The sequence below is a fragment of the Stegostoma tigrinum genome, chromosome 34 (assembly GCF_030684315.1).
Source record: "Stegostoma tigrinum isolate sSteTig4 chromosome 34, sSteTig4.hap1, whole genome shotgun sequence".
Classification (NCBI taxonomy): Eukaryota; Metazoa; Chordata; class Chondrichthyes; order Orectolobiformes; family Stegostomatidae; genus Stegostoma; species Stegostoma tigrinum.
Window position 1 is genome coordinate 5,756,660 of NC_081387.1, and position 144,179 is coordinate 5,900,838.

Here is a 144,179-nt window from a genome sequence, read left to right on the forward strand (position 1 = left end):
TTAAATCATTTGTTTTATTGCCAAGAAGGTGAGAGCTGATTAAGGGTAATATTTGATTTAAACGAAAGTTTGACTAATAGAATATAGCAATACTTACAAAAAATTCACTTACTTTCAAAACTGGAAAACAGAGCACAAACATTTCTTCGCATAAAATTGCAAACTATGACACACTGGTGAAGAATTTCAGAATATGATACTATACATTATTATTTTAGATTACAATTTTAGAATTCAATAAATTGGATTTTTCCAACAATCACATTTTGTTCAGTAATTGCTCATAAACAACATCATTTATCATCTGTTATTTAATTATTTGTGGAAAATATCTGAAAGAATAAAATAAAACATAATCATAAGAATTGAGTAAAAATATTCATGTCATGTTTATTATCTCTTTGTCACAGCATTAGAAGCATCATTTAATTGCCACGTTAAGTGATAGATCTATGGAATCACACAGCACAGAAACTCATCAACTTGTTCAACTCGTCTGTGCTAAACATATATCCTGACTGATATAGTCACATTTACCAGCATTTAGCCCATTTCTCTCTAAACTCTTCCTATTCATGTACCCATCCAGATGCCTTTTCAATGTTGTAATTGTACCAGCCTCCATCACTTTGTCTGGCAATTCGATGCACACACGCATCATCCTCTGTGTGAAAAAATTGCCCCTTAGGTCCCTTTTAAATCCTCCGCTTCTCGCCTTAAACCTATGCCCTCTAGTTTTGGACTCCCCTACTCTGGGAAAAATACCTTGCCAATTCACCCTATCCAAGTACCTCATGATTTTATAAAGCTCTACAAGCTCACCCCTCAGTCTCTGATGCTCCAGGGGGAAAAAAGCTGCAGCCATTTCAGCCTCTCCCTGTACTCAACTTCTCCAATCCCTGCAACATCATGTAAATCTCTTCTGAACCCTCTGAAGATTAGCAACATCCATCTTAAAACAGGGAGAACAGTATTGCACACAGTATTCTAAAAGAGGCTCTAACCAATGTCCTGTACAGCATAACATGGCATCCCAATTCCTATACTCAATGCACTGACCAATGAAGGCAAGCGTGCCAAATGCCTTCTGCACCATCCTATCTACCAATGACTCCACTTTCAAGGAACTATGACCTGCACCACTGGGTCTCTTTGTTTGGCCACAATCCCCAGGGCCCTACCATTAATTGATTAAGTCCTACCGTGGTTTGCCTTTCCAAAACTAAATTCTATCTGGCACTCCTCGGCCCATTGGCTTATCTGAGTAATCCTTATCTTTTTGATATCAATGTATAATGACTAAACAATGAGACTTCCAAATGCAAGTTATAAATAGGATATAATACAAATTCATGGCAGTCATTGGAAAGAGAAAAGACAACTTTTTTTAGATGGAGATCCCTTTATTTAAATTTAGTGGGAGAGATTCGACTTCCAGCTTGGGGATGAAACAAGAGACTCAATTAGATATCTGTCACAGTCTGGATTCTAGACTGTGGAAATCACTAAAAGGTGAAGATACAATTACCCCAAATTTAATTTTCTGTTTAGTTCTTCACATGTGGGAACTGGTGATGAAAGGTGAAATTTTCCACCTGTTAAACATTGGTTGCACATTTCAGAAACTCCTCCAAACCCGGCAAATAGGCTGGAAATTTCTCAGAGCTGCTCTCACTCCCACTCCATAACGTCTGTGGAAGGTTTAAGCCGAGGACACCCTAGCAAAGAACTTTGGATGTAAGTTTGCTCGCTGAGCTGGAAGGTTCGTTTTCAGACGTTGCGGAGGGTCACTGATGATGATACCTAGAATGGTGACGCAACGTCTGAAAATGAACTTTCCAGCTCAGCGAGCAAACTTACATCCATCAACCTGAGCTACAAATCTTCTCAAAACTCGAAAGAACTTTGGATTGAAAGTGGGAGGTAAGACCGGCAGATTTCCAGAGGTAGGGGCTTGGAGCAGGAAGGAGCAAAGCGGGAGAAGCAGATAGCTCTGAGATTTAGTGCTTAGACCAGGTGCGGAGGGCTAAAGAGGCATCTCAGGCTCAATGTTTGAAGCCAATTAGTTAACAGAACTCATCAACCTTCACATTGTATTTATCTTCAATGTCTTTAAAACCTGTTCCCAAGATAACTTCCAACTGGAAATACTGTCTGCTCTTTTGCTGCGTATTTATCAGCAAACTGGACACTGAATTTGAAGAAAACACATTTCCAAAAGGCTGATGTTTCAATGTTGGTATCAGCTGGAATATTCCAATGACTGTACTGGGTGTTGAGATCCCTGTAATTCTTGTAAGAAAACCAGTTCCCCCAGTGTCTTTATTCCAGAAACTAGCATCACCTGCAACACTTGTCATATAATTTTCTGACACCAGTATCTCAGTAATGGTGTATCTGCAACCCTTGGCTCCGGTGATATTCAGCACTGTGCTGTGAGTGCTCCCTGTTTGTACAATCACACAGGACACCACAGAAAGGGCACTGCACCCCACAGCCACATAACATTGTGTACAATTCACTGGATGGATCTGTAGGGAAAGAAGTGAGTTTTCCAGCAATATCCTTTCCCCAATCCTTAACCCTTTCAGTCAGATGATTTATTTTGATAAAACTTTCAATTTCTTGTTTAACGTTCTGAGAATTCTCTTTTCAGACTGAAAAGTAACAGGTCCCAGTGTCTCCTATGGAATCTGTATCTCATCTCCCAGATTGTCTTTAAATTTCTAGATGAAATCACTGACTGACTTCTCATTGCTTGGGAGAGTTATATTCTTCAGAGCCTCTTTGACCTGTGTGAGTCAGCATAGGAGAGAAACTTGTTCATCATTTGTGGCTGCACAGTGTTGAAAAACTTGTTTTTTAAGCCAATCTTTCTCAAGTGACATGGTCTGTTTTATATATAGCTGAAGGGCCTGTACTGTGCTGTACTCGGCAATATTCATCAAATTTTCCCCTCTTCTTCAAATACAGAATCAGAGCCACCTGGAAGTTTTACTGGTACAAGAACTTCCCTCCTTTGCAGTGGTACCTCATGTACTGAACAATTTCTAATCCCAATTTTTTATCAACAGCTTGGATGATGGCTGAGATCAGGCAATTTTCACAGAATAATTCTGCTCTCTGTTTGGTTTGATCTTTCTCCTGACAGATGTCCTTAAAGCTTTGGCAATAACCTGCTTTCTCCTTTTCTATTGCTCCACAGGATTGTTTTTCTTTTGAAAGTTTTTGTGCAGATTTCCATATTTTCTAACTGCAAATATACAGATACAAATTTTAAAATCCAACTTAAAATGTTAAGTAAAAGTAAATCTCTGATCACGGTTTTGCTGAATTTTCTCCTCTATGACTCTCAGGAGTTCTCTGCAATGATTAGAATCAGAATCCTGCTTCTAGTTCACTGTCTGATTCACAAACTGTTTGCACTACCTCGCTCACGGATCTCACAGCTGCTGGGCTCTATGAATGTCATTTTTATTTAATCGTGAGCAATGCTGTTCAGAAATAAAGTTGCAATAATATTCAGGATAACAAGGTCTTGAGCTGGATGAACACAGCAGGCCAAGCAGAATCATAGGATCAGGAACGCTGACACTTCAGGCCTAGACCCTTCAATTGGCTCAGTATGATTGTAAGTGACTTGGAGCCTTTTATCCCTCAGTGCAAACACAGTTTTCTTGTTAAATCTCTTCCTAAGTTTTCTGCTTGTGGGCAAGTTCTGGCTCATTTTCACGTCTTTCATTATATTTGATGGTGGCGAATAATTAGATGTTGAAATTGTCTTCTGCCATAGGCTTTCTTCATTTCAGTTTGATGTGATTATTTTGTCGATTGCCTTAAATTAAGTATTGGTGCAAGCACCTGTGCCTTCCGATTGTTGATGCTTCTACCAAGTGGGAAGTTATCCCAATCTTCTCTTTCCAGTAAACAGGGCAATTCTGACTTTTAATGCTGCTATGAAATCACTTCCTAGCCATCTATTCTACAAGCAAACTAAATCCAATCTATTTACTGGTCTTCACATTGTCTGTCTTTTGCATGAGTGGCTCAATATGATTGTAAGCGACTTGAGGTTTTCATCCTTCAGCGCAAACACCGTTTTCTCATTAAATCTCTTCTGGAGTTTTGTGCTTGTGGGCAAGTTCTGGCTCATTTTCATGTCTTTCATTATATTTGATGGTGGCGAATAATTAAATGTAGAAATTGTCTTCTGCCATATTTTCCCAAAAGCTTTCTCCAGTTGTGTTTTATTCATTTCCTCATTTTCTTGTCTGCACTTCTGTAGGAGTTCATTGACCTGTTCTTCAATCCGACTCTGATACTTATCCTTAATATCATTCAGCTTCTGCAGAGCTCTCCTCCTCTGCACTGCCTAATCACACTTCCTGTCCATATACATTCCATGTTCAATGATCAGAGATTCAATGCTCTGGACAAAATCCTTCCTGCATTTTTCAGCAAGGTTTGAGTTTTTGCCAGTGGAATAATAGTTCTTCGATGTAGAAGAGCTTTTTCTTTCTGTACATTGAGGAATTCCACCCGTTCTCTTTTCAAATGTTGAACTACATTTTCTGGATCCTGTTATGTATTAAAAATTCTGTTCTGTGCTCTTTCCAGGAAGAAATGTATCTCTTTCCTCAGTTCCCACTCCAGCTCAGTGTACATGACAGGAAATTCCTTGTACCAAACTGTTCTGGAAACTGAAGATGAAATTCTCATATTTCACTGCCTTCCACGGGGACTTAATCCAATCGATAAACGCAGAGATGGTCTACAGTCTCCTTTTATTTCTCTTCTCTTTCAGATTCTGAAAAATCATTTTCTTCAGCTCAAAGACCCTGTGACTATAGCCACTATTGACAGCTGCCATGGGTGGATTCCCATGCCACAGCCCTGGGATGTTCCAGTTATTCTCCATTGCACCATACTCCAACACATCCGAGAACTTGCTGAACTCTCGATCACATTTTTACATTTCAGTCGCTGCTTGTGTCATCACATCCAGATGTTCCGGCCGATGTCTGCAGCCTCTGATATTCTGATCATGAGCAGCCACGTCACTCACATTCTAGTGAACAAAATAACAAACCGGCCTTTTCCCCACTTCTCTCATCTGTATAAATGCATGGACCACTATCTGCAGCACATCCTGCATCTCAGTAGAGTTTTCCATGGCCATGTTTATCAATGCTATATCACTTAACCTGATCACCAGTGCGGCATGCTCATTGTCATGTTCATAGCTGTCGTCGATTTCTGACAGCCCTGGTGCTTTCAGCCCCTCAGTGTCGATCATCATGATGTACCCACAACCCAGCTCCATCAGCAGATTTCATGTGATCTTAATGTGTTGCATGTAGGCCCCACAGGTACATCGCCCACTGCTCACAGCAAACTGCAAACCAAACGTGGTGTTGAGATGTGTGGACTTGCCTGTGGTCTGTACTCCCAGCACCGTCAGCACAAACACACTGGTTTCACTGCCAGTCCTGTCTTCAACTGTGTCCGGTACATCAGTGATCCACTTTAAAGGCATGTTGGAAACATCTCCATCGATGAGTTCGAAAGGGAATCCATCCAACATCAGGTCAGCAGCAGTTTGGGGTAACATTTGTACAATGTTCTCTTCCTCATTACCTTTGTCGTCCTTTATCAATGTTGCATAGATACTCCGATTTCTCGCATGAAGTTTTCGAGTCCAAGGGAGCTGGCAGTTATCTGTTGGTCTAATTTTTGTAAACACTTTTTGGTTGTAGAATCTTTCTGCTTTGTTGACTGTCCCTGGGATTTCTCATACAGAGCTTCGTATTTTTTATGTAACCCAAAGAGACAGTCTCTTGATCTAGAATCCAACCCAAATTTTATCCAGTGCAGGAAATATTTCCTCTCATCCCTGCCTGTCAGGTCTGTAATGAATATTTTCACATCAACTGATATATCTTGTGCTCACTGTTGCATTTGAAGTTTCCTTTTCCTTTCTTCAAGGTCATTACAATATTTTTGTGTTGAACTCTCCTTTCCCTGCTTTGGGCAACATTGTTCTTTTTCTAGAGATAATGGGAACTGCAGATGCTGGAGAATCCAAGATAACAAAGTGTGAAGCTGGACGAACACAGCAGGACAAGCTGATGTTTCGGGTGAAGGGTCTCGGCCTGAAACGTCAGCTTTTGTGCTCCTAAGATGCTGCTCAGCCTGCTGTGTTCATCCAGCTCCACACTTTGATATCTCATTGTTCTTTTGACGGGTTAGTTCCCAGGCTTTTTTCAATATGAGTCGCAGTATCTCAGTAAATTCTGCATTGTTCCTTTTGCCTTGTGATAATATTTGTTTCCGTTTAAACACTGAAGATGTAACAAATCTCCTCAAGTGTTCTTTAGTCTGATTGCTCACACTGCTCTCAGTGAGCACGATGTATGTACTCGCTGGAGACTGTGTGAGGGACTTCAGAATCTTGCTTAAATCACTGTTGATATTATCAATCCAAATAAAACCAGCTGAAGAGATGTTTGTCAGAAACTGAACCTGTGTGTGGGACTCTTTAATATCACTTTGAAGGTTTATACCACACTTGGCTCCATGAAAAGATTCAATTCCTCACTCTCACTGGGCAGGTACCATCTCAACTTGACAAGGCTATCAGAAATCCTGCGAGAGAAATCACCACCATCGATATTGTAATGGATGAAGAAGTTGTGATGTTGCTGGGAGGAGCTGAGGACTTCATTTAGAATCACAGATTTGCAAATGGTGCAGGAACCTATTTGGATGAAGGAAAAGATGGGAATGTTAGCAGTCACCATGTTTGTTTCCTTAAAACCTGCATAATAGAACATAGAACATAGAACAAAGAACAGTACAGCACAGAACAGGCCCCTCAGCCCACAATGTTGTGCCGACCATTGATCCTCATGTATGCACCCTCAAATTTCTGTGACCATATACATGTCCAGCAGTCTCTTAAATGACCCCAATGACCTTGCTTCCACAACTGCTGCTGGCAACGCATTCCATGCTCTCACAACTCTCTGCGTAAAGAACCTGCCTCTGACATCCCCTCTATACTTTCCACCAACCAGCTTAAAACTATGACCCCTCGTGCTAGCCATTTCTACCCTGGGAAATAGTCTCTGGCTATCAACTCTATCTATGCCTCTCATTATCTTGTATACCTCAATTAGGTCCCCTCTCCTCCTCCTTTTCTCCAATGAAAAGAGACCGAGCTCAGTTAACCTCTCTTCATAAGATAAGCCCTCCAGTCCAGGCAGCATCCTGGTAAACCTCCTCTGAACCCTCTCCAAAGCATCCACATCTTTCCTATAATAGGGCGACCAGAACTGGACGCAGTATTCCAAGTGCGGTCTAACCAAAGTTTTATAGAGCTGCAACAAGATCTCACGACTCTTAAACTCAATCCCCCTGTTAATGAAAGCCAAAACACCATATGCTTTCTTAACAACCCTGTCCACTTGGGTGGCCATTTTAAGGGATCTATGTATCTGCACACCAAGATCCCTCTGTTCCTCCACGCTGCCAAGAATCCTATCCTTAATCCTGTACTCAGCTTTCAAATTCGACCTTCCAAAATGCATCACCTCGCATTTATCCAGGTTGAACTCCATCTGCCACCTCTCAGCCCATCTCTGCATCCTGTCAATGTCCCGCTGCAGCCTACAACAGCCCTCTACACTGTCAACGACACCTCCGACCTTTGTGTCGTCTGCAAACTTGCTGACCCATCCTTCAATTCCCTCGTCCAAGTCATTAATAAAAATTACAAACAGTAGAGACCCAAGGACAGAGCCCTGTGGAACTCCACTCACCACTGATAATGTTGGAGTGAGAGTGGGCGCTACTTCTTCATAATGGAGTGCAGGGCCCACAGTAGGAAGGTGCAGCCCTTGTTACCAGCCGGCAGTAATAGGTCAGGAACGGGTCAGTATACAGGAAAATTTCCTTTCTAAGTATCTGCCTACGGAATCTCTGCAACAATGATATCCAAGGAATGGTATAAATCTTCACAGCTTTCATCCAGAAACAGAAGATCCAAGCTATCTGATTCTGAATGATTTTGTATCTTTGTTGGTTTGTATTTTGAGCTTCTTGCCTGTGAATTGACAATCATTAAATTCCAGAGAAAATATCCTGGAATATCCTGAGGGGAATTTGGTGATTTATTTTGAAGTGTTTCTGTATTTAGGTTGGGAATGTCGCTCAGAAACAGTTTCTTGCTTTGTAATCCTAATTCTGTCAAGAATTCTGGAATATTGATTCCTGCATTAGATTTTCCAGTATTTACATTGGAATCATTGTTAGTAGGAATTGATTCATCTCTTTGGACTTGTTCATTAGTGATCTTGTTTTCTTCCAGTGTGTTAAGTGATACTGCACTTTGTTGTGATTGTCTCTGAACAGGCTTTGCTCTGTTGGATTCAGTCATCTTTAGTCTCACCTCAACATCCTGGCCTCCTAGCGGTGAAGAGTGAGATCTGCCTCTGGCTGTGCTGAAACTAATAAAGATTTTAAATTAAATCATTTCAGAGGCTTATTAATAATTAACATTATTAGGCCAGTGATTTAAACAGGATTGTAAAAAATTAGAATCACACTGGTTTGTTTTCCTTTCATCATACAGTCTGTGCCCTGTGCCAACTGTGGTCTGTGACTTCAGCTAACGAAGTCAATCTTCTTCTCAAAACTCCTTAGTGTCTCTCTGCCCAATGTTTTCCACACTGTTTTCTGTAATCATTGGTCCACATTCGTACCATCCACAAGATGCACTGTATATAATCACAAGTCTTCAAGGACAGCTCAAGACCACCACCAACTTGAACAACAAGAGCAGCAAACACATGGGAACACCACCACCTGCAAGCTATTCATCATACTGACTTGGAAATGAATCACTACTTCTTCCGTGTAGCTGGGTCAAAATCTTAGAAGTCCCTTCCTAGCAGGATTATGGGTGCATCTACAAACAAATAGACAGCAGTGGTTCAAGAAAGCAGTTCACCACCACCTTCTCAAGAGGAACTAAGAAGAGGCAACAAATGCTGCCTCTGCTTGCAAACCTACATGAATGAATGAGAAAAATCTTACATTATCCTGCTTTTATAGTTCATGCAGATTCTGTGTATGTATTGATTACTTGCTGCTTGGTAACTTTTCCGTTAATAATTTGTAATCATTTGTAATAGTTTTATTGAGACTTAAGGTTCCAAGCACCTTTTCCACTTTGTCCTTTGCTTTAAGCTAAAGCAACTCATTCCAAACACAAACAATCACTGGGAGTTAAAAAAAAAGTAACCTCTAAAATCAGTCATTATTAGGTGTTTGTGTGGAGTCTTACAGGAACAGAGACCATCTGTAATGGGAATGACGGCCCTGTGAGTATTCTACATTTTGAAGTTTCAGTCAGGGGATAGTGGGAAGTGACATCAATTGATGACAGTTTCCCCAAAGGGCCAACAATGGACTAGCCACACATATTGGAATATTGCAACAGATTGGAAACATGCCTGGCCTCAACTTGGCCAATCAGACATAATAATGTTATTGATCATCCAGTGGGTTGTGGCTTGGCAAGTGTTAATAAGCAACGGCTTTTGGTGAGTGAGGTTTCCACCAAGTTTAAAACTGAAACTTACAGAGACTGCTGTCCAGGCAGAAGGTTCCAGAGGCACTGAAGGGAAGCCAAAGACTCAGTAGAGACTCATGCTCTAAGGTGAATTGGAATGCACCTGTAAAGTTACTGAACTGCTTTGTTAACTGTTATTTAGTAACTTAAGTAAGGTTTAATGAATTCTTTCACGAGACTGTCTCCTGTTGCTGGAATGGTTAAAGCCTTAAGTAACAAAGAATTCCATTTGGAAGGAAAATTGAAAACAAAATTTCAAAACTGACGGAGCACATTACAATGCTTGGAAAGACAATGAAATTTTTAATGAAAAGCAGGAAGCGATTGAGAACTCAATGAACAACTTCAGAAGAAAAATGTGCAGACAAATATTTTAAGGAAAATAGTTCATCATTTAGAATTAGGAGCTGAATAGTCAATACCATAATAAAAGTAGATCATATCTAGTATGCATGCAAAAGCTACTTTGGTTGAGGTACTGTACATTCTCCAGGGAAGGAGCTCACAGAAAGAAGAGAAATAAAATGGCAGGCTGACCTAGGAGTTTTCTGATGTTAAACAACTCCACAACAAAGCAGATCATTCTCTGTATAAACTTAGCTCTGGGGTTAAATGCATAATATTTCCAAGTCAGGATGGCAAGTGGCTCGGAGAGGAACTTGCAGGTAGTGGTTTTCCCATGTAACTGCTGCCCTTGTCCTTCTAGATGGAAGTATTCTTGGGCTTGCAACATGCTGTCTGAGGAGCTTTGGTGAATTTCTGCAGTGTGTCTTGTAGACAATACATACTGCTGCTGAGCATCTGTGGTGGTGGGAGTGGATGCTTTTGGATATACTGCCAATCAAGTGGGCTGCTTTGACTTGGATGGTGTCAAGTTCTTGAGTGTTGCTGAGGCTGCACCCATCCAGGAAAGTGGGGAGTGTTCCATCATACTCCTGAGTTATGCCTTCCAGGTGGTGGAAAGGCTTTTGGGAGTCAGGAAGTGAGTTATTGCCCACATTATCCCTAGTCTCTGAGCTGTTCTTGTAGCTACTGCATTTATGTGGTGAGTCCAGTTAAATTTCTGATCAATGATACCTCCCAGGATGTTGATACTGGGAGATTCAGTGACAGTAACAGCATTGAATGTCAAGGGTTGGTAGTTAGATTGTCTTTTATCGATGATGGTCATAGCCTGGCACTTGTGTGGTGTGACTGTTACTGCCATTTGTCAGCCCAAGCCTGGATATTGTCCAGATCTTGCTGTATTTGGACATGGACTGCTTCAATACCTGAGAAGTCATGACCAATGCTGAACACTGTGCAATAGCTGCAGATATCCTAACTTCTGACCTTATGATGGAGAGAAGGTCAATGATGAAGAAGCTGGAGGTGTTTGGGCCAACAACACTGCAGAGGAATTCCTGCAGAGATGTCCTGGAGCTGAGCTGACTGACTATCTTCCAAAGTGTCAGGTGTGACTGTAACCACCAGAGAGTTTGCCCCTTGATACCCATTAATTTCAGTTTTGCTAATGTTTGTTTATGTCACACTCAGTCGAATGCACCCTTGATATCAAGGGCTGTCACTCTTACCTCGCCTCTGTAATTCAGCTCTTGATCCATGTCTGAAACAAGGCTGTAATGAGGTCAGGAGCTGAGTGGCCCTGACAGAACCCAGAATTCTGCACCAGAACTGGATGGACTTCTGAGAAATCTGATGCCCTCTTTCTACTACAGTTTCCAACCATGTATTGAAATGATCAATTCTCCTGTTCTCACTCTCATCAAACAATCTAAAGTAAGAAACGTCCTTTCCATATTGTCCTAAACCTCATAGTGCATTAATGACCACATTTTAAGTGCTATCCATTTAACACATTGTTTACCTCATACCTCAGAACCAAGTCGTCCTCTCTTGATGAATTGTGAATATGCCTTTGTAGAACTTTTCTCTGAGGGTCTCTTGGAACTCTTGCACTTCACTATTCTTTACACTGTTCCAGTGCAATTTGGTTCCAATTTTTTTATGATTGCAAATGCCCTGTTCCAATCAACATTCTATATATAATAAAATGAGCTGAGCATTAATGGCTGATTTCAGCACTCAGCAACCCCTGCAGTGGAGAATTTCCCCTATCCAGGCCACAGGAGAGCTGTGTGTAGATGCAGAGTTCAGAGCAGGTGCAGTGTGCGGGGTGCCCATGGGTGGGGACACCTTTTTTTCCCCCAAATGCAGTTGGTGAGGATTTGGGAACGAGGAGGGAGCATTGGACCCAGAGGTAGATGGGAAATGGCTGAAAACATTTCAAATTATAATTTTATATCATCCATAAGTACAGACAAAGTGTCCTAAAAGTCTTTGCAGAGGGGGAAAAAAAAGACAAACCCCCATTGCAATTTGACATTCCCGAGAGGTTCCCTACAGTTGCAAAACAAAGAATAGTAAAGAGCAAAAGTTTCAAAAGTGTCTCAGAAAAAGTTCTACAATGGCATATTCACAATTCAACAAGCGAGCAAGACTTTGCTGTAAGGAATGAGGTGGGCAATGTGGTAAATGGGCAGCATTGAAAATATGATAATTTTCTATTCTCACAGGAAACTATTTATATTCATTTTGAGGCAAGGAGTGGGGGATAGGTGGCGGTGGTCTGAGAATTGAACGGACCCTGTTACACTTTGGTAGAGAGTCTGTGGACTGTGTTCTTTTCCTCACTGTGCCTTGATAGCAGGTGCGCCAAATTTTAATGTGTCCCTCATCATGTAGCCCTGGACCTTGGAGTGTGACACTTTGTCGAGGGTAATTCCTCACACTGGATGACCAACAAATTTTGAGAAGACCAAAGAGTGGCTTTCACCGAGTCAGTGGTCTTCCAGGTACAGTTAATGTTTCTCCCTGTGTGCGTCCCAGGGAACAGACTGTGGAGAATAATGTCCTGGCTCATGGAGCTGCTCTGGACAAACTTGCACAATATCCACTGTATCTGTCTCCAGGTCTCCTTGCAAAGGTGCATTCCAGAAGGTGATGAATGACAGTCTGTTCACCAGTGCAGTCACTTCAAGGGCAGCGTGCAGTAGCACAGAGACTGGGTGTACATGAAGGATCCGACAAATATTGCCCAACTTGGTGTTTGTTAGAAAGTTCTGGTGATGAGGCATTCTGTCAAATGACTTTGACAGTTTGTTCAGGGAACCAGGGGATAGGATCAACCATCTCCTTTTCCTTTAAGATCTGCCAGACGTTACCACCTTATGGATTTGTGGTCAAAAGTGTTTTTCTTTACATATTTTTTCCTGAAGTACAGGTGACACAAAACGATCCAACTTCAGTACGTGGTGATGTTTGGTGCTTGTGCATGAGGATCCATGTACAGCTTGATGCAACCAACTGCAAATGAAGGGCAGTGTTGGGTACATGTGGGCACCCCCAATTCCAGACTTTTGTAAATGGATCCCTGTAGACATGGCCCATCTTTGAGCTCCAGACGAAGTAGAACTGGAAAACCTTTTATCTTTGGGACATGGTACCTCAGCAACATTGATGGCCTCCAGAACAGGGGGAGCCTGCCCATCTGCAAATGTCACTAGGATTTGTATGTTCTCTGCAATATCTTTGTCAAAAATGGAAAGAATTGAATCAAAGACATTTGTGTCTGGGTCAGATGAGCCATAGAGCCTTGAGCAACGAAACACACAGCATCGATCTGATCAACACCATCTGGGGAAGTGAAGAACTCTTGGATCTGATCAGTGAGCAATTTATATGCTTCAAAAGCAGAATAATGTCAAATACAAGGGCACTCTAACATAAAGCATGCAGCATTCTCAGGAAGGTAAATGATCTCAGCACATAAATAGAGCTCATCTGTATGACCTATGTATTATTACAGAAACAATGTCTGTGCAGTAATCAGGACTGGGAATGCAATATTCAAGGATATTCACCATTCAGGAAGGAGAGACAAGATGGAAAAGAGGGTTCAGTTGTGCTGATTTTGAGGGATTGGAGCAGTACATTAGTCAGGGAGGATGTCTGATCTGAAGGACAATGTGTGGAATCTATTTTGGTGGATATAAAACAGCAAGTGGCAATAGATATTGGTTGGATTTACTTATATGCCACCAATTGGAGGTGGTGGTGTGGGGCACAGCATTAATCAGGAGATGAGAGAGCCATGTAGCATGCAAAACACAATTATCATGGGTGAATTCAACTGCATTTAGAACACTAAAACAACTGGGCACGAAAGATGTGGAGAACAGGATTTTGCAATGCATTTGGGCTGGATTTTCAGAGCGGCTTTTGGGTAACCAACTGGAGGACGTGTGTTAAATCGAATATTTAGGTGTGAAAAAGGATCAATTAACATACTACTTATAAAAAGACAGGACTGCAGAGGCCATGGTGAAAGAGAATTAATTCAGATGCTTTTAAGTTCATTAAAAAGGTATTTGACAGGCTGTCTGTATTTAAAGTTGTCATGGCACCAGAACTGGATGAGACGTGTTCATTTTGGCAGGAAGAACATGCGGAGATAATACAAAGGGTGAACTTGGAAGTGTGTAAAGAACAGAGGGCCCTGGGGTTTTCTGTGCATATATCATTAAAAGTATCAGGATTGGTGGAGAGAGTACTTAATAATGCTCAGGGCTTTGATAATAGGGACTTATAAAATGAAAGCATGGATTTGATATGGATTTTTTACAATACAGCAGTTAGAGCTCAATTTTGATTACTGAGTCCAGTTTTGGGCACCACACTTTAGGAAGGATTGGAAGGCAGTAAAGGGCAGAACAGGTTTATGAGAATTGTTTCACAGATGAGGATCTTCAATTACAAAGATAACCAGAAATATGAAACAGATGGAGAAACTGGGAGAATGGAATCTTCACAGGTAAGAAGATGAGAGGATGTATAGTGGAAATCAGAGAGCATGGAGTGGATAGTAAACAAAAAAAATCTGAATGCTAGAAATCAGAAACTAAAACAGAAATTGTTGGGGAGAAAAGAAATCAGATCTGGCAGAATCTGTGGAGAGAAAGTAGAGTTAACATTTCGGGTCCAGTGACTCTTCTGGACCTGAAACATCAACTCTGCTTTCTCTTCACATCTAATGCTAGAGCTGCTCAGTTTTCCCAGCAGGTTTTATTTTTGTCGAGGATACTGGTAGCCAGACTATCCTTAGAAATTAAAACAGATGTTGAGACAAGAAAGGGGGGAGTCAGATATTGACCAGCTGAAGGTGAGAGCAGGGTGAAAACTGGAAACTGGTTTTTACAATTCTGGATGAGAGAGGGAATCAACATTGACAATGTCATAGCTGTACCAGAGAGAGAGTTCAAGATTGGGATCTGAATAGGATTGTAACTGGGAATATTTCATGTACCCCATAAAGAGACAGGTGTAACTGGAGTGTAATTAATTACACCACAGCAGAAGAACAGCATCTCACTTACCACCTGGGGACCCTGTAGCCTTCAGACTGCAATGTCATGTTCAGTAATGGTAGGACCTAAACATGTTCCTCCACATCCCTCATCCCTCTACTCTAGGCCTTGTCATCACATCAGCTCCTTTCAGTGCAGCCAACCCATTTGCACGTCTTTATAGTCCCTACTAATAGATTTTCTCCTTTCTTGGCATACCATCATCCATCCTTTTGTTTGCCTGATTGCCCGCGTCTCCCTCAGGGCTCTGTCTTTACCTATCTTTACTCGATGAACCGCCCCCACCTCTCCCACATCCTTTCATGGGCATAGGAAATACCTTTTTTTAAAAATGACTAGTCCTGATAAATGGTCACTGGACCCGAAACATTGTCTTTGCTTTCTCTCACCTCGGTCTCTACAATGCTGCCAAATCTGCTGACATTCTACACCAATTTCTGAGGAATTTAATCTGGTTCTTTGTCATGTGACCTGTACAAACTGGAGGGGTTAAACCCTTAATCCGGCTGGAACAGACATCCTCACAGGGTGATTCGATTGGGGTGGGTTTATACCAGCTTGTCAGGGGCATGGTATGCTTGCTGTGGGGCATGGTGTTAATTAGGCGATGAGAGTATGTTCTAACATGGGCAATACAGCTACCATGGCTGACTTCAAGCTGCAGATGGACTAGATAAAACAAATGAGTACTAAAAACAATGGAAGACAAAATTTTATTTCAATTCCCTCATGGCATATGGGTGTCATTGGCTGGGTTTGGGTTTATTGCCTATCCTTAGTGACCCTTAAGAAGCTGGTGGTGAGCTGATTTCTTGAATATATGCAGTCCATCTGCTATAGGTAAATCCACAATGCCAGGAGGTAGGCAATTGCAGGATTTTGATTCAGAAAAGTAATGATGATACAGTTCCAAATCACAGTAGTGAATGCCTTCAAGGGGAAATAGTAGATAGTGTGCTTCTGAGTATCTGTAAATCTAGAAGGAAATGGTAACGGCTTTGCAAGGTGTTGTCTCAGGATCTTTAATTTCTGTGGTTCATCTTGTAGATAGTACACAATCGTGCAACGGATCATCGCAGGTGGAGAGAGTGGATGTGGTGACAATTAAACAGTTTGCTTTGTCCTGGATAATTTGAAACTTAAGTGGTGTTCTTAAGAGTATTTTAAGTATACGGGGAGTATTCCACTACACTCCTGACTTGTGCCTTGTAGATGGTAGACAGACTTTGGATTTAGAAAGTGAGTTACACAGTGCAATATTCCTCAACTTAATGAGGTGGGCTTGTCGAGTTAGTCAACCAACTAGAGCATTTCATTTTAATCTAGTTTTTGTAATGCAAGTGTGCAAAATAATCATCTTGTTCTTAAACAACCTACTGGAGTGAGTCGTTACTGATAGAATGTTACATTATGTATGCAAATGAAGTTCATTCTGAATCAAAAATGTTAAATTTTAATAAAGGAAATGATGAAGGCATGAGTGAGAAATGGTTGAAGTGAATTGGAAAAATACTGTATAAGGCATGACTGTACAAAGGCAATGGCTAGTTTTTAAAAGGTTTGTTGCATGGCTTACAGCAATCATCTATTCCTTCATGCTACAAAACCACAAAAAAGGTCAGTGAACTGTGGCAATCCAGAAGTTCTGGATTGCCTAGGATTAAAAAGGAAAGATCCAAAAGGTTGCTCGTAATAGCAGTAATTCTAAGGATAGGGAGGTTTATAGAATGCATTGACAGAGGACCGGGCGACTGTTTAATTATTAATTCAATCTGGCAAATAAAATATTTAAGAGTCTGTGAAAGCTTGTATAGATATGTAAAACGAAAACACACGATCAAAATGAAGTTGAATGTGATAGATAATTTATATTGGGGAACAAAGAAATGGCAGAGAAGTTTGTGTATATTTTCGATGAGAAATATACCAGATGTCTCCTGAAATAAGAGACCCAGTAATGACTGACAATGAGAAGTTGAAGAGAACTAACATTGCGAAGAAGATTTATACTAGAGAGCATAAGGTCATACTGGAGATATTAATGCAGCTTAAAAATGGATAAATCCCAAGAACCTTGTCGTCTTCATCCCAACGTGTTTGAAGTAATAAAATGTGAGGCTGGATGAACACAGCAGGCCAAGCAGCATCTCAGGAGCACAAAAGCTGACGTTTCGGGCCTAGACCCTTCATCAGAGAGGGGGATGGGGGGAGGGAACTGGAATAAATAGGGAGAGAGGGGGAGGTGGACCGAAGATGGAGAGTAAAGAAGATAGGTGGAGAGAGTGTAGGTGGGGAGGTAGGGAGGGGATAGGTCAGTCCAGGGAAGACGGACAGGTCAAGGAGGTGGGATGAGGTTAGTAGGTAGCGGGGGGTGCGGCTTGGGGTGGGAGGAAGGGATGGGTGAGAGGAAGAACCGGTTAGGGAGGCAGAGACAGGTTGGACTGGTTTTGGGATGCAGTGGGTGGGGGGGAAGAGCTGGGCTGGTTGTGTGGTGCAGTGGGGGGAGGGGACGAACTGGGCTGGTTGAGGGATGCAGTAGGGGAAGGGGAGATTTTGAAACTGGTGAAGTCCACATTGATACCATATGGCTGCAGGGTTCCCAGGCGGAATATGAGTTGCTGTTCCTGCAACCTTCGGGTGGCATCATTGTGGCAGTGCAGGAGGCCCATGATGGACATGTCATCAAGAGAATGGGAGGGGGAGTGGAAATGGTTTGCGACTGGGAGGTGCAGTTGTTTTTTGCAGTAGGTGGCTATAGACATAACTGGTATGTTCTTATTATCTTTTCTTGCTGGTTGGAAAGTAGTGAATGTCACTCCATTACTTAAGAAGACTGAGAGAGAAAACAAGGAATTACAGAAGTGTTAGGCTCACATTAGTAATAGAAAAACTGCTAGAATATATTGTGAAAGATGAGATAAATACATACCTGGGTGTTGAAAATTGATTTGGACCTGGTCAGCATGGGTTTACAAAAGGAAAATTATCTGACAAAATTGTTGAAGTTTCCTTAAAACAGAATTTTAAAAGGAGCCATTGATGTAGTATACTTAATTTTCAAAATACGTTTGAAAAACTTGCCTTAGAAGGCTGGTTAGAAAGATTAAAGCACATGGGATAGGAGATAACACACTGGCATTGATTAATGGTTGGTGAATAGACAGGAACCAGTGTCAGTATAAACGGTCATTCTCATATTGGTAGGTTGTGCTTCAAGGAATAGTACAAAGATCAGTACTTGGGTTCCAGCTGTTCACAATATATGTCAAGGATTTGGAGGTGAGGACCGAATCTAATGTTTCCAATTGCACCTCATATCAACATAGGAATGGGAGTAGGCCATTTCGCCCCTTTAGCCTATTCCACCATTCATTGCTGACTTGTGGCCTGAACCTATATCCCTGCCATGGGCTCATACCCCTTGGCATCTTTAATAAAAATCTGTCCATTTCAGATGTAGCAATCTACAACTACTCAAGTAAAATCAAGGCATTAAAAAGGAAAGCCAGAAATATGAGCACTGTACGTAAAATAAACATTGCACAGAAACTGTCCAAAAGGCAATGTACTCTGGGAATACCTAGCCAAGACACTACGAGACACATATTCCCCTCCCCTGTCCACCTGCCAAAAGGATGGGTCCCTCCACAAAAATCACATCCACTCTTCCTTCACTCCAACATCCCCCCCCCTCCGTCCAAGGCACCTTCCCTATCATTTACCTCCTCCCTCTTCAGTATCCAACAGCCCAAACATACCGACCAGGTTAAGCAGCACTTTACTTGCACTCCATGCAATCTAGTCTATTGCATTCGCTGCTCACAATGTGGTCTCCTCGACATTGGGGAAACAAAGCATAGACCAGTCGACTGCTTCACCAAATATATACGTTCTGTCCACAAGACCCTGCGCTTCCAGTTGTCTGCCACTTTAACACACCTCCTTGGCTAACATCTCTGTCTCAGTGCAAGTTGGAAGAACACCTCATTTTCCACTTGGGGACCCTGCAGCCCTCCAGACTCTCAATAGAGTTCAATAATTATAGAGGATGAACTCTCCCATGTCTTAGCCCCCTACCCCACACACCAGGCCTTGTTATCATGGTCTACCATTATGCACTACCTATTGTTAGCCACTGATAGTCTCCATTAACAGCTATTCACCCTCCCAGCCAGAACATTACTGACTCCTTTGTCTGTCCGATTGTTGTTCTCTCTCTCTCTGTCCCTTCCTGTTGTTGACTCCTTATCCCCAGCCCCCGTTCTATCTTCTGTATATAAACTGTGGGTTGAGAGGATGTATAGTCCAGGTAGCTGCAGGAATCAGTGGGTTTGTAATGGATATTAGTGGCCAGTTTATCTCCAGAAATGGAAACAGAAATGTCAAGAAGGGAAGGGAGGAGTCAGAGATAGACCAGGTGAAAAAGTGAGAGCAGGTTGGAAATTGGAGGTGAAATTGATGAAGTTTTCCAATTCCAGATGAGGGGGAAGCAGCACTGATGATATCACCGATGTTTGAGAGAAAGAGTTGTGGGTGGGGGCCGGAATAGAACCAGAACAAGGAATGTTCCACATACCCCATGAAGAGACAGGCATAATTGAGGCCCATGCAGGTATCCATGGCCACCCCTCTTACCTGAAGAAAATGAGAGGAGTTGAAAGAGAAGTTGTTGAGGGTGAGGACAAGCTCGGCCAAGCGGAGGTGGGTGGTGGTGGGTGGGGATGGTTCAGGTCTTTGCTCCATCAAGAAGCGGAGAGCCCTCAGACCTTCCTGGTGGGGAACGGATGTGTAAAGGGATTGCACATCCATGGTAAAGAGGAGGTGGCTGGAGCTGATAAACTGCAAGTTTTGAAACTGGCGCAAGGCGTCAGATGAATCATCAATATATGTGGGTAAGGACTGTACCGGGGTGGGGGGGAGACTGAGTCAATCTTCGGAAACTTGAATACTTCCCAGACCCTCCGCTTCCGAATTCTTGGTCTGCTCTTTTTCCCTCCCTTTCATCCATCCTTCCATCGGCAGGCAGCCATCTGTTAGTCAAGGTTTGCATTCTTTAATAAATGTTTTAAATCATTTCCCGTCCACCCTCCGGCTCTAATACTCCCCTGTCATTACCACATCTTCACCCTCACTGCCCGCTCGTGAACGGAGAGACGAGGAATGCAACACTACCCACCGCCGTCTCTCTCAACGCGCATGCTCCAAAGACGCCGAGGCAGTGCCAGAGATAACGGGAACTGCAGATGCTGGAGAATTCCAAGATAATAAAATGTGAGGCTGGATGAACATAGCAGGCCAAGCAGCATCTCAGATAAAATGTGAGGCTGGATGAACACAGGAGGCCAACCAGAGGCAGTGCGTCTGCACACCGCACGCGTGGCCTGGATAGAGGAAATTCTCAACCGCGGGGACTTCTGGGTATATAAACTAGCCATTATTATTTAGCCCCTTTCGTTAGATGAGGAGTGTGGGCGGAGAGATGGCGTTTGCATTCAGTAAAACTTGGAACTAAATTATTCTTGAATAGTGGGAGCAAAGAACAGAGAAGTGTAAATGTTCCGAGAGTGTTTTGAAGTAAATTTTCAACATCTTTGTTCAGTTTGAAAAGACTGCAAGACTTCAGAAGTGGGCAACGTTTTCATTGGGGAACACTTAAAGGCGGTAGTCATTCTATAATGAGTTTCGGGCCGATTAAGGCAAAGGACGTTGAACAGTAAGAAGTGATCGTACGAACAGGAAGATTGATTGCTTCAATACATGTCTTGATAACTAGCCGAGGAGGCAAGACATCAGATTTGAGGAATTCAGTCCAGTTGTGGGGAAGGTGGAACCTGTACAAGCTAGACAAGATACACCTCAACTATTCCCACTCGGAGATTTGCTAGTGCTGTTGGACTGGGTTTAATCAGACCATTGCGGATTCAGACCTAATTGGAAGAACATAATGTTGATAACAGGAAATAGAAAAGATGCAAGGAAGACTAGAAAGCAGGAGAGAGAAAGCTGAGCATCAAGTCTGGTTTGAAAGTGGAATGATTTCGAAAATATTACTTCAATGGCAATCTACCTGAATGCCTTATTGTGAATGCTATGTCCAATCAATTAAAAGGTTCAAATAGAGCTTATTGCTATGATCTAATTGTTATCATAAAAACAAAGGCAGCATGTCTATCAGGACTGGGAACTGAATAGTCGAGGAAATTCGAAGATTAGGAAGAAATGACTAGTAGGAAATAAAGGTGATGTTGCAACTAAGTGATGTCATTAATGGACTAGTAGGGGAATGGCTCAGATAGGAAGTATGTGGGAGAGAGAGTAGGAACTGAAGAATCTGAGGTAACAAGGTGTAGAGCTGAATGAACACAGCAGGCCAAGCAGCACCAGAAGATCAGGAAGGCTGATCTTTCTAGCCTTAAGGGCCTAGGCCTGAAACGTCAGCCTACCTGCTCCTCTGACGCTGCTTGGCCTGCTGTCTTCATCGAGCTCTACACCTTGTTATCTAGGGAATATATGGAATGTGTTTAGGTGTCGCTAAGAAACCTCAGGGGGCAGCCAACATCAATTAGATTCATTTATAGGTCTCTAAATAGTTATGGTAATACGTGGCATGGCGTTAATCAGGAGATGAGAGAAATATGTTATATGGACAGCACAGTGGGTTACTTCTATCTGCATATATAATGAAAAATACAACTAAGAACTGAAGCTGTGAAGAACTAGATTCTGGAGTCTGTTTAGGGTGATTTCTGAAATCAGTATGTTGAGAGCCAATGAGAGGATGCATTATTTCAGGTGTAGTATTTTGTGGTTTTTAAAAATGGCTAATTAATAATCTTGTTATTTTAAAAAAAGTCTTCAGGAGTGAGTGATCTTAAGATAGTAGAATGTTATATAATCTTTGCAAGTGTGGTAGTTCATTCTAGCAAGGGTGTTAAAATTTTTCATAAGGGAAATTATGAAGGCCTATGGTCTGAATTCGTTTAGGTGTAATTGGAAAATAAATTAAAAGGCATGACACTGTACAGGCAATGGATTATCCCATAACTTGCAGCCACTATACATTCTGTCAACTTGTTATGAAGAAAGAAGATGTCAGTCAACTGTGGCTATTAAAAGACTTTCATGAGTGTGTAAGAGTAAAAGCAAAGGCCTAGACAATTGCCAGAAATAATAGTAATTCTCAGTATTGGACGTTTGTAGAATGCAACAAATTAGATGCAAAAACTGATAAGCAACAGGGGAATAAAATGCTCATGTACTCGGGCAAAATAAGATAAAAACAGATGGTAAACACCTATCAGATATATAAGATGGGAATGCTTGCCCAACACAAATAAAAGTAGGGTCAAGACAATTTAAAAATGGGAATAGACAAATGGGAGAGAAGCTAAATGAGTGCCTTGTGTTTGTTTTTACCGAGGAAGATACCATCCGTCTCCAAAAATTTAAGATCCAAGTAACCAAGGAGAATAGAGTTAGAGGGAACTAACATTAGTAATAAGATTGTATTGGAGAAATTAATGAGGTTGGAAGTTGATAAATTCTCAATGTTTGGTAGTCTTCATCTCAGTATTGAAGGAAGAGGATGAGAGCTTTTTTGGAAGGTAAAAGGTGGAGACTTAGAATAAAGAGAGTGTGTTCCCATTTACTGAATTTGATGCATTATATTCTTGAATTCCTCAGAATACTGATCGAGCACTTTTTGTTCAGTCCAGTGGCACAGCAATTAGTAAAAGTTGAAATGGAATCAGACTGGCTTACTTTATGAAAGTTAGAATTAATTCAGACCCCAAACAGTTGGGAAGGGATAGAGGACAGAAATATAGACAAATTTCAGTGTCATAGATTTCAACTTCAACTGTGATAGACTAAGTGCGAAAGGCTCAGAGGAGGTGGAATTCTTATAATGTATCCAGGAGAGCTTTCTAAGCCAACATGTAGAAAACCCTACAAGAGAAGAGGTGGTACTGTTTTGAGTGTTCTGGGTGTAGAAGCCAGACATGTAGCACAGGTGTCACTAAGAGGACATTTTGGTAATAGTGACCATAACTGAGTCAGATTTAAGATAGTTATGGAAAAGAACAAAAGGATAAAGTTAGACCTGAAACAAAGGTTCTGATTTGGGATAAGGTCAATTATAACATACTCAGACAGGATCCAGCTGCCTGAGTATCTAACAATGATGAGTTGAACTACAAAAGAGAAATTGAGAGCTTGGTGCCATGGTCCAATGAAAACAATCTATTTCTCAATGTTGGTGAATCTGAAGAACTGATCATTGACTTCAGAAAGAAAGGAGGAGAACATGACCCCATCTACATCCACAGAACTGAGGCTGAGAAGGTGAAGAGCATCAAGTTCTTGAGGTGACGATAATGGACTGCCTGTCCTGGACTTCCAATGCAGATGTGACTGTCAAGAAGGCACATTAACTCCTCTTCTTCCTCAGGTGGCTCAGGAAATTTGACATGCCCATAAGGTCCCTCAAACACTCTTTTTCTTCTCTAATTCCTATCTGTTTATAATAACAGTCTTTGACTGTTCATTGGTTTCCTTCTAAGACAATCCATTTATCCCTGGGATCAGCTCAGTGAATTTTTTCTGGATTGCCTCGAATGCCATCAGATTGGGGGCCAAAACTGTTGACAATGTTTCAACGTAGTCTAACTAGAACTTGTACAATTTTAGCAAAACCTTCACATTTTTACACTCCATTTCCTTTGAAATAAATCCCCTGACCTTTTACTCCTTCATGTTGCTGCTTAAAACCTACCACCTTAACTGCATGCGCTTTTGCAGGCTAGTGTTAAATATTTCCCAATAACATTCCTGTGTTTTGAGACCATTCATGACATTAAAATAGCTAGATAACTGGAATCTGCTGTTGTTTTTCTGACTTTCCTCCTTGGGTTTATAGTCTTATACCATCAAAAAATACTCTCCTTAATCAACAGCAACACCCTTCCTCCTTTTCTTTATTTAATATATTTCCAGGAACTCATCGCAGGTTCTTAGACAGCAGCTTCAAAACCTGTATATTCCACCTTCCATCCATGGCAGGGTTAAAGTTCATGAACTTCATCCTGAACCCTACTGTGGATGTATCCATGCCACATTTATGGCAGCAGATCCAGAAGACAGCTCACCACTTCTGAAAGGCAACTATCGATGGAGAATAAATGTCAACCTTACAAGCAATACTTACATCACAGATGTAAATAAAAGCCCCCCCCAATCTTGGGTATTCACTAACCAATCACAATCCTCTTTCAGCTGGAGATAACACGCTGTAAGCTGGAGGAATACAGCAGGCCAGGCAGCATCAGAGGAACAGGAAAGCTGACGTTTCGGGTCGGGACCCTTCTCTGAAGAAGATGCTGCCTGGCCTGCTGTGTTCCACTAGCCCCACATTGTGTTATCTCAGACTGCAGCATCAGTGGTTCTTACTACCTCTTTCAACCTGATTATGTCTGCGACAGCCACAACATTGAATTTCAACACTGCAATTCACCTGTAATTGACCAGTCCTAATTACCAAACCTCATTCATTAATTTCCCTCCACAGTGACTCTGATTTAGGTGTTAAGAAGTCAATTGGCAAACTCCTCTTAGGTTACATTTACAGAGTTTCATTCCAGTACCTTACCCCACTGGGAGAGCTTAGCCTCTGCCAGGCTGCTGAGTTCAATTTGACAGGCGTGTTGATCCTCATCTCCAGCACTGATCTCAATCTCTTTCTGGATCTGATGTGTTCACACTCCCCACCAACACCTCCACCACAACTGATACTCTCCTTTGCAAACGCAGGAGGTGCTATACCTGCTCCTACACCTCCACTCCCACCTCTGTCCAAGGCCCCAAACAATCCTTCCAAATCTGACAGAGATTCACCTGCACTTCATCTAATCTGATTTATGGTATCCATTGCTCCCGAGGTGGTGTCCTCAATAGTGGGGAGACCAAATGCAGACTTCGGGACTATTTTGCGAAGCATCTGCACTCTGTGCACACCAACAAACCCAACCTTCTGGTTGCCACCCACTTTATCTCCCCCTCCCACTCCCCTGGTGACATGTCCATCCTTGGCCTCCTCCATTACCAGAGCAAGGTCAAATGTAAACTGGAGGAACAACATCTCATATTTTGTCTTGGGAGCTTACAGCCCAATGGTGTGAATATTGACTTGATCAGTTTCAAAACATTTCCCCCCACATCCTGTCCATCTTCTAATTCACATATCTGCTCCACTCTTCCCAATAAGCAATTATAATAACCTCCAACCTGCGTCACCAGCTTCAAAATCTCTCCACTCCAAACTTGCCCATCTTTCTACTCACCTGTCTGTTCCACCATTCCCACTGACAAACCCCAATAACCCCCTAACTGCATGCACCTATCTCCATCTACCATCTACCAACCCTCTCGCCAACCCTACCAGGGGATTTCTGGGCTCCCCTCTATCTCGCCAGTCCTGATGAAGGGATTTGACCTGAAATGTTGCTTTCCTGCTCCTCTGATGCTGTCTGACCTGCTGTGTTTTGCTAGATCTAGATTTATTGATTCTGGCTTTCAGCATCTGCAGCCCTGACTGTTTCCACATACAAAGGATTGTCAGCAGCCATTCTGTCACTTTCAGTGGGATACCATGACCAGACGCATATTCCCATTCCCTCCTTGAAAGCATTTTATAGTGTTACTCTGGTCTAGTTCTCCACCATTCCTAATACCATCTCACACTCCCAACAGTACTTCCCTAAAAAATTGCAGAAGGTATAATTTGCGTTTGTTTATTTTCTTCCTCCTCAATATCCAAGGCCCTCAGACACACCTCCCTGATGATGCAGCAATTCATTTACGGTTAATTCAACCTGGCCTACTGTGGTCACAATGTGGTCTCCTTGACATGGGCAATATGAAATACAGACTAGGTGACTGCTTTGCAGAAGACCTAGGTTCTGTCTGTAAAAATGACCCCGAGTTTCCTGTTGCCTGCCACTTCAATACACTACCATGCTCCCTTGCCAACATTTCTGTCACAGGCCTGTAGCAGGGTTCCAGCGAGCCTCAGCACAGCTCAAAGAACAGCAGTTCATAATTTTTGCTCTGAGGAATGGTCATCAGACTCAAAACGTTAACTCTGATTTTTTTCTTCACAGATGCTGCCAGGCCTGCTGGGCTTTTCCAGCAACTTTATTTCTGAGCAGCTTATTTTCTGCTTGGGGACACTGCAACCCCTAGGACCAAACATCAAGGCCAATAACTTCAGAAACTAATTCCATTCTTCCATGTTACCCACCCAACACTCGGCCCTGTTATGACGTGATCTGTTCTGAGGAAGGGCCACCGGACCCTAAACGCTAACTCTGATTTTTTCTTAAAAACCGAAAGAACTGGGGATAGAGTTCACGGATGCCGAGCTTTTGCAGCAACTTCTGTTTTTTTGTTCCTGTTATGCTTTAAGTATAATCGCTCATTCTCACCTCCGCCTCACCCTGTCATCACATTATATTGGTTGCTTTCACGACAACCTCGTCCATTTTCTCCTTCTCTTAGCTCATATTATTATTTAAACAGCTAGTCTTCTGTCCAGGCCTGCTATCCATCTTCTCCTTGGTTACCTAAATCTTTCACATCCATCTCTGGACTCCATGTCCACCTTCCCCAACCTTGTCTTTAGTATAAATACCACTCCTCCTACCGGCTAATAGTTCAAATGAAGACACACTGGATTGCAAGTGTTAATTCTGCTTTCTTCCCACAGATGCTGCCAAACTTGTTGTGTCTTGCTTGCAATTTTTGTTCTTATTTTAGATCTTCAGCATCCACAGTTTTTTGTTTTAATTTATTTGTACTTTGAATATTTCTGCAGCACCCCCTTACCTATCCTTACAGATCTTAAAGCTGCTCTTGATTCCAGTGGTAAGGAGGACTCAAGCTGTTTTTGTTAATGTTTTGCTTCATCAAATTTAGGAACTGAGTGGAACCAAGGCCAATATCTATAATAATTTTATCTGGTAAGCCATGAACAGCTAACTTAGATCAGAACTCATCCAATATTTGTTCAGTATTAGTATACTTTTACTTTGTTCTACTTTAAGTTGCTATAATGACTATTAAGAACTTGTTGTTTCCTCATCACACTAAGAACTGTATGACCTCTTTAAAGTGGTCAACTTGGTTGTATTGCATCAAGGTTATAATGAGGCTTCTGGCTGCTTTTTTCTACTGTTTTGGTGCAGAGTATGTCTGTGTGCCATTCATTCTGGATTGCTGTCTATACCAGGCCAATAAGCAAATAGCCATTGATTTTGCCACCAGCATTAATCCTATCATTTCCCAGCTATTTCAGGTCTGCTAAAGGGTCACTGAAATTGAAACATTAACTCTGCTTTCTCTCCACTGAAGCTGCCAGACCTGCTGAATTTTTCCTGCACTCTCTGATTTTGTTTCAGGTTTCCGGCATCCACAGCACTTTGTTTTATTATGATGACTGGATCTTTCCTTTCCCACTACAAGTTCCTGTCTAGTCCTGAGCAGATGTCCTGGACCATGGTAATACATGGACAATGGAGCCATTTGGGATCTCAGCTTCAGAGCATGGTGTCAATCACCTTCATGAGATTGTATTGCACTATATTCCTTCCTATTCCCTGTTGCTGAATGGCTTCCTGGACCATGATGCAACAGTCACATAGCTCATCTCACTGCAAACCCCACTCTCATCCAAACAAGTTGAAGGAACCTTAAACCTGAGGACAATAATAAAGACTGAGGGTACTGACCCCTAACCTACCTCACTCATAGCCTTGCTGTCCTATCCCTTAACACTGGCCAAATCCAATGCTGAGAAGTGTGACCCCTCATAGGATCCATGAGCTGGTTTTTTTCCCCGAAAAGGGATGGCACTTTATATCCAGCAGACATGGCATCAGGTCCCAAAAATCCACCCATTCTTCACAATACAGGAGTCCTGTACATAGGACACTCCTGTTGAATGGAACATAGACATCTGGCAGTGTCCAAACTCTATCAGTATGGTTTGTGCGTGTTTGTGTGCGTGTGTGTGTGCGTGTGTGTCCCAATGAGGCCCGGTCCAATCTATCACATGTCCCCAAAAACCTCACTGACCGCAGGCTGGAAGCACTCAATGGACTCTCAGCACTTGCAGCATTTTGCTGAGAGTTCCAGATTTACACCCCCATTTCCGTGAAGAAGAGCTTTCTGGTTTCACTCCAAAATGACCTCACTCTAATTGATGATGGTTCTCTCGTATTCCGGATTCCAACACCAAATATTGTATACTTCCATTAATGGGATGTTTTGAGACTTTACTGGAGAATGAAATCGGGTGAGGGCCAAACCAGCGTTTCAACCAATCCCATCAATTTCAAATGAATGGGTTTTGTTTAAATTGTTCCCAATCAGCACAAACTGGGAAAGGATCCAGGAACAGAGACAATTCTAATATTATTCCAATGTGTTTCAGAAATCCCAGAAAACAGTGTGGTAACATTCCCATTCTGTAATTGTAATTGGATTAGTCACTGCAGTAACTACAATATTTGGAATAATCATCTGGAAAAGACCCTGCAGAGGTAAAATTCAGAGAGAGAGGAATGTAAAACTGATGGGACCAGTTGAGTGTGGGGAATCTCCAGTACTAGGACCACAGGATACTGTGTTGAATGGAACTAATTGAATTCCCACATAGAGATACACGCATATAAATATATCTTGTTCCCTATCTGATCTTTCAGGCCGGGTCTAATATTGTTCATTGTGGTCACCACATCCTTACTGACTGAAAATCGATGGAATGGGAGAGATCTTCAGAGGCTCTGTAAAGTGTAAGCATGGAGGTGAGTGTGGGATTGAGGATTTCTTTCACAATCATCATTCCCTCACACTCATTGTGTTCTCACTCTCTAAGAATGGATTATTCCCCATTCTAATGGACATTTATTTCTGCAGATTCACCAAGTGGGACCAAGCAACAACTCACAGTAAGTGCCTGAGGGGAATGTTGGGAATGAATCAGAAAAGTTTGAAAAAGATATAGCAATATGTTCACCTGGGAGTTTCTCAGGATGACACATGTCCACTCCCCTCATCTCCAATCCCTCAACCCCCAATCTCTTATCATACACATCCCGATACCCCTACTTCCTCCCTTTCCAAAGTGCCCTCATTAATCCCTCACTCTCCATTCCTTATCCCCCACTCCTTTACCTTAAAAGCCCTCAATCCCCACTCATTCACCATCCACTTCTGCACTGTTCTGTTAATGTTGACAAAGATTCTTTCTCATTCGCTGGATACAAGATACAATGTCACACTGTAATTTTATATTTTGCTCCATTTCACACATTCTGTTTTAATTTTCTCAGATTCTGATGTCTCCGTTCAAGGTCATTCATGATCCTGTAAGAGATATTTTAGCTTTCCTCCACTGAGATATTTTTAAGAATTTCACTCCCCTCCTGAGCCTGCCTCTCCCTCCCAGACACTGTTAAAACCTGTCAGACTAATTTCACTCCCCTCCACACATTGAAGTGATACCCTTTTGTCTGTCCATTTCTTATCTTGTGGGTTTCCTCGGTGCTATTGCAGCACTTTCCTGGAGTGTCACTGAGGGATAGTGGGATTCTCCTGCTCCAGGGTGAACATGTCACTGCAGATACTCAGATTTACAACTCTTTGTTCACACCCAGTTCTTTGAGGATTGAGATTGCTTTTTCTTGGGTTTGTGTTTCCACAGATTGCTCAGTGGATCCATAGTTTTGGATCTTGATTCTTCAGGTTGGACCTTCTCAAGTCATGCTTTCATCGCATCTCAGAAATGTGAGCAGTGTCACCATCAGAGGGATCTTCATGGATGGTTTCTCCCTCACTTTCTCATCTTCACTGGCCTCAGTTGGTCAATGATTTACTGGAAATGAAGCAATTGTCCTGAAGTGACTCAGAGGCATATTTCATATTATAAGAAATAGGTCAATTTTGCACTTTGTGTCAACGATTTTAGTGATCATGTACATATATGTATAAATTTTGCAACTTTCTTTTTTATGTTGACAAAAATCTCTATTTATTTGCTACTATTTTCTATTTATTCAATTTTAAGCTGAACAGATGTGTTTTGAAATCAAAGTAACCATTGTGAATTCTTGTTCGATGAATACATTTTCTAACTGGGGCTTATTTACATAGGCAAATAACTGTTACTGCTTGTCATGAGCGTTTAACTACAAATACCAATAATTGTGGTTGGTAATTAATAAATAATTGTTTCGGGTTGATTTTGAGCATATTCTTCTTCAATTAATTCACAAGAAAGGGTTAATTCATTCAGTCAGTAGCTTGTGGCTCTTGGGATCAGCAGTTGTTGAGCTTCAATTCAATGTCAACTGGGGGAGTTAAGACCATTCAACTCCCCAACACCTTTCCCCAAACCAACCAGGAAGCACAAAGTGATGTTTATATGTTGTGTGTTTAGAGTTCGGTGGTTTTTAATATCTTGGAGTGTTCATTCCCTGGGGGTGGAGTGTCCTTTCTGAAGGATCTGAATGAGTGTGAACAGAGGGCCAGGGAGTTGCTGGGAATCAGAAATACATCACTAACTGGTGACCAAGCCAGGATTGGATTGAGGAAAGGCCAGGGTCACCAGCTGAATGTTTCAACCGGGTTTGAGCACACGGGCCTCTGGGATGTGACAGATGAAGAGGAATCTTATTGCCAATGTTTTCCTCTGACAGGTGTTGTCTTTAGACACACCGGCTGGAGGTGGTGGGGGGCAGTTAGTTGTGAGGTGGTTAGGGTCAGCAGTCAAGGGAGTTCAACGGAGACCTGGAGCAGTCACTGAGCCCCAGGTCACAGAGGGAAGTGAGACGGTAACTGAACTAGAGGGGGAAGGGGAGTGACATCCAGATGAACAGGAAGGTGAGCACCTGGGGTGAGAGGGCAGGTGATGTGGCACTCTCACTCCTGTCCTCATGCTGCACCTTCAGGGTTAAAATGTGGGGAGTGTCCTGAGCCTGGGATGATAATCAGATCACCAGCTCTCTGTCTCCAATCCCCTCTTGGTCTGAGGGAAGCACAAAGGACAACTATGAAGATGATGGTGTGGGGTTACTAGGAGAGTGTGTGATAAACTAGTCTGATCTGTCGAGGACCGAGGAACCTCCAACAGTTCAAGGACTCACTCCGTGATCTTCAGTGACACAGGGACCACCTCAGGCCCATGGTGACACTGTCCTGGAAGAGATGTTCATTCCTCACCTGAGGAATGGCCTGGTGGCTCAACATGACAAGCACCTTGACTCTCTGCACTTGAGCAGAGATGAGAGAGTTTCATACAAGGGCTTCTCAACAGCTGGGCCTTTGGAGAAAAAACATTCCGGAATCATCCCACAGTCCAAAGATATGCAGATTAGGTGGATTGACAGTGTTAAAGTGACCATTGTGTCCTGGGGATGGGTCTGGGTGGGATGTTCCTCGAAGGGTTAGTGTGAACTTGATGGACAAAGTGGCCTGCTACACCACTGCAAGGATTCTATGAAGTTGCCATTATTCAGCGCTGTCTGGCACAAATATCCTGTAAAGTCTATTTGCTGCTGAACTAAAATATGCCTTGTTTTCCTCTCCATCTCCAGAGCTCTTCTGTCTGATTTCCTAGGGGAGGGAGAGGGATTTTCTCCATATCAATGTCCAAATCCATCAGCCCCCAGCTACACTCAAGCTGCCCGGCTTTTAACAATCCAATTATGCTCTTCACTGTGTGACATGTTGAAGAGCCTTTTACCTTAAAATATTGCAAGTCAGGTAACTTGATGTGAAATCCAATTTACATTTAAAGGTTTTAGCAAGATCAAACTTGATAAAACTTCTTTTATGTTATATCAGGAAAAAAAAACTTGATAAGAAAGTCACGTGTATTTCTGTATATTGTAAAGGCTATTTCAATTTTATTAAAAACAGCAATTAAATAAAATCCATTGAAAAGTCAGATAATCAGACTAAAACTTTACAACCAATTGCAAAATCAGATACATTTCAACATTTAAATGAACAAACTCTCTGATCTGGAAGTTCCATTCTGCTGGTGTTTCTGGAAAGATGGAACTGGGATATGCTCCTGGATAAAGCAACCCAAAGATTACTCAGTGAAACACCAACATCAGCTCAGGGAACTGAGCCTGAATTCTTGTGTCACACACCCCACTGTTAGAGCAGTGAAAACCTGTTCAGAGCCAAATAGTGTGTGATGGAAATAGGAATCACATATTTAGACCATAATCTGAAATGCAATCACTTAGCCCTGAGCTTCCTGACACTGCCAATGAAGATCAGGTGATTAAACAAGATCCTGACACCAAAATTCATTTAAAAGCTGAGCTGTTAGGTACTGAAGCATAGCTGTCACGGTTCCAGTGTCAGAGGATCCAATCCTGAAGCTGATCTTTTCAGGAATATTTCAGGGTGAACAGTAGGATGATAAAGTTTACTGAAAAGCAAGACAGAGGTTTGTCATTGGGGAAGTTATTGACATTGAGAAAGTATGAGGAGAACCTTCCTTGAAGACCTCTTCGACATTGCTGACACTGGATGGAAACACCGGGGAAGGCAATGGCCTATAGTGTTTTCACTGGACTGTTAATCCAGAAACGCAGAAAATGTTCTGGGGATCTGGGTTCAAACCCTGCCATGGCAGGTGGTAGAGTTTGAATTCAATAAATATTTGGAATTAAGAAGCTAACAATGACTGGGAATCTAATGTCAATTGTTGGATGTACCCATCTGGTTCACTAATGTCCTTCAGGGGAGAAACTGTCATCCTTACCTGGTCTAGTCTACATGTGACTCCAGACCTACAGCAATGTTCCTGAGGAAGGGTGGCCAGATCTGAAACTTTAATTCTGTTTTTTCCTTTGCAGATGCTGCCAGACCTGCTGAGCTTTTCCAGCCGCTTTGCTTTTGTTCCTGAATTACAGCATCCACAGTTCTTTGGGCTTTTATTAAGATCTTGATCGGTTTTGACAGGTGTAGATTTGGACAGGATGGTCACCCATTTGTGAGAAAATGCTTTTCCTTACCTCTGTCCTAAATGGGTGGCCCCTTGTTTTGAAATATCGACTCCTAGCTTCAGATACTCTTATAAGAGGAAACGTCCTCTCTTCAAAATGCGATTGAAGCAGAATATTTGAGTATTTTTAAGACAGAGTTCGATAGATTCTTCATAAACAAGAGGATGAAAGGTTTTCATGGGTAGTTGGGAATATGCAGTAATCAGATCAACCATGATCTTACTGAAAGTCAGAGCAGGCTTTAAGGGTCAAATGGCCTACTCCTGACCCTATTTCCTTTGTTCACATGAATGTAATGAGAGCAATGGGGCAAACGCTGAAAATTACAATTGGATCCATATCAGAAAAATCAAAATGTCACTGATTGAATCATGGAGGAAGCTGGAACTGAGACTTCAGAAGCTGAGAAAATAAAAACAGATTGTAAGTACTGTAATAGAACATAAAAACAGAGAGTGTGAGATATTCCCTATCATTGCCTGGGCCCAGGATTCAATCAACTTCCCAACCTTAACTAAACAGACTCCCACAGCACAGAGGGAGTGGAGAGTGAGGGTCCCAAGTGAACCTCACAGTATTATCCCCAGGAGAATGTGATTCTACACCTTCCAATTCCGTCTAATCATTCCCAACACTGTTCCCTCTTTTTTGGTTCTTATTTAGTATTTAACCCACTGCCACATTTCTTCCAGGCATGCCCACCTTGAAGAAGTTCTGCTCCTCACTCCGACGGGATTTACGTTCCAATCTCTCTTCTTGCCCACAAACTTTAATTTTACTCTCACTCCTGGTGTTTGACCAGATATTTGCCAAAACTCATTTCCACAGCCAAATCACATTCTTCAGTGACTGCCTCTGGGTCAGACTCACCCGACGTGGATTCCATCTCAAGTTTCATCCCTCATGTTTTGAATCCTTCCAGGATCACAGATATCTCCATGATGTTCAAGGTTCCATGGACAGCTGCTCTCACCACATCCTGAGATCCACACTCAGTGCCATGCGGCGTCATCACATGTATACTCTTAACCTGTTCTGAGGAAGGGCCACCGGACCTGAAACATTAACTCTGTTTTGTCCACCACAGATGCTGCCAGACCTGCTGAGCTTTTCCAGCAACTTTGTCTTTGTTCCTGTTCCCTCAGTTACTTACTGTGAGCTGTTGTGTCGGTCCCATTTGGTGAATCAGCAGAAAAAAAATAAATGTCCATTAGAATAATCGATTCTCTGAGAGTGAGAACACAACAAGTGTGAGGGAATGGAGACTGGTATTCAGTCAGTGAGGATGTGTGCGTGCGTGGTGGATTTAATGATCAATATTAGACCTGGTCTGGGCCAATCACACAAAGGGAAAATCAGACAGGGAGCAAGGTGTGTTTATATATGTGTATATGTGTGTGGGAATTCAATCAGTTCCATTCAGCACAGTGCCCTGTACTTCCAATACTGGACGTTCCCCCGCACACTCACTCTGTCGCCATAGTTATACATTAGCCTCTCCCTGTTTCTTAACTATCCATGGACTTTTCCAAATGATTATTCTGATTATCCCAAAAATAACAGCCAGTAGAATGATTACTGATGAAATGACACTTCTAAGATGGGAGTGTCCTCAGTTGTTTTCCAATATTTCTGAAACAGAATGGAGTAATGTCAGGGTTGTCTCTGTTTCCAGATCCATTCTAGGCTCTGTGTTGATTGGGGAAAGTTTTAACTGACCCCACCCATTGAAAATTGATGGGATTAGTTGAAATGCTGGTTTGACCCTCACCTGATTTCACTCTCCGGTGTAGTCACTAAAGATCCCATTGATGGGAGTATACACTGCGTTGCCCCAATCCTGGGGGTTACCTTCCCAGACAGTTCAGTTCTCATTCTCCCCGATGTCCCTGTGTGCCGCTCTTGCTCAATACCCAGGGTAAAAATGGACAGCCCGGGGGCAGCATCACTGGATAGTTTTCACATCAAACTTCAAAGCGATGGGGAACAAAATGACTGCAGTAAAGTGATAACAAAGTGTGAAGCTGGATGAACACAGCAGGCCAAGCAGCATCTCAGGAGCACAAAAGCTGACGTTTCAGGCCTAGACTCTCTGATGAAGGGTCCAGGCCCGAAACATCAGCTTTTGTGCTCCTGAGATGCTGCTTGGCCTGCTGTGTTCATCCAGCTCCACACTTTGTTATCTCGGATTCTCCAGCATCTGCAGTTCCCATTGTCTCTGATTGCAGTAAAGTGAGCTCACTTTGTTCAATTTTGTAAGGTTATAAAGTTCCAATCAATGCTCTGAAGGTGTAGTGATAGTGTCTCTATGCCTGAGCCAGAGGAGAAAATACTGGAGTACTCAGCAGTTTGAGTAGTTTCAATGGAGAGGGAAATGTTCATAAGTTGAAGAGATTTATATTGGAAGTGAAACTTTGATTTTGTTTCTCTCTTTCCACCAATGATGCCAGACCAGCTGAGTTTCTGCAGGATTCTCTTTCTTTGAATAAGAAGTCAAACTAAGATTGCTTTATCAGCTAAAGTTGCAAAATTGGTGCTTCTTACAGAAGACGGGGGACGCAAAATTAACATATTATAGGGTTCTGAGGAACATGCAATCTTCCTGAAAGCTTATGGACATTTTAATGATAGAATTGTGAAAACAAAATTGGTTTTTACCAACTTCAGCACACATCCAGAGAGGAAAGATGTACAATGAGAACTTATCAGATCCTGCTTCATGCACAAAATGTGAGACAGCTAGATCAACAGTTTGCCTAGAGTCGGTGAGAGATGATGCCACAGTCAATTAGAACAGAGCGCATGAAGGCTGCACTGAATTGAGTTCTAACTTTAACTGGACTGAGTTTTTTTTTAATCAATCTGTCCAGGAATACTATGGCACAGCTCTAGGGCAGGTGGGGCTTAAACCCAGGCTTCTGGCTCAGAAGTGGAGACACTACCACTGTGCCACAAGAGCCCTTATCACCTTTTTTAATGCTTTGTGCAGACCCTGAAAGATTTTAATAAATCCTTTGGAATTGTTTCAACTCATTTGCATTGTTGAGGAGACACCCATAGGCTTGGTCATAAACAGGTCTTTGGTCTGGATTTAAGGGAAACAACATTTCATTTTTGTTGACTGAGTATTGAGGCAAATGACAGTTCAGGCACTGCTACAAAAGAAGCACGATGGTACAATCCACCAAGAGCTTAATCAAAAGCGACTGCAATGGGCCAAGGCATGGCCAGGGCTTGAAGTAAGTGAGCGAATCCTGCTCAAAGAATTGCTCCCAGAACTGTCCAGAGATTGAGGGACAAACACTGAGACAAGTCTCAGCTGATCAAAGAAAGAGTGGTTGGATTTGTGTAAGTGAAAACTGAGGTGTTAAGCTGGCAGTGAAATTGCTCTTGAATTGAGTATTTGCAAAAAGATAGCCTCGGAAAGCAAGATGAAATTTGTTTTAATATAAAGCAAAGAACCACGGATACTGCAGATCTGAAACAGAAGCAGAAATTGCTGGAGAAACTCAGCAGATCTGGCAGCATTGGTGGAGAGAAAGCAGAGTTAACATTTTGAGTCCAGTGACCCTTCTGAAGAAAACTCTGCTCTTTCTCCACTGATGCTGTCAGACCTGCTGAGTTTCTCCAGCAATTTCTGTTTTCGTTGAAACTTTGTTTTGTTGTTTGTGTTAATATCTTTCTGTCTCAGTCATCCAAATTTTGTTTCTGTTTCTTGTGTGTAATAAGATTGTGTTCTATTTATAGGTGATCTGTGGGCTCATGTGAATACGTTTCGGCCTGTATCCAGCACTATAAATGATAAAAATGTTAAGAACATGATCCATCAAGTCAGATTTCCTTTTAGGATATAACCTGTCCAATAGCTCAGATCATAATAACACATTGGTTTGTCCTTCATATTTAAGGGGAATTCAGTTCGGATAGAGATGAAGAGAAAATTCTGACAAACAGATATGTGAATCTTTGAAACTTTCCTACCCAGGGCTTTGCAAATGTTCACTGTGGAATATCCTTAAGCCTAGGACCGTGAGGTGTTTAGGTTACTCAGGGAATCAAGGCTCCTTAGAAGTAGAGAGGCAAGAGAATTCAATGATGACGACCAGCCACAAACATGTTGAATACCAGAGTAGACTAAATTGTGTACTTTGAATCTCTATGATGCTAGATGAAATTGTGATGACGAACTCTATAAATTCATTGAATGGTGGAACAGAGTTAAACCTGTTGACACACACACACACACACACACACTTACAAACACACACACACACACACACACACACACACACACACACACACACACACACACACACACACACACACACACACACACACACTCCAGTTCCTTACCCCAATGTTAGAACTTAGGCTGTGCCAGGCTGCTGTGTTCAATTTGACAGGAATATTGATCCTCATCTCCAACACTGATTTCAATAATTTTATGGATCTGATGAGTGTCATCATGGTCGTTTGAACCCCTGAGGATTGTATCTCAGACATGAACTCTCCATTCCTTAGCCAGGTCACCTCGATGCCTACAGGATAAAATCCAGTGTCCAGGCAGGAGAGAGTGAGCGGCTTGTCCTGACGATTGGGCTCACTCCTGGAGATGAACACTTCAGGCTGAACTGTGATGGGAAAGGGTGAGAACACAAACAATAGACAGCCTCTGAATGGAATGGGACAGCAGTTACATAGATCAGTGAGGTTAGAGCAGAACATGGGATCAAAAACTTTGTAAAGACTGCATTGTTTGTATCATTATATCTCTATAAACTGTGGAGTGTAAGGAGAAAGAACAGTTTTTAAAAACAGGAACTTTCCAGGACAATGATAATAAAATGTGAGGCTGGATGAACACAGCAGGCCAAGCAGCATCTCAGGAGCACAAAAGCTGACGTTTCGGGCCTAGACCCTTCATCAGAGAGGGGGATGGGGAGAGGGAACTGGAATAAATAGGGAGAGAGGGTGAGGCAGACCGAAGATGGAGAGTAAAGAAGATAGGTGGAGAGAGTGTAGGTGGGGACGTAGGGAGGGGATAGGTCAGTCCAGGGAAGACGGACAGGTAAAGGAGGTGGGATGAGGTTAGTAGGTAGATGGGGGTGCGGCTTGGGGTGGGAAGAAGGGATGGGTGAGAGGAAGAACAGGTTAGGGAGGCAGAGACAGGCTGGGCTGGTTTTGGGATGCAGTGGGGCTAGGGGAAGAGCTGGGCTGGTTGTGTAGTGCAGTGGGGGGAGGGGGCGAACTGGGCTGGTTTTGGGATGCAGTGGGGGAAGGGGAGATTTTGAAGCTGGTGAAGTACACATTGATACCATTGGGCTGCAGGGTTCCCAAGCGGAATATGAGTTGCTGTTCCTGCAACCTTCGGGTGGCATCATTGTGGCAGTGCAGGAGGCCCATGATGGACATGTCATCTAAAGAATGGGACGAGGAGTTGGAATGGTCCGCGACTGGCAGGTGCAGTTGTTTATTGCGAACCGAGCGGAGGATGTTCTGCGAAGTGGTCCCCAAGCCTCCGCTTGGTTTCCCCAATGTAGAGGAAGCCACACCGGGTACAATGGATACAGTATACTACATTAGCAGATGTGTAGGTGAAACTCTGCTTGATACGGAAAGTCATCTTGGGGCCTGGGATAGGGGTGAGGGAGGAGGTGTGGGGGCAAGTGTAGCATTTCCTGCGGTTGCAAGGGAAGGTGCCGGGTGTGGTGGGGTTGGAGGGCAGTGTGGAGCGAACAAGGGAGTCATGGAGAGAGTGGTCTTTCTGGAAAGCAGACAAGGGTGGAGATGGAAAAATGTCTTGCGTGGGGGGGTCGGATTGTAGATGGCGGAAGTATCGGAGGATGATGCGTTGTATCCGAAAGTTGGTGGGGTGGTGTGTGAGGACGAGGGGATCCTCTTTGGGCGGTTGTGGCGGGGGCGGGGTGTGAGGGATGTGTTGCAGGAGACGCGGTCAAGGGCGTTCTCGACCACTGTGGGGGGGAAAGTTGCGGTCCTTGAAGAACTTGGACATCTGGGATGTGCGGGAGTGGAATGTCTTATCGTGGGAGCAGATGCGGCGGAGGCGGAGGAATTGGGAATAGGGGATGGAATTTTTGCAGGAGGGTGGGTGGGAGCAGGTGTATTCTAGGTAGCTGTGGGAGTCGGTGGGCTTGAAATGGACATCAGTTACAAGCTGGTTGCCTGAGATGGAGACTGAGAGGTCCAGGAAGGTGAGGGATGTGCTGGAGATGGCCCAGGTGAACTGAAGGTTGGGGTGGAAGGTGTTGGTGAAGTGGATGAACTGTTCGAGCTCCTCTGGGGAGCAAGAGGCGGCGCCGATACAGTCATCAATGTACCAGAGGAAGAGGTGGGGTTTGGGGCCTGTGTAGGTGCGGAAGAGGGACTGTTCCACGTAACCTACAAAGAGGCAGGCAGAGCTGGGGCCCATGCGGGTGCCCATGGCCACCCCCTTAGTCTGTAGAAAGTGGGAGGAGTCAAAAGAGAAGTTGTTGAGGGTGAGGACGAGTTCAGCTAGGCGGATGAGAGTGTCGGTGGAGGGGGACTGGTCGGGCCTGCGGGACAGGAAGAAGCGGAGGGCCTTGAGGCCATCTCCATGCGGAATGCAGGTGTACAGGGACTGGACGTCCATGGTGAAAATGAGGTGTTGGGGGCCAGGGAATTGGAAGTCCTGGAGGAGGTGGAGGGCGTGGGTGGTGTCACGGACGTAGGTGGGGAGTTCCTGGACCAAAGGGGAGAAAATGGAGTCCAGATAGGTGGAGATGAGTTCGGTGGGGCAGGAGCAGGCTGAGACGATGGGTCGACCCGGGCAGGCAGGTTTGTGGATTTTGGGAAGGAGATAGAAACGGGCCGTGCGGGGTTGGGGAACAATGAGGTCGGAGGCTGTGGGTGGGAACTTTCCAGGACAGTTGCATAATGTCACAAGGAAATTGATAGCTGCATGTTTCTGCAATGTGCAGATGATCAGGAATCGAAGAATCATTTACCAGTTAAGCTGATCTGTTTTTAATTACCTTAGCAGGTCAGAAGTTACGCAGACACAGCTATAGAGAGAGACACACATGTAGAAGAATGGTTTGATGCTCTCCCCAGCTGAAGCTACCTGTTTTCAACAGTCCAAAAACAGCTCATTTTAAACTTGAAGAAAACCAGTTACCTTTCCCACTGTGTTTGCTGTGGGCTATGACTTTTGAAGTGAGAAATCAGGGACATTTACGAAGTGAATGAGTCACTCTGTACTTCTAACAATCTATTGGTAACATCCAGAGAAATACAACTGAACTCCAGTGTCTGGCTCATTGACGTAGAATGATATCAACATCGGAATCAGAAAGCAAAACCTACTGAACTGACTTTCCAGATATTCTCTACCTCCTTCAAAGATCTATTTTTCCTATTTGTCTAGCTATGTGTGTTTCAAGGATTAATGGGTTAGAGTTTTAGTTACTTATATACCAATAGTCAGTAATAGCCTGATTACTTGTGATAAGTAATAATTCTAGGTTTGCCCAGAAACATGATCCATGCTTTCCATAAGAGACAGTAAGAGCTGCTGTTGCTGGAGTCAGACATAATGCAGTGTGGAGCTGGAAGAGCACAGCAGCCAGGCAGCATCAGAGGAGCAGGAAACTTGATGTATTGGGTCAGGACCCTTCTTCAGAAATGGGGCAGAGCTCCCTTCCCCCTCCCCAATAAAAAAGCCCTTCCCACCTCACCGACCAATCTCTACCACTGCCTACTTGAACTCACCTATCACCATTCCACCTGTCTTCCCCAGCAACCCCTAATTATTTCAGACCTCCCTTCCCCTTCCATAAAAAAATCTCCTGAACATCCTAAGCTGTCCTCTTATTTCAAGGACTGCAACTTTCCCTCTTCAGTGGTCAAAAATGCTCTTGACTGTATTGCGTGCATTTCCCACACCTCTGCCCTCATGTCCTCTCCCTTCAACAAAAACAAAGACAGAACCCCCGTTGACATCCGGATTCAACGTATCATTCTTTGCCACTTCCGCCACCTGCAAACTGACCCCACTACCAAAGATATATTTCCCTCCCTACCCCTATCTGCCTTCCGTAGGGACCGTGCTCTCCGCTTCACACTCCCTACTAGCCCTACTATCCCTGGCCCCTTTCCCTGCAACCGCAGGAAATGCTACACCTGCCTCTACACCTCCCCTCTCACCCCCTTCCAAGGAATCAAAAACGCCTTCATATCAGACAGAGGTTCACCTACACTTCTTCCAATGTGGTTTATTGCATCCGCTGCTCCTGATGTGGCCTCCTCTACATTGGTGAGACCAAGCGGAGGCTCAGAGACCACATTGTAGAGCACCTGCATTCTGTTTGCGACAAACAGCAACACCTTCCAGTTGCGAACCACTTCACCTCCAACTCCCACTCCCTGGATGACATGTCCATCCTGGGTCTCCTCCAATGTCACAATGACGTCACCCAAAAACTGGAGGAGCAGCACCTCATATTCCACTTTGGGAGCTTACAACCACTGGTCTCAATGTGGACTTTACTAGTTTCAAAATCTCCCCACCCCTGGTCTCATCCGATGACCAACCCTCCCTGTCATCCCCACCTCCATGACACAACCTAACACAACCTGTCCGTCTTCTCTCCCACCTATCTACTCCTCCCACCTCACTGACCAAACCCCACCACTGCCTACCTGGACTCAGCTATTACCATCTCACCTATGTCCCCAAGCTCCTCCCCATCTCACTCTATTTATTTCAGGGGTCATTTCCCCCATCCCCCATAAGAAACGGTCCCATTTCTGAAGAAGGGTCCCGACCCGAAACATCAGCTTTCCTGCTCCTCTGATACTGCCTGACTTGCTGTGTTCCTTCAGCTCCACACCGTGTTATCCTGTGCTTTCAAGAAACCCTGTTCTGAAAGTCCGAGAAGTTGAGGCACTGTGTGTACCTTAAAAAGAAACTGTATTATTTGGTATGATTCCAAGAATAGTAGGGCTCGGTCTATAGTGCACTATCCCAGAGGGTTGTAAAGAACAAAATAAATACCATTCCTTTTGAAGTATTTCTTTCCAGCTTGCAAGTATCTCATTAATTGCTGAACACATGCATCTTCTAGATGTTCTTCCCATAATGTGTTACAGGATCTAGCAGAATCCAATTTTTCCTTTACCTTCCCTGCATTGTTACTGGATGTGACCCATCTCATTCTGTCTGGCTCGAGGCTGATGTAGTCCTTTCCATCAAATCCGAATCGAATTGATCTCTTCATGGAACCTTTCCTCACTGTATTGTTTTCATTCACGTCCACAATCCTAACCCATTGAAAAATGTGAATTCCTGTCAGTGACCAAAAAAGGATCAACAATGAATTGTGATGGAATATGCTCCACTTACCTGAATGATTTCAGCTCCAGCAACATGCAAGAGGCTTGAGAGATTCCAGCGAAAGCAACTGCCTAATTGACACTCCACCTATCATCTTAAACATTCACTCCCATCAGCACCAATGCATAGTGACAGCAGTGCTGTCTACCAGGTACACTGCAGCAACTCAACAAGGCTCCTCAATGCAGCACCTCCTAAACCTGCAAGCTCTACCTAAAAGGATAAGTTGTAAAGCGATTTGAGAACCCTTCAAACCTACTTGTTCCTCTCCAAGTTCAGCAGAATGTGCACAACGTCACTATTCCTCCACAATCACTGATCAAAATCCAGGAACATCCTTCCAAACAGTACTGGGGATGAAGAATGGATTACGGCCACAAGTTGAATGTTGTTCTTTTCATGGAGTGCTAATTTCATTGAGATTCAAGGAGCCTAATGAATCTTCACTTACTTTTGTCCCAAACTCTCCACAATAACTGCCAAAATGTACCCCTTATACCCAATTCTCCCACTGACAACAGTGAGAGCTCACCACTGTATGGATATCCCAGAAAGGACTGGCATCCCGAAAGCTGCTGCCAACTTCCAGAGAATTGAGAACGTTGCACAGCTGGTCAAGAACTGTTTGTCCAGATCTGTCCTGTACACTTTGTGATAATTGGCACAGTGGAGGAGTTTAGTATCTTGCTTTGTGGACAGGCATTTGGAGGTCCTAGAAAAGGGTTGGTATAGAGGAGAGGTGCTCTATTCCCTAAGGAGCAGCAGGGGAACCCATACACCACAGCCTAACGACCTGTTGCCCCTTGTTCAGTGCAGTGTCAACTGTCTGGGGGAAGGTCCAGCAAGTGGAGGAAGAAGCTCCTTTACCTTCTCTGTTCTGTCAGTGTAAGTTCCTCCATGAGTTATCTGTTGCTTCATACAGTCTATCTCAGCCATTGCACCGACTTCCCATCAAGGCTCATCTTGACTACTTACACTATCACATGCAACATCTTCCCTCTCTTGCTCTCTTGCTGCCTCTCAACCCTCCCTAATATCCCACAGCACTAACTCTGCATGGTCTGTATGTTGTCTACTCACTTGCTCAGAGACATATCAGATTTATCCCACCTGGACCAGAACTAATAGCTGTGCCACCTACTTTGTTTGTCTTTCATTGTTCAATACCAGGAGAAAACAGCACACAATAAGGCATTCAGCTCCTCACTGTTTACAGGGAGAGGATCCTAACCCTGACTGTCCCAAGCAGATGAATGACTGTGTCCAAGCCCCTAGACAAGTATCAGGGCTGCCCCTTGATATACTGTGCCGGGAACCCCTGTCTCATGGCTGTCTGCCTTGACTTGGCTGAGGACTGCTCCTACCAGGACAACCTTCCTGGCTTTGTGTCTTTCCTAAAGGTATTGCAAAACAAAAATAATACAAGCCTGGTCATTCTGACCGAGGGAAGAAACACAAAAAAGCAGTGCTTGAGTGAGCATCCAGACAGGCTCAAAGTGAGAGAAAATAAACAGCCCAGGATACAGCCTGGTCCAGCCTGTGAGCTGTGTGCCCCGTCAATGTGCGAGAAATATTTTTGCAAAGTGGCCGGCAAATATATAATGCCCAGCTCTGTGTGCATAGAGAGTGTATGCAGCTGCACTGAGAGCGAGATATTAATGCCAGGTGTCCAGGTTGGCAGTTCAGAGGAACAGGTAATGAATTTCACAGGTTTACCACCTACTGCATGGGGACATTTCTCCTCATCTCATTCCTAAATAGTTTATCCCATATCTTAGGCTGTGACTTCCATTTCTGGACTCCTGCACCATTGGGAATATCCTTCCTGCAATACTCTGTCTTGCCCTGTTCAACTTTTATTGGTTTCTATGAGATCCTCACTCATTCTTCTGAATTCCAGCAAATATAATCCTAACCAATTGAAGGTCTCCTCATACATTAGTGCTGTCATCCCAGGAATCAGTCGGATAAATCCTCACTCAAGAACAAGAATATCCATCCTCAGATATGGAGAACAAAATGGCACACTATATTCCTGGAGTGGTTTCACGCATGCTCTTGCAAGACATCCCTGCCACCTGCACTCGGATTCTCTCGTTATGAATGCCAACGTACCATACCTGCATCCTTCTCACTGTTCATCCTCTCCCCCAGCTTTCTGTCATCTGCAGGTTTGGAGGCATAACACTTTGTTATATCATCAAAATCATTAATATATATTGTGCATGTCTGTGTTCCTGGCACTGATTCCTGCAGTACCCTACAATACACCACCGGCCAACTGGAAAAAGACGGCTTCATTTCCTTTCTATCCATCTCAATTTGCTATCCCCTGTGCTTTAATTTTACACGATAATCTCTTACGTGGGAACATTGTAAGAGACTTGTCAAAGTCAAAGTAAAGCAATATTGCACTGGCTGCTTCTCAACAACTCTATGAGTTACATTCTTATAGAATTGTGGTAGGTTTGTCTAGTGTGATCTCTTTTCTGTCTGATCCTGCTACTCCTTTGCAGCGCTCAGCTATAAAATCTTGTATAATGGACTCTAGCATTTTCCCCAGATGCAATATCAGACTTATTGGTCTATAATTCTAGTTTTCTCCCTACCTCCTTTTTAACACAGGGATTATGTTATCTAATCTTCAATATGCAGGAACTGTTCCACAGTCGATAGAGTTTAGGAAGATTACCACCAAAGCATCCATTATTTCCATGGCCAGTTCCCACCATTTTCCCCACTCTATATCGCTCCTAATACTGATTTCCTTCTGTTCTTACTCTCACTAAGTCATGTGTTCCCAAACATTTTTGGTGTGAACTTTATGTTCCCCTTTGTGAACACAGAACTAAATTAGTTAGTTGGTTCACTGTTTCTTTGTTTCCCATTATAAGTTGTCTTGTTTCTGACTGTAAGGGACCTATATTTGTCTTCACCAATCTTTATTTCTTTACACACCTAAATAAACTTCTACAATCAGTTTTTATGTTCCACTTAAGCTGACTCTCGTACTCCATTTTCCCTTTCTAACTCAGTGCCTTTACCCTCGTTTGCTGAATTCTAAACTGTTCCCACTTCTCAGGTCAGTTTTTCTTTCTGACCGATATGTACATCTCGCCCTTGAATCTGCTACTATTTCTAATTTCCTTTGTAAGCTTATTCTATGTAGCTTCAGGACCCTCGTGTAAGAATCAAGCACCTCACCCTCCACATTGATGAGGTCTTCTAACATATGATGGCCGCTCATCCACAAGGGGCATGGTACAACTGAATTGCCTATTATTGCTTTCTCATTACACAATACCCAATCTCATTTGGCCTGTTCTCTAGTTGGTTCCTTAATGTATTTGGGCCAGAAAATCATCCCGTAAAGACTCCAAGATTCCTCCTCTATGCTATTGGCACTAATTTGATTTGCCAAAAGTATGTACAGATTAACGTCACCCATAATCACAGATGTCCCTTTATTGGAGATAATGGGAACTGCAGATGCTGGAGATTCCAAGATAATAAAATGTGAGGCTGGATGAACACAGCAGGCCAAGCAGCATCTCATTGCATGTGTTTCTAATGTCCTGTTTAATGTGATTCTCATCATCACCCCTACACCTACTAACGTTTCTGCTCTTTGTGTTTCTTAGCTCTGCCCATATAGATTCCACATTATTGGAGCTAATATCCTTCCTTACTACTGCATGAATTTCCTGCTTAACCAGCAATGCACCACCACCCGTTCCTTTTTGCCTGTTCTTCCAAAATACTGAGTACTCCTGAATGTTCATTTTGCATTTCTGGTCACACTGCAGTGATGTCTCCCTAACTTACATGATATCGTATCTGTTTTTGTTGAGTTGCACAACTAGTTCATCCATGCTATTGAGAGTTGTAGAGTAATAGAGATGTTCAGAATGGAAAACAGACCCTCTATCCAACTTATCCATGCTGACCAGATTTCCTAAATTAATCTAGTTCCATTTGTCAGCAATTGGCCCATATCCCACTAAACCCTACTCACAAACCTGTCCAGATGCCCTTTAAATGCTGTAAATGTACCAGCCTTGACCACCTCCTCTGTCAATTCATTTCATACACATACATGAAAAAGTTGCCCCTTAGGTCTGTTTAAATCTTTCCCTTCTCACCTTAAATGTATGACCTCTAGTTTTGGACCCCCCCTATCCTGTGGAAAAGACCTTGGCAATTCATCATATCCATGCCCCTCTTGATGTTGTAAACTCCTATAAGGTCGCCCCTCAGCCTCTGATGCATCAGGGAAAATAGCCGCAGCCTATTCAAACTCTCCTTATCGCTCAAACCCTCCAAGCCTGGCAACATCCTTGTAAATCTTTCTGATCCCTTTCAAATTTCACAATTTTGTTCCAAAAGCAGGGAGACCAGAATGAATGCAGTATTCCAAAAATGGCCGAACCAATCTCCCATACAGCTGCAGCATGGCCTCCCAACCCTCAGACTCAATGCACTGACCAACAAAGGCAAGTATATCAAAAGCCTTCTTCACTGCCCTATCTACTGGGGACTCCACTTGTAAGAAACTGTGAACCTGCGCCCCAAGGTCTCTTTGTTCAGCAACTCTCCCCAGGCCCTTACTGTTCAGTGTCTAAGTCCTGCCCTTGTTTGCTCTGGCAAAATGCAGCACCTCACATTTATCGAAACTAAACTCCACCTGCTAATTTTCGGCCAATTTGCCCATCAGATCAAGGTCCCGTTATACTCTAAGCTTGTCTTTTTCAATGTTACTTATCCCATTCCCATTCTTTGTAACTGTGGCTCTGTTTAATCTTGGCCCTTGATTTCTCTGCCTATTACTTTTCTGCCTTGTTTTCTTGCCCTTATTTCTCCTTCCCTTGTCACCCTGCATGGGATCCTATTGCTGGGAGGTGTGCTGAGTAGAGTGACTCAGGGGTCAGTGCTGGAGGCTGGGCTGTGTGGAGTGGCCCAGGGGTCAGTGCTGGGGGAATGGACTGAGTTGAGTGTTCCTGGTAGATTAGTCAGAGAATTAATTGTCTTGGTTGACTCAAGATAGTTTCAACAGGAATATGGATCCTTCCTCTAAACTCACACACACACACACAGAGTCATTTTAATATCATGTTAATTGTTTATGAATGAGGGACTGCCACAGTACAGGCCCATCGGCACAACATCAAGAGCTGAAGGGCCTGTACTGTGCTGTAATGTTCTATGTTCTCTGTTCTATATACTTGATCCTCTCCACTTCTTTATCTCGCTGAGATATTTACTAAAAAGATTCCTATTCTCTTTTCACACAGCCTCCTGGGTCCACATTGTCCGTTCTGTAATATCGAACAAGTTCGAGCCCACTCCATATATGTACATGTGAATTCAAACACAGTGAGGTGATTGGAGTTCTCCAGCAAGCTGCCCGTTCCTGGATGGTTGCAATCATCTCACCAGTCTCTCACTCACTAAATCACAAACCTATCTCCTGAACTTCATCATTTTAGCAAACTTTCTAAAAAAGGAGAAGGAACAGAATAACACTCCCTGTTTCCATGTTCATGGTGTCTCATACAATGTACATCACAGTCTGCCATATAACTATGGCCTGCTAGCTGTCTCACATTTGGTACTCAGCAGAGTTAATGGATAATTCCACATCACTTCTCACGATACTATGCTTTTCTCTTGAATAGGGGTTTTGACACGATGGTGGAGAGATGTCTGATTCAGAAGCAATTGGTAAACAGCTTTGAGATCCCTCAGTGTTATTTAAATAACAAAAGAAACATGTGTGTGTGGAGTCAGGCTCACAGAGACCCAGGGCTTTGGTTTTGCTTTCAGTTAGGGCTTGAAGTTGGCTGTTGAAGCTCATAGTTACAACTCACTCTCTCTGCTGCAGCAAAAGGCTTGAGTTCTCTCTTTGCTGCTAGGCTGCTTCTTTTGGTGATTTTCCTGGACTGGAGAGGAGATAGCACATGAGGAAAATCTATATTGCGGAATTTGATTTTGCCAAGGCTTTATTTACAGAATGCTGCCATATTGGAACAGTTGATGATTACTCATTAAATAGCATATTGGTTTGCTCAGTATTTCAACAGTGTTAAAGTCATGCCAATTATTCCTTTTTGTTGTTTGTGTTTTAACTGTGTTGTATGAATAAACTGTGTTTTGCTTAAACCCTATCAGTGGTCCAATCAAATCATGTGACTTTAAACAAATCATTGACTTTAAACAAAATAAAAAAGTTACGGTCTAGGCTATCTCCTTGATATAGTTTGAGAGGCTTGGTTTGGTTCATAGCACATTGACCTTCCTAATTGTCTGGTTTGTACTTTTTATCATTGTACTCATAAGCTGTTTTGCACTTTATGATAGTGTCTTCATGAGCCTTGCGATACATTTCCAGTATTCCACAACAAAAGAGTCTGCCATGAAGTGCAGTTTAGGGATGGTCTGACTGATATTAGTGTCAAAATAATCAACCTGAAATCCATTTACCATTACAATACTAGTAACCTCAGGCATATCATGAATGCTAGAAACTGATGAAAATGTGTCAGTGACTGTAAAACAAACAAGAGACAGGTTACTAGCCATTTACACAGATTACTATGTGCTTCAAGTAGGCCCCATCCGCACCATGATAGTCTTCCTTAATCCACCACTTTATCACACTTTCAAAGTCCTGTCTGATATTATAAACAGAAATATATTCAACTGGGTCAGAATTAGATGCTGCAGCCTCTCGTGAATAGGAATTAAGCACTGGATCAGTCAGGCATGCAATCTAGGGGTTGGAGAGTTAACACAGAAGATCACTAACCTGGAACAGGAACCTGGGACATACGTAGTATGGGATTAATTGAGATAAATAGCGTGGGATCTATTATTAATCTGGAATACTATCTGGTCACACCCCATCTATCACTAACCCGGAACAGGAACTGGGGTCTGTGAGTGAATTTGTTATTGAAACTAAGAGAAACAGGAATATTTGCGAGAATAAAGTGTGAGACCATGGGGGAAAATATTGTGTGAATAGTCTCTCTGTTGAACAGAAGGATGGACAATCCAGTGCAAGATCTCCACTGTCCTTTACTGAGATTTTTAATCATTCCATTATACACGGCTAGTAGGAAGTTGGTGGTCTGAGTTCATTTGACCTATTCAACCATGAGCTTGGGGTAGGTTAAACATGAAGTATCCTTCTTCTCCCTGCAGTGTTTATGGGACTTTGTGCCAGGAGCGATGAAGCTGTTGGATTCCAATCGATGTGAAAATTAAAATTGCCCATTGGAACCAATTCCGATTTGCTCCGAGCTTCTCAGATCTCAGGATTTCTACAAAACGGGATACAAATCCCATCAGAGTCTCACAGACTGCGCTGCCTTAAGTGTGTAAAATATCAGGCTGACTGTATAACAGGCGGCTGGTCAAACAGCCCCCATTTCAAACTCTCACCAAGAGATTCACATTCACTCCAGTGGTAGGTAAACCTTTAAAGACAATGTTTCGTAGGCCTTATCAAACTAAAATGAAATTGTGTGGTGAATTATTTGATTAAATCGCTAGATAGAAGGAAAACTCACGGAAGATGTCATGCAAATATGAACATAGAACATAGAACAGTACAGCACAGTACAGGCCCTTTCGTCCACGATGTTGTGCCTACCTATTATCCTACTCTAAGATCAAACTACCGTGCATACCCTATACTTTACTATGATCCATGTGCCTATCCAAGAGTTACTTAAATGTGAGAACTCATTTCTCCATTAATCCAAATGGACTAGACACTGTCACATCTCCTCCTCCTGTAGGATTTGAGCAGATCTGACAAGTCAAAACTGGATATCCATGAGGCCCTGTGAGCCATCAACTGCAGCAGAATTATGTCCAAATGCAATGTACAGCCTCATTGCTCCGCATATCCCCCACTCCTTCATTGCCATCGAGCCAAGGAATCCCCTGTGACTGAAGCTCCATGTCTCTTCTCATACCCAGCTTTACTGGCTCTGAGCCTGAAAAATCACCCTGACTATGCTTGAGCTTCCACATCACTGAGACTCAGCAATTGCTCATATTTTTGCATAAGAATATAAGAAATTGGAGCAAGGACAGGCATTTTAGTCCCTTGATAATGAGTGATATCATTTGGTTCTCAATTCCATTTTCCTGCCTAAAACCTTTTCTTGTTACAAGCTAAAAATCTGTCTATCTCCTTAAATTTGTTCAGTGTCCGGTGTTCACTGTCCTCTGTGGTAGAGAATTCTACAGATTTGTAACCTTTTGAAAGATGTAATTCCACTTCATTTCAGTTTTAAATCTGCTCACCCTTATCCTAAGCTGTGTCCCCTTAGTCCTACATTGACTCATTTGAGGAAGTGTCTGCTTTACGCTGACCTTGTCAATCTCCTTCAGCATCTTATGTACTTCAATTAGATTTCCACATAACAGGCAACATAAACTAAAAGAAAGGGTTCATGAAAATGCAAAAAAAAACTGATTGGAAAGATGCAAAGACCAGGACAGGGCCACAAAGCAGCTTATAAAAGCAACTAAAAGAGGTTGTGAAAGGAAATTTGAAATGCACTTCAAAATCAAGAAGAAGAAATATTACTGTTAAATAAATGCAAAGGGAGTAGTGGGGGCAATACCAGCCAATTAAAGATTGAATGAGCATAGGGAAATGACAGCATGTTGAATAATTACTTCACCTCATTATTTACAGTAGAAAAGGATCACAGCTAGCTTGAACTTCCAAAGAAATGAGTAGTAGATTGAGACATTGAAATGAATAACATTAAAGCCAGTAAAACATCAATAATCAAAGAATTAAGTAAAATTGAGTGGCAAATTCCTGGGACCTGACAGTTTCCATCTGAGGATGTTAAGGGAAGTAGGGGAACACATTGTAGATGCCCGAACTATAATCTTTCAGAGTTCTCAATATATATGAATTGTCCATATGGATTAGAAAATTGCATGTGTCACTCTGTTTTGTCAGGATCTCCATGTGAGGACCTATGTTAGGGCTTCAATTATTTACATTATGTATTAATTACTTTAATAGTGGCATATAAAGTCTTAAATCCAAACGTGTCGATGATAGAAAGTTAAGTGGCATTGTAGGCAGTTTAGATGTAGACAACAGCATAAAATTACAAAGGGATATTGATAGGCAAAGTTAATTGGGAAAAATGTAGCTGGACTTCATTATAGAAGGAGTGAGTGTACCAAAAACGTTAGATCAGGGTAGGTTCAAGAAGGCATGAAGTTAAATACAGTGGCTATCCAAAGAGACTTGAGGTTCAGAAGCATTGATCTTTGCAATGTCACAAACAGGTACAGAAAATAATGAAGAAAGCTAATTGAACTCTGGCCTTTGTATCTACAGAATTGAAGGATGCAGAAATTATTTTGCAGCTACACAAAGACCTGGTCATATCCCAGATAGTGAACTGTGAGCAGGTCTGGGCACCATACCTTAGGAAGGATGTATTTGCACTGGGGCTCAAAACAGTTTGCAAGAATGATATCTGAACTTCAGTTAAGAGGAGAGATTATACAAACTAGGCCTGTTTTCTAGAAGGTTCAAAGCTTAAACTATAAGCCTTCTAGATTAATTCCAGAGATGATAGGCTTGTCTTATGAAAAGTTATTGAACAGTTTGTACTCACGAGATGTTAGAAGAAGAAACACGAGTAGGCCATTCAGCCCCACAAGCCTGTTATACTGCTCAATAAGATTGAGGCAATCAGATTAAAATCATTAAGTTAAATGATTATGATTAAATCATAAATGTCGGTGGATGTAGACCAGTTATTAATATTAAATCTGAGATAGATAAATTTGTGTTAAGCAGAAGTATTAATAGATATGGGTCCATAGCATATCTTCTGATAGTAAGTAGAGTTAGACTACAGAACAATCACAATATTGTTAAATAGTGTAACAGACTAGAGGGGATGAATGGCCTCCTATTTTTGTGTTCTTATGTTCTAAACTCCAGTAAGTTGAGGCCTAAATTGGTGAATATCTCCTTGTAAAGTAAACCTGTCATCTCTAGAATAAAGCAGTGAACCTGCAGATTAAGATCGAGGAAAGGATCAAGTTTCAATGCAAATCGGGCACAGTCTTCAAAGGCTGTTATATTATTGGCTTCTCCTGTGTGTAAACAGAACTTGTTTTAGCCCAGTGTGTTTTATTCACAGTTTCTGACTGGAATAGGGACAGTGGATTCCCAGAATGTTGCTGATTCTTTTCTCCACCTCCCTGTATTTTTTCCTGGGTCTCACCTGTTGCGTACGGAATTCATCTTTCCATTCTCACTCTCTGTTTTCCAACTCAGGATGAGAACATTACTTTCCTGGAATTTTGCTTGATGGATTTGGTAGCGTTTCATGAGAGAACTGATCTCTCTCCAGTCTGGATCTGAGCCAGTTTCACAATCTCTCAGGGACTGGGGGCACAGGTTGATAACCCTCCCCGGAAGGCAGGGACATGAGCAGATTCACCCTTGATCTCTGGGCTGGTATTGAAAGCAACCAGGGAGACGTTAAAATGAAATAAGATCCTATTAATCAACTCCCAATGAGAGCAGAGTGCCAGCTGAAAGATAGCCGTGATATAGAGGTACTGGTGTTGCCAGGCCTGGTTGGTTGATGTTCAACACCAGTACCTCTATATCACGGCTATCTTTCAGCTGGCACTCTGCTCTCATTGGGAGTTGATTAATAGGATCTTATTTCATTTTAACGTCTCAGTACATCAGGTGAACCGTTGCTCATTTCACCTGATGAAGGAGCAGTGATTCAACAGCTTGTGGTTTCAAATAAAACTGTTGAACTATAACCTGGTATTGTTTTACTTCTGACCAAGTGAAAGGGTGATGGGTGCTTGTACTGGTAAGCAGCATTCCCGCTCAGGGCGCGGTACTGACAGGTAGCATTTTTGTAGCAGCCCAGGACTGCACTTACTCATCGCTTCCTGCTCTGTGTTGTACACAATGTTCATTGACACTGACTTTGAGAGTGAACGAAGCTTGAGTCGAAAGAGAGAAGTTATAATAATCGCAACCACAGCCGGTACGACTGGTGAAACAGCCAGAATTATTGGCTGCATGATTACCGGCACTGGCCTACAACCAGTATTACTGGCACTCGTCTAATATTACTGGCACCACACCTAGTAATTCTGCATGATTACCGGCACTGGCCTACAACCAGTATTACTGGCACTCGTCTAATATTACTGGCACCACACCTAGTAATTCTGCTGCCGTGACTTGTATAACTAGTGCTCCAGCCAGCGATACTGCCACCATGACCAGTATTACTGACACCACAACGAGTACCACTCGCATGATGACAAGAAGTACTGTTCCCGCAACCAGTATTACTGGCATCATGATCAATCATACTGATTTGGACAACATTTTTGGTGTCACACACAGCATAACTGGTATATTGGTGCTCAAATTCCACAGTGTACTGTTTCTCTACTGGTGCCAGAACTCCTGGGTTTTCCCTCTGGGTGACAATGAAAAAGCTCGAGGCCTGAGTGGAGGTAGGGCACTGTTTCCTGGGTAAATGAATAGGAAGGGTTTAGAGGGATATGGGCCAAATGTAGGCAAATGGGACTAGATTAATTTAGGATATCTGGCTGGCATGGTCAAATTGGACTGAAGGGAATGTTTCCGTGCTATACATCTGTATGACTCTATGATCAATGACTCAATGAGGTGAATGGAATACCTTCTGGTGTCTCTCTGCTTTCCACCTGGATTATTTTTCCTGCAATTTTACATTAAAGCCTAGACATTTGTAGAATAAGGGAGCTCGCATGCGTCATCCACTCTGAAGCAGAGAAAGGATATCTCTTTATGGTGCACCAGTTTGGAAATGACAGATAAACTTTATATCGACTTTGGAGATCAGCCCTTTCATCCTTATGTAGACCAGCATCATAATCATTGGTGGTCTATCATAGATTAGGATGACTTTCTTCTACTCGCAGGGTGAGTCCATAAGTGGCTGTACAGACAGATGCGGTTTCTGCAGAGCCTTCCACAATTGGGACAGAGTGTGGCAGTGCACTCCTTATGTTGTTTTCACCTGGCTTCTGTTTTTTCTCGATGGCAAGTCTTGAGGCATTTGATGTCTTCCTGGATGCTCCTCCTCCATCTTGGACTGTCTTGTCCCAGTGATTCCCAAGTATCTATATGAATGCCTCACTTCACCAGTGAGGTCTTGATGGTATCACTGAAGCATTTCCTCTGTCCACCTGAGGCTCACCTGCAATTATGGAGCTGGGAGTATCACACCTGCTTGGGGAATCTTGTGTTGGTTGTATGAACAATGCACCCACCTCATTGCAGACAGTCAACGGCGGTCAGTGCCTCGATGCTGGGGTTGTTGGCCTGGTCAGGTATTCCAATGTTAATACATCTGTCTTCCCAGTGGATTCACAGGGTCTTGTGCAGGCATTAGTGGTACTGCTGCAGTGTCTTGAGGTGTCTGATGTAGCCAGTCAACATTTCTGAACCATATAAAGAGAGTGGGAGCCACCACAGTTCTGTAAACCATGAGTTGGGTGTCAGATCTGAAGTTGTCATCCTCAAACCATTCCTCAGGGGGCCAAAGGTTGCATTGGCACACTGGAAGAATGCTGGATCACTTCACCAATAAGTGCGCTGGATGACAGGCCACTCCTAGTTATCGAAAGCATTCTCTAACGCCTCCCCATGGACATTGATGATCTGGGGTTTTCTCCACAATGCCAGGCCTGGTTGGTTGATGTTCAGGGTGAGACCCGTGCTCACTTATGCCTCCATAAAGGTGTTGTCAATGTTCAGGTTGTCACTCTGTGAGTTTGCACGTGTGCAAACAATAATTGCCGACTGCAGCTCAATGACACAGAGTGGGGTGACTTTGGTTTTGGCTTGAAAGTGGTGGAGGTTGAATAATTTCCGGCTCATTCTGCAGTTAGCTCCACTGCAGCGGGATCTTATTGGAATGAGGTGAAGCATCGCAGTGAGGTAAATTGAGAACTGTGCTGGGGTGATGATGCAGTCCTGCTTGATACCAGCCTGAATGGGGAATGGGTCAGTGGTGGAGCCATTTGTCATTACCATGACTTCCACATCATTGTGGAGCAGAGGAAAGCTGGTGACAAGCTTCATTGTAGACCCAAGGTGGAGAAGGATGCTCTGGTTGATGGTGTCAAAGGCCTTTGTAAGGTCGAAGAAGGCCATGTACAATGGTAGGTTTGTTCCTGTGTATTTCTCCAGCAGCTGTCACGTGGTGAAAATCATGTCTGCTGTGTCCCTCCATGGCTAGAAGCTGCACTGCAACTCCAGGAGAAGTTCCTCAGCCACAGGGAGGAGGCAGTTGAGGAAGTCATGTAACTTGCTGTGGAATGCATTCAAGGACACCTGGATCAATGACAGAGCCCTGGTTGAGGAGGTTTCTGAAGTCATCGCCCCAGTGTTTTTTGATGGCTTCTTTGTCTTTGATAAGAATCACTCTATCATTGGCCAGCAGTAGAGTGCCACCTTGGGTGCTTGGTCTGTAAGTGGTCTGGACAGCACAGAGGAAACCCTACACATTATGGTTATCAGCCATCCGTTGGGTCTCCAGTGCTTTTTCCACCCACCACCTGTTCTTTATGGCGCAGGTTCATTGTTGGACCTCGGCCTTCAGATGCCTGTAGGTCTACTTTTTCTCTTCCAAGTGCAGTTGCTGTTTTATTCTCAGAAATGTCATTCATTTCCAGCTTCTCAGTTCTTGGGCTCTCCAGGTCAATCACATCAAAATGGCTTTGTTGTTCCCTGGCTCAGTGACCGACTGACATTTTGCAGGCACTGACAATGGTGGTCTTTGGACAGCCGACCAGAGGCTGTTGGAATCCTGCAAATCAGTGTTGCTGAAGGTCACTAGATTCGTAGAGAGGAGTTATTTGTATGAGGCTATCTTTTTCAGGTCTTTGAGTGCTTCAATGCAGAACTTCTAGTAGCTCTGCTTCTGTTGTCTCTGCTGCAACGGGGCTATTTTTATGTTAATCCTGGCTCAGATCAGGAGATGATCTGTCCAGTAGTCATCGACTCTTGTCATGGCACGTGCATTTTTACATCTTTCTGATATCCCCATTCTGATGATGATGTAGTCAAGGAGGTGCCAGTGTTTGAAGCACTGCTGCTTCCATATGGTCTTGTACTTAAGCCTTTGATAGAGCTGTGTGTTGGTGATGAGGAGGTTGTGTTCATGGCACTTAGGCAGGACTCACTTTGACTACTAGGGCTGTAATGAGGTTCTGAGCATGTTATTCTGAAACCGTCACTCCAGATATTTCTGATCAAGATTGTCTGCTCAACATCTTAGCTGGCCTAATCCAGATTAATGATAGCTATATCCCAGTTTGCTGCTCTGGTAAGTAATAGGCTGAATGTATAGGCGATTACTGTTCCAGCTTAGTAATTGATCATTTATTTCCAAATTTACTGTTGCAGGCTAGTGTTAAACCAGGTGTTTGGTCCCAAGTTTCTGTTTCAGGTTAATTATAGATTTGGTGCATTCCAGGTTATTTTTCCAGATTAATGACAGGCTAGGCATGCTCCAGGTTAGTATTGGATCTGGCAAGCTATTAAGGTGAAATCAAAGATATGATCTCAATAGAACATTTAAAATGCAGAGGACAATTGCTTTGCTATACCATCCACACTGACTAGCATTCGGTAAATGTAGGAATATAGGACAGGAGAGGAGGTAAATGATCAGTTACAACTTAAATTTTACTTCAAATCACTCATGTGAGTTACAAATTCCCAGTGACCTGTGCCCAGTAATAGTGTGCACAGAGAGCTGGACACAGTAATGTTCCTTCCTGCAGGAAATGTATTGGCATCTTTTGCAGCCAGCAACAACTTGGAGAAAGTGAAGGAGGATTTGAAGCCAGATGCTAATGTAGCCTGGAATCCTGCTCTCCCTCTGAAGGTGAAACAAGAACTAACTGCGGCTCCCAGATTTGTTTACGTAAGTAAATTGCCAGTTCTGATTTCAATCATTTCATTTATTAATGGGCCACCTCACTGAGTTTATACATTAAGCAAACAAATCACCTCTTCAACAGAATTCCACTGAGAGGCAACAAGGTAATTATGAAAGTATTAACACAACATTTGAATGCAATGGGTCTCAGTGTTTTTCTTTTTATACCATCATCCATATGCCTACCTGATAGCTGCTTAAATGCCCGTAATGAGGCCGACTCCACTACGCTCTCCGACAATGCATTCTACACCCCTACCACTCTCCTTTTAAGAACCTACCTCTGATGTCTTCCCTATATCTACCTCCACTCACTTAAAAACTATGCCCCCTTGAAATCGCTACCTCCACCCTAAGAAAAAGTCCCTGGCTGTCCACTCCATCTATACCTCTGATCATTTTGTACAGATGTAGCATTACACTTAGCTGACAGTTACTCAGGATAACAGACATCCACTACACTCATCTCCAGGCTTTCAATCCCCAGTCCCTAAAACTCCACATCTCCATATCCCCAGTTCTTTAACCCCTCCCTCTACATCCCTCATCCCTACTCCTTCACTTTATAATCACTCATTGCCATGTCCTCACCGTCCTCTCCTGCATCATCCAGTCCTACTGCGCTGCTGTGTGAACCTGGTTAGTTAATGCTGAGAGTGAGTGTATCCCGTGTCCACTGAATGAGAGACAATATATCATACTGTCTAATTTTATATTTTGTTCCAGTTCTCACCTTCCGTTTTCATTTTCTCAGCTTCTGATGTCACTGTACCAGCTCCTTCATGATCCATTAAGTAACATTATAACTAACTTCCATTGACATATTTGTAAGTTTTTCACTCCCCTCCTAACCCTGTCTCACCCTCCCGGACACTGTTAAAACCTATCAAACTAATTTCACTCTGCTCCCCACCCTGAAGTGATTGCCCTGTGTTTATCCATTTCTCACCCTGTGGGTTTCCTGGGCTCAATTGCAGGACATTCCCAGAGCATCATTGACAAATCATGGGATTCTCTTGTTCCAGTGTGCACATGGGCATCATCATCATCTATCCTCCCATATCACAGCTGACACACAGAATTACAACTCGTTTCTCATACCCAGTTCTTTCAGGATTAAGGTAATTTTTTGCTGAGAATGTGGTTCTACAAATTTAACAGTATGGTGGATCATGGATCTGCAAGTTTGAATCCTTATTCTTCAAGTGAGACATTCTCAAGTTGTGTTTCCAACCTGCCTCAGAAATGTGAGCAGTGTCACTACCAGAGGGATCTTCATGGATGGTTTCTCCCTCACACTTTCTTGTCTTTGCTTCTTCAGTGGGTTGATGATTGGCCTGAAATGATGCAATATTCTCAGGGAACTCAGATGCACTTTTTATATTGTAGGAAGCCTATCAATTTTGCACATTATGTCAACAAATTTGGACTTCTTTGTAAATTCTGTACAAGTTTTGTAACTGTCTTTATGTTAACAAACATTTTACTATGCATCTGTTGCAGTTCTATTTTCATTCTATTTATATTCAGCTGAACTGATCTGTTTTGCACTTAAAGTAACTGTGTTCAAACGTGAACTCTTAAATGAAGAACTATTATTTTATTTCTTCCTGATAATATATTTATGATGGCAAAATTCTGTTACTATGTATAATCAATATATAACTGCAAATGCAGATAATTGTGGTTTGTAATTGATAAATAATTGTTTGATTCATCTGCATTTTTCATCAATGATTTCTGAAGAAAGATTTAATTCACTCACTCAGCAGCTTGTGGTTTTTGAGAAACCCAGCATATCTGTCAGCATCTGTGGACAAAGCATGAGCATTACTGGGCCGCTGAGCCTTCTTCACGACTCATGGCAGCTATGAAAAGAAGGTATGTACTCTGATGACTGGGAATGGTGGGTGTGTGGGGGGTGTAGTGGTTTGTGGTGGGAGAGGTGATGGATATAAAACAATAAGTGATAGCTGGAGAAGGACCCCAGACATAAAGTCAGTTAGGCAGACAAAGGGACAGATAATGTAAACTAGGGAAGGAGAAAAGCAGATAATGGGGACCATAACTCAGTGAAAGTGTTAGCTGTGCTAAAAGCAACCCAAATGATGACAGGGCCTGATGTATGTGTTTGGATAAAGGGCATGGAAAAGGCTTTCAGGCCCTAAAATTATTGATTACTGAAGTCTACACTTTCCCCAAGTAGAAAAAAGATGTTTTCTCACAAGCTTGCACTGAGCCTCCTTGGAGTGCTGCAGCAAGTCTGACACAGAGATATCACAGTGGGGTAGGAACTGGAAGCTGTGTTCATCCAGCTGTTATCTTGGATTCTCCAGCATCTGCAGTTCCCATTATCTTTGTAGAAAACTCAGCAGGTCTGTCAACAACGTTCTGAAGATGGGTCGCAGGACTGAAACATTAACTCTGCTTTCTCTCCACAGATGCTGCCAAGCCTGCTGAATTTCTCCAGTATTTTCTGTTTTTTTGTCTGTATCTGCCACTACATCTTTGGCTATACCCGTGTCGATATGTCTCACTCGGGTCAGGATTTACATTGCGGAAGAAGGCCATTCGACCTAATGTGTCTACACTAGCACTCCAAATGAGATTCTCTCAGAGCCATTTGCCTGCCTTCCCCCAATTATACTGCACATCCTCCTTTTTCCAATAACCATTTATTCTTTTTAATGACCTTGACCCTACTTGGCCCCACTGCACTTTTCAGTAGTATGTTCCAAGCCTTAACTATTTTCTGCAAAAAAAAGGTTTGCCTTATGTATCATAATTTCCTTTACAATTTCCTCTTCAATCTGACCTCATTCTTGCTTCCTTCATGAGCAGGAAACATTTTTCCCTACCTAATCTGCCCAGATATTGATGATTGTTAATACCTCTATCACATCTTCTGTCAGCTTTCTCTTCCCCAGAGAAAATAATTATAATGTCTCCAATTAATTTTGCTAATTAATAAACCTTGCCCCTGAAATCTGTTCTGAGCTTTTATTCATGCTTTCAAAACCTTCTTAAAGTGCAGCACCTGAGATGAGACTGAACATTCCAGCTAAGGACTGACATGTGTTTTATGCAATTTCCAAATGAGATCCATGCTCTTGTCCTCTCTGCTCTTATTATCAAAGCCCAGAATACTGTAAGCTTTATTAAGTGTTCTCTCCAAATATACTGATACTTTCAAAAACATAGACACACAAGCATTCAGATTCCTGTGCTTCTCAAACCTCTTTCAGTGTTTAACCCTTTATGTCATATTGGCTGTCTATGTTGTTACCAAAATTACTCACCTTAAATTTCTATGCATTGAACGTCATTTCCCACAAATCTTCTCACACCTTTTTATATGAATTTGGGTTCAGTTGCAAGGAAAATTACATTTAAGAAAAGGAAAAGGAGAACATAGGATTGCACTTTAGTGATGGGATTGATTGGTACCAGAAAATGAACAGAAGGGATCCATAAAAGTGTTGGGAACTCAATAATAGAACAAACTTAAAGGCTTTGAATTTTAATACATGCAGCACTTGAAACAAGATAAATGAATACAATCTCATAGCCATTATGGAAACATGGAGGAGGTAAAAATTGGGAACTTATTGTTCAGGAATATTTGACATTATGGAAAGACAGGATGAATGTAAAAAGTGGTGGGATAGCATTAATAATAAGAAATGAAATGAAGACAGTTATCTGAGATTATCTACAGGTCCAAAAGCAGAAATTTCTGGAACACCTCAGCAGATCTGGCAGCATCTTTGGAGAAAAGCAGAGTTAATGTTTCAGGTCCGGTGGCTTCCTTTAGTGTACAGATCTCCATACTGTAGCCACACTGCAGGAAAGGATACAAATCAACAAATAATTGGAGTATGCAAAAGGAATAAGGCAATAGTTATGTGTGCATTAAGTAGGTTAATCATTCAGAAATGGTAGCAATGACAATGAATTGATTGAGTGCATTACAGATAGTTTCCTTGAGAAATCTGTCACGGAGTCAACCAGTTAGCAAGCTATCTTGGATCTGGTAATGGATAATGAGGTAAGTTTAATAAGTGACCCTTGAATAAAAGATGCCCTAGGAAGTAGTGATCATGACATGATAAAATTTAATATTTAGTTCGAGAATTAGAAACTGGATTTGAAAACAAGCTCCAAGTAAAGAAAATTACAATGAAATTAGAGCATTAACTACAGTGAACTGGACATATAGATTATCAGGAATGACAGTCACCAAGCAGTGGCAGGCACTTAAGTAATTCATGACTCTCAGTGAAAAAAAATCTCCAAAAGAAGGAGCATTTCTAAAAGAGGGATAGACCAACAATGGCTGACCAAGGAGGTCTAGAAAAGTAATTAAATTGAAAGAAAAAGCATATAAGGAGGCAAAAGTCAGTCACAGATCCATAGACTGGGATAAATTCAGAATCTAACAAAGGAGGACTAAAAAGAAAATTACGCTTGATAACATTTCTACGAAAGAAAACTAGCCAGTAATATAAAAACTGACAGTAAGAGCTTCTTTAAATATATTTTAAAAAGTGAGAGACCAAAGTAAGCATAGTTGATTGTTTTGAGGAATCAAGAAATGGCAGGACAGTAAAACAGATATTTTACATCAGTCCAGATATTTCTATTATTCCATTAATACATTAAGAATACGGGAGAAGAATTAAATACCATCACCATGACAACAGAAGCAGTATTCATTAAATTAATCGGGTTAAAGACAGATAAATCCCCTGGTCCAAATGGCTTGCATTCCTCAGACTCTAAGAAAGGTAGCTGTAGTGATAGTGGATGCATTGATTGCAATTTTGCAAAAATTGTTAGATTCTGGAGGAGTACCAGATGATTGGAAAACTGCTCATGTGGAACCAGTATTCAAAAAGGGACAGAAGCCAAGTGTGGTTAACTAGAGGCCAATTAGCTGGCCATTTATTGTTAGTAAACAATTGGAATCAGCTTTTGAGGAAATAATAAAAGAACATTTAGAAAGTGATATCTAATCATGCAGAGTCAGCATGGCTTCATGAAAGAAAAATTTGTCTGACTATCTTTTCTGAGTTTTGTGAGAAAGTCTCAACCAGAGTGGGCAGAACGGAGCCAGTAGATGTGATGTATTTGGGTTTCCAGAATGTGTTTGATAAAGTTATTTCACAAAAAGTTAAGCCATAAGATGAGCCCATTCTGTTGGAGGTAATATACTATCATGGAATGCTCATGGGTGGGTCATGATTAGGGTTTTTTTTAGACTGGCAACCCGTGACAAGTTGGATTCCACAGGGATCAGTGCTGTTACCACAACTGTTTAACAATGTGTAAAAATGACTTGCAGGAACTTTGCATCGCATCCAAATTTGGAGTCGACACAAAAATATGTGGAAAGGCAGGTTGTGAGAGAGATAAAGTTTACAGAGAGATATTGATTGGTTAAGTAAGTGGGCAAAATGATGCTAAATGTGGGGAAATGTGAAGCCATTCATTTTGGATGGGAACAGTGTCCTGTGGTACACCAGTCACACTGGGCTCATGTCACACAGCCTGCAAACACAACTTCTGTCTCCTGCCACTAAGCCAATTTGGATCCAACTTGCAAAGTTACACTGGGATACCTTGAGCTTTTACCCTCTTTATCAGTTTCTTGTGTGTGACTTTGTGAAATACCTTGCTGAAATGCACTTAACTTACATGACTGTTCTATCCTCAGCCAAGCACTCGATCACCACCGCTAAAATTTCAACCAGATTTGTTGACAAGACCTTCCTCTAATAAAGCTACACTGACTATTGCTGATCAAAACTTGCATCTCTAAATGGAGATTAATTTTTTCCTTCACTATTATCTCCAAGATTTTCCTGACCAAAGATGTTAGACACACTGGCTTATTGTTCGCTGGCCTGTCTCGACCACACTTCTTGTAAAGTAGAGCCACATGAGCTGTCCTTCAGTCCTCTGAGAATGCCACTGCATAACGTATGTATTTTTAAATTCCGAGGATTTCCAATACCTCTTTGCTTTTTTTTGGTCAAGAACTTTATAGTCCATCTTCACCAATTCAGTACTTGTATCCTGTACTTGTAAATGTGAAAAGGATATTTCCTCTAATGAGTGAATCCAGAGGCGGGGGCATGATTTAAAATGAGGGGCCACACTTTTAGCACAAGAGTATTTGTGTTATATGATATAGTCAGGCTGTGAGTATAACGCTAAGAGATATATTCATGATATCCTCACTGTGTCATAGCATGTAGCCTGAGGTTATAAAGATCTGATTCTTCATCTTCTTGGGAATTAGTTTAAGCTTGAAGTGGTACTGAGCAAATGGTGCTCTGTTGTAGTATATTAGTTTAAATTCAGCCCAGACATCAATGTGTGTGAATCTAATAATTATACTAAACTTGAGTAAATGCCTGTTGGAATCTTCAGGACCTCAAAATTTACTGAAGCTGCTTTTGCTACAAGAGAGAGTATAAACACTGTCTCGTCAGGTTATGTACTCTGCAGGACATAAAATTCATATAGGAATAAGGAGATTATTTTCTCTGCCTGAACAGATTCTTGAGGCATTGACTGATTCCAAACATGGACTATCAGACCTTTATTGAATATTTTTATGGTGGAATTTGATTCGTGTTCATCAAGGGAATCAGATGTTATTGGGGCTTGATGAAAATGTGAAATTCAAAACACAGATTGGCAGTGATCACATTGCAGGTTGGAGCTAGCATGATAGGCCGAATGGCTTACACCTGCTTCTAATGTTTGTACTCAATCTCTCTATATCTTTTCCAAATCTGTCACTGCCTTCGTCACAGAGCACAATACATTAAAGTTTTATGTCATTTACAAGTTTTGCAATTGTGCTCTGTAATCCCAAATCTAAGTGTTGATATCTATCAAAGAAAGTGGTGTCCTAACACTGACCCATAGGGCTCTGCGCATTCCACCTTCCTCCAGTCTGAAAACAAATTCTCAACGCAAGTCATTATTCTGTTAGTGAGGTAATTTTTGATCCAGGTTTAGCATCTGTTTTCTGTTTCATGAGTACAAACCTTTTGGAAAGCCTATTCCATGGGACTTTACAAAATGTGTTTGGAAGTCTATGTGCACTACATCAAGCACATTACCTTGATCAACCATCTCTGTCACCTCATTAAAAAAAAACTCCAGTGAGTCAGGTAAACATGATTTAACAAATCCACGCTGACTTTCCTTAACTAGTCTGTAGTTATCCAGTAACTGTTATTTTGTTTTAAATTATTGTTTCTAACCACATTCCCACTACTGAGCTAAAATTTGTTTTTAAACCAAAGATTAACCTGTAGTTTCTGCTTCACTCTGACACACATTTTTGAGCAAGAGTAACAAGAATGAACAAGACAGGCTAAAACACAGGGTGTTAATCTAAAGGGTATACATGAGCAGAGAGACCTGGGTGTGTGAACAAATGAAAAATAGGCCACTCACCCCTTTGAGCCTTTGCCTTCATTCAGTAAGGTCATGGCTGATGATTTTAACCTCAACTCCACATTCCTGCATGCATAACCCTGGTAATCTTTCATCCCCTTGGAATAAGGAATCGATCTACTCCTACCTTAAAAATATTTGAAGATTCTGAACCCAGTTCCTTTTGAGGAAGGGAATTCCAAATACTATGGGGGAATTTATTTTTACCTCTCTCTAACCTAAATGGGGTTCTCCTTACTTTTAAACTTATGACCCCTAGTTCTAGATGTCCCCCTGGAAGAAACATCTTTTAAACATTTCCTCTGGTCAAGTCCCCTCAGGATCTTATATGTTTGAATAAAGTCAACCCTGACTCTTCTAAATTCCAGAGGATATAGACTTAGCCTGACTAGATTTACCTAAAAAAGCAATCCATTCATTCTAGGTATTAGTCAAGTAAGCCTTCTCTGAACTATTTCCGATGCATTAATATCCTTCTGTAAGTATGGTGACCTGTACTGTACACAGTACAGCCTCATCAATGGCCTCCACATCTGAAACATTAGCTCCCTACCCTTGCTTCAATTCCCTCACAAAAAGCCATATGTTCTATTAATTTCCTGATTACTTGCTGCGCCTGTGTACTAATCTTCTGTGATCTAGGCATCAGGACATCCAGCTCTCTCTACTCGTCAAAGCTCTGCAGCCTCCATTATTTCAACAATATGTTTCCTTTTTTATTAATTTTTCCAAAATGGAAAATTTCATACTTTCCAAAATTATAATCCATTTACCAGATCTTTGTCCATTCATTTAACCTATCCAAACCACTTTGTAGACTCCTTATATACTCTTCACTACTCACTTTCCCATCTATCTTTACATCACAAGCTAATTGACCTCCCATACATTTGTCCCCTTTGTCCGAGTCATTTATATAAATTGTATGTGGATGAGGTCCCAGCACTGACTCCATTTATTCTTACTCTCTGTTTTCTGTTAACTAACCAATCTTCTGCCCATGCAAATACATTGAACTTATAATGTGAGCTTTTACTATATTGAATGATCTTTGATGTGGAACCTATCAAAACTTGGTTTTCTGTGTGTGTGTGTGTGTGTGTGTGTGTGTGTGTGTGTGTGTGTGTGTGTGTGTGTGTGTGTGTGTGTGTGTGTGTGAGAGAGAGAGAGAGACACTTGGGATTGAAAATCAGGTAAATTGGAGAACATTTGTTTATTCTGAGAAAATCTTTAACTTTTGTGATGACTACGGGAATATTGGGGCTTGATTTCCAACACACTACCCCAGTGAGGATTAACACAGTGCAACATTACAGCATACTTTTCCCTGCAGACGCCGACAATCCCACTCTCAGTTTAAGCCCAAAGAATTTCCTGCTTAAATCTTAAACTTAAGAAGAGAGAGGAAGAAAGAATGGAAAGTTGAATTCTGCACTTACTGGGAGAGATGTGAAAAACACATGGAGATTGAAAAAAAAATCACAAACATTCTGTGAATTACCCATCTAGATTCCAATCAGACACTGAGAATGAAATACTCTGGGGTGAGAAACAACTGCTCTTTATAGACTGGATAATACAAAAAAATCTCTCAACTTACCATATCACTGTTTAACTTAAACTGTGGTCATTTCCTGAACTCAAACTTCAGAACTACAAGATGAGTGATTGGTTAGTTTCAGGAAAAAAAAATGAAAGGGATAAACTGTTGTCTGTCACCAGTTACCATGAGGCTCAAACTCAGACAGAGTAAGATTCAGGCTATGAAACAGAAATTATGAACATCATTTAATATCATTTTGATACCTGGATGTAGAGATAAAATATAGAATCAGAGTATACTTACAGGGGTGAAGGAGGCCATTCAGCCCAATCTGTGTGCAACAGCTCTTCGAATGAGCAATTCATTTAGCCCCATTCTCCTACCTTCTCCCTGTAACCCTGCATATTGGTTCCTTTTCAAATAGCAGTCTGATTCACTCTTGATAGTTTCAATTGACCCTGCTTCAATGAAATTGTCAGAAAGTGCATTCTAGATCCTAACCACTTGCTGTGTGAATGCGTGGAAAGTGTTTTACTCTATCTGCCTATGCAGATCTCATTTCCAGATTAGTAAAGTGGAATTTTTCATTTCAAATTGAATCAAGTCTGCTGTAGTCATGTGTCCTCTACCATGAGGCACAACTCATTGTAGGCTGGCATCTTGGCTTCATTTCAGTAAAGCTCACAGCATGAACACATTGTGTTGTACAGTCAAACCTCTGTACCACAAGTGTTGCTGGTGTTGCAGAACTGTAAGAACACACAGCTACTGACCAAGACGTACAGGAATATTCAGAGCTGTGAAAGCTGCCACTACAAAAAAAAACAAACTACAGTTCAAGTATTAGCTAAAGGAAAATGACTGAAGTTATTTCCCTGCTAGTTCCTGCTGAAATGAAAAGCAATATGAAGCAAACCTGGAGGTTTCTGCATAATGACAGAATTACAACAGATTTCATAGATTTCTTGAGCAAACTGGAGCAATTAATTTAATTTTTAAAAGAAATTACATGTGGAAAGCTGATGTTGCTTGCCAGCCAGCGTTTATCACCTGTCCCTAGTTGCCCTTTGAGAAGGTGGTAGTGAGCTGTCTTCTTGAACCGCTGCAATTCACTTGCTTTGGGTCGACCCACAATGCCATTAGGGAGGGGATTCCAGCATTTTGACCCAGCAACAGTGGAAGAACGGCAATATATTTCCAAGTCATGATGGTGATTGGCTTGGAGGGGAACTTGTAGGTGGAGGTGTTGCCACATATCTGCTGCCCTTGTCCTTCTAGATGGAAGTGGTTGTGGGTTTGGAAGGTGCTGTCTAAGGATCCTTGGTGAATTTCTGCAGTGCCTCTTGTAGACAGTACACATTGCTGCTACAGAACATTGGTGGTGAGGGAGTAGAAGCTTGTGAATATACTGCTAATGGAGCATGCTGTTTTGTCCCGGATGGTTGCATGTTGCAGCTGCACTCCTCCAGGCAAGTAGGGAGCATTCCGTCACACTCCTGACTCGATGGTGTGCAGGCTTTGGGAGTTAAGAGGTGAATTCTTTGCCACAGTACTCCTGGCTTCTGAACTGCTCTTGTAGCCACCGTGTTGTGAATCCCGTTGAATATCTGTTCAATGATAACTCCCAGGATGTTGATAGTGGGGGATTCAGTCATGGTAACACCACTGAATGTCAAGGTCCGGTGGTTAGATTGTCTCTTATTGATGGTGGTCGTAGCCTCACATTTGTGTGACATGAATGTTACTTCCCACTTGTCAGCCCAAGCCTGGATATTGTCCAGATTTTGTTGTATTTGAACATGGACTGCTTTGATATCTGAGGAGTCATGAATGGTGTTGAACATTGTGCAATCATTGATGACTATCTCCATTTCTGACCCTATGATATAGGGAAGCTCATAGTTATAGCAGCTGAAGATTATTGGGCCTACTTCACTATCCTGAGGAACTCCTGTGGAGGTTTCCTGGAGCAGAGAAGACTGACCTCCAACAACCATGATCGTCTTCCTATGCATCAGGTATGACTCCAACCACAGAGTTTGCCCCGATGCCTATTGATTCCAGTTGTGCTAGGGATCTTTGATGTCACACCTGGTTGAATACAGCCTTGATATCAAAGGTTGTCAGTCTCACCTCACCTCTGGAATTCAGCTCTCTTGTCCATGTTTGAACCAAGGCTTTATGAGGTTAGGAGCTGTGCAACCTGGCAGAACCTATGATAATATGGTGTAGAGCTGGATGAACACAGCAGGCCAAGTCGCATCAGAGGAGCAGGAAGGCTAATGTTTCTGGCCTAGACCCTTTTTCTGAAGAAGTTTGGCCTCCTGTGTTTATCCAGCTCTACACCTTGTTATCTCAGATTCTCCAGCATCTGCAGTTCCTACCAGCTCTACTGGGAGTCACTGAGCAGGTTATTTCTGAGCAAGTGCTGCTTGATAGCACTATTAATGGCACTTTCCATCACTTTACAGATGACATATGGAAGATTGATGGGGCAGGAATTAGCCGGGTTGGATTTGTCCTGCTTTTTATGTACGAGACATATCTGGGTAATTTTCCACATATTAAGTAGATGCCAGTGGTGTACTGGAACAGCTTAGCTAGGGGATCAGCAAGTTCTTCAGTCCTGTTGCTGGAATGTTTTCTGGGCCCATACCCTTTGTTGTCTCCAGTGTCTCCAACCCTTTCTTGATGTCACATGGAGTGAATTGAATTGGCTGAAGACTGGTGTACAGAATGCTGGGGCCCACTGGAGGAGGTGAAGGTGGATGGCCCACTTGGCGCTTCTGGCTAAGGATTGATACGAAAGCTTCAGCCTTATCTTTTGCATTGATGTGCAGAGCTCGCCGATCATTGAGGATGGGGATATTTGTGTAAATTGTTTAATCATTCACCACCATTTCTGAATGGATGTAGAAGGACTGCAGAGCCTAACTTGCTACTTATGTTATTTGACATTCAAGAACCATCAGTTCTGCTGTAACACAATAGCTACATTCCTGTGGGGCATCATGTTATAGAAATAATGGGTCCTATGGGAAAAGCAGGGTTAGGGGGAGATCACCAAAGAATATCACTCAAAATTGCTCAAAAATCACTCAAAAGCTTAACAGAAAGGCTAACACAATTGAATAAGTGTTTAACTCATTCCTAATAATAAAAGTAAATTTAACACCTTAGCTTGAAAAATTGTCAAGGTGACTTGTTGAGGAAGGAGGTGGTACTGTATCTCTCACAGAAAACACTTCATGACTAAGCCTGCAAAATGATCACATGATGCCCGTGTAGAAACTCTTCTGGCACTAACGTTGTACACATTCAAAACAGCCTGTGAAGCGAGCATGTGATGTTGATGTGTAATCCTCCGCACTCTAATGGACTCTTGTTATCGCCAACACAATTTCACATTTTAGAAATAGCATTCTCCTTTGGCCAGTTGTGTTCCAGCTAATTTGTGTAGATGGAACATGAATTATCGCAGAACTGACTGTAGTCCTGTTTGGTGTCTTCACCAGGTTGACACTCATCTTCAGTTATGCTTGGTTGCTCCTGGCGTGCCCTCCTGCATTCTCCATTGGAGCGCAGTGGATCCTCCCTGGCTTGTTGTCAATGATTAAGTGGGTGATATGCCAGGCCATGAGGTTACAGATTGTGCTAGAGTACAATTCTCCTGCTGTTGATGGCCCATGACACTTCATGTCTTGTGTTGCTCGATCTGTTTGAAGTCTGTGTCATTTAGCGCTGTGATGATGCCACACAACATGATGTCGTTTTCAATGTGAAGACAGGATTTTGCCTCCACACGGACTGTGCAGTGGCCGCTCTCATTGATACTGCCACGGACAGATACATCCACTTTTAAAGTTTTAGCAAATATCTGTAGGTCGTCTTGTCAGTGAGTTTGTTGATTTGTCCATTGAGCTGGCTTATTTCCTTCAGAAGTTTCATCACCATGCTAGGTAACATCATCAGTTAGGCCTCCGACGAAGCGGCGTTATTCTGCTCAGCTTGGAATTTATACGAATTGGCCCATTCTGGTAGGCAGTGTCATTTCCAGTTTTAATCTGTATGGGTTTGTGTATGGGGTCTCATTCTATATGTTTGTTGATTCCATGTCTCTAGGAATTCCCGTCCATGTCTTTGCTTGGTTTGGACTACTATAGTTACGTTGTCCCAGTTAAATTGATGGCCTTTATTGACCGAGTGTACTTTATTGAGGGAAATTTATCATGTAATTTTGCTGCTAGCTGATATTCGTGTATTCTGATGGCTAGTTTCCTTCCTGTCTGTCCAATGTAATGTTTGTGGTAGCATTGTGTGGTATTTTGTAAACTACATTGATTCAGCATTTTGTGGGAATAGGGTCTTTAATCCTTGTGAGTGCTTGTTGTAGTGTTGTTGTGGGTTTGTGTGCCATCATGACTCCTGGTAGTTTTAGGAGCCTTGTTGTCAGTTCTGATATGTTCTTGATGTAGGGCAGTGTGGCCAGTGTGTTGGGGTGTACTGTGTCCTCCTGTTGTTGTTGTCTGTTTTGTAGGCACCTGCGGATGAAGTTGTTGGGATATCCATTCATAGCGAAGATTTTGTACAGGTGGTCATCCTCTCTCCTGTGTAATTCTGCAGTGTTGCAGTGAGTCGTGGCCATTTAAATAGTGTCCTAATGCAGCTTCGTTGGTGGATGTTGGAGTGGTTGCTGAGGATTTGATCAGTGTGGATTGTTTTTCTGTATACTGAGGTTTGGAAATCGCCATTGGTCATACGCTCAACGCTAACATCCAGAAATGGAAGCTGATTGTTGTTTTCTTCTTCTCTTGTGAATTTAATCCCTGCAAATACATTGTTGATGAGATGGTGGGTCTGTGCTAGTTTGCTGCGTTTAATAATGACAAATGTGCAGTCTGTGTACCGGATCTACAGTTTAGGTTGAATGCAGAGGAGTGTTCTGTGTTCTAGTATTTGCATGACTGCTTCTGCAATGAGTCCTGAGATGGGTGAACAGGACAGACTTCGTGGTCACCCTGATGACTATATTAAAAGACAACAGATTCACGGACGAAACACAACAAGCCGTCTGACAAACTGTAATCCCCACGCTACGCAGAAGGAACGAATGGAACACCCTGAACACATCAGAGAGAAAAGCACTAGATAAACACAAGAAAGACAAAAACATTATAATCCTACCAGTGGACAAAAGATGTATGACTCATTATGAACAAACTGGACTGCATTAACAAAGCTTTTGTGCTCCTGAGATGCTGCTGGGCCTGCTGTGTTCATCCAGCCTCACATTTTATTATCTTGCATTAGGAAAGCGCAGGCATTACTGGCAGCTACAAACACTTACCAACAGGTGGCGATAGATCCAACACAGTGGCTAAGTAATGGGTTCTCCCTGACATTGAAGAGAATAAAGGATGCAAAAGACACGAACAACACCTGCTTCTATGGACTCGCTGAAATACACAAACCAGACATCCCCCTCAGACACATTGATTCCCCACCGGGCGCACCTTCACACAAATTAGCTAAGGATCTACAACAGAGATTGAAACACCTGGTCAACGGATCACCCCATTCCATCCACTCAACCCAAGAATTTCTCACTTCCCTGCAGAACATAAAAATCAGTGAAAACAAGATTATGGTACCCTTTGACGTCACAGCTTCATTCATGTCATTTGACATCCCCTACCAAAGAAACAGTGGCCACTTTACTAGAGGAAGCAGCAACACAGATCTGCCGCTCCATCAACAACAACAACATACTCAAACTACTAGACCTGTACCTCACCACACACACTTCGTCTTCAATGGTCAAGAATACAAATAGATCAATGAGGCCCACAAACAAAGCTGTATTAGGATACTATTTAAATGGGCCACAACTCACTGCAATACTCCAGAACTAAAGGAAAGCACCTATACAAAATCTTTGCCATGAACTTCATCTGCAGGTGCCTATTAAACAGACAACAGGAGGACACAGTACACCCGAACACACTTCCCTTCATAGGAACATATCACAACTGACAACAAGGTTCCTAAGACCACTAGGAGTCATGGTGGCCCACAAGCCCACAACCACTCTACCACAAACACTCACAAGGACTAAAGACCCATTTGCACGACATGCAGAACCAATGTGGTTTACAAAATACCATGCAATGACTGCCACAAACATTACATTGGACAGACAGGAACAAAATGAACCATCAGAATATATGAAAATCAACTCACAGCAAAACGATATGATAAATTTTCCTCAATGTAAGTACACTTGGACAATGAAGGCCATCAGTTTGCCTGGGACAATATAACTATAGCAGCCCAAGCCAAACATAGACATACATGGGAATGCCTGGAGGCTTGGCTCTCAATATGGAATGCAATCAACAAATGTATAGAATTGGACCCCATGTGCAAACCCGTAGAGATCAAAACCGGAAATGACATGATTTACCATAACAGACCTGACAACTTAAATTCTAAGGCGAGTAGAACAACATTGCTTCATCAGAGTCCTCACTGATGATGTTACCCAGCATGGTGATGAAACATCTGAACAAAAACAAGCCAGCTCAGTGAGCAAGGCAACAACCTGAGATACATCCTCACCTGGCAATTGACGAAGTTGAGGTCAAGTATGTTTTTCCCCTCTTGTTGGTTCTCTCACCACCTGCTTCACAGCGCTTCTCGTAGTTATGTTCTTTAGGACCCAACCGGCTTGATCAGTTCTGTTGCTGCTGAGCCACTCTTAGTGGTGGACATTGAAATCCTCACCCAGAGTACAGTTTGTGCCCTTGCCATTCTTGTTGCTTCCTCTAAGTGTTGTTCAACATGGAGGAGTACTGATTCATCAGCTGAGGGAGGACGGTATGTGGTAACCAGCAGGAGGTTTCCTTGTCCATGTTAGACCTGAAGCCACAAGACTTCATGGGGTACAGAATCACTGTTGAGGACTCCCAGGGCTACTCCATCCTGACTGTATACCACTGGGTTCCCACCTCTGCCACATCTATCCTGCCAGTGGGACAGGACATATCCAAGGGCCGTAATTGTGGTATTTGGGACATTGTCTGTTAGTTACGATTCCGTGAGTATGACTATGTCAGGATGTTCATTAACTAGTTTGTGAGACAGCTCTCCTAGTTGTGGCACAAGCTCTCAGATATTAGTGCGCAGGACTTTGCAGGGTTGACGGGACTGTTTCTGCCATTGCCTTTTCCAGTACCAAGGTCAATGCCAGGTGATCCATCCAGTTTCACTTCTTTGATGAGACTTTGTATAATTGGTAAAACTGAATGACTTACTCGGCCATTTCAGGGGACAATGGAGAGTCAACCACATTGCTATATATCTGGAGTCACAAGTCGGTTAGACCAGGTCAGAATGGCAGATTTCCTTCCTTGAGGACATTAGTGAGCCTGTCACTTAACAATGGTTTCATAGTCATTAATAGATTCTATATACTGGACTTTTAAAAACTTGAATTAAGATTCCACCATCTGCCATAGTGAGATTCGAACCCAGGTGCCTTGTACATATAAATGAAGGATAACTGAGTGACAGATAATGGCCTCTGTGCCAGTGGTGATGAGAATGTGTTGTTGACATGTGGTGCCTCCCTGTATGGTTTTGGGGTGGCGTCGGCTCATTGGTGGCTCAACTTAGGGGAACAGCCCATAGTACATGCTTCCCAGACTCTGGCTGAAGCTGAATACAAATACACCCAGACAGAGAGGAAGGTTTGATGGTCATCTTTGGTGTGAGAAAGTTCCACCAGTGCCTTTACTGATATATATTTATCACAGTAGTTGACTACAAACCCCTGTTAAGGCTGCTTATAAAAGACAAGGTGGTGCCACACATATCTTCTGGTAGAATTCAGCAGTGGATTCTTATTTTCAGTGCGTACAAGTTGGAACACCCTCCAAGTGGGAAGTGGGAATAGGCCAACTGGGAAATGTGGATGCCCTGAGCCAACTGCCACTGGTAGATACTCCACTGCCTCCTCTGGAAGAATCCGTTCAGGTATTAAACTTTCTGAACACCCTTCCAGTCGCCACTGACAGAATCATAATGTGGACACTAAACAGATCCCATCCTTGTAACCTAAAACAGCTGGTAATAATGGGGGTAACATTAGAATTGAAGCCTTTCAGGACCTGGCAGATCATTGTAGATGAAAGCACATTACTACACAGTGATTATCCCGAGTAAAGAACACTGCAAGATACTGGCTGAACTGCACCAGGGTTATCCAACAGGAGTTTCCAAACTTAGGCTGTTGTCAAGAGATTATCTTTGGTGGCCAAGATTGAATGCCAACATGGCTGCATGTGTTGGGGCAGTGCCCTGCATGCCAACAAGGACAAAAATTAACCATCTGCAGCTCACTCACAATTCATGCGAATGGCCAGGTCAACCCTGGACTCAATTAAGCATCAGCTATGCTGGTCTTTTTTGTGGGCTTAATGTTCCTGCTCATTGCAGATGCCCATACAAACTGGTTGGGCATACATAGAGTACATTTGGCAAATGATGATTGAAAAGCAGTGTGCATCGTTTCTGGTACACAAACTCCCAGAAGTATTGGTCACAGATAATGAATATCATTTACCAGCAGGGAATTCGAGTATTTCCAAGGGTCAAATGGCATTCAGCATGTTTGGGCAGCTCCATACCATGCACGACCCAAGGATCTGGCAGAAATACCAGTCTAAATGTTGAAGGCAGGCTTAAAGAAACAGCCGACAGTTTCTGTCGATATTAAATTTTCCCGGTTCCTGTTCAACTTTAGGACCACCCCTCATACAACGTACAGGGATAGATCGAGCAGAGTTGCTGATGAGGAGATGACTCTGCACCAGGTTAAACCTGATATTCCTGGACCTGGAGGGGGAGGGAGGGTAAAACAGCAGCAGGAGCACCAATGCAGCCACATGTCTCCTCAAACTGAGACAGACTTTTTCATTCAGGGGAGGAAGTTTGGTGCTGCAACCATGGAAATGGCCTGGCATGGATACAGGATGAGGTCTACATGAGGTCAGGTCCCATGACACACAAAGTTTGTGTAGATGAGGCAGTTCTGAACAAACACGTGGATTACCTGAAAGCTGTCACATGTAGATGAGGCAGGCGCAATACATACCAGCCCCTCAGAAAGGCCGGTCAGAAACTGTGGGTTCTCCCCCTCCATCTTGAGTCAGGGAAATCTCAGAGTCCAAGAATGGATGTAGCCTCAATCCCATTACTGCTGGAATGAGAAGAGGATACTCTCCTGAGATGCTCAGGCGCAAGAGATGGGCTACAATCCAGCACACACTGCCCCTGTCAGAGTCCGAGATGGGGAACTGGATCTGGGGGGAAGACGTTGCAGGAGAAGCTACAAGAGAAAGACAAGGTGTACATCCCCGGACTTAGAAGGGACGGGATGTAGTGAAGCAGGGTAGGTGGAGCTCATTGATCATGAGATCCTTGATTGGTGCTATTAACCTTGGCCAATCAGGGAGTCCTAGCTGAAAGAGAATCAAAAGGCCCCCTCAGTCTATGGATTGGCTTTGAGCTGGCTGGTCAGAGCTCATGTACTCTGCACATGTAAATAAAGAGTGACTTGGTGACAGGATACTGGCTTCTGTGCAGTTATTTCAGGTTAATCTAACATCCCTATTTAAGATGGCAGGGAGGCAGAAGACTGGAAATTAAAAAGCTGAAAGAACTGTAAGTCAGAAACAAAAACAGGAATTGCTGGAAAAGCTCTGCAGGCGTGGCAGCATCCGTGAAGAGACATCAAAGTTAACATTTCAGGTTCAGTGACCCTTCCTCAGGACCCAAGTTTCAGTGGTAATGCTATTGAGGCTACATCTTGTTCAGAGAAAGGGTCACTGGACCCGAAATGTCAACTCTGATTTATCTTCACAGATGCTGCCAGACCTGTTGAGCTTTCCAGCAACTTCTGTTTCTGTGACAGGAAATTAAAGGCCAGATAGCCTGACCTTAGTCATTGGTAAGATTTTGAAGTCAATTATTCAGTACGTGATTGATTTACACGGTAAAATAGCGGCAGAGTCAGCATGGCATTGTCTAGAGGTGGTCATGCCTGAAAAGTCTGTCGGTATTCTTTGAGGTTGCGACGAGTAAGTTAGATAAAGGAGAGGCAGCAATCTATTTGGATTTCTAGAAGGCCTTTGACAAGGCGGAAAGCCTGAACATATTCCTTTTGTTTGCAGAGAACGGGTTGCTGCAGATGGATGAATCTCACTTCTATCAGTTGTAAATAATGAGCATTTTGTGGTCAACTGGTTTGAGCCATTCTGTCCAATTTCTGGATCAGATTGAAGAGTAGATGTTTTGTTGAGATTTTTACAGCCGTGGGGCCAGCTTGAGTACAATTGATTCCTATACTTCTATAAATTAAAGTCTTTTATCTGCATTTGATTCCTACACTTCTAGAAATTAAAGTCTTTTATCTGCCTACACATCGGTATGCAGGCACCACTGCCCTGAAGCTTCCTGCCCAGCTAGGAATTCAGTGTAATAAAATGTGAGGCTGGATGAACACAGCAGGCCAAGCAGCATCTCAGGAGATACTCCTGAGATGCTGCTTGGCCTGCTGTGTTCATCCAGCCTCACATTTTATTATCTTGGATTCTCCAGCATCTGCAGTTCCCATTATCTAGGAATTCAGTGTAAAGCTTTTGTAACTCCTTATCTTCTCTCACATCGGTATGCACACACTGTCTTAAGCTTCCTGACTGAATAAAATTAGAATCAAACTGTTTCAAATAGGGTTAGGTGGGGAAAATTTGTAAGGGTGTGAGACCTCTAAAGCATGTAACTTCTGTCACTGACAAAGGGGCCAGGGCACTGACTTTGTTCCAGCCAGACACACTGGCAACTTGAAATCAGAATCTGTCCCGGACAACAACTCGAAATCGCCTCCTGCCATTAGCAGCCACTTCACTAGCAATCAATACTATATCCTGGTCTTTTATGTTCTTGATGTCATAATTGTTTGGTATCCTGTCTTTGTCTATTGTAGTAATTGTTTTATGTATCATGTCATTGTAAATTGTGAAATCGTTTAATGTATCATGTCTTTTGTAAAGTATAAAAAGCGGGGACTGTCGCTGCTCGGGGAGAATTACTTGCGAGACTCTGCACTCTGTGCTGCTTTGAGTACAGTAATTCTCCACAGCTTGTACTTGCTTGGTAATAAAAGGATTTGTGTTTTTCTAAACAGGTCAGTGTCTTGTTGTTGCAGCAAGTCCGTGAAGGTCTCCGAAAACGAACCTGACATTTGGTGTTGCGAGCAGGGCTCCAACATGTACAGCAGTCTCACGTGGAGGGCTGAATAAGTGATCGTTCGAGTATCGGTGGAGTGAGACGGACGGGCCCGCAAGGTACGATTCACCTTGGTCTCTCTCACCAGCCTACCACCCATTCGACCCCTCGTCCCTGCATTGGGTCTGTACTGGTGGAACCCGAGACAGCTCACAGTCTTGAACACTGCTAAATCCGAACGTCTGGAGGTTCGAGTCCCCAAGTTAGTAAAGAAATCCGGGAGGTTGGACTCCCCCGGTGGAACTGGGTAAAGAAAACCGGGAGGGTAGAGTCCCCCGGAGGAACTGGGTAAAGAAATCCGGGAGGTTGGAGTCCCCCGGTGGTCGGGGTTAAGTCCCTGAGTCAAGTAACAAAAGAAAGGAAAAAAAAATCCAGGAGGTTCGATTCCCCCGGTGGCCAGGGTGAAAGTCCCTGGGACTTGTAAATAATTTTTTAAAATCCGGGAGGATCGAGTTCCCCCGGTGACCGGTAGTGAAACCCTGTGTCGGGCAATAGGGAAAAGGGAGGGGGGTTAGTATAAGACCGAGGTGTAGAGTAGTTACAGTGTCTGTCTGTCTCAACCACCCTGCCTCAGACCGGTTGTTAAGAGGGGAACTGCCCCACACGAAGGTCAGGACCCTGAAGTGGGTGTTGAGGCTAGGGACACTGCTGTAGTATATAGAAACAAGTAAAAAATGAGAACGCTAAAAAAAAGGGATAAACGCTGGATAAGTCGGGTGTTGGAGCCCCTTTACATCGGTTATGCCGGGATGACCCCAAAAATGAAGTACAGTACAGACGTCTGTCCGCATGCCTAAACAAAACATTGGGAAATGAGAATTAGCCATTGTGCGGAACGTGGGATATAGATCAATGTACTAAAGCAGAAGAGGCACTGGAAAGGGTTAATGTCATTCTGGGGAAAGAGAGCTGAGAAGCTGACTGAAAAGTCAAAACCGGCCAGTTGGGTGGATAATGCCACAGGAAAGGGGTCAGTGCCTGTGATAATGAGGGGAAACCTAAAACTTGGGAAGTTTTAAAACTGCAGTGTGAGGATCATAAGATAATAAAAGGGAAAGAGTTAACCAAGAAAGGCAGGAGAGAGAACAACGAGACGAAGAACGGGGACTAGAGCGGCAGACCGCGTTGACAGAAAACAAAAAATCGGACGCACCTCCTGACATATCTGGCGTGCCGATGTTGTTCCAAATTAATGACACAGATGAGCAGGATGAGGAGGACTGGGGAAGGCATCCCTCTGCCCCATCGGGACCGCTACCCTACCCGTCCTTGGCCAATCTACATCTGCAGGCACCCCAACACTGCCATCAGTCCCAGCAACCGCCACCGTACGCTGCCCAAACTAAACCTCCCATAGAATCTCCAAGCCCTTCAGTAGTCAGCCCACACGAATCCCCTGACAAACCCGCGGCTTGTACAGACCCTACCTCCTGTCATACCAGATCTAAAACAAAACAGACAAACAGGAAACGGGACGCAGGCCAGACCATTAGTGAACAAAAGAAGGGACGACAGGATCCTTTTAAAACCCATGAGAAGCCCAGGAAGACATAAGTTCCGGGTGCAGCCTACTCGACCCTCTAACACCTGTTTACTGTTTCCTGGCGATTCCACAAGTAGCGAAGAATATAACAGTCCCGAGTCACAGGCAGGGGATAGTGAATCTGAGAACGGGGCTTGGGAGAGACCCTCGGATACCGTCCCCTAAAGAAAGACTCATGTAAGAAAAATCACCGGCAATTCCTATCAAATCCTCTGGGTTAGTCTTTCGATCAGGGGCCCTGGACATAATTAAACACATCTCTTGTGGCTTCCAAGGGGCGTAGGCCTGCATCGTATTTTGACCCCCTTGTGTCGGGTTCGGATGAGGGACCGTGCAATTAGGGAATTAGAACATAGAACAGTACAGCACAGAACAGGCCCTTCAGCCCACAATGTTGTGCCGACCATTGATCCTCATGTATGCACCCTCAAATTTCTGTGACCATATGCATGTCCAGCAGTCTCTTAAATGACCCCAATGACCTTGCTTCCACAACTGCTGCTGGCAACGCATTCCATGCTCTCTAAAACTTTGGTTAGACCGCACTTGGAATACTGCGTCCAGTTCTGGTCGCGGTATTATAGGAAAGATGTGGATGCTTTGGAGAGGGTTCAGAGGAGGTTTACCAGGATGCTGCCTGGACTGGAGGGCTTATCTTATGAAGAGAGATTGACTGAGCTCGGTCTCTTTTCATTGGAGAAAAGGAGGAGGAGAGGGGACCTAATTGAGGTATACAAGATAATGAGAGGCATAGATAGAGTTGATAGCCAGAGACTATTTCCCAGGGCAGAAATGGCTAGCACGAGGGGTCATAGTTTTAAGCTGGTTGGTGGAAAGTATAGAGGGGATGTCAACTCTCTGTGAGAAGAACCCGCCTCTGACATCCCCTCTATACTTTCCACCAACCAGCTTAAAACTATGACCCCTCGTGCTAGCCATTTCTGCCCTGGGAAATAGTCTCTGGCTATCAACTCTATCTATGCCTCTCATTATCTTGTATACCTCAATTAGGTCCCCTCTCCTCCTCCTTTTCTCCAATGAAAAGAGACCGAGCTCAGTCAACCTCTCTTCATAAGATAAGCCCTCCAGTCCAGGCAGCATCCTGGTAAACCTCCTCTGAACCCTCTCCAAAGCATCCACATCTTTCCTATAATAGGGCGCCCAGAACTGGACGCAGTATTCCAAGTGCGGTCTAACCAAAGTTTTATAGAGCTGCAATGCGTTGCCAGCAGCAGTTGTGGAAGCAAGGTCATTGGGGTCATTTAAGAGACTGCTAGACATGCATATGGTCACAGAAATTTGAGGGTGCATACATGAGGATCAATGGTCGGCACAACATTGTGGACTGAAGGGCCTGTTCTGTGCTGTACTGTTCTATGTTCTATGTTCTAATTCCCTAATTGCACGGTCCCTCATCCGAACCCGACACAAGGGGGTCAAAATACGATGCAGGCCTACACCCATTGGAAGCCACAAGAGATGTGTTTAATTATGTCCAGGGCCCCTGATCGAAAGACTAACGCAGAGGATTTGATAGATTACATCCTGGGCACTATTGAAATGTACCAAGCCACCCTCCAAGCTCTCTTTAGCCTGTGCTGCATGGCTCTTAGCCCTAGTGAGTGTACTAAATGGAAAGACCACCTAGGGAACCCGGCTCCCCAAGACCGGGATGCCTTTACAGGTCTCGTGGCAGAAGGTCTTTGGCTGCCAACCATTAAAGATGCACTCAAATGAACTTTACAACAGCCGGTAGATGTTACCAGGGTACTGGAGCGCAAACCCAAACCCGGGGAGGACGGCCCTGATTTCTGGGATCGTTTTTGCTCTATCTATGCCACATATTCTGGCGATGCTGCCTACATTGCAGGGAATCCCTCACCACAGTTCAATGCTCATTTGCTGCAGTGTATACCTGAGGCTGCGGCGACAGCTATTCGCACTAATGACATGGATTGGCCAGATAATACTCATCCCCAGATGAGACGAGCCTTAACTTATTGCTGGAACACTGTGAAGGAATCCAAACCAACCAAGATCAAATATGACATGGTGCAGCGTCCCCCACATCAACCCAGGTCCAGCAACCCAGCACCCCTACCTTCAGATTTTGCAAGAGCACATCAAACAGAACTCCAGGACTACGTTCCTAGCCAGACCGACAATTGCTGTAACGGTTACGCGACCCGTACAATGGGTCCTACTGCTCCTCGATGTAGAGCGCCATATGCACCCACCCCCCACATCCCCCAGACCCAGTGCCAGAACGCACCGCTCTGCCCCGGGCTGTGTTAACTGCGGCAATCGAGATCACTGGTGGAGGGATTGCCCACAGAATCAACCACGATGGAGACCCCAAGGAAGAAGGCCACCCTTTTCCACCAATAATCCTTTTTCGGCCTGACTATCTTCGCCCCATAATTTGCCTGTTTTAAGTAGAGATCCGGAGGATGCAGCAATTGTTAATTTAACTGTACAAGGTGTATCAGTTCCCTTTATGATTGACACTGGGGCCACGACGTCTATGCTGGATGCTTCATGTATGCACAAGATGGGTTTAAGCTCTCGCCAGCCTCAGTAAGCCTTAGCGGGCTTTCTGGGCAAGGAGACACCTACTCCTTAACAGAACCGCTGACAGTCCAATTTGGCCCTCAAACCTGTGTTATTCAGTTTGCCCAGACTCTCATTTGGGAGTTAATTTAGCGGGGAGGGATCGGTTGTGCCTTCTTCAAATTGAAATTCCCTGTCTAAATGAGGGTATTAGCATGAAAAGTGATTCAGCTAAACGGCAGTTGTGGGTTCGTCGATCGCCACAACGGTGGACAATTAGCTTATCCCCTCAGGATTTCATCCCTCCACTACATCCCCTAGCCCTCATATTACTTTGTGCTATGACCCAACGGGCGCTTCCCTTGAGTTGGCTGCTATCTACGCCCCCTATCTGGGCTCAAGCTTATCGGTCACTGTTACAGGATATATTGAAGGAAAGGAAGGGCCAGCGTTGTTGGTGGAGGTGCCGTCTCACCTATGGCACCAATCAGGTCTTGTGTCCCCCCCACCTCTCACTGACTGTGAATACTAGCTATAAGGCTAAGTCCTTGGGATTCGTAGCGCACCGCTTCATCCAAAGGTCAGACCCGGCAGTGAAGGGCTCCACACAGCAGTTAGCTGATGGTCTCATTTTGTGTTATTCAGATCCCTTTACTGTCTTTGGGACATTGTGTCACCACCACCCTCATCATAGCCCCTCCGATGAGCCTTCTCCAGACCTGTGGTCCCGACATGAGGTGGGATACACCCGGTCACCCAACAAAAGTACAGATTATCCCGGGAGCGCCCTTACCCTCGGTACCTCAATACCCTCGCAAGCCCGAGGCAGTGGAAGGGATAACCTTCTTAAATAGACTCATTCCTCCAACAGGGCAGATTAGTCCCCTGCCAATCACTTTGCAATACTCCTTTTCTGCCCGCCCCTAAACCTGGCCGGCAGGAATGGCGACTGGTCCAAGACCCCAGACAAATAAATAACGTCGTCTGACCCTCACATGCGATTGTCCCTAATCCTGCCACTATTCTCAGCAACATCCCCTTGGATGCGTGCGTCTTCTCCGTTGTGGACTTGCAGCATGCATTTTTTGCTGTTCCCTTGGATAAGGAGTCTCAGTATCTGTTTGCCTTTACCTTCAGGGGCCAGCAGTATACCTGGACTCGTCTCCAACAAGGTTTCATTCACTCGCCTACCCTATTTTCCCAAGCTTTGCACCGCCAGCTCCAACATCTCCAGCTCTTGGGTGTCTCCACGGTTAGCCAATACATTGACGATTTACTCTTAGCAAGCCCTTCAGAATCCGCAAATGTTGCAGATACTAGCAGAATTTTAAATGCTCTCCACTCTTGGAGATATGTTGTGCCCACCGCGAAGGTTAAGTGTAACCAACAGCAGGTGCGGTTCCTAGGGATTTTACTCAGCGCCTCACAGCGGACACTCACCCCTGAGCGCATTGCACCTGTCCTTATGACCACCTCACCCACCACCCCTAAACAGATGAGGGCCTTTTTAGGGTTGGTAAATTATTGTCGGCCATGGCTCTCTAATGTCACCTTGCTCACCAAATTCCTAACCCCTCTCGCTTCTTGTAAAGCCCCAAAAACCTTTACCCTCTCTAGCGAGCAGGAATCAGCTTTCACAGAATTAAAAGCAGCCCTTGCTGCCACCCCAGCTTTGGGCAGACCTTTATCTGACAGGCCTTTCCACCTATATGTTAATGTGAGTTTTGAGAAAACTTGTAGCTCAGGTCGAGGTTCTGGATGTGAGTTTGCTCGCTGAGCTGGAAGATTCGTTTTCAGACGTTTCGTCAGCTTTTCTTTCAGTTGAAAAAATATGCTTTATTCATAAGATGTACAAAAAATAAAACATATTTATACACCTACCCAGTCTTGCAAGCCGCTCCAGGTTACCCCGGGGGTACGTACACCAACTAAAGGAAAAAAAAACAAAGCAAAGCAAATAACCCCCGAAGTCGTCTCCCCGCACAGTCCCCGTTGGCCCCCTGACCAGTTGGGGAAGGCGCCAGCTGGGCCCAGTTACCAGATAGGGCCCTTTTTTCTATTGTGGACGAGGGGTTTCATACGGTGGTCTTTCCCCACTGCGCCTTGGCGGCGGCTGCCCCAAGCTTTAGCGCGTCCCGCAGCACGTAGTCCTGGACCTTGGAGTGCGCCAGTCTGCAACACCCGATCGGGGTCAGTCCTTTCAGCTGGCAGACCAGCAAGTTGCGGGCAGACCAAAGAGAGTCTTTCACCGCATTGATGGTCCTCCAGGCGCAGTTGATGTTGGTCTCGGTGTGCGTCCCCGGAAACAGCCCGTAGAGCACGGAGTCCCGCGTCACGGAGCTGCTCGGGACGAACCTCGACAAATACCACTGCATCCCCCTCCAGACCTCCTGCGCATAGGCACACTCCAGAAGGAGGTGATCGACAGTCTCATCCCCCCCGCAGCCACCTCGAGGGCAGCGTGCGGTGGTGCAGAGATTCCGGGCATGAATAAAGGATCTCACTGGCAGAGCCCCTCTCACCGCCAGCCAAGCAATGTCTTTGTGCTTGTTTGAAAGTTCTGGCGATGAGGCATTCTGCCAAACGACTTTGGCAGTCTGCGTGGGGAACCACACAACGGGATCCACCCTCTCCTTGTCCCGAAGGGTCTCGAGAATACTACGTGCTGATCACTGCCTGACGGCCTTGTGGTCAAAGGGGCTTCCCTTCAAAAATTTCTCCACGAAGGACAGGTGGCACGGGACGGTCCAACTACTCGGAGTGTTCCGCGGCAACGAGGCCAGGCCCATCCTTCGCAACACCGGGGACAGGTAGAACCTCAGTAAGTAGTGACACTTGGTGTTTGGTACTGAGGATCTACGCACAGCTTGATGCAGCCGCACACAAAGGTAGCCATCAGGGCGAGGGTGGCGTTCGGTACGCCCTTTCCCCCATTTTCCAGGTCTTTGTACATGGTATCTCTGCGGACCCGGTCCATCCTCGAACCCCAAATGAAGTGGAAGATGGCCCGGGTGACCGCAGCGGCGCAGGTCCAGGGAATAGACCAGACCTGCGCCACATACAACAGTACCGAAAGCCCCTCGCACCTGACAACCAGGTTCTTACCCGCGATGGAGAGGGACCGGAGCGTCCACCTGCCCAGCTTCTGCTTCAATTTGGTGATACGCTCCTCCCAAGTCTTGGTGCATGCCCCAGATCCACTGAATCAAACACACAGCACCTTCAGGTAGTCAGTCCTGACGGTGAAGGGGATGAAGGAGCGGTCGTCCCAGTTCCCGAAGAACATGACCTCGCTCTTACCCCTGTTGACTTTGGCACCCGAGGCCAGTTCAAACTGGCCGCAGATGCCCAACAGCCTACTCACCGACCGACGATCGGTGCAGAAGACGGCGACGTCGTCCATGTACAGGGAGGTCTTGACCTGAAGGCCTCCGCTGCCTGGGATAGTCACGCCCTTCAGGCTCATGTACTTCCTGATGGATGCAGCGAAGGGCTCCACACAGCACACGAACAAGGCAGGAGAGAGCGGGTAGCCCTGCATGACTCCAGATCTGACGGGAAAACTCTCCGATTCCCACCCGTTGATCGAGACTGCACTAACGATGTTGGTGTCGAGCAGCCGGATCCAATTGCGGATGCCCTCCCCGAACCCCAATTTGGAGAGGACGTCCCTCATGTAAGCATGAGAGAACGTGTCGAAGGCCTTCTCCTGGTCCAGGCTGACGAGGCAGGTGTCCACCCGCCTGTCCTGTACGTAGGCGATCGTATCCCTGATCAGCGCGAGGCTCTCAGCGATCTTCCTGCCTGGCACAGCACAGGTTTGGTCAGGGTGAATCACCGACTCCAGGACAGACCTGACCCGGTTGGCTATGACCATGGCCAGGATATGGTAGTCCACATTCAATAGTGAAATGGGACGCCAATTCTTAATTTCTTCCCTCTCCCACTTCCTCTTGTAAATGAGGGTGATGATGCCCTTCCTCATGGACTTGCACATTTCCCCTGCCCGAAGCGCACTATCGTACACCTCAAGCAGGTCCTGGCCGACCAGGTCCCACAGAGCGGAGTACAGCTCGACCGGTAAGCCGTCGCTCCCAGGAGTCTTATTCCTCTTCAAGGACTTGAGGGCTCTGGTCAGCTTGTCCAGGGATATCGGCCAGTCCAGCCACTCGCTCGTGCTGTCGTCTAAGACCTCCGTGATAGATGACAGGAACGACTTAGAGGCCGTGCTGCTCGTGGGCTTCACCTCGTACAGTCTGGCATAGAAAGATCTGCTGATCCTCAAAATGTCGGGCCGAGACGACGTCGCCGAGCCGTCGTTCTCCTTCAGAAGGCTAAGCACATTTGTGCACCTTCTGAAAGAAGAAACGTGAGCACGTCTCATCCTGCTCCACGGAGTGGACCCTGGACTGGAAGATTATCCTGGAGGCCTCCGCGGCGAAGAGCGAGGCTTGCTGGCCCCTTACCTTGTGGAGGTCCTCTGTTACATTGACCCCCATCAACTGCAGGTTCTGCATCCTTTTCCGGAGTTGCGACAGCTTTCCCCACCTCTCTCTCACCTTCCGAACACCCTTGAGGACAAAGAACCTCTTGATGTTCTCCTTCACTGTCTCCTACCAGTCACCCGGAGACTGAAAGCGGGGTACTCCCTCTTACGCTCTTCGACATTCTCTCGGGTCAACAGAGTCTTGTTGAGCTTCCACATCCCCTTGCTGGCCTGCTGGTCGTCCTGTAAGTGACAGTCGGCCAGCAGGAGGCAGTGGTCAGAGAAGAACACCGGCTCGACGCCGGTGGACCTGACCGAGAACGCCCGTGACACAAACAGGAAGTCTATCCCTGAGCGGATAGACCTGTCTGGCCGTGACCAGGTGTATCTCCGCTGCGTTCCATCTACAGGCGTGCTGAAGACGTTGAGCAGCTTGGCGTCCTTCACCGTGCCCATCAGGAATCTGGACGTGACATCCAGTTGACTCCCCCCACCCACTGTCCCCACGCCAAACCTTCCATCTGCATCAATGATGTAGTTGAAGTCTCCGCCTAGGATGACCGGCCTGGATGTAGCCAGCAGGGGTGGAAGCGCTGCAGGACGGCCAACCGCTCACTCCGTACCGCTGGGGCGTACACGTTGATCAGCCTCAGGGAAGCGTTCCTGTAGGTGACGTCAGCCACTAGGAGGAGCCTCCCCCACCACCTCCTGAACTTGAGCGACGGTGAAGTTGCGCCCCCGCAGCAGAATAGCCAGGACGGAGGAGTGACGGTCGTTAACCCTGACCAGATCGAAGGCCCACAGGTCCAGGTGCTGGACCAACTCCCGTACCTGCTGAGGTGCGGTATCCCGCACTCCTGCAGAAACAGGAAGTCCGCCTTGACGGTGGTCAGGTAGGCCAACGTGGACACACATCTTGCGGTGGACTTGACGCTGCACACATTAATGTTCGCAACTTATACCCCCATTGTGAGCAGTGACCGCAGTACCCTCCCCACGTCCAAGGTCCAGCCCCTCCATCTGTCCCTTCATGCCCATTGCCCGGGCTAACTGCTGGACACTCTCCAGGCTCAGGAAACCGTCCGTGCAGGCTTCCGGGTGACATCCCCCCGTCAGGGATACGGAGGCAGGAGAGTTGGCTCTGGGTCAGGCTGGGACGTGCTGTTTCCTCATTCCCACCTGGAAGTTCCGGGGTGCCCTCCAGGGCCCCAGCGGCACATGGCTGGGTGTCAGAAGGAGACTCAGGACGCCTCCCGTCACCAGGAAGCGGGGTGCTGCTTTCCTTCTCCCTTGAGATCTTTAGCTTCTGCTTTGGGCAGGCCTCCTCCGAATCTCCCTCGTCAGAGGAGCTCTTATAGCCCCCGTGTAGCTGCCTCTTCCTGCCTGATGGTTGCAGTGCCTGGGCCTGCCGGCGCGCATTCCTCCTGGCTTTCCGGACCGTCGTCCACTCCCCTGGGTCGCCTGTCGCTGCCTCCATCGACTCCGGGTTGTCGGGGGGGAGCGGAGCCTGCAGGGGTGCTTTGCTGGCCTCGGGTCCATCCTGCGGGGCAGGGCCCTCCTGCACGGCCTGGCCCTCCTGCACATTATGGGGGTCCTTGCAGGGCCCTGGTGCCTTCCTCTCCTCCGGGGGGGCTGGCCCCGCATTGCCCCTGCCGGCAACCTGGGCGTAGGTGGTCCCCTGCCGTGGGCATGCCCTATAGAGGTGGCCCACTTCCCCGCAAAGGTTGCAGCGTTTCTCTTGTGGGCAATCCTTTGCAACGTGTCCCTCCTCCCTGCAGTTCCTACAGATGGTGGCTTTGCAGTCGGCCGCCACGTGACCTGACCTACCACAGGCATGGCAGACTTTAGGTTGCCCTGCGTAGGTCAGGTAGCCCTTGCTCCCGCCAATCGCGAAGCTGGAAGGTGGGTGTACGATGTTCCCGTCCATGCCCATCCTCAGCGTCACCTTGACGTGCCTCTTACTGGTCCAGATGCCAAAGGGGTCCATGATGTTGGTTCAGTCCCCTTCCACCTTCACGTACCTTCCAAGGAAGGTCAGGACATCAGCTGCTGGCACATGCGGGTTGTACATGTGTACAGTCACCATACGGCTCCTCTGTGCTGGCATCACAAACAGCGGGACAGCGGTCAATACAGAGAGGGGGCCCTCACCTCCTGTCTCCTTGAAAACCTCCAGGAAGCTCTCGCAAAGCTTGGCACTCCTGAAGGTTACATCGTAAAAACCTCCTCCAGGGAAATCTTGCAGGCAGTAAATGTCCGCAACAACAAACCCACAACCGTCCAACAGGACCCTCTTCACGAAGAAGGTGCGGTCCACAGGTGCACCTTCATCCACCTTCTTTACAGAAACACGGATGGTGTTCCGGACCCCCTGACCTGGGGCACGAGCACTTGCCGCAGCCATCGTTGCAGGTTGGCTGCTCCCCTGAACCAGCGTTAGGCCGAAGCCAGCATTAAGATCCACCAGTTGCAAGGGTGCACAGCCAACCCGACGTCCTCCTTTCACCTCCAAGATAGCACTCTCGTCCTCTCGGTCCACAAGAGAGTGGGTCTTTATTGTGTTTGAGATGTAAGCTGGTTCACTGAGCTGGAAGGTTCGTTCCCAGACATTTCGTCACCATTCTAGGTAACATCATCAGTGAGCCTCCGGTGAAGCGCTGGTGTTATGTCCCGCTTTCTATTTATCTGTTTAGGTTTCCTTGGGTTGGTGATGTCATTTCCTGCATTGGTGATGTCATTTCCTGTTCTTTTTCTCAGGGGATGGTAGATTGGCTGCAAGTCAATGTGTCTGTTGATGGAGTTCCGGTTGGAATGCCATGCTTCTAGGAATTCTCGTGCGTGTCTCTGTTTGGCTTGTCCTAGGATGGATGTGTTGTCCCAATCAAAGTGGTGTCCTTCCTCATCTGTATGTAAGGATACGAGTGATAGTGGGTCATGTCGTTTTGTGGCTAGTTGATGTTCATGTATTCTGGTGGCTAGCTTTCTGCCAGTTTGTCCAATGTAGTGTTTGTACCAGTTTTTTCAAGGTATTTTGAAAATGACATTTGTTTTGCTTGTTGTCTGTATAGGATCCTTTAAGTTCATTAGCTGCTGTTTTAGTGTGTTGGTGGGTTTGTGGGCCTCCCTGATGCCCAGAGGTCTGAGTAGTCTGGCAGTCATTTCAGAAATGTCTTTGATGTAGGGGAGAGTGGTTATGGTTTCTGAGCCCGCTTTGTCTGTTTGTTTGAGTTTGTTGCTGAGAAATCGGCGGACTGTGTTCATTGGGTACCCGTTCTTTTTGAATACGCTGTATAGGTGATTTTCCTCTGCTCTGCGTAGTTCCTCTGTGCTGCAGTGTGTGGTGGCTCGTTGGAATAATGTTCTAATGCAGCTTCGTTTTGTGGGTGTTGGGATGGTTGCTCCTGTAGTTCAGTATTTGGTCCGTATGTGTTGTTTTCCTGTAGACGCTGGTTTGAAGTTCCCCATTGACTGTTTGCTCTACTGTGACATCTAGGAATGGCAGTTTGCTGTTGTTTTCCTCCTCTTTTGAGAATGTTATGCCAGTAAGGGTATTATTGATGGTCTTGAAGGTTTCCTCTAATTTGTTTTGTTTAGTGATGACAAAGATGTCATCTACATAGCGGACCCAAAGTTTGGGTTGGCTGATTGGCAGAGCTGTTTGTTCGAGTCTCTGTGTTACTGCCTCTGCTAGGAACCCTGATATCGGAGATCCCATGGGTGTACCGTTGGTTTGTCTGTAGGTTTTGTTATTGAAAGTGAAGTGGGTGGTGAGGCATAGGTCCACTAGCTTGACGATGTTGTCCTTGCTGATGAGGTTGGTGGTGTCTGGAGTATGTGTCTTCGGTTCTTCTAATAGTGTCATCAATGTTCCTTTGGCCAGGTTGATGTTGATGGATGTGAACAGGGCTGTTATGTCAAAGGAGACCATTATTTCATCCTCTTCTATCTTGGTGTCTTTGGTGTTCAGGAATTCTTGGGTGGAGTGAATGGAGTGGCGGGAGTCTTCTTCTAGGTGTTTTAGTCTTTGGTGTAGTTCCTTGGCTAATCTGTAGGTTGGTGTTCCAGGTAGTGACACTATGGGTCTGGGGGGGTGCTCCTGGTTTGTGAATATTTGGTATTCCGTAGAAGCGTGGTGTGTTGGATCCATCCGGTTTCATTTTTTGGAAGTCTCTCAGTTCTCCAACGGGAGAATTAAACAAGAGAGACTTGAAAGACTAAAACACCTAGAAGAAGACTCACGCCAATCCATTCGCTCCACCCAAGAATTCCTGAACACCAAAGACACCAAGATAGAAGAGGATGAAATAATGGTCTCCTTTGACATAACAGCCCTGTTCACATCCATCAACATCAACCTGGCCAAAGGAACATTGATGACACTATTAGAAGAACCGAAGACACATACTCCAGACACCACCAACCTCATCAGCAAGGACAACATCGTCAAGCTAGTGGACCTATGCCTCACCATCCACTTCACTTTCAATAACAAAACCTACAGACAAACCAACGGTACACCCATGGGATCTCCGATATCAGGGTTCCTAGCAGAGGCAGTAATGCAGAGACTCGAACAAACAGCTCTGCCAATCAGCCAACCCAAACTTTGGGTCCGCTATGTAGATGACATCTTTGTCATCACTAAACAAAACAAATTAGAGGAAACCTTCAAGACCATCAATAATACCCTTACTGGCATAACATTCTCAAAAGAGGAGGAAAACAACAGCAAACTGCCATTCCTAGATGTCACAGTAGAGCGAACAGTCAATGGGAACTTCAAACCAGCGTCTACAGGAAAACAACACATACGGACCAAATACTGAACTACAGGAGCAACCATCCCAACATCCACAAACGAAGCTGCATTAGAACATTATTCCAATGAGCCACCACACACTGCAGCACAGAGGAACTACGCAGAGCAGAAGAAAATCACCTATACAGCGTATTCAAAAAGAATGGGTACCCTATGAACACAGTCCGCCGATTTCTCAGCAACAAACCCAAACAAACAGACAAAACGGGCCCAGAAACCATAACCACTCCACCCTACATCAAAGACATTTCCGAAATGACTGCCAGACTACTCAGACCTCTGGGCATCAGGGTAGCCCACAAACCCACCAACACACTAAAACAGCAGCTAATGAACTTAAAAGGCCCTATTTAGACAACAAGCAAAACAAATGTCATCTACAAAATACCTTGCAAAAACTGACAAACACTACACTGGACAAACTGGCAGAAAGCTAGCCACCAGGATACATGAACATCAAGCCACAAAACGACATGACCCACTATCACTCGTATCCTTACATACAGATGAGGAAGGACACCACTTTGATTGGGACAACACATCCATCCTAGGACAAGCCAAACAGAGACACGCACGAGAATTCCTAGAAGCATGGCATTCCAACTGGAACTCCATCAACAAACACATTGATTTGGAGCCAATCTACCATCCCCTGAGAAAAAGAACAGGAAATGACATCACCAATTTAGGAAATGACATCACCAACCCAAGGAAACCTAAAGATAAAAATAGAAAGCAGGACATAACACCAGCGCTTTGTCGGAGGCTCACTGATGATGTTACCTAGAATGGTGACGAAATGTCTGGGAACGAACCTTCCAGCTCAGTGAACCAGCTTACATCCAGAACAAAATAAAGACCCACTCGTTTGTGGACTGAGAAGAGGAGAGCACGACTGTTGGAGCTGGAAGGAAGACGTCGGGTTGGCTGTGCACCCTTGCAACCAGTGGATCTTAATGCTGGCTTCGGCCTAACGCTGGTTCAGGGGAGCAGCCAACCTGCAACGATGGCTGCGACAAGTGCTCGTGCCCCAGGTCAGGGGGTCCGGAACACCATCCGTGTTTCCGTAAAGAAGGTGGATGAAGGTGCACCTGTGGACCGCACCTTCTTCGTGAAGAGGGTCCTGTTGGACTGTTGTGGGTTTGCTGCTGCGGACATTTACTGCCTGCAGGATTTCCCCGGAGGGGGTTTTTACGACGTGACCTTCAGGAGTGCCAAGCTTTGCGAGCGCTTCCTGGAGGTTTTCAAGGAGAAAGGAGGTGAGGGCCCCCTCTCTGTATTGACCGCTGTCCCACTGTTTGTGATGCCAGCGCAGAGGAGCCATATGGTGACTGTACATATGTACAACCCGCATGTGCCAGCAGTTGATGTCCTGACCTTCCTTGGAAGGTACGTGAAGGTGGAAGCGGACCTAACTGACATAATGGACCCCTTTGGCATCTGGACGAGTAAGAGGCAGGTCAAGGTGACGCTGAGGATGGGCGCGGACGGAAATGTCATACACCCACCTTCCAGCTTCGTGATCGGCGGGAGCAAGGGCTACCTGACCTATGCAGGGCAACCTAAAGTCTGCCATGCCTGTGGTAGGTCAGGTCACGTGGCGGCCAACTGCAAAGCCACCATCTGCAGGAACTGCAGGGAGGAGGGACACCTTGCAAAGGATTGCCCACAAGAGAAAAGCTGCAACCTTTGCGGGGAAGCGGGCCACTTCTATAGGGCATGCCCGCAGTGGGGGACCACCTACGCCCAAGTCGCCGGCAGGGGCAATGCGGGGCCAGCCCCCCCGGAGGAGAGGAAGGCACCAGGGCCCAGCAAGGACCCCACTAATGTGCAGGAGGGCCAGGCCGTGCAGGAGGGCCCAGACCCTCAGGATGGGCCCGAGGCCAGCAAAGCGCCCCTGCACGCTCCGCTCCCCCCCGACAACCCAGAGTCGATGGAGGCGGCGACAGGCGACCCAGGGGAGTGGACGACAGTCCGGAAAGCGTGGAGGAAGGTGCGTCGACGGGCCCAGGACCCGCACCATCAGGCGGGAAGAGGCAGCTACAGGGGGGCTATAAGAGCTCCTCTGACGAGGGGGAGTCGGAGAGGGCCCACCCGAAGCAGAAGTTAAAGATCTCGAGGGAGAAGGAAAGCAGCACCCCGCTTCCTGGTGACGGGAGGCGTCCTGAGGCTCCCTCCGACACCCAGTCAAGTGCCGCTGGGGCACTGGAGGGCACCCCGGAACTTCCAGGCGGGAAGGAGGAAACAGCGCGTCCCCAGCCTGACCTGGAGCTGGACCCTCCTGCCTCCGCACCCCTGACGGGGTGATGCCACCCGGAAGGCAGCAGGGACGGTTTCCTGAGCCTGGAGAGCGTCCAGCAGTTAGCCCAGGCAATGGGCATGAGGGGACAAATGGAGGGGCTTGACGTTGGACTTGGGGAGGGTACTGCGGTCACTGCCCACAATGGGGGTACGAATTGCGAGCATTAATGTGCGCAGTGTCGAGTCCACCGCAAGATGTGTATCCACGTTGGCCTACCTGACCACCATCGAGGCGGGCCTCCTGTTTCTGCAGGAGTGCGGGATACCGCACCTCGGCAGGTACGGGAAATGGTCCGGCGCCTGGACCTGTGGGCCTTCGGTCTGGTCGGGGGGTAACGACTGTCGCTCCTCGGGCCTGGCTATTCTGCTGCGGGGGCGCAACTTCACCATCGCTCAAGTTCAGGAGGTGGTGGGGGGGCGCCTCCTAGTGGCTGACATCACCTACAGGAACGCTCCCCTGAGGCTGATCAACGTGTCCGCCCCAGCGGTACGGAATGAGCGGTTGGCCGTCCTGCAGCGGCTTCCACCCCTGCTGGCTACGTCCAGGCCGGTCATCCTAGGCGGAGACTTCAACTGCATCATTGATGCAGATGGAAGGTTTGGCTTGGGGACAGCGGGTGGGGGGAGTCAACTGGACGCCACGTCCAGATTCCTGATGGGCACGGTGAAGGGCGCCAAGCTGCTCGACGTCTTCAGCACCCCTGCAGACGGAGCGCAGCAGAGGTACACCTGGTCGCGGCCAGACGGGTCTATCCGCTCAAGGATAGACTTCCTGTTTGTGTCACGGGCGTTCTCGGTCAGGTCCACTGGCGTCGAGCCGGTGCTCTTCTCTGACCACTGCCTCCTGCTGGCCGACTGTCACTTACAGGATGACCAGCCGGCCGGCAAGGGAACGTGGAATCTCAACATACTCTGTTGACCCGAGAGAACGTCGAGGAGCTTAAGAGAGACTACGCCAGTTAGAGAACCGTGAAACCCCTCTTTGAGTCTCCGGGTGACTGGTAGGAGACAGTGAAGGAGAACATCAAGAGGTTCTTTGTCCTCAAGGGTGATCGGAAGGTGAGAGAGAGGCGGGGAAAGCTGTCGCGACTCCAGAAAAGGATGCAGAACCTGCTCCTTCTGCAGTTGATGGGGGTCGATGTCACAGAGGACCTCCGCGAGGTGAGGGGCCAGCAAGCCTCGCTCTTCGCCGTGGAGGCCTCCAGGATAATCTTCCAGTCCAGGGTCCACTCCGTGGAGCAGGATGAGACGTGCTCGCGTTTCTTCTTTCAGAAGGTGCACAAAGAGAGCTCTGTGCTTAGCCGGCTGAAGGAGGACGATGGCTCGGTGACGTCGTCTTGGCCCGACATTTTGAGGATCAGCAGATCCTTCTATGTCGGACTGTACGAGGTGAAGCCCACGAGCAGCACGGCCTCTGAGTCGTTCCTGTCGTCTATCACGGAGCTCTTAGACGACGGCACGAGGGAGTGGCTGGACTGGCCAATATCCCTGGACAAGCTGACCAGAGCCCTCAAGTCCTTGAAGAGGAATAAGACCTCTGGGAGCGATGGCTTACCGGTCGAGCTGTATTCCACTCTGTGGGACCTGGTCGGCCAGGACCTGCTGGAGGTGTACGATAGTGCGCTTCAGGCAGGGGAAATGTGCAAGTCCATGAGGAAGGGCATCATCACCCTCATTTACAAGAAGAAGTGGGAGAGGGAAGAAATTAAAAATTGGCATCCAATTTCACTATTGAACGTGGACTACAAAATCCTGGCCAAGGTCATAGGCAACCGGGTCAGGTCTGCCCTGGAGTCGGTGATTCACCCTGACCAAACCTGTGCTGTGCCGGGCAGGAAGATCGCTGAGAGCCTTGCGATCATCAGGGATACGATCGCCTACGTACAGGACAGGTGGGTGGACACCTGCCTCGTCAGCCTGGACCGGTAGAAGGCCTTTGACAGGGTCTCTCATGCTTACATGAGGGACGTCCTCTCCAAACTGGGGTTCGGGGAGGGCATCCGCAATTGGATCGGCTGCTCTACGCCAACATCGTTAGCGCAGTCTCGATCAACGGGTGGGAATTGGACAGTTTTCTCGTCAGATCTGGAGTCATGCAGGGCTACCCGCTCTCTCCTGCCTTGTTCATGTGCTGTGTGGAGCCCTTCGCCTCATCCATCAGGTAGGACGTGAGCCTGAAGGGTGTCACTATCCCAGGCAGCGGAGGCCTTCAGGTCAAGACCTCCCTGTACATGGACGACGTCGCCGTCTTCTGCACCGATCGTCAGTCAGTGAGTAGGCTGTTGGACATCTGTGGCCAGTTTGAACTGGCTTCGGGTGCCAAAGTCAATAGGGGTAAGAGCGAGGCCGTGTTCTTCAGGAACTGGGTCGACCACTCCTTCAAATCCTTCACCATCAGGACTGACTACCTGAAGGTGCTGGGTGTTTGGTTCGGTGGATCTGGGGCATGCACTAAGACTTGAGAGGAGCGTATCACCAAACTGAAGCAGAAGCTGGGCAGGTGGATGCTCCGGTCCCTCTCCATCGTGGATAAGAACCTGGTTGTCAGGTGCGAGGGGCTTTCAGTACAGTGGGATGTGGCGCAGGCCTGGCCTATTCCCTGGACCTGCGCCGCTGCGGTCACCCGGGCCATCTTCCACTTCATTTGGGGATCGAGGATGGACCGGGTCCTAAGTGACATCATGTACAATGAACTGGAAAATGGGGGAAAGGGCGTACTGAATGCCACCCTCGCCCTGACGGCTACCTTTGTGTGCGGCTGCATCAAGCTGTGCGTAGATCCTCAGTACGCAAACACCAAGTGTCACTACTTACTGAGGTTCTACCTGTCCCCGGTGTTGCAAAGGATGGGCCTGGCCTCGTTGCTGCGAACACTCCGAGTAGTTGGACCGTCCCGTACCACCTGTCCTTCGTGGAGAAATTTTTGAAGGGAAGCCCCTTTGACCACAAGGCCGTGAGGCAGTGGTCAGCACGTAGTATCCTCGAGACCCTTCGGGAAAAGGAGAGGCTGGATCCCGTTGTGTGGTTCCCCACGCAGACTGCCAAAGTCGTTTGGCAGAATGTCTCATCGCCAGAACTTTCAAACAAGCACAAAGGCATTGCTTGGCTGGCGGTGAGAGGGGCTCTGCCAGTGAGATCCTTTATGCATGCCCGGAATCTCTGCGCCACTGCACGCTGCCCTCGAGGCGGCTGCGTGGAGGACGAGACTGTCGATCACCTCCTTCTGGAGTGTGCCTATGCGCAGGAGGTCTGGAGGGGGATGCAGTGGCATTTGTCGAGGTTCGTCCCGAGCAGCTCCGTGACGCGGGACTCTGTGCTCTACGGGCTGTTTCCGGGGACGCACACCAAGACCAACATCAACTGCGCCTGGAAGACCATCAGTGCGGTGAAAGACGCTCTTTGGTCTGCCCGCAACTTGCTGGTCTGCCAGCTGAAAGAACTGACCCCGACCGAGTGTTGCAGACTGGCGCACTGCAAGGTCCAGGACTACGTGCTGAGGGACGCGCGAAAGCTTGGGGCAGCCGCCGCCAAGGCGCAGTGGGGAAAGACCACCGTATGAAACCGCTCGTCCAGAACAGAAACAAGGGCCCTGTCTGGTAACTGGGCCCAACTGGTTAGGGGGCCAACGGGGACTGTGCGGTGAGACGACTGCCGCGGTATTTTCTTTGTTTTGTTTTTTTTTTCTTCTTTTTTTGTTTTTTTCCCTTTAGTTGGTGTACGTACCTCCGGGGTAACCTGGAGTGGCTTGCAAGACTGGGTAGGTGTATAAATATGTTTTATTTTTTGTACATCTTATGAATAAAGTATATTTTTTCAAAAAAAGTGATAAAACGTCTGAAAATGAATCTTCCATTTCACTGAGCAAACTTATATCCATATGTTAATGTTCTGGATGGGTGCGCTACGGGGGTGTTAATGCAGACTCATGGTGACTGCAAATGGCCGGTTGCCTACTACTTTACCCGCCTGGATTCTGTGGCTCAGGGATTACCCCCTTGTTCCCAGATTCTCCCCGCGATTTATTCCTTCGTCAGTGCAGCCTCTAACGTTACTCTCCACCAGCCTCTTACCGTCTGTACCTCACATGCCATCGTGGCCCTTCTCACCTCTCACCAGACCCAACACCTTAACCAGGCACGTTTGAGCCGCTACGAAGTTGCACTCCTTAACCATCCCTCCTCACATTCTCTTCCTGCTCCACTATTAACCCAGCCACATTTTTGAGTGAGCCCCCATAAGAGCTCTTAGAGCCCCCACATGACTGCCTATTGAGAACCAATTCCTGACCTCTCCCCGCCCAGACCTTACTGATGCCCCACTCCCTTCGCTGGACCTTATCCTGGTTGTTGACGGCAGCTCCGCCATATCCCCCGTAGGTGCATCTCTCTCTGGATATGCGATTTTCGATGATACCTCAGCCCCCGGTGTCTGCTTAGGAGGCAGAATGTTTTGCCCTTGCCCATGCCTGCATTCTAGCCGCAGGGAGGTCAGGAACCATTTACACCGACTCTGGGTATGCTTTTGGGGTCTCCCACGGCTTTGGCCAGTTGTGGTCTCAGTGTGGATTTTTAACGTCCTCAGGTACACCCATCCACAATTCCCTGTCTGTTAAAAACCTCTCCAGGCAATCCTCCTCCCTAAACAATTGGCTATTGTCAACTGCGCTGCCCATGCCTCTGATGATTCTGTAGTTACTCGAGGCAACGCTCGGGCTGATCTGGCTGCTAAACAGGCTGCTGCAGACCAAATTTTTATCGTACTCTCTATGAACAAGCAGGCGGTAAATCGCACGCCTTCAGACAAGACAGGCATTCCAGGTATGGTCACTGATCGGCACTTACAGCGGGGGCGGGGGGGAGGGGGGCGCGGCCCTGCTTTTGAAATGGATGTTTGCATTCTGCGTGCTCAGGCCTTTGGGTTACCCCAGTCGGCCAAGTGTGTGTATCTGATACTTTATTACCTATGCTTGTTGGCTGTCTGCATTCTGACACCCACCTTGGCAAGGAGGGAATGAGTGGTATTATGCTCCGTACCTGGTGGCACCCCAGACTGACTGAGGCAGCCCAGTCTCGTGTGGCATCTTGTCCCACATGCCAGCAAAACAATGTGGGTCGGGGATGAGATGCTCACCCTTGCCAGCTGGACCATTTGAATGCATTCAGCTGGATTTTATTGAATTACTGCGCATAAACTGTCATAAATATTTTCTTGTCATTGTAGATGTATTCAGTAGGTGGATAGAGGCTTTCCCAACGACAAACAACAAAGCCTTAACAGTAAGTAAAACTGTTATTAACTGAAGTAATACCAAGCTTTGGAGTACCGCAACAAATTAGTTCAGACAATGGCCCTCACTTTGTGGGGAAATTAATAAGGAACTGTGTGGTACATTACACATCCAACAACAATTCCACTGTGCCTACCTCCCCGGGCAGCAGGGATAGTGGAGACAGCTAATGGAACACTTAAAACTAAACTGACCAAGTTGACATTAGAGGTCGGCCTTAATTGGCTAAAGATTTTACCACTAGCCTTGTATCACATGCAAATAACACCCCATTTTACCACTGGGCTCTCAGCAGCAGAAATAGTCTATGGCCGACCCAGCAGAACACCCTGGGATGCCAATACCAGCCCAGCCACCCAAATGGACCTCAATGTGATGGGAGAAGAAATGCAAAGGCACTTCCAACAACTAACATCATCTTTAAAGTTTCTCCATTCGCAGGTGAAGTGCACCTTCGGACCGCCTCCACAGACAACGGACTAAGGCCTCAAGAATCAGGATTGGTCTTCATGGCTGCAGATTGGAGATTTTGTACTTGTCCGGGACTGGGGTCATCCCAAGCTTGGACCAAGGTGGAAAGGACCGTACCAAGTGCTTCTTCAGACTCCGACAGCTCTTAAAGGTAACGGACAGAATCGCTGGATTCACTCAAGTGACTGCAAACGATGGATTTCCTCATCGGCGTGCAGTTAACCATTGGACCGAGTGTTATTCTGCCCGTGCATGGCCAGCAGGACAAGCTGTTTTATAGAACACACACCCAGCTGCAGGGAATCAGACAGCATGTTACCCACTAGCACAGTCTGCAGAAGCGTTATTTGTGGCAACACCTGCCTGGAACCCGAGTCAGCTTCATGGAATAGAGTATTCCGGTAAGCCTTGCCGAGGGGAGGGGGGAGCTTGGACGAGGTGTGTGCAGGGTACATGGGGTGTGCAGGGTACATGTGTGAAACTGGTAGTTAGTGGCCTTTCTGGTTGTGGGGACACTAGACCTCGGCATGGGAAGGAAGGGGATAACTGTACAGGTCCCAACATCTATCCGTTTTGCTTTAATGGAACTGGGACTTGTTGTGTACATGCTCTAGTTACTAATCACCCCCAAAATGTTTCCTGGCCCCATCGGTGTGTAAAGAGAAATTGCACCACGAGAGGATGATTGTTGAACTGCCCCTGCTTGAAATCTAAGCCAATAACTGTGACCCCGGGCAGACAGTGGACTTGTGGGGATTGCAATAGCACCAACGTGAAAACAGATTATGGGTCATTTCCCTTTAACTCCGCAAACTTCTGTCCACATTAGGGTCAGTCCTCCTGGCATAGCTATCAAGAAATCCGTGAGTCTGTTACCTGCTACTGGGCTAAAAAAGGGATTTGTTTCCCTCCTTAATGGGACCTTCACTACTGCCACTCCAACTCTGCCGGTGCTGTTTGCTGTTGGGACCATTGGGCCCCTCACGGTGCCTTGTCCCCAACAAGCATGAACTCAACGGCAAATTGCCACACACTTCCTGAGCTGGGAGTTTTGCGCTGCATGGCAGAGCCCGATTGCCTTGGGCTCTTCCTTGAGAATACGGCTTCATGGGAACTGTCAGCTTGGGAGGCTCCCCAGGGGTGGAGGCCACAAAAAAATCGGAATTACCTTGAATGTGGACTCACCGCCCTGGGAAACAGCACAATGACGGCATTGGGGGCAGTCAACCAAGAATTAGCCGAACTTCGGCTCTATGCTCAGCAAACCCGGTATGCAGTGGACGATCAGCTGGCTCAGCAAGGAGGAGTCTGCACTATTATCGGGGACTAGTGCATTACCCACGTCACCAACGAGTCCTATAACATTACCCAGGCTATTCAAGCCATACAGGGGCAGTTGGAACAGTACAGTGAGGGACCCCGGCCTGGACAGGGTTTGCTGGGATGGCTTATGGACGGTCCTTGGGGCTCATACTTGCTGCATGGGTTAGTTGTTTGAATAGTTATTACAGCTGCCTGCTGTACATTGATGGCATGCCTGAAAGCTTCCTGCAGATTTGTGTTTGACAGGCTGCCAGCTCCCTTCTCAGCCCCGTTATAGGTTATCATGAAATGATAAAAGGAGGGAATGAGATATTATTGGGATAACATCATATTCATTTCAATATTTCTATAAATTAATGTCCTTTATCTTCCTACCCATAGGTCTGCAGATACTGCCTTCAGCTTCCTGCCTGAATAGAATTAGAGTTAAACTGTGCAAATCTTTACCTTCCTGCAAGGGGGTATGTGAAAACTGTCTCAAATAAGGTCAAGTGAGGAGCATTTGTAAAGGTGTGAGACTTCTGAAGTATGTAACTTCTGTTCCTGACAAAGGAGCCAGGGCACTGACTTTTGTTCAAGCCAGACACTTTGGCAGCTTGAAATTACGTTCTTGAAATTACTTTGGCAACTTGGAAACGCCTCCTGTCATTAAGTCACTTCGCGAACGATCGATACTATATCCCGGTCTCTTTATGTTTTCGCTGTAGTCATTGTTTTGTATCATGTCATTGTCTGTTGCAGTGAATGTTTCATGTATCATGTCAATGCGAGATGTAAAATTGCTTTATGTATTATGCACTTGGTAAAGTATAAAAAGCAGGGAGTCTCCGCTGCTCGGGGAGAATCACTTACGAGACTCTGCACTCTGTGCCGGGTTGAGTACAGTGATTCTCCACAGCTTGTATCTGCTTTGTAATAAAGGGTTTGTGTTTCACTAAACAGGTCAGTGTCTTGTTGTTGCAGCAGGTCCGTGAGGGTCCCCGAAACCGAACCGAACAGGTGGGTGGAAGTTTCTGCCGCAAACGTGCTGATCCTCCAGAGTAGAGAGTTATCAGAGACTGTGCGTTGCCAATTGACACAGGCCAATGTCCTGAACCATAGTCTGAGGGCCACACGAAAGCTGGGGCTAGTCACTGTAAAGGCCACAGACTAAGACCCTCCTCCACAGTTCACTGAAGGGCTGCTAACTGTGAGAAATTCCCCACATCAAACGATTGACGTGAAGTAAGTATCTCCAGTATAAACTGTGATTGTACCTGCAGTGAGGAACCTCAGAATGCCACTTAATAAGCACAAAGAAAACAATTTTCCGTGGTTGATTCCACAAAAAAGGTTTAATGCTTTCAGCCGGCCAGGCCACATCTGAAGAGACAGAAACAAAGGTTACTAATTCCAGGCCAGTATGACAACTTCAGAACAAAAAGTTTGAATGCTGTGCAAAACTGAATGAACGCCAGAGAGCTGTAAAATACCTTAGGGGTAGTACTAGGAAAGGTGAGTCATATCATGTATAAAGGAGCTCATTTAGGATGTAGAAAGTAGAACTGGCTTCATAAAGAGGGAGTCACAAACTGTACTTGAAGAATTGTTTGAACTGATTACTCTATTGCTTTTCGTTGACTAAGGCTTTGTTTTTTTTGCAATTGTGAGATCTTGTGGCATAAACTTCTCAGTTATTTTCTGTTGAATTCCTTATTCCTCATCCCTAATTTCCCAGAACACCATTAAGAGTCTTAATTCCCAAAGACAGATGATGGAGGTATCTGGTAGACATCATGCAATTACGGGAAGGTCTAGCCCTGTCCATCATTGATCAAGTGTTAAGATTAGATTCCCCACAGTGTGGAAACAGGCCCTTTGGCCCAACAAGTCCACACCGCCCCTTGGAGCATCCCACCCAGACCCATCCCCCCAACCCACAAATCCCTGAACACTACGGGCAATTTAGCATGGCCGATCCACCTAGCCTGCACATCTTTGGACTGTGGGAGGAAACCGGAGAAAACCCACACAGACACAGGGAGAATGTCCAAACTCTGCAAAAACAGTTGCCCGAGGCTGGAATCGAACCCGGGTCGCTGGCGCTGTGAGGCTGCAGAGCTAGCCACTGAGCCACCGTGCTGCCTCAAATGGGATTGGATGCACAGATTAGGGAGAAATGCAGCTGACAACGACATCAATGCTGTATGTAATTATTGTAACACGAAAGGTATAAAAATGTATTCAGCTGATCTCAGATCTGAGCTGTCATTAAAAGCACAACTGGGTCCCGTGTGAAAGCCAGATTTGGAGCTCTCTCCGGCTGCTCTCACACGGGTGGTAAAAGAGCTCGGAATAAAGATCACTTACGCTGCTGAACAAGACTCCTCTTTGGTATTTCACCCGACAGCAAGTGGTAGTTCAATCAGAGTGCTGCACTGGCCCACTATTGACTATGTGGGTTCGAATTGGGTAGATATGTTTAATACTACCACTAGATTGAGGGCAAACCTTGTAGTCGATCCCGGCTGTAAAATTGCCATCCACAAAGAACTAAGAGGATAAAAGGAGTTGAGCTGTGATCAGTAGACAATTGATCGACCTAGTTTGCACCAGGGAGGTGTTTTGAGTCCCACTGCAGGACACTTCGGTGGAAACAGGATGCATGAGACCATGGTATACAGAAAGGATCGAGAAGGGATCATGTCTAAGAACAGAGGAAAAATATTATGGGGCTCAGAGGGGGCATTAATATAAAAGAGTACTGGATTATAACAGAAGCTGATCAGGAAGCTGATCAGGATGAGGTATGCTGCTGAGGGGCTCACACCTTCCTGGTGCAGGTTGGGTAATTGCCAAAACAGCATGGTGGAAGGGACAAGAAAGAGATAAATATGACAGGACGGTTGCATTTTTGACAGCCCGCATCAGTAATATGGCCAGTGAGAGGGAGGAGCAGTGAGGGAGGCGGTTCTCAGACGGCAAGAGTTTGAAGCTGGAAGTCTGGATGGTGGCCGCAGAGGAGGCACCCAGTGACCCAGGGGGCGGTACGGACAATGGCATTGACTGGAACCTGTTCAATGGCGAAGTGTACATGTATAGGCATAGGGATAACAATGGGTAGGATGACCCTATGAATGAAAGACCCATGTGTATGGCTCTGCTGGGGACTGTAGAAAAAATTGGGAAAAAAGGAAAACCGAAAGAATAGCAGACCCTGTAAATCAGAGGCCAAAACTGAAATTGGTGGAAAAGTTCAGCAACTGTGGACAGAAGTCAGAGTTAATGTTTTGGATTGAGTGACCCTTCCTCAGTCCAGGAGAGGAAGGAAGTTAACTTAGAACCTTTTAACCCCAGTAGACAGGTGAGTGTTATTGAGGGGACTGACCAAATGGTTGAAGCTGATTGGAACCCCACAAAGCTGTCTTTTTTGCGAAGAGGGTGACTACAAAAGAGGACAGTAATAAAGAAAACATTGCCTTAATATCAGTATATCAAGCACAATATTAAAACTGAGATTGGAAGGAAGTGTTTTCAAGTTGTGGAGAGAGACAGGGAACAACTTTTTGTGCTATGCTCCCTCAACAAAGTTTTAACTCTTTCTGGTCTGGTCTGTTTATATCTTTGTTCATTGGTTGCTAAACGCTGTCTTGTTTACTTTGTGTATTTTGCTCCCTGGGCCTTTGAGGTACACTTGCAAAATGTCTACGATGACTTGAAAGTGTGGTGTGTGGCTGTATCAGTTTGGAATGTATACAGTTAAGATGGTGTCACGTGAAGGAATCAGTAATGGACATGTCAAATGAAAATCTGCTTTGAAATGCTGACCTAGAATTTGTTTCCCAAAACCTTGGTAAAAATTTACCTTTTGGGATTGGAATATATCTAACTGAAGGAGGAGAAATCCTGGGAAATGTTTAATTTCAAAACATTTATGATTGAATAATGATATTTGGAATTTCATTTCCTGGTCAGAGTTAACTTGCAAATATTATTTTGATTATGAGTTAGTCTTTAATTCTGGATGATGAGATTTGCTCATTTTAAATGGCCATTGGAGAAAAATGTGCTTGAAGAAATAGGGAAATTGGAATTTTGGAAAAGAAATTTGCTTTGAACAAAATTATTGAATTAAAATGTGAGAAAACTGAAATCAAAGTGTTTGAAAGAATTGCAAAATTTACTGAGAGACATAAACTGTCCCACTGGTTGGAAATGGACTGTAACACATGGCTTTTTTTCTATAATGGAGAAAGAGGAGCTGTTGAACTAATTATATCAAAAGTCACCCTTTTAGATTAGCAGTAAACTATCACTAATCAACCCATTGCGCTTGAAGTGCAATGGATGGATACTATTTTGTTTTTAGACAACTGAAGAGACAGAAGACTTTTGCCAACAGCTTCAAATTTTTAAACTTGTCTGCAGACTTTCAACATTGCAGTACAGTGATGGATGAGTCACCCCGAATCCATCAGGCCACTCTTAACATTGCATCTCAGTATTGGAGAACTATTACGAAAACATCAAATATACTGAGTACTGGACATTTCAAAACCACTAAGCCTAAACACATTAAAGCATATCAAAATAAATTATATTACGATCCACATGATCTGGCATTCTAAAACGTTAGCATGGGGAACAGTTCTCTGAATTAAAGGGATTCTGGAAAGTCATAAAATGCATGAACAGAAGATTGAGAGTGGTTCTTAAAATGAAATGAAATATTGAACATGGATGAATTTCTATACAGACACATCAAATATCTGGAGTAGGTTATCAAGTAATTGATAAAAACCAGTCATCTCAGAGTAAGTACGATCAAATTATGTTTTTGCCTCTTCTAAGATAGTACAGGGATATTTTTTATTGGACTGCAACAGCAATTGAGGTTTACACGCATTCTAGTCAAAAGGAAAGAGAGCACAAAATGGATAGCTTTCTCTTGGTGATACTCGTGTCCTTGTCTTTTTTATTAAGAGAATCGAATGTGATGATTAAGCCACCACCCAAAGCATCAGGACCATCTGTGGAAAGGTAAGTAAAATCTCAGATCCTTTTGATAAGGTCAAACAAGAATTAAGAACGTGGGGCTCGGCATAGGGATACTGTGCAACTGTGCAAGAATTCTGTGTCTACTCCAAATTAGACGGATACAGAAAAAGAGAGGAAATAGTGCACTGAAGAACAGGTTTCAATCACGTGCATCAATTTGACAAACAGTATGGCATGAAATGGTTATAGTGGCCAGTAAATTGAGAAAGCATGTTAATTCACAATGCAACGACACCTACTCCTTTGAGGAACTGACAGTAAAATAATTTGGTGAGGATAATTGTAAGGAGTAAGGATAATTTAGATTTAAATAAGAAAGGGCTTTGGGGTTGGACATCCTGAAGCTGGGTAAAGATGAAAGAGAGCTGGAGAGCTCTGAGCCGACGTATGATATTATTTTACTGAGTGAGGTGATCTGCACGTGAAGAATTGAAGAGTTTTAGAGATATTCGTAGGTGAATTTAGAAAATGATATAAGGGAACATCCTGCACTGCTTTGGCCTGGGTAGAAGGAAATGGAAACGTAGCTGGCAGGCAAGCAGATTTCTGGGAGATATTCAGCCCAAGTAGCAGAATTAAAATCCCTAATTGGAAGCACTGAAATTAGCCAGTGAAAGCGATCAAAGTAAAATTGAGCTACAAACCGAGACCTGGGGCCCATGGGAGCAATTGCAGATAGATTTTACAGGACCTCTACCCCAAGGCCAGGGAACGTGATTAAGCAGGTTTGTGCCCTGCTCGGTATTACATAGAAATTCTGCGTCTTGTACCACTTGAAGGATCAATATGGTAGAATAAATGAACTGGACACTTAAACCTATTTTGACTAAGGCCCTGATAGAGACTGGACAAGGATGGATCAGAATATTTTCCCCTAGCCTAATGAAATTGAGGTCAACCCCTACAAGGGGAATGGGGTTGCCACCCTTTGAATCAGTGATTGGATGGGCTGTGCAACTCCCAGACGATGTAGGAGAAGCAGAGATGTGCAATGACAAGGATGGGATTAAGCCATTTCTGAAAGGTCTGGCAACACAGCTGTATGAGCTGAGAAGGGATGATGAGAAATGGCAGGAACAGGTTACGTGAAACACCATGGAATTTTTTGAAGCCTCTGTAAAATATGGCCATTTCACTTCTTGACAGATTGGCTAATACATCTGAGGAAGAACATATGGCAAAAAACATGTACATCCTGTGCCATCTGGCTATTGACAATGATCAGCTGAAATTGGATACACGCCAAGTTCCCGGCTGGGTGACAGATAAGCAATTGAGAGAATGGGCAGGAGAAAAGATGCCCCTGGGATATCTTAGCAGTTTAACTTCCGTTAGCAGATTATTGGGTACTGAGGACACTGTTGAGGAGGAACGTTATGTAGGGGTCGTGTCACACATCTCCAAACATGGAGACAAATTGCACACAACCTAAAAATGTTCACAATATTGGAGGTACCATGAAGGGAAATGGATATCACTAAAAGCCACTCCAACTGATGGGATTATCATGAAAACTGCCGAAAAGGGAATTAACGTGACCAGATGACACCAAGGAGGGGATCACTGGTCATGCTGAGATGAAATGGCCAGCCAAAGTCTGTCCAGATTGTGTTGTTACAATGTATCGCACCAATGCATGAATTATTTTGTTGGTCCTTCTTGCAGTAAGCTCTGGTCAGATCTATCCATGGCAGGCAGCTATTGCCAGAACGGATCAAAGAGGTGCCACTTAAATCATGTTGTTTTCAGTGGGCTGACCCAAAGCATCACTATTAATGGATAGACCTTGCTGAAGACAAACAGTAATTAGTCTCAACATTCAATGAAGTTCAAACATTCTTGCAGTTCAAACTAACAGGGAGTTACAACAACCAAGCGGGGTAAATCAGATTTGCGATGGAGACTCGATACCCAAATAGACCAATGGATCTGGGTCGTATCTCATGCACTAGTAGAAATACAATTGTTGTTTTGATTGTGTTCAAGTGTTACTATGTAAGAACAAACGATCTATTGAGGAGGAATGTCATGCAGAAGATAGGAACTGAAGAATTCCATCATGAGCCATGGTAGCATAAGTTATAAAAATGTGGTACTCAGCTGGAGAAAGTTATCGTGTCATTCACCTCTCTTCTGACGTGGGCTGTGTTTAAAAGGGCAACTGCATCCACATGGCAGCCAGATTCGGATTGGTCTCTGGCCTCTCCCACATGTGTGGTAAAAGACTCTGAACAAAAAACACTTGTACTGCTGAACACAGAGCTCAAGACTTCTCTTTGATAATTTTCCTTGCAACAGTATGAGTGTAAACGGGTAAAGTCCATTCAGTGACAGAAAAACTATAATTTCCCTCACTCTTTTAGATAAAGGTACCTGTCAGTGTCCTCTGAGTAAATCCAACTGAGAAATATATGGTGCTTGTCGCACTTTCCCAACATAACCTTCCAGGCATGGACTAGGATTTGAATCAGATGACTTTGCGAGAGTCCAAGCACAATAATTTACTACTACACAGGTCTGGCACCGTAGCAATGCTGCTCCATTCACTGCAAATCACTTTGGCCATGTCATCTCGAAGAGTGCTTTCAATTTCTTTTGACCCTGTGCCACTAAAACCTTGCTTTCAAACGTTCACCTGCCACTGGGAGTTACACGAGCGCATTATCTCCATGAGCAAAATTACAAATTTTTGATCTTGTCTGCTTTCTGTTTTATCACATGCTGCACCACATTCAAATCTGCGTCGCCAACTCACCCACTCTATTTAATATCTCTCGGAAATTTGACACTGTTCAAATATGTGGTCTCTGAACTCTGACATACCAATTTCCCCTTAATTAATTTCAATGGCCGTCTCACCTCATGCCAAAAAACAAATTCAAATGGGCTGACTTTAGTTGATTCTCTCGGTGCATCTCTAATTGCAAAAAGTACAAATGAAATTCCTTTATCCTAATTCCCTGGAGAGTCAGGGTGATATGTTCTCAACATGGTCTTTAAAGTTTCATGCCACCGTCATAATGCTCCCTGTACTTCTGGATTGTTTGCAATGGATTTGATTATTTTTATTAATAAGCTATCCATAACTTCCTTGAATAATTCTGAAGTAAAATTTGCTTCTTGATCTGACTGTATTGCTATCGTAGTCCATATCTAGGAGAAGGGTTACGCAACATTTTCTTACAAGCTGTGATCCTGCATTATGGAGTGGCTCTGGAAATCCAGCAGGCTCATTCATTATGGGCAACAAACACTTTTTTGTTTTAGGTCGGGGTCCGACACAATCAATTAAGACCCTTGTAACAGGTATTCAAATGCAGGTATGGGTATTAAGGGCTGGCTTTATCACTGCATGAGGTTTTCCTGTTACCTGGCAGGCATGACATGTCCAGCAAAATTCAATCACATCCTTATGCAGTGCAGGCCAAAATAAAAAGTCTTTGTATTTTGGCTTGGGGTTTCCTAGCTCCGAAACGGCCTCCTATGACAATCTATGTGCTACCCGCAATACTTCCTTTCTGTAACCCACTAGTAACACAACTTGATGAACTTCTGAGATAACAAGGTGTGGAGTTGGATAAACGCAGCAGGTCAAGCAGCATCTTAGGAGAAGGAAAGCTGACATTTTGGGCCCAAAACGTCAGCATTCCTGCTCCTAAGATGCTGCTTGGCCTGCTGTGTTCATCCAACTCCACACCTTGGTATCGCGGATTCACCAGCATCAGCAGTTCCCATTATCTTTGATGTACTTCTGCCCATTTTTCATCTGCTTGAATATGTGATAGTCTACGTTTCCTCTTTAAGACATCATTTTTAAGATAGTAACATTCCAGCTACACTCAGATTCTTCTTCTGTGTACGCTTTTTGATTCAACTGTTTTTGTTTTTCATGTTTCCATTGTAATCCAGCTCAGTTCTCTGGGCTAAACACATGAACTTATTCCTCAACCTGTCCTTGTGTTTTTCTCAGCCATTTGACTGAGCGTAGTTTCTGACAACTGAACTTCAACTTCCTCATCTTTACTCCTTAATTTCTGCTCCTGTTTCAGCCGATGGCTTTGTGACCTTATTACCATTCAGTCAGGAAAAATACCAGGATACACTTCTTGTAATACCTCAGTTGTCTGATTTTCCACTGGCTTTTCAGCCATAGTCGGCATCACTCCTACCTATGATCCCACTATATCATTACAAAGGATAAACTGTATTTTCAGAACTGACAATTTCTGTGTTACTCCGACCATAACTTCTCCATTTTTCACCAGACTCTCCGATCTCACTTCATATAAAGTAACACTGTTCTTCCCACTTGAATTCCACACCTTACTATCTTTTCTGGCGATAGTCTGACTGAATTACATAGCTCCTCATCTCTTACCAAAGATTGGCCTGCTCCTTTATCTCTTTCCATCTTAATTTCTCTCCCTGCTCCTCCTGATATCTATACATTCTCAATCAACTCCTGCTAAGGTTGTACATTTTTTTACACATTTTTAGCTTCCACTGTGCCTTCCTTTACCGCTTCGACACTAGCTTATCACCTTCCTGGACCTCTCCATCTCCATCTCTGGTAACTGACTCATGACTGGTGTCCATTTCAAATCCACTGACTCCCACAATTACCTCAACTACACCTCCTCTCACCCGCCCTCCTGCTAGAATTCTGTCCCATACTCAACTCCTCTGCTACATCTGCTCCCAGGGTGAGGCGTTCTACTCTAGAACTTCCCAGGTATCCTGCTTTAGAGACTGTAGTTTCCCCATCTCCGTTATGAAGGATGACCTCAACCACATTTCCTCCATTTCCTGCACTTCTGCCCTCGAACCCTCTCCCCCGACAATAATGAGACAGTCCCATTAGTCCGCACATAGCCTCCAACCTCTATATACAACACATCGTCCTCTGACATTCCCACCACCTAAAGTCAGACCCCAACACCAAAAAGATATTTCCCTCCCCACCCCTGTCTGCTTTCCACAGGGACCGTTCAGCTCCATGACTGCCTCGTAAGCTCTCTCACTCCCCACCAACCCCTCCACCACACCTGGTACCTTTCACTGCAACAGCCTGTCACCTCCCATCTCACCTCTGTCCAAGGCTCCAAACAATCCTTCCAAATCTGGCACAAGTTCACCTGCTTTTCATCTCATCTCATCCACTGAATCCATTGCTCCCGACGTGGCCTCCTTTGCATCAGGGAGACAAATTGCAGACTTGAGGACTGGTTTGCAGAGTATCTGTGCTCTGCACTCACCAACCAACCCGATCTTGTAGTTGCCATCCATTTTAATTCCACCCCCCCACCACCCACCCCTCACCGAGTCCCTTGACCATCCGTGGCTTCCTCCACTCTCAGGGTGAGGTCAAATGTAAACTGGAGGAAGAGCATCTCATAATTTGCCTTGGGATCTTAGAGCCCAATGGCCTGAATATCAACTTCACAGGTTTCAAAATCTCTCCAACCGACCCCGTCCCCAATTTGTCCATCTTCTGAATCACCTATCCGCTCCACTGTTCTCACTAACCAATCACTATAACCCCATACCTAGGACACCAGCTTCAAAATCTCTCTGCAACACAAACTATCCGTCTTCCTACTCACCTATCCCTTCCACCCTTCCCACTGACCAACCTCAATATCTCCTTACCTGCATCCATCTACCCTCCCCCTAGCCTCAACATCCTCCCTTTATTTATTTCTGGGTTCCCCTGCCACTCCCCGATCCTGAGGAAGGGCTTTGACCCGAAAAGTTGACATTCTTGCTCCCTGGATGCTGTCTGACCTGCTGTGCTTTTCCAGCTCCACCTTTATTGACTCAAGCATCCAGTGTCCATATTCCTTACTGTATCCAAGTTGCTGAAACAAGTATCTGTTTGCATTCAGATTTTAAAAAAAACACATCCCATTGGATATGCTATTTTAGCTACTGCAAAGTAATCAAAGTCAGAAAAAGTCACTGAGTTCGCCAGTCTCTGTGTGTTGGGAAGAGATGTGTAGAATCACATCAGGTGAATGTGCAGAACGTCACTCAAAAGAAACACTTGGAACTCATCCGTTGAGTAAGCAATTAAAGAGTGAACACAGGAGTATCACTTAACTGGGATTGAGAATCCATGAAGAACTTTTCGACGGAAAATGGTTGAATTTTTTTTGCTGTTTCTGAGCCTTACCCTCAAAAGTTTGCTGATATGTTGGGTGGCACGGTTACTCCTGCGGCCTCACAGCACCAGGAACCTTGGTTCAATTCCAACCTCTGGTGACTGTGTGGAGTTTGCACATTCTCCCTGTGTCTGCATGGGTTTCCTCCGGGTGCCCCAGTTTCCTCCCACAGTCCAAAGATATGCAGGTCAGGGTAGATTGGTCATGCTAAACTGTCAGGAATGTGCAGGTTAAGTGGGTAACCATGAGAAATACAACACTACAGGGATAGAGTAGGGGAGAGGGCTGGGTGGGATGCTCTTCAGAGGGTCCGTGTGGGCTTGGCGGGTCAAAATAGCCTGCTTCCACACTGTATGGATTCTACGATTTCATGATCTGGATAGACTGCGAAGCAAGGTTGGCTCATGGATTCCGTATGATGACGACGACAACATCTCCCCTGCTGCAACTTCAGAATCAGAATCTTAACCCTTTGAAGTAATGGTCCCTCAATCCGAACAGGACATTCTTTAGAGTCACTCATGTTCTATCATTGTACCTCTGACAAAAACCCAGCCGCAATTGATATGTGATGGTGTAGGAGTGTGAGACGCACCGAGGAACCTTCTGGCCCACTTCATAGATTGACAGAGTTTCTCCCACAGTAGCCTTTTGGCTGAAAAGTGCTAATACTTTAAGAAGATGTTGAAAGTCAAATTGTTTCACCGGTTCCCATGTGTAAAGAACCCAGGAAAGCCATGAAGTAAAGGATGGGCAGACACAAGGCAGGGAGGGGAGTGAAATTTGTCTGACAGGATTTAGCAGAGTCTGGGATGCTGACAGGGGGGTCAGTTAGAAATAAGTCTGTTGGGAGGAGTTGACATGCCACTTACTGAATCATGAAGAAGCTGCAACAGAGGCATCAAAAGGTGAGAAAATAAAAACAGAATGTCAGAAATGGAATAAAATATAAAATTAGACAGTGTGAGATATCTCCTATCATTCAATCACCCTCAACAATTAACTAACCACAATCTTGCAGCACAGCCAAATGGGAGTCGAGGGTGAAGGATTGGAGGGAGAGGCGGACATGGAGGGTGGCAATTGCAAGGAGAGGCACTGGGGACATGGAATTGAAGAGGATGATAAAAGAGTGGTGGTTGAGGAACAGCACTGTGAGGAGACTGACATGCCACCCTCAACAACACCAGGCAAATATAACTGCACACCTTCCAATGCCCTACCCATCATTCCCAATACCCTGTCCCTTCAAATACTTACCACGAGCTGTGGCGTAGGTCCCACTTAGTGAATCTGCAGAACAAAATAAATGTCCATTAGAAAGGGAACTAATCCATTCTTAGTGAGAACACAACAAGTGTGAGGGAATGGAGATTGATGTGGAAGTGCCGGTGTTGGACTGGGGTAGACAAAGTCAGGATTCACACAACACCATGTCATAGTAAAACAGGTTTATTTGAAATCACAAGCTTTTGGAGCGTAGCCCCTTTGTCAGGTGCAGTAAGAAGCACACAGGCACTGAATTTATAGGCAGAGATGTCAAAAGATCACACAAATGGTGCGAGTGGAGCGTCGAGTAATACGTCTCTGCAGGTGACCAGAAGTGTCAGATGGTGTGAGTAAAGTGTGAACAGCTGAATAACAAGTGAAGGGATGACCTATAATCCGACTAAATTTGGCAGAGAGATAATTCCAAAAAATTAAAAGTAGCGTGGTGCTGGAGTCAAACCAAATGACTGGAATACATCATGGGTAGAAGATTCGCATGCTGAGGGTCTGGCCAAAGTATTAAGTAATCCAAACTGTACAAACTAATTAAGGTAGAGATCTTAATTTATCTAGGTGAGAGTGCCAAAATACAATTTTACAGAGATTGTGGAATAAATTCTCATTCCCACAATCCCCTCCACCCTTACACTTTATGGAGATTCTGGTGATCTCTCCCATTGCATCCATGTTTAGTCAGTGGGGATGTTAATGTGTCTGCTGGGTTTAATGATCAATATTAGACCTGGTCTGGGCTGCTCACACAAAGGAAGATCAAACAGAGGCTAAGCTATGTTTATACATGTGTATCTGTGTGTGGGAATTTAATCAGTTCCATTCAGTGTCGTGTGCTCCAGTCCTGAAGATACCCCCTGACTCTCTCTGTACCCTCAGTTTCACATCCCCCTCTCGCTCACCGATTCTTACCTCTCCATGGCCTTTTCCAGATGATTATTCCGATTATCCCAACAATAACAGCCAATAGAAAGATCATCGATGCAATGAAACCTCCGAGGTAGGAGAGTCGCCAACTGCTTTTGGGAATTTCTGAAACACATTGGAAATAGGTCAGGATTCTTGCTGTTCCTGGATTTATTTCCAGCTTTGCGCCGATTTTACCTGCTCCTGCCCTTTGGGAATTGACGGGATTCATTGAAATGCTGGTTTGACCCTCTCCCAATGGCATTCTCCACTGAAGTCATTAAAGATCCCACTGATGGGGGTGCAAACATCTTGTGGTGCCCATCCTAGGGGTTACCTTCTCAGACAGTTCAGTTCACATTCTCCCTGACATCTGTGTCCGGTCCTTGCTGGTGGTGGAGGGGTAGGTGGACCAAGGTTGAGCTGGAGCAGTGAGTGAATGGTTGAAGGGGTGTACTGAGTTGTCCCAAAGAGCCAGTTCTTGGGTTGCTGGGCAAGGGTCAGTTGGGGGTCTCACTGGTGAGTGTCAGGGATATTGAGTGACAATGGAATGTTGTTTGGGTGCCGTAGTGGGGCAGTGAAGGGGTCATGTTAGAGGTCCAGTGGGCAAGTGGGGATGGACGCAGCGGGGGCGGTATTGTGTGTTGTGTTTCAATCGGCTGGCTGGGGTGATGCGTTGCAAGTCAGACAGACATCTGGAGCTGGTGAACTGGTGCTGGTGCTGGGGAAAGATCAAGCATTGCTTGGGGATTGTCGGGACGTGTGTTTGAGGAAATGGCGTCATACAGCCACACAGCATGGAAACAGATCCTTCAATCCAACTTGCCCATGCCAACCAGATATCCTCGACAGTGCGTGAATGGGGGTGTTGCGCAGTAGGTTTGGAGATGGTCAGTTTTATAGCTCCCTCGTGTTATGGACCAGACTCGAGCCCCTCAAAATGGTTTTTTAAGAAGATAGCCTGGGTTTAAACTATTTCTTATTTTAACAGTAGATATGAAGTGGCCTGTTCCAGATGCGATGCAATTGGTCAAACTACACTATGTTAAGCAAAACACACTTGATTTGAACACTGCATTTAAAATACAAACAAAAGGAAAAGGAATTTAGAATAATTTAACTATTGAAAACTGTAACCGAATAACAGAGTACAGTACCTATTGCTAATTAATTGTTCCAATATATTAACATCCCATAAATACACGCCTTGGCAAAAAGGCAAATTCAGACACAGATTCTTACACTCAGTCCTCCAATCTAGGAGGGAACAACATTAAGAAAATAATCAGAGACAGTAATAGCCAGGAGGCATTCACTGAAGCTCCTAACTCTTAAGGCCCATTGGCTTCTGATGCTACTGTTAATACCGAAACTGGGAAATCTGGATCTGAAAGCAGCTCGTCAGCTCTGTCAACGTTCTAACACCCTGAGAAAAGCCAAGTTGTTTGCTGAAGTTGTCTTTAGCAGCACACATGCCTTATAACCGCTCTTCAAAACAAAAGGATAAAATAACCTTTGAAAGTGGCAGCATCATCATATTAGGAATTAAAGAAGCTTTTAATCTCTTTCACGCTTCCCGTATTAGTATTGAGGTGAGTCAGAGCTCTGCAAAGTCTCTGACTCTAACTCAGAACTGGAGAGCTTTTCAGAGGGTTCTCGATGCTAAGTAATTGTCAATTGGAAGTTGAAACTTCCCAAAAAAAATCCCATTTAATGAGTCAGGAATTCTGAGGGGTCCAGACCTTCCTCTTTTAGGGTCTGACCAGTCTCTAACTGTCTGGGTGTTGAACAGTCAGGGCCCATGTCCGGTGCTGAAGCCTGGAATGCAAGAAAGTCTTCATGTAATTACGGTGGGGTCATTTCGGAGTGAAACTGGTGAGTAATTCACCAACAACAGGGCAGTGGGAATGTGAAAATCTCCATCAAAAGACTTGAAAGCTCAGGAACAAGAGACCTTGACAAACTTAAAATTGGAATACTCAACTCAGGTGAGACCAACACAACAAGAAAGTATAGGGAGAAAGGTGTATATGTGCAGGCGAGGTAGTGAACCAGTGTCCTCTGACCTACAATCTGTCATAAACACATAAATACATCATATTCTTACCCCACTGATACAGCTTGGCCTCTGCCAGGCTGCTGTGTTCAATTTGGCAGGAATATTGATCCTCATCCCCAGCACTGATTCAATATCTCTTTCTGGATCTGATGAGTCCCATCGTGGTTCGGTCGAATCCCCGAGGATTGTGTCTCGGACATGACCTCCCCATTCCTTAGCCAGGTCACCTCGATGTCTACAGGATAAAATCCAGTGACCAGGCAGGAAAGAGTGAGCGGCTTGTCCTGATGATTGGGCTCACTCCTGGAGATGAACACTTCAGGCTGAACTGTGATGGGAAAGGGTGAGAACAGAAACAATATACAGACACTGAATGGAATGGGACAGCAGTTACATAGATCAGTGAGGTTAGAGCAGAACATGGGATCAAAACTGAAATACATACCTTTCCTTTTGAAATATTCCTTTCCAACTTGCAAGTAATTATCTGAAAGGTCAAATAGTTCTGTTTCCAATTGCCATCTCCAATACTTGTTCCAAGATTCATCTGAATCCCATTTATATTTAGTCTTCACTGCAAAGTGATTGGCTGCGACCCATCTCATTCTGTCTGGCTCTAAACTAATGAAGTCCTTCCCGTCAAATCCAAATCGCATTGATCTCTTCACAGAGCCGTCATCACTGACCTCAACGGAACGTAGCCATTGGAGAGTGTGAATTCCTGTCAGTGACCAAGCAGGCGTCAATCAGTAATAATGAATGGATAACCACAAACTATCCGATTAGAGGGCAAGGGAATCCATTATCCGATAGAAATGGAAATTGCGAGTCACATTCTGATTAGAGGTGAAAGAGTGTTTTGTATCAGATAGAATTAGGGGATTTAGGGAAGCAGTCTGATCAGAGAGGATCAGATTACTCTTGGATTCATTCTGGGCCATGATGAGGAAGCGTGAATTTCTGAATATGTTGAGATTTTAATCCAGCTATGGAAGCAGTTATGGCAATGTGATTAATATGGAATTGGTTCAGGGTGAGATTAGGACATGGAATTGGCTTCACAGTGATTCAGTGGGAATGAGTGAGGAATGATTCAGGCTGATGGAGAGGCATGAAAGATAAGAAAAGGGGTTGGCAAGTCAACGTAGAGAGTACGTTTTCTCCAGTGGGGCAACTTAAAACGAGAAAGCATAGCTTTAGGATAAAGGGTAGCAGATTTTAAAACAGAGATGAGGAGAAATCACTTCTCTAAATGGGGAAATAATCTGTGGAATTCATTATTGCAGGGACATTGAGTAAATTTAAGGAGGAGATAGAAGATTTTTAATTAGTGATGTGTTGAAGGGTTATGGATAATGATAGGACTGGAGAGTTGAGGCTGAGATGAGTTCAGCCATGATCGTATCAAATGGCAGAGCAGGTTCATTGGGCTGAATGGCCTACTCCCTGTTCCCAGCTCTCATGTTCATACAGGCTACACAATATTGACTTTGGTGCTCTCAAATTCACTAGATTGGTTGACACTGAATCAATAAATGAGGCAAATTATGCTTTTAACTGGCATGACCAAAATTCAGATGTCCACTGTAAGCCATGTTTTGTTGTCACTAACAGAATGACAGGTAATCAAATTGCCTATCATATCCTTTAAATGCATCATTTCACTTTGCTCCAGCAGCGGGAAGTTTTGTCAACGCTGACTGCTTGCCGACCAATCTTCTGCGTCAATGCTGAAAAGGAAGATCACTTCCTCAATACTCCAGGTGATATTCTGAGGCATTTGCCACCCCAAGGCAAGTCATTTCCCCGGCGAATCTGGATCAGACTCATTTTCTGGCATTGGCTAAATGGACAGCTTCTTGGACGTGGTACAGAGATTTGACACTGTGTTGCTAACATCATCTTTTCAAGGTGCACACCAGCACATGTCAGATGAAAGCATAAACATGATAAACAAACATGTCCACATATAGTGGCATACTACCCATTAGCATGCCAGACACAAGGAACTGATGGAGAATAGCAAAAATGCTGAAACTTTGTGCAGTCTCTTCCATCTGAAGGCTCAGTCAGTAGCAATGATGAAGAACTGAAATGTCCGCACACAGAGATACAGTTAACAACAAAACTGCAGTGACCAGATCTCGCAAAGAAAGCATCATGAACAGGACTGAGATCCAACTTTACAGAAATGAGTCCTCTCATCAAAACAAACAGAACAGCTCTCCTGGCGTGTAAACTGTGTCTTTACACTAAGGCATATGCCAGTCCAATACTGGAGAAGACAGTTGTGCAGGATGCAGAAAGGTACTGTCCCTACAGGTACTGCACCAATCCATATAAAGAAATATAGATGCTAGTGACAATGATAACCTTCATGCTGATAATAATCAGGAGAACACTCAAGCGCAGCACGAGAAAACTTGCTTCTTGAGATCCACAAATGGGAGAGTAGTCACTGATTTGAAGACGCAAATGACTCACTGGACAGATTGGCTACTCTAACTATACCCATGTGATCCAGATATCTCCCTCTGCCTGTGCTTAATGATCATCTGCAGCTATCTGTCATGTTTCTTGAAAAGGCCATTGACTCGCTTTGTAGCCCTGAAAGCCGCTGGAGGAATGGAATACCAGTCAAGGCTATACATGTACGGAAAACCCTACTTTGTTTTGACGCCTCTATGTCGTTCAATTCCATTAGGGAGAAAGTTCTGTTCCACACGATGTGTGTGACATAATTTCAACCAGTTATACAAGAACAAAGGCACTCGAGGAAACTGAAGCAACTACTGTGGCATTTCACTCTGCAGAGGGTTCTGGAAGGCTTTTCCAGAGCTAGTCAAATAAGGCTTCATCAACCAGCCAACAGAATATAACTAGCAGCAAAATGGGGCTTCAGATCAGACAGATCTGGAAAGCACGATGTTATCCCAATCTCAGCTTCAAGCGAAGGTGGAAAGCAGTGAAAAAAGAAGAAATTCTACCTTGCTTTTGGGGATTTCACGAAAGCATCTGACACCACGATGAGACCAGGAGCTATTGGATGTTAGAGAGAATGTGCTGACCTCCTGATCTTCATTTTCTTGTTCAGTCCTTCCATGGAAACATGCACAGCACCAATCAGTTCAATGATTCCATCTCTTACAGTTCATTGATTAAGAATGGGTGGAGACTGGTCTGAGTCCTAATCCATATTTTGTTTTGTATCCTTTTTCTGTCATACTGCTGACATGAAAGAGTTGTATTTCCTTCCAACCTGATGAGAAACTCCTCAAATGAACAAGCCTGAAAGTCAAGTCCAAAAATGCAGCAAGTCTTGATCGCAGCACTTTGATAGACTGATGAATGATGCTGCAATAGTTATCTACATGGAAGAACGGCTCCAAGGTTCAGGAATCTTATACCCCATACGCCTGTGTCATGTTGTACCTCACTATTGGTATTGAAAAACTGTAGCTAAAGGAAAGGCTATGTGTCACTGTCCGTGTTCAAAAACACATCACTGGAAGCAGTCAGTAAATTCTCTGATGACAGACACCCTATTTCTTGGCAAAGAGCTTAACACACACATTGGAAGGAAAGCCAGTATCATCAGCCAGGCATGGAGCAACAAAACATTGACCCGCAGGACCAGGAACCTGACTGACAGGGCCTGTATCCTTTGCATATTTCTCCATGACAATGAACATGGACAAATTACATCCATTAGGATGAAAGGCTACAGAAAATAAGTTCCATCTCTGGTGTCTATCATACGTCTATGGCACATCATGGAAAGACAAAGTAACCAAAAGAGGTAGCTCTTTCTCAGGAAAACATGCCAAGCATGCTCACATTCACCATGGCTCGGGCTTACATCCAGGCTGGAAGGGCTAGCCACATTCCCAAGGATATGCTATACAGATGGTAGCCAGTGTCAAGAGACCAACAAGGCACCCAAAGTTCCCACTCATCAAAGATGCTGTCAAGAAAAAACACACACACATGGCCACCTTCAGCATCAACTGCAACATGAGGAACTGTGCAAATGGCAACATCAGCTTCATGGCAACATTTCACCACCACCATGACATTTTGTTTCAGAAACTCCAAAGCAGTTACTAACCTTACAAACAAGGTGCCAGCAGAGGCCTTCACCCACTACCTTGAGGACAGCCCCTGCTTGTTGCAGACTTTGCCTTTCCAGGAGCAGCTTGTTCAGCCACCGAAGGAGATGCAGTGAATGATCTCAGCTGACCTCACCAAAGCTCTGAGGCTGCCTTGTCATCATTGCTCCCAAATGGAAATATGTCAGACTTCTAGCGCAAATGGGTGGAAGACGTATCATGGGCTGAATGGTTTCCTGAATGCTGTAACTGTCTGTCCTGCTTTCTTTTGCCAGGCTTTCCCCTACATCACTCCACTGTCACCTCATGCTTCCTCGCCCTTTCTCCATCATGTCTGCTGCTACCGCCTCGTTTATGTTTCTCTAGTTTTCCAGCTCTCTTTTCCTGCCCATTGGTCACTTCTCTGTTACTCTCTCGGAATGTTTCTCCTTATATCAACTTGCCCAGCAGTTCTCCCTCACCTTTACCCACTGATATCCATGAGGTTTAAGCCAAGAGAATGCAAGTCTACAGAAGTCAAGGTTCAGATTGTGTTGAAGGGTGAGGCCCCCATCTGTGGAAAAAAAATCATGAATGATGCACAATTTCAGATGGGGCTGGCTGTGGACAGTGGAGACGTCTGGAGTTGGAGACAGAGCAGAACAACATGAAAAATAATTGCTTCATCCTCAAAGAGTAGCAGCCAACTCCCCAGAGAGCCACAGTAACTTGGCTCTCAGTGGCAGGTGACAGTTTGACTCATCGTACCAGCTGTCAAGTTCATCGATATCATGATCGTATTCAAAGTCTCCTTCATCACATCGTAGCGTTTCTTCCCCAGGAGGGTGAGATAATCCCAGTTGTCCACAGTGAGATAGTTTGATATGAACTGCTGTCTGGAAACCATCTTCAAGATTTCACTGTCATAATAGGATAGGGTAGCCCCATTGAGCATTGCCACACCAACAAGCTCAGGGCCATCGGTCATCCCAGTGGTTCCCGTGTACAGCTCAGTGAAGGAACTCGGGTCTGTCAAATAAGACAATGAAATCATTGATTAATTTATGATTAATAACATTTCCAAACAGTGCCAACTGATCTAATTGAATTGTGACTAGACAATGATAACCTCCTTTTCATTTCAACATCAGAATCCGAAGCTGAGATTTTAAACTAAATATCAAGGCAGCAAACAGGCATGGGCAAAGGTCTTAAGGATCTTAAGCTTCTGGAGGAAGCAAGATGAGAAAGTGGCCAGGAGATAGTTGAAAGTAGTGATACCAAAAACATGGGCGAGAGTTTCAGCAGGAGATGAGGAACAGATGGAGGCGGAAGAGAGACTTGAATGGGAAGTTGCTAGTCTTCATAATGATGAAGAGGATGTAATGAAAATTTTAGAAGAAATACAAGTGTCCATTTGTAAACAGCTAGCACTCACATCAGCAGTGCCAAAATGACCAGATTTAGTTCATGAGTTAAATATTATGCTTGAGTCTTGGGAGTGGAATCAGAACCCACATGTTTTTCTCCTTCAATGTAGCAGTGCCACCGACTAAAATACAGCCCATACCTTATGGGATTGGAAGCTCAGCTTCAGGTCAAACAGCACAGCCCAATTCAAATTCAGCCTGAGATGATGTACAGGGAGGTGGGTGTGAGGGAACGGCATTCTTGACAGCGGTCAAAGAAAATGGCATGAGAAAGAGTGATACGGAGAGTGAGTGCAGTCAGGCAAAGGAAGAGAAAAAGAGAGAACCATTTACACTGAGAAAATGCAATATGAAAAAATAATGAAACACAGACAAAATGGTATCAAGAACCAGTGAGAGAGAGGGCAAAATAGAGAAAGTGTGCGGTAGAGCGTGCAGTAAATATACACAGAGAATGATCTGGAGAGAGATAGTGATACAGAGAGTGAGATTTGGGAACAGAAGGTAATGTAGAGAGTCAGGCACATACAGAGAAGAATAATGAAAAATCAGGTACAGGCAGATCAGATCTAAAATCTGCAGTCCTGCCACATGTAGTCATTAATGACAGTGTACAAATAAACAGCTCACTGGAGCAGTCGGCTCCAGAAAAATCCCAAGCACATCAGAGTTCAAGATATTTTGAAATATTTGCAATCTTCAGACAGAAGTACTGAATGGATATTCCATCCCAGCCTCCTCCAAGGACCCTTGCATCAACAGTCCAAGCATGAGTGAACATTACCACCTGATGCCAGTCTTCAACCAATTTGATTCACTCCATGTGATATTATAAGACAGCTGGAGGCACAGGACACTGCAAAGAATATGGGCCCTGACAACAATCCAGTACTCAAGACAGAACCTGCCAACCCTGAGCCAAACCATTCCAGTTCAACAACAACTTTAGTGACTACTCAGCAACTGCCCACGTACACAGCGTACAGAAAGCAGGACAAATCCGACCCAACTAACCACCACCCCATCAGTCTACTCTTGATCATCAGGAAAGTGATGGAAGGTGTCATCAACCTGCTCAATGCCACCCAACGGGCAATCCGCCTGGGCCACTCACTTCCTGATCTGTGGGTTTCTACATCCTGCTGTCAGGACACCTGGATACAAATCCCATCAGCGTCTCCCAGACTGCGCTGCCTTCAGTGTGTAAAATATCAGGCTGGCTGTATAACGGGTGGATGGCCAAACAGCCCCCATTTCAAACTGTCACCAAGATTCACATTCACCCCAGCGAGAGAGAGAGGGAGAGAGCAATGTCTCACGTGACAAGGTGACCCAGGTCTGATTTCAGCCATGGGTGACTGTCTGTTTGTGGAGTTTGTACGTTCTCCTGTGTCCTCATGGATTTCCGCTGGGTACTCCAGATTCCTCCCGCAGTCCAATGATGTCCAGGTTAGGTGGATTGGCCAGAATAAATAAGAAATGTGGGAATAGTGGGGCGCTCTCTGGAGGATCGCTGCAATATCAGTGGGCCGAATGGCCTCTTTTGACACCATAAGGATTTTAGTTTAAGATTCTATGACCCAGGAAAAAAACCTCAGGAAGATGGAGAAAAAGTCTAGCAACATTTTGGGAATCCTCTGTGCCTATTTGAATCAAAGAGTGAAATATGCTCATCGATCACAGTGGCTCAGTGTTCACACTGCTGCCTCGCAGCATCAGGAACCCGGGTTCGATTTCACTGACAGTCTGTGTGCAGTTTGCACGTTCTCCCCGTGTCTGTGAGAGTTTCCTCTGGGTGCTCCAATTTCTTCCCACAGTCCAACGATGTGCAGGTTAGATGGATTGGCCGTGCTAAATTGCCCGTAGTGTTCAGGGATGTGTAGATTAGGTGGGTTATATGGGCCGAGGTGGGATGCTCTGAGGGTCAGTGTGGACTTGTTGGGCCGAAGGGCCTGCACCCACACTGTAGGGATTCTTTGATGATTCTGTGATCTCAATCAAAATAATCCACATAATCTTTTTCGTTTCAGATCAAACCTCTCCAGACTGCAGAAGGCAACTGATTGGTTAGTCTCAGTTTAAAGAAAAACCTAATTTATAGGACCAGACAGCTCACTGTCACCAGTTACCAGGGCCATCGCATTCAGAGAGAGTCAGAGGCTTGCTCACTGCCTGGATGAGGAACAGGGCTGCAGGAAGGATGAGTCAACTGACCATAGCACCATGGTCCAGGAGGCCATTCAAGAGCGGGGAGGAAAAAGACAGATTGTAGCTGTAAGGGGTTCCATCATCAGGGGGACAGACAGTATCCTTTGCGAGCAGGATGGAGAATCCTGCATGGTGTGTTGCCTGCCCAGTGCCAGGGTGCGAGACACCTCTGACCGGCTTGAGAGGATACGAGAGAGGGAGGGGGAGAATCCAGTTGTTGTGGTCCACGTAGGTACCAGCAACATAGGCAGGACTAGGAAAAAAGACCTCTTCCGGGATTACAAGAAGCTAGGAGCAAATTTGAAAGACGGGTCTTCAAGGGTCATAATCTCTGGATTGCAGCCCGAGCTACGTGCAAATTGGCATAGGGAGGCAAGGATCAGGGAAATAAACACGTGGCTGAAAGAGTGGTGTGGGAAAGAGGGTTTCCTTTTCATGCGGAAATGGCATCAGTTCTGGGACAGGAGGGAGCGATACCACTGGGATGGGCTCCACCTGAACAGGGCCAGGACCAGTGTTCTGGCAAAAATGGTAAATAAGGTGGTTAATGGGACTTTAAACTAGTAAGTAGCGGGGAAGGGAGAAGTGAGCGTAGAGGGAGAAGAACAATTAATGGAAAGCAAAGCAGCAGGTTAGCAGATGACGAGGAAGTTTCAACTCCATTGAAAATTAGGAAAAATATGTTAAAGGGAAGGAGAACTCCAGAGCTGTTAGTAATGGAGGTAATAGGACCCAAAAAGAAGGTGCAAAAACTGGCATAAGGGCACTTTATCTGAACACTCGGAGCATTCGAAACAAGGTGGATGAGTTGACGGCGCAAATCATGGCAAATGGGTATAATTTAGTGGCCATTACAGAGACATGGTTACAGGATGGTCATAACTGGGAGTTAAATATCAGGGGGCTATCAAACTGCTCAGAAAAACAGACATGAAGGTAAGGGAGGTGGTGTTGCTCTGGTGTTTAGGGATGATATCAGGGCAGGAGTGAGAGATGATGTAGGTTCTACTGAACAAAACGTTGAATCCATTCGGTTGGAAATTAGGAATAGCAGGGAGAAGAAATCATTGATAGCTGTGGTCTATCGGCCACCAAATAATGACATCGTGGTGGGGCAGGCAATAAACAGAGAAATAGATAATGCATGTAAAAATGGTACAGCAATTATCATGGGGGATTTTAATCTATATATTGAATGGTCAAACCAGGTCGGTCATGGCAGCCTTGAGGAGGGGCTCATAGAATGCATCCGTGATAATTTCCTTGAACAATACATAATTGAACCTATGAGGGAGCAAGCTATCCGAGATGTAGTCCTGTGTAATGAGACAGGGATTAATGATCTCACAGCTAGGGATCCTCTCGGAAGGAGTGATCACAATATGATCGAATTTAAAATACAGATGGATGTGAGAAGGTTAAATCCAGTACCTATGCCCTGTGCTGAGACAAAGGAGACAATGCAGGAATGAGGGAGGAGTTAGCTCAGGTAGAGTGGGAGCAAAATCTTTCTGGTGGGTCAATTGAGGGACAGTGGAGGACTTTCAAAACGATTTTTCACAGTGCTCAGCAGAAGTATATTCCAGTGATAAGTCAGAACTGTAGGAAAGAGACAGCCAGCCAAGGATGCCGAAGGAAATAAAGGAAAGTATCAGATTGAAAAAAAAACATACAAAAGAATAGTGGGAAACTGGTAGGCTGGGAAATCTTTAGAGGCCAACAGAAAGCCACAAAAAAGGTGATAAAGAAAAGATAGATGATGAGAGCAAAGAAGCTCAGAATATAAAAACAGGCAGCAAAAGTTTCTATAAAAATGTGAATTGTAAAAGAGTGGCGAAGGTAAACATTGGTCCTTTCGAGGGTGAGAAGGCCAATTTCATAACTGGGAATGAGGAAATAGCCGAAGCATCAACAGTTATTTCGTGTTGGTCTTCACTATGGAAGACACAAATAACACACCGAAAAGTAATAGCAATGTGGTTATAGCTGGCGAGGACCTAGAAACTATCATTATCACTGAGCAGGCAATGCTGGGCAAATTAATGGGGCTAAAGGTAGACAAGTCTCCTGGCCCTGATGAAGAGCATCACAGGGGACTAAAAGAGGTGATGGGGGAAATAGCAAATAAACTAGTAATTATTTACCAAAATTCACTGGAATCTGGGGTGGTCCCTGCAGGTTGGAAAGCAGCCAATGTGACGCCACTGTTTAAAAAAAGGAAGGAGACAAAAAGCAGGTAACGGTAGGCCACTTAGCCTCACTTCGGTCGTGGGGAAAATGCTTGAATCTATCATTAAGGAAGAAATAGCAAGACATCTGGATATAAATTGTCCCATTGGGAACACCCAGCATGGGTTCATGAAGGATAGGTCATGTTTAAATGTTTAATTTGGTGGAATTCTTTGAAGACATTGCTTGCATGGTGGACAGTGGGGATCCTGTGGATTTGGTGTATCTGGATTTCCAGAAGGCGTTTGACAAGGTGCCACACCAAAGGCTGTTACATAAGATAAAGTTCCACAGTATTACAGGCAATATATTGGCATGGATAGAGGATTGGTTGACCAGTAGAAAGCAAACAGCAGGGGTAAATGGGTGTTTTTCTGGTTGATGGTCAGTGGCTAGTGGTGTGCCTCACAGATCAGCGTTGGGACTGCAATGTTCATAAGTTACATTGATGACTTGGAGTTGGGGCCTAAGTGTGGTGTGTCAAAATTCACAAATGACACTAAGATGAGTGGTAGAGCAAAGTGTTCAGAAGACACAAAGTCTGCAGAGGGATATAGATAGTCTAAGTGAGTGGGCAAAGGTCTGGCAGATGGAGTACAATGTTGAGAAGTGTGAGGTCATGCATTTTGGTAGGAATAACAGCAAAATGGACTATGCTTTAAATGATAAACAATTGCAGCACACTGCTGTACAGGGGGACTTGAGTGTCCTTCTGTATGAATCACTAAAAGTAGGATTGCAGATGCAGCAGGTAATTCAAAAGGCACATGGAATTTTGTCTGCCATTGCTCGAAGAATGGGTTTTAAAAACAGGGAGGATATGCTACAGGGATAATAGGAACTGCAGATGCTGGAGAATCCGAGATAACAAAGTGTACAGTTGGATAAACACAGCAGGCCAAGCATCATCTTAGGGGCAGAAAAGCTGACGTTTCGGGCCTAGACCCTTCATCAGAAATGGGGGATGGGGGAGAGGGTTCTGGAATAAATAGGGAGAGAGGGGGAGGCAGTAGAAGATGGCAGTTCCTAATATCTCTGATACAATTTTAACCTCACTGCGAAGCCTCTTCTAGGGATGCCTAACCTGAAGTTACCCTCCTCCCTCTGGACAAACCTCAGGGGATCTCTCTCCCACTGCAACTCTCTTGCCCTCCCCAGACTGCCCTAACCCCTCCCTACCTCCACTCACCTCTACTGGCTCCATCCCTGCCTCTAACTCGTCTGTCTCCTCTCCATCTATATTCTCCCCTATCCATCTTCAATCTGCCTCCCCCCTCTCTCCCTATTTATTTCAGAACCCTCTCCCCCTCCCTCATTTCTGATGAAGGGTCTAGGCCTGAAACGACAGCTTTTCTGCTCCTAAGATGCAGCTTGGCAGGCTATGCTGCAGCTGTATAGGGTCCTGGTGAGGCCACACCTGGAGTACTGTGTGCAGTTTTGGTCTCCTTACTTGAGAAGAGATATACTAGCACTGGAGGGGGTGCAGAGGAGATTCCCTCGGTTGATTCCAGAGTTGTTTCAGAGATAATGGGAACTGCCATCTTCGATCTGAGTAGACTGGGATTATACTCACGGGAATTCAGAAGAATGAGGGGAGATCTTATAGAAACATATAAGATTATGAAGGGAATAGATAAGGTGGAGGCAGGGAGGTTGTTTCCGCTGGCAGGTGAAACTAGGGCTAGAGGGCATAGCCTCAAAATAAAGGGATGTTCTTACGTTCTTACGTCAGGCTGCAAAAAAAAATACTAAAAGAACGAAGCCTTCTTTTGTCTAGATGAGACAAAAGGGAACATAGTTGGGCCGTTTGGCATGGAGAGGTATTCAACATTTTCTGCTATTCTCAGGAGATATCCACAATCGATCTTCCCAAACGACCATGAATTTACAAAGCCTTCAAACTGCCACTGGTCCAATTAGCTGCGTTCACGGCAGTGACGGGATGTAATGTTAATCTGCAAATATCATCCTGTAATAATTATTGTTCGCTTCTGTAACATCAGGACAACAGGGTGTTCACATCATATCCATTCCCTTCACCACCGAAGCTCAGTAGCAGCTGCGTGCACTAGCTACAAGATGCACAGCAGAAATTCACCATTGATCCTTCGAAAGCACTTTTTTAAATTCACCCTCACTTCCATCTCGAAGGACAAAGGTCAGCAGATACATGGGAAGACCACGACCTGAAAGTTCCCCTCCACGCCAGTCACCAACCTAACTTCGAAATACATTTGTGGTTCCTTCTTTGTCGCTAAGTCAAAATCCCAGATTGCTGTCCCAGCCCCGCCCGTGGTCTGCTGTGGTTCAACAAGGCGGCTCCCACCGCCTCACAAGGACAACCAGGGACGGACAATAAATGCCGGCCCTCCCAGGGAAACACTCGTCTCACAAGCGATTTGGAAAGAAAACCATGGGAACACCATCACTCCAAGTCCCTTCCAAGCCACTTAACATCTTGACTTGGAAACATATTGCCGTTCCTTCACTCTCCTTGAGTGAAAATGGTGAAACCACCTCCTAACAGCAATGTGGCTCTCCATACATCCCAAAGCAATTTCTGATGGTTAATAAATGCTGACCAAGCAGTGGGGCAAATATCCCATGACAAAGGAATTTTAAAGAATCCCATCAGAGCCTTTCAGACCGCGCTGCCTTCAGTGGGGAAAATATCAGTCTGGCTGTATCACAGGCGGCTGATGAAACATCCCTCATTTCATTCACTCGCCAAGAGATTCACAGACTCCCCCCTCGGGGAGGGAGAGAGAGAAGGGAAAGCCGGATTCTGTACTTATCGGAAGAGACCCAGGAAAAACATAGCGAGATGGAGAAAAGGATCAGCAACATTCTGGGAATCCACTGTCCTTATTTCAGTTAGGGTCTGAGATCCATTCACAGGTTGGACCTGAATCAAAATAATCCACATCTAACCAGGCTTCATTTTCAGCTTCAGCGCGAACTTGGGCCGTCTTCAGACCGCAGAAGGCGAATGATTGGTTGGTCTCAGTGAGAACATCCAATTAAAGGGCACCGTCACCAGTTTCCGGGAGAATCACTCCGAGACCAGGCTGCAAAACAGGAACTCAACAATGAGCCGTCCTCTCCCCGGAGGGTCTCGAAAAGCAGTGTAACTGGGCCGTTTGGCATGGAGAGGTATTTACCCCTTCCTGCTATTCTCGATCTTCCCAAACTACCATTAATTCACTGAAGGCCTTCACTTTCTCGGATTCACTGCCCTCACGGCAGTGACAGCCTGTAATGTTTATCTGCAAATAACATGCTGTAATAATTATTGTTAGCTTCTGTACGTCAGGACAACAGGGTGGTCACGGACTGAGGAGGAACTGAATTAACTTTCATCACAACGCCTGGTAACGACATTAAGTACCCGACAATCGGAGGCATTCATGTGTCCGGCCTCAAGCTTTGCCATTCGTATTTAGTGCAGCATGTACCCCTCAGCGTGTCATGCTATAAAAGGCCAGATGGAGACTGACAACTTTCGACCAGTGGGTTATCAGCCACGATACGGCGATGGCATTGTGAGCATGTTCCCTAATTATTTCCGGGGTTGGGGGATATGGTGGGGGGAGATGTGTGCTGCAATACATGTTCTGGCAACAGCACTGACGGACAGGGCAACACCATTTCTAAAACGTGAACTTGTATTGGCTATATCGCGATTCGATCCATGATGGTTTCACCGGCTTTATGTTGACTGGGCGCAATGTTAGGGACAGAGGAGTTTCCGTGTCTCTTTCATTGCGCTTTCGGTGAGAGGTACAGTACTCCGTTTTTGTTTTGCAAGTTCTGTCCTGTTACCCACAAAAAAACACAACAGCGCAGTACTGGCCCTTCGGCCCTCAATGTTGCGCTGACCTGTGAAACCAATCTGAAGGCCACCTAACCTATTCCATTATCATCCATATGTTTATCCAATGACCATTTAAATGCCCTTAAAGTTGGCAAGTCTACTACTGTTGTAGGCAGGGCATTCCACGCTCTTACTACTCTCTGAGTAAAGAACCTACCTCTGACATCTGTCCTACACTTGGTTCACAGTAAACAACTGTACCTCCCAGTCGCAAACAATTTCAACGCCCCCTCCCATTCTTTAGATGACATGTCCATCCTGGGCCTCCTGCAGTGCTATAATGATGCCACCCATAGGTTGCAGGAACAGCAACTCATATTCCGCTTGGGAACCCTGCAGCCCAATGGTATCAATGTGGATTTCACCAGCTTCAAAATCTCCCCTTCCCTCCGCAAATGCATCCCAAAACCAGGCCAGCTCCTCCCTGCCCTCCTAACCTGTTCTTCCTCTCACCTATCCCCTCCTCCCACCTCAAGTCACACCCCCATTTCCTACCTACTAAACTCATCTCACCCCCTTGACCTGTCCTCCCTTGACTGACCTATCCCCTCCCTACCTCCCCACCCATACTCTCCTCTGCACCTATCTTCTCCTCTATCTATCTTCAGTCTGCCTGCCCCTCTCTCTCTATTTATTTCAGAATCCTTTCCCCATCCCCCTTTTCTGATGATGGATCGAGGCCCGAAATGTCAACTTTTGTGCTCTTAAGATGCTACTTGGCCTGCTGTGTTCATCCAGCCCCACAATTTGTTACCTGATATCTGTCCTATATCTATCACCCCTCAATTTAAAGCTACGTCCCCTTGTGCTAGCCATCACCATCCGAGGAAAAAGGCTCTCCCTATCCACCCTATCTAATCCTCTGACATCTTGTATGTCTCTATTAAGTCACCTCTTAACCTTCTTCTCTGTAACGAAAACAGCCTCAAGTCCCTCAGCCTTTCCTTGTAAGATCTTCCCTCCATACCAGGCAACATCCTGGAAAATCTCCTCTACACCCTTTCCAAAGCTTCGACATCCTTCTTATAATGCGGTGACCAGAACTGTACACAATACTCCAAGTGCGGCCGCACCAGAGTTTTGTACAGCTGCAACATGACCTCATGGATCCGAAACTCAATCCCTCTACCAGTAAAACCTAACACACCGTACACCTTCTTAACAACCCTATCAACCTGGGTGGCAACTTTCAGGAATCTATGCGCATGGACACTGAGATCTCTCTGCTCATCCACACTACTAAGAATCTTACCATTAGCCCAGTGCTCTGTATTCCTGTTACTCCTTCCAAAGTGAATCACCTCACACTTTTCCGCAGTAAACTCCATTTTCCACCTCTGAATCCAGCTCTGCAGCTTATCTGTGTCCCCCTGTAACCTGCAATGTCCTTCCACACTATCCACAACTCCACCGACTTTCGTGTCATCCGCAAATTTACTAACCCATCCTTCTACGTCCGCATCCAGGTCACTTATAAAAATGACAAACAGCAGCGGCCCCAAAACAGATCCTTGTGGTACACCACTAGTAACTAAACTCCAGTATGAACATTTCCCATCAACCACCACCCTCTGTCTTCTTACAGATAGCCAATTTCTGATCCAAACTGCTAAATGAGCTTCAATCCCGTACTCAGTATTTTCTGCAATAGCCTACCATGGGGAACCTTCTCAAATGCTTTACTGAAATCCATGTACACCGCATCCAACGCTCCACCTGTTTGGTCACCTTCACAAAGAACTCAATAAGAGTGTTACTTCCCAACAACAGAATGCTGCTTTCAGTCCAGAGAGATGCTCTGCCTCCCACATGGTTAAGCACTGATTTGAAATTCCATGTTGATGTGATACTAAGCATATAGATCATATGTCCCAATATTTGACTGATTGAGTCAAGCAGTATGTCTCTGTAGTTATTGAGAATGAGGCAAGTGCTTGACTGTACTCAACCTGGCCCCACGGCTGTAAAAATCTAAATAAAACATCTACTCTCGAATCTGATCCAGAATTTGGACAGAATGGCTCAAACCAGTTGACCACAAAATGCTCATTATTTACAACTGATAGAAGTGAAATTCATCCATCTGCAGCAACCTGTTCTCTGCAAACAAAAGGAATATGTTCGGGTTTTACACCTCAACAAGTGCCTCTGGAAATCCAAATAGATTACATCTACTGGCTCTCCTTTGTTTAACTTGCTCATTGTGTCCTCAAAGATTGCTAATACATTTTTCAGGCATGACATCTCCTTGACGATGCTTACCTGACACTGACCCTATTTTCCCATATGCTACCAAGCACTCCACACTCTTGTCCTAAATAATGGACTCTAAAATCTTACCAATGACTGAGGTCAGGCTAATTGCCCTCTAATTTCCCGTCTTCTGCCTCTCTGCCATCTTAAATAGGGATGTTAGATTAACCTGAAATAACTGCACAGAAGTGTCACCGAGTATCCTGTCACAAAGCCATCCCTTATTTACATGTGCAGTGTGCGTGGGCTCTGACCAACCAAAGCCAGCCACTAGACTGAGGAGACCTTATGAATCTCCCGTGTACATCCATCAGCCAGGGCTCCCCGATTGGTGTTTTTAATCTGGGCCAATCAAGGATCTCATGATCAATGAGCTCCACCTACCCTGCTTCACTACATCCCATCCCTTCTAAGTCCGGGGATGTACACCTTGTCTTTCTCTTGTAGCTTCTCCTGCAATGTCTTCCCCCCAGATCCAGTTCACCGTCTCGGACTGACAGGGGCAGTGTGTGCTGGATTGTAGCCCATCTCTTGCGCTGAGCATCTCAGGAGATTATCCTCTTCTTGTTCCAGCAGTAGTGGGATTGAGGCTACATCCCTTCTTGGACTCTGAGATTTCCCTGACTCGAGATGGAGGGGGAGTACCCACAGTTTCTGACCGGCCTTTCTGAGGGGCTGGGTATGTATTGCGCCTGCCTCATCTACAGGTGACAGCTTTCAGGTAATCCACGTGTTTGTTCAGAACTGCCTCATCTACACAAACTTTGTGTGTCATGGGACCTGACCTCATGTAGATCTCGTCCTGTATCCATGCCAGGCCATTTCCATGGTTGCACCACCAAACTTCCTCCCCTGAATGAAAGAGTCTGTCTCAGTTTGAGGAGACATGTGGCTGCATTGGTGCTCCTGCTGCTGTATTACCCTCCCTCCCCCTCCAGGTCCAGGAATTTCAGGTTTAACCTGGTGCAGAGTCATCTCCTCATCAGCAACTCTGCTCAATCTATCCCTGTACGTTGTATGAGGGGTGGTCCTAAAGTTAAACAGGAACCGGGACAATTTAGTATCGACAGAAACTGTCGGCTGTTTCTTTAAGCCTGCCTTCAGGGTTTGGATTGCTCAGATCATTGGACAATGGATGGGATGGAATTGCCCCAAAGTGCCGAATGTCATTCAAATCTAGGAAATACTTGAAATCCCTGCTGGTAAATGATGTCCAATTGCCTGTGACCAATACTTCGGTGCACCCGCGCTTCCAGTTCGGGAACGGGTAAGTTTTGAAATAGGAACTAGAAAAATTTTCACTGTCAAAATAACGGGGATTGGTGTTGCCCCCTGGAACTGGTGGTAGAAGTGGGTTGATTACTTGGTACAGGGATTGCCATAGTTTGGAGATGGTAACATGGTGGAGGAGGGTTAGGAATGAGTACTTGAATCTGCGACAGGGGCAGATGGATCATGGGCTTGTCTGTCTTGTTGTCTTCGATTGTCATGCTTAGTACAACCATCCCAGCCATGGGCCTGAACTTCGCCGTCACTGTCAGGCCTCAGTCCAGACTTAGTAGAAATCATCAGTTTACCACAGTTCTTCTTTGACCCAGTCCATTATTATTTACGCTCTTTTTCTTCCTTTCCTCAATTTGTTTATTTTCTGAATTGACTCTTCCCTCCTTTTATTAGATTCTGTCTGCCAACTTTGAAAAGCTGACCACCCAATTTCTTTCTTCTTTTGTATTTTTCTCTTTGACTTAAAATCACACCGAATTGTTTTGTGATCACAATTAAAAGTGCCGTCGGGGGGAAACTGCTTTTCTGTTTCCTGCATCTAATTGACCCATTTGTCGCTATACCTGACTGAATCGGGCCCATAATGAATATACATATGTGCCAGTGGTTTCTCCTTTTGTGTTAACATCTCGTTGGAGACGTTGTTCCCCATTGTGACCATTTCGCAAAGTAAAATTAAATTCATATCCAATCAGATTTTTGGAAATTTTGAACTCTAACAGTCCCTGGGCCTTGCATCACCTCACCGAGGGGGCTGTGACCCTCTTGCAGGGGCAAACTGGCCTTTACCTCCCAGGGAGGACCTTCTCTCTCTCACCTTTATGGAGGTAACTTCTTACATAACTTCACCGAGGAGGGGTTCATTTCCTCTTGCAGAAGTAAAGCTTTTAAACTGAGTCCTCTTTTCCCTGAACTGTCTCTGGAGACCTCACTTCATTTCCTTGAGTTCCTTGTCTTTTCTCAGTCAGTACTTCAAAACGCGATCCCCCCCCCACCCCGCCTCCTGTTAACATATCACCGTTAGTGGCTTACCTTGTAGTTGAACACAGGACACAACCTCGGGTCTCACCCGTGAAGCACAGCACGAAAGGGATAAAATTCCCCATCTTTTATATGCTGCGGCTGATTTGGTTACTGGCGAGGTGCAGCGTCTCAGACCGTGGCCTCCAGCCGGAGGGATTGCCATCTCAGTATCACCTCCATGAGACAACCAACGCTTGATCTCTCCCCAGTACCAGCACCAGTTCACCACCTCCAGACGTCTGTCTGACTCTTAACACATCGACATGGGCAGGCGTCTGAGAACAACACACAACTCCCACCGTTGGACCCCATTACCCCAACATGGCACCCAAACACCATGCCGTTGGACTCTCAACATCCCTAACACCCACCTGCAAATTTGAAGTGAGTCTTGCCCAGCCACATAAACTCTGCCTTTCTGAGGGGTCACGGTGGCTCAGTGGTTAGCACTGCTGCTTCACAGCCCCAGGAACCTAGTTTCGATTTCAACCTCAGGTGGAGTTTGCACCTTGTCCCCATGTTTCAGTGGGTTTCCTCCAGACGTTCCAGGTTTTCTCCCACAGTCCAAAGTTGTACGGGTGGATTAGCCATGCTGAATTGCACACAGTGTCCAGGGATGTGGGTTAGCCATGGGAATTACAGGGATAGGATAAGAGAGTGGGTCTGCGTTGGGATGCTGTTTGGAGGATCAATGTGGACTCAACAGGCCGAATGGTCTGCTTTTGCACTGGAGGGATTCTATGACTCCACCCTTCCAACATCTAATTAGCTTCCCCCAGCTCAACTTGGACCCACCCACCCTATCACCACCACCAGCACAGGACAGGACACTGAGACATCAGGGAGAATAGGAGCTGAACTGTCCAGAAAGATAACTCTCGGGATTGGGACCATACAGTGTTTAAACCCTCATCGTTGGGATCTTTAGTGACTTCACTGGAGAGGGAATTCGAGCGAAGGTCAAGCCAGCATTTCAACCAATGCCATTAATTCCCAACTGGCAAGATCTGTTGAAATTGTTCCCAATCAACACAGAACTGGGAATGGATCCCGGGACAGAGGCAGCCCGAGCATATTTTCAATGTCTTCCGTAAATTCCAGGAAGTATTTGGAGACGCTTTCATCTTTGAAGTGTCATTGCATTCATGATCATTCCATTGGCTGTTACTGTTGGGATAATCTGAATAATCATCAGGAAAAGGCCATGGAGAAAGGGGAATGACGAACTGAGGGACAAAGTGACTGTGGGAGAATCTCCAGTCCTGAGAGTGTAGGGCATTGTGTTTAGTGGAACTGATTGAATCCCCACACACAGATACACACATATAAACATGTATCGTTTCCTGTCATATCTTCCTCTGTGTGATCGGCTCAGACCAGGTCATCGCATACACTGACATCCTCACTGACTGCCTATCAATGGAATGGGAGAGATCACCAAAATCTCCATGAAGTGGAAGAATGAAGGGGAGTGTGGGAATGAGGATTTCGTGCGCAATCCCGGTAAAATCTTCCTTACTGTCCTGTTTTGACACCATCACCTTGATAAATTGTTAAGGTCTCTCTACTGTAATTAATTTATACAGTTTTGGATGACATTACTTTGGTTAGCCCCTCAGCACGCAACTCTTGTTGTGTTTTCACTCTTCAAGAATGGATTATTCGTCATTCTAATGAACATTTATTTTGTTTCTGCAGATTCTGCCTGAAGGACAGAACATTTGGAATGATGGAGAAACGATTGGAAGCTGTAGAGCTACATTCTCCTGCGTGTGACTCAGAGTGACGCACATCAGTTTTCTTGTAATACAGTGCCTCAGTCACCACTATTTTATTCTCCACGTCCCGAACTCCACTCTCCCAGTATCTCTCCTTCCAAACCTCACTCTCCACTCCCTCATCCCCCATTCCTTTCCCTCATCTCCTTCACACTTGACTCCCCCTGCTCTGTGCTGTGTGAGTCTGGTTAGTTAATGCTGAGGGTAATTGATTCCTGAGACCAGTGAGTAATGGAAAATATCTCATACTGTCTAATTTTATATTTTATTCCACTTCTCACATTCTGGTTTTATTTTCTCAGCTTCTGATGTGTCTGTTCCAGCTTCTTCATGATCCAGTAAGTGACAGGTCAACTTCTGTCTGCAGACTTTTTGTGGCATTTTCACTCCCCTCCTGACCCTGTCTCGCCCTCCCAGACACTGTTAAAACTTGTCAGACTAATTTCACTCCGCTCCCTACCCTGAAATGATTGTCTTGTTTCAGTCTATTCCTAACCTTGTGGGTTTCTTAGAGCCTTATAGAGGAATAACAGGATTCTCCTGTTCTAGTGTGAACACTGACATCACCGTCCATCCTTAAATATCACAGCAGACACACAGAATTACAGCTCATTGTTCATACTCAGTTCTTTCAGGATTGAGACCTATTTTTCCTGGGAATGTATTTCCGTAGATTGAACAGTGTTTCCCAGACCTGCAGGTATGGAACCTAATTGTTCAAGTGTGATCTTCTCAAGTCACGCTCCCAACCTGCCTCAGAAATGCGAGCAGAATCACCGTCAGAGGGATCTGCACAGATGGCTTCTGCCTCACACTTTTTCATCTTCACTGTATTCAGTGGCTCCATGATTTAGCTGAAATGAAGCAATGTCCTGAGGCAACTCAGAAGCATTTTTTTTATAGTAGGAAACTGATTGATTTTGTACTTTGTGCAACAAATCTGAACTCTTATTTTTATATAGGTATGATTTTTATAACTGTGATAAAGAGACAAATATCGTTAACAATTTATTATCAATGTTTAATTGTAAATGCTCATAATTTTCCTTTATAATGAATAAATAATTTTTACAGATTTTCCAAATTCTTCTTCAATGATTTCACAAGAAAGATTTAAATCATTCACTTAGTAGCTTGTGACTTTTGAAATCAACAGTTGTGGAGCTTCAATTCAATGTGAACTGGGGGAGTTAAGACCATTCAACTCCCCAACACCTTTCCCCAAACCAACCAGGAAGTACAAAGTGATGTTTATTTAATGTGTATTCAGAATTTGATGGGCAATAAGCCGAGGAGTGTTCATTCCCTGCAGGCGGAGTGTCCTTCCTGAAGGATCTGAATGAGTGTGGGGAGAGGGCCTGGTACTTGCTGGGAATCAGAACAAGGTCACTGACTGGTGACCAAGCAGCTATTGGAGTGAGGAAAGGCAGGGTCACCAGCTGAATGTTTCAACCAGGGTTGAGCGCATGGGTTTCTGGGATGTGACCGATGAGGAAGAATCATTATTATCAGTGTTTTCTTCTGACAAATGTTGTTGTCTCTAGATACACGGGATGAGGGTGGGGAGCTAGTGTCAGTAGCCGAGGGGATTGAAAGGGGCCCTGGAGAAGTCACTGAGCCCCAGGTCATAGAGGGCTGAGAGACGATAACTGAGCTGGAGGGGGAAGGGGAGTGACATCCAGATGAACAGGAGCTTGAGCACCTGGGGTGGGAGGGCAGGTGAAGTGGCGCTGTTACTCCTGTCCCCATGTTGCATCTTCAAGGTGTTAACGTGGGGAGTGACTTGGGTCTGGGATGATAATCAGGTGACTAGCTCTCCGTCTCTGTGCCGATCAATCCGAGGGAGGCATTACGGCAGCCATGGAGAAAATGGTGTGGGGTTACTGGGGGCGTGTGTGATGAGCCAAGCTGGTCTATGGGGTCTGAGGGACCTCCAGCAGTTGAAGGACTTGCTCCATTGTCTTCACTGTCACTGCCACATCTGGCCCATGTTGAGACTCTGCTGGAAGATGTGTTCACTGCTGATCTGTGGAATGGACTGGTGGCTCAATGTGACAATCACCTTGACTCTGCATGTGAGCGGACAGGAGATGAGGGCGATTCAGACAAAGACTTCGCAACAGCTGGGCCTTTGGAGGAAAAGCATTCCTGATGCAGTAGCCATCTCAATCCTTCTGTCACATGGAGGATGCTGCAAAGCTCCCGTAACCAGAGGCCAGTACAAATACAAGAGCTCAGACAGCTGCTCTGGGAGTAATACAAAGAAGCCCAATAGAAGATCTGCTGACAGGTCCAAGTACAGAAACAGGGAGACAGCAACTGGACCTTTCATGGATGCAGTGCCTGGTCTGTAACTCTCTACCGACAAGTGCTCAGCTGCTGGGCATGCCTCTGGTACAAGAGGGGGCAGGGAATGGGCATGGGGGTGAGACGCAGGAGACATGAGGGTGGCAGTTGTTGCAGGGTGGATGTCTTTCTCTGCCTCCCCCCACTCCCCTCCTTGTGGCAGTATCCCTCAGACGCTGAGAGGGTGAGATTTTAATGTTTCATTTTGAAGAAGTGTCTAATTTAAGGAGAGCTCTATTTCTAAATTCGAATTTGTTTTTCTTCTATTGGAATCCATTGTTTTATTTCTTGATTGGCCTGAAGTCAGTTCAAACAGACATTCCATCGTCCTTTGTGAGAGTGAATCCATGGAAAGCAATTGGTCCAGACTGCGTCCCTGGCCCTCCACTCAGATCCTTAGCGGTCCAGCTGGCAGGAGCATTTGCAATCCCGACTGAAGTCCAGGTCCAAGGCATACAGGTTTGGCAATTCTGACCCATATAGGAAATCCAGAAATGACATTTCTAACACAGTCAGAGATGCCAAGAGGCAATACCAAACTAAGCTTGAGATACAGACAAACTACACAGACACCCATCATTTGTGACAATGCTTACATGACATAATGGGCTACAAGGCAAAGCTGAACAGATTCAGAGGCAACAGGACATTGCTGGCTTTGAACAGGAGGTCAGTGTAAATATGTCATCTATCTCCACAGCCTCGGATACATCTGTACCCATGGTCACTGCCACAGACATTCCATTGTCCTTTGTGAGAGTGAATCCATGGAAAGCAATTGGTCCAGACTGCATCCCTGGCCCTCCACTCAGATCCTGAGCGGTCCAGCTGGCAGGAGCATTTGCAAGCACCTTTAACTTGTCTTTACTATGATCTGAAGTCCCCATGTTTTAAGAAGACTGACATCATCCCGCTGCTAAAGAAAAATCATGCAGTGTGCCTCAATGACTAGCACATGGTGCCTCTGCGTTCTATAATTCAGACGTGCTTTGAGAGCTTGTCATAGCTTACAACAATTCCAACCTCCCAAACTGCCTGGAACATTTTCAATTTGCCTACCAGCACAACAGGTCCACAGCAGATACCATCTCCCTGGCCATACACTCACCCCTGGATCTTCTGGAAAACAACGAAATCTATGTCAGGCTCTTATTTATTTGCTACAGTTCCGCCTTCAACCTGATAAGTCCAGAAAAACCCATCTCTAAACTCTGTCACCTAGGTCTTAGATTCCCCCTCTGCATCAGGATACTCAACTTCCTGACCCATATGCCATCAGGCAACAACACCTCCTCCACCTTACTCCTTCACATTGGTGTAAGATATAAAGACAATAAAGTCTTCATCAACCTCAGCAAAATGAAGGAGCTGGTCATTAACTCCAGGAAGCAGAGTGGAGGGCACACCCCCTCTCAGCATCAATGGTGCTGAGGTAGAGATGGTCGAGAGCGTCATGTTTCTGGGAGTGATCATCACCAAAAATCCATCCTGGTCCACCCCTATCGATGCAGTTGTCGAGAAAGTACAATAACATCTCTACTTCTTCTCAGGGTTGAGAAAATGTGGCACGTCCATGAGGACTCTTAACAATTTCTACAGATTCACCACAGAAAGCATTGTATCTGGATGCATCACAGGGTTTTAGAGAAACTGCTCTTCCCAAGACCACAAGAAACTGCAGTGAGTTGGGAACACTGCCCAGTCCATCACAGAAACCAGCCTTGCATCCATTGGCTCCATCTAAACTTGCCGCTACCTCAGGAAAGCAACCAACTTAAGCAAAGCCTCTCTCACCCCAGTTATAGTCTCTTCCACCCTCTTGCATTGGACAGAAGATATAAAAGTTTGAATCCAAGTACAAATAGATTCAAGAGCAGCTTCTTCCCCACTGTTATCAGACTTTTGAATAGATCTCTCAAATGTTAATTCTGATCTCTCTCTCTCTCTCTGCACCTGCTGTACTACTGTAACTCTCTGCACTCTGATATGCTACCTTGCTGCGTTTTCTATGATATGATCTGCATGTATAGAATGCAAGCTCGGTGGTTAGAATTGCCGCCTCACAGCACCGGTGACTTGGGTTCAACTCCATCTCTGTGTAGAGTTTGCATGTTCTCTCCATGTCTGTGTGGGTTTCCTAAGGGTGCCTCTGGTTTCTTCCCACTGTCCAAAGACATGCAGGTTACCTGAATTGGCCATGCTAAATTGCTGATAATTTCCTGCGATGTGCAGGGTGAGTGGATTAGCCACAGGAATGCAGGGTTAGAGGGATGGGCTGGGCCTGGATCCTGGAGGAATGGAATTGTGGGAGATATAGCAGTTTGGATCAGAAATTGGCTTGCTAAAAGAAGACAGAGGGTGGTAGTTGATGGGAAATGTTCATCCTGGAGACCAGTTACTAGTGGTGTACCGCAAGGGTCGGTGTTGGGTCCACTGCTGTTTGTCATTTTTATAAATGACCTGGATGAAGGCGTAGAAGGATGGGTTAGTAAATTTGCAGATGACACTAAGGTCGGTGGAGTTGTGGATAGTGACGAAGGATGCTGTAGGCTTCAGAGAGACATAGATTAGCTGCAGAGCTGGGCTGAGAGGTGGCAAATGGAGTTTAATGCAGACAAATGTGAGGTGATGCACTTTGGTAGGAGTAACTGGAAGGCAAAGTACAGGGCTAATGGTAAGATTCTTAGTAGTGCAGATGAGCAGAGAGATCTCAGTGCCCATGTACACAGATCGTTGAAAGTTGCCCCCCAGGTTGACAGGGCTGTTAAGAAGGCGTACAGTGTTTTAGCTTTTATTAATAGAGGGATCGAGTTCCGGAACCAAGAGGTTATGGTGAAGCTTGGAGTATTGTTTACAGTTCTGGTCACCGCATTATAAGAAGGATGTGGAAGCTTTGGAAAGGGTGCAGAGGAGATTTACTTGGATGTTGCCTGGTATGGAGGGAAGGTCTTACGAGGAAAGGCTGAGGGACTTGAGGCTGTTTTCATTAGAGAGAAGAAGGTTGAGAGGTGACTTAATAGAAACATATAAGATAATCAGAGGGGTGGATAGGGAGATCCTTTTTCCTAGGATGGTGACGGCGAGCACACAGGGTATAGCTTTAAATTGAGGGGTGAAAGATATAGGACAGATGTCAGAGGTAGTTTCTTTACTCAGAGAGTAGGAAGGGAATGGAACGCTTTGCCTGCAACGGTAGTAGATTCACCAACTTTAGGTACATTTAAGTCGTCATTGGACAAGCATATGGACGTACATGGAATAGTGTAGGTTAGATGGGCTTGAGATCGGTATGACAGTTTGGCACAACATCGAGGGCTGAAGGGCCTGTACTGTGCTGTAATGTTCTATGTTCTATGTTCTAGATACTCTTTGGAGGGTTGCTATGGGCTGAATGGCCTTCTGCAAAAATGAATCAAACAAAAAAGCATGAGAGGTGAGCAACCTGCCTTGAAGGCACATTTTGGGGAGTAGATGCAATTTCATCGGAACTTTGACAGTTGCAGGGCACTATCTGTCTGAATGTAGTAAAGGATTCACTGTGCTTTTACTTCATATCACTTCGCTAAAATCACAATTGAGCACATCTTAAGTACACATCACTGTTGACATGATCATTCAATGAGATTATTCATAAAGTTAATGAGCTTTTTGCCACTGGCATATGATGTCCATCTCTCATTGACACTATCAGGAGCAGGGTGTGACCATTGCATGTTTGTTAGTGCAGAGCTGCCAGTCTGGAACTCCAGTTGGCTGCAAAAGCCTTGTCCAAGCAAAGAGCAGGAGAAGGTCATTTGGCCCCTTGAGCCTGTTCCACCATTTAATAAGATTGTGGCTGATCAGAATGTGACCTCAAAACTATATTCCTGCTTACCATAATAACATTTCTCCCTCGTGCATGGCAAGAATCAAATCAGGATCTGCTTCACCAGGTGGAGACTTAATTTTAAGGTGTGTCAGGTGCTGCTCCTGGTATGTCTTCTGCAAACATTGAAGAGAATTGATGCTCTGTCTTGATGGCCATGGTAGAGTGGGGGATATGTCAGCCACAAGATTGCAGATTGTATTAGATTCTAATTTTGCTGCTGCTAATGACCTCTAGCACTTTGTGGATGCCCAGATTTGAGTTTGGAGATCTGTCCAAAAAGTATTCTCCACAGCATTTTGGTAGCACAGCACAGCACAGCATTAGGTTGGTGAAACTACAAAACGGGACTAGTAAATGGCAAGCATTGCTGCAGCATTTAAGAGAACATGCTGAGCAATTCCACAAACATTAGATCAGATCTAAGCTCTGCAGCCCTGTCGTATCCAATCGTGAATGGAGATGGAAAATTCAACAACTCATTCAAAGATGGGACACCACCAGTATCCTTATCCTGAATGATGAGAGGGCCCAGTACGTCAGTTGCTGTTTCCAATTCCCTGGTCAATGTCAGTAAAATTGAAACTTCCAGGATTTCTAAGAAACTGCTTCATTGTCAGGAGCAAATGCTAATATTTTGAAAAACCACAGCCAACCAGAAGCCTTTCCTACATAAGTTCAGAATGTGATGAGCTGACAATGGAAGTGCGAGTGCCCACAATAAATCAGAGGTTGGTGAAGCTGATTGCAGCTTTCCTCTGAATCTAAACACCTATCAACAAAATATATCGAGTCACTGAAACAATCAGAGACTGACTTCAGCACCCAAAAATGAAAAGAGTCTGAGCCAGTGTAAATGTTTTCGAACAAGTGCAGTTGTTCCAGGAGCTGAGATCTCAGTGAAAACCCTGGTCCATCCTGTCCCGATAGTGATTCCCCCACAGCTGGATCACAGACATTTCATGTACAGGTCAGTGAGATACTTTCATGTGGGAGGTAACCTGTGTGTGTGAGTTTAGCTGTTTGTGTCCATTCGTGTGAGGGTGGTCTTCTATATTCCTGTGAGACAGTGACAGTATGGCTAAATGGCATTAATGTTATGTCATTGTAACAGGGGCTGTATCAATGTGAGATCCCATTTGGGTGTGTGTGAGTGTGAAATGAGTGTGAGTGTGAAGCATATACTGTATTCATGTACATATGTGTACGACACAACCCAAAGGAAAACCTAGCAAGCTGATGAATGAATATACTGGTCTGACTCCTCTCTTATACTCGCACATGGAGGCCTGGTCCAACAAGCTCGGTTCCAAATAGGATATCTTTTCCTTTGGTACTTTCCCTGTCTGAGTCACTCTGGTTATACAGCAGCATCCACTTCTGCCTTGGGGTGGTTAATGTGTCGCGAAACACAAATTATGCTGGAACAGTCCACTGCCCTTCCCTGATGAATTTGACTGAGAGACCCAGTGACACCACTGCTGTGTCAGTCACTGCAACAATCCCCTCACAAGTGCAAAAGCAGAAACCTCATGTACAGTTCTGTGAAATAATGTAATGACAAGGGAACCTGTTGCAAGTGAGTTTCCCTGTTTGTGAAGATGCAGTGTAGAGCTGGATGAGGACGGCAGGCCAGGCAGCATTTGAGGAGCCGGATTGTGGATGTTTCA

At 44.9% G+C, this 144,179-nt stretch overlaps 1 long non-coding RNA gene and 3 pseudogenes across 1 annotated transcript; 1 reads left to right on the forward strand and 3 right to left on the reverse strand.

Annotated features, from left to right (window-relative positions):
- Positions 1-2,066: 2,066 nt before the first annotated feature.
- LOC125467709 (interferon-induced very large GTPase 1-like) lies at positions 2,067-12,771 on the reverse strand (annotated as a pseudogene).
- Positions 12,772-12,876: 105 nt separating this feature from the next.
- On the reverse strand, positions 12,877-53,860 carry LOC132206192 (saoe class I histocompatibility antigen, A alpha chain-like; annotated as a pseudogene).
- A 44,879-nt stretch (positions 53,861-98,739) lies between these two features.
- Positions 98,740-129,186, reverse strand: LOC125446652 (class I histocompatibility antigen, F10 alpha chain-like; annotated as a pseudogene).
- LOC125446651 (uncharacterized) lies at positions 128,804-137,326 on the forward strand. Its single transcript, XR_007246447.2, has 3 exons — positions 128,804-129,628; positions 135,896-136,023; positions 136,219-137,326. It is a non-coding gene; the product is annotated as an uncharacterized LOC125446651 (long non-coding RNA).
- Positions 137,327-144,179: the final 6,853 nt, after the last annotated feature.